The sequence below is a fragment of the Osmerus eperlanus genome, chromosome 25, assembly GCF_963692335.1.
Source record: "Osmerus eperlanus chromosome 25, fOsmEpe2.1, whole genome shotgun sequence".
In the NCBI taxonomy this organism is placed as follows: Eukaryota; Metazoa; Chordata; class Actinopteri; order Osmeriformes; family Osmeridae; genus Osmerus; species Osmerus eperlanus.
The window spans coordinates 2519128-2657331 of record NC_085042.1 but is presented as its reverse complement, the minus strand read 5'-3'; the positions used below and the strand labels follow the sequence as shown (position 1 = coordinate 2657331).

The 138204-nt window shown below is 45.2% G+C and overlaps 3 protein-coding genes and 1 long non-coding RNA gene across 8 annotated transcripts; 1 reads left to right on the top strand and 3 right to left on the bottom strand.

Annotated features, from left to right (window-relative positions):
* Positions 1-16734: 16734 nt before the first annotated feature.
* susd2 (sushi domain containing 2) lies at positions 16735-27453 on the bottom strand. Its single transcript, XM_062451560.1, is given in 14 exon segments — positions 16735-17186; positions 18447-18543; positions 21280-21385; positions 21387-21457; positions 21973-22251; positions 23001-23252; positions 23540-23698; positions 24503-24646; positions 24966-25253; positions 25256-25503; positions 25824-26184; positions 26383-26531; positions 26772-26970; positions 27254-27453. Coding segments are annotated over 14 exon segments (2556 nt in total). The 5' UTR covers positions 27348-27453; the 3' UTR covers positions 16735-17077.
* Positions 27454-27691: 238 nt separating this feature from the next.
* si:dkey-174n20.1 (uncharacterized protein LOC796174 homolog) lies at positions 27692-30057 on the top strand. 3 transcript variants are annotated; one of them, XM_062451563.1, is made up of 5 exons: positions 27692-28080; positions 28402-28644; positions 28894-29196; positions 29473-29759; positions 29925-30057. In XM_062451563.1, the coding sequence occupies exons 1-4, from the start codon at positions 27960-27962 to the stop codon at positions 29730-29732; spliced, it is 927 nt and encodes a 308-aa protein (XP_062307547.1). In that variant the 5' UTR covers positions 27692-27959; the 3' UTR covers positions 29733-29759; positions 29925-30057. The 3 variants fall into 3 exon arrangements, 2 of the variants coding, with proteins under 2 accessions (XP_062307547.1, XP_062307546.1); XR_009928522.1 differs by having other exon boundaries at positions 27693-28080; positions 29473-29825; XM_062451562.1 differs by having other exon boundaries at positions 27693-28080; positions 29473-30057.
* Positions 30058-39013: 8956 nt separating this feature from the next.
* LOC134011973 (uncharacterized) lies at positions 39014-44189 on the bottom strand. The gene is made up of 3 exons (XR_009928521.1): positions 43837-44189; positions 40341-40387; positions 39014-39773 (listed from the first exon to the last, which is right to left on the bottom strand). It is a non-coding gene; the product is annotated as an uncharacterized LOC134011973 (long non-coding RNA).
* Positions 44190-47521: 3332 nt separating this feature from the next.
* On the bottom strand, positions 47522-114687 carry LOC134011953 (NACHT, LRR and PYD domains-containing protein 12-like). 3 transcript variants are annotated; one of them, XM_062451521.1, is made up of 15 exons: positions 114571-114687; positions 111678-111781; positions 111438-111554; positions 109064-109118; positions 108938-108960; positions 100675-100849; positions 98661-100434; positions 98364-98531; positions 93447-93617; positions 91461-91631; positions 78593-78763; positions 70484-70657; positions 69000-69173; positions 68276-68449; positions 47522-47968 (listed from the first exon to the last, which is right to left on the bottom strand). In XM_062451521.1, exons 6-15 carry the CDS (start codon positions 100832-100834, stop codon positions 47767-47769), a joined length of 3339 nt encoding a protein of 1112 aa, XP_062307505.1. In that variant the 5' UTR covers positions 100835-100849; positions 108938-108960; positions 109064-109118; positions 111438-111554; positions 111678-111781; positions 114571-114687; the 3' UTR covers positions 47522-47766. The 3 variants fall into 3 exon arrangements, with proteins under 3 accessions (XP_062307505.1, XP_062307506.1, XP_062307507.1); XM_062451522.1 differs by lacking the exons at positions 109064-109118; positions 111438-111554; positions 111678-111781; positions 114571-114687 and having other exon boundaries at positions 100675-100845; positions 108924-108941; XM_062451523.1 differs by lacking the exons at positions 47522-47968; positions 68276-68449; positions 69000-69173; ... (3 more) ...; positions 111678-111781; positions 114571-114687 and adding exons at positions 83307-84073; positions 84840-84886; positions 87535-87708 and having other exon boundaries at positions 109064-109097.
* Between the last annotated feature and the right edge of the window lie 23517 nt (positions 114688-138204).

Below are 138204 nucleotides of genomic sequence, written 5' to 3'. Positions count from 1 at the left end.
CCCTGAACCTGACACCACCTTGGGTGTAAGAGAGGGTGGGGGGGGGGGAGACTCTCTTCTCTCACTTCACATAACAATGCATCTGTCTCAGACCTTCACCTTTAGCAAGCTGCGGTGTCACTGCAGGGACAACTTTGCTTCATGGGTAATAAAGATGGGTAGCCAAGGCCCAGTGGGGACTTGTGCAGGCGACGGAAGAAGGGAGGAAGAGAGCGATGGAGGGCGACAGAGAAAGAGACATGGAGAAAGAGTAGAGCGTCAGAGAGAGATGGTGAGGTGTGAAGGGAGATACGACTGGAGAGAAAGACGGGGATGAGAGAAGGAAGGAGAGAGAAGGGAAGAGAGAGAAGGAAAGAGAGAGAAGGAAAGAGAGGGAACTAAAGATGTAAAGAGGGAGCTTTTAATCGGGCACATGTAGGTTTTGAGCTCCTCCCAGAGGAATATGACAGTCTTTGTGGTTGAGTAACGACCATGACTGTGTGGTGTAATAGCTAGGTCTGTCCGTCCATCTTTGGCACGGGCGGTCAGCAGGGCGTTGTCCGTAAGGTGACCTCTAGAGAGCACCACCCGGGGTCACCAGGAAGTAGCTGGCCAGCGGCCGGACACATGACACTAGCCAAACATTTTCTTTTTCCCTCCGTCATCCTCTATGCCAAGTTCAACAAATATCCCGCCAAGTAAAAAGGATTATCCTGCGCTAAAGTGGTGATGCAGGTTGGGGAGGGGAGGATGGATGGATGGAGGGAATTGTAGTCACAGAAGATGTTTGTTCCCACTTCGCTCTTTCACGTCTCATACAAAACCATGTTATAGCCTGGTGTAAAATTGCCTAGCCTCAGCTAAGCTATGTTAGGTCAGCACAGTCCATATTACATTAGCCTAGCCTAGCAGCTTAGCCTAGCATGAGCCTAGCATAGCCTAGTCCCTCTTACTGCCGCCGCAGCGTACGCTAGTGCTTGGATAGCTGTGCCCCTGCTGGAGACCAGCTGTTGCCTGGCTGGTAGGGGTGTTGGTTCTGTTGCTGCGTTTTGTTTTCTTGTGAAGTTAACATGCGCTGACATGCCGTTACGGATTTATTAGGGGCTCCATCTGTGAGATGGGGGGTGGGGGGGGGCAGTGGAGGGGCGTCGTGGGGGGGGGGGGGGTGGGGGAGGAGGTGGTGTCAGGAACAGGGCTCTGAGCAGCAGAGAGAGATACTGATGGAGCCTGGACTCCACCTCCTCCTGGATGCCTAATATAGACATCAAACACACACACACACGCACTCCCAATCTACTGCATCCTCCTGCATTGGGGGGGGGGGGGGGGGGTGGGCGGGGGCGGGGGGGGAGGTCATCAAGCTCCGGTGCCACCCCCACACCTGCCCTCCTGCTCCCTCCACTCTGACAACACTTGCTCACATGTCCCCGGGCTGGAGGCCGGCCTGTCCATTATCCTCTCCTGGAAGACAGGAACACACAGAGGTCCTTCTGTCTACCTCTGATGGCGATGCTGCCCAGTCACAAACCCACACTGCTGGGCTACACTTACCAGAGCACGGAGGGGCCCATAATAAGCAGATCCAGACCAGGCGTGTGTGCGTTTGAGAGAGAGAGAGAGAGAGAGAGAGAGAGAGAGAGAGAGAAGAGAGAGAGAGAGAGAGAGAGAGAGAGAGAGAGAGAGAGAGAGAGAGAGAGAGAGAGAGAGAGAGAGAGAGAGAGAGAGGGATAAAGCAACACCTGGGTTAGAGGAGAGTGTTTGTGTGCGCGTGTGTGTGCGCACATGCGTGTGTGTGTGTGTGTGTTTGTATGAGGGCAGAGGATGCAAGACCTAAGACCTCAGGACATGACTAACATGACCCCTTTAAAAACTGGAGCAAGAACACAGAGTTTATGAAATCTCCAGATGGCTTAGGCTAAGTCCTCACAGTTGAACCTTCCACTCAACCACACACAGACACAAACACACACACTGACAGGTCAGTACTAAAACTTGACAAGCCCTGGAGTTACAAGCGGAAACGCTGACAAGAACGTCACAATCCATTCCGCATTCACATGCTGGCTCTATCTCTCTCTCTCACACACATACATCAACACACAGGGGTCAAGGTACTGAGCACCAATCACAAGTCCTGCTGTCCTGTCTGGGGAAGGGCCTTGCTCCGAAGCACCAATCAAGCGTCCTGTCTGTTAACCGTGGAAGCAGTGCTCAATGAGGTGAGGCTGAAGGTAGAGGGAGCCTGATGGTGAGAGTGGAGCGGTGCCAAGACCGACAGAGAGAGAGATGAGAGGGAAAGCGGAGAGAGAGAGAGGGAGAAAGAGAGAGGGAGAAAGAGACAGACGGTGCAAGGAAGGATTAGAGAGAGAGAGAGAGAGAGAGACAAGGAGAGAGACACAAAGTAAGGAGAAAGAGCAAGAGAGAGAGAGAGGGAGAAAAGCGAGAAACACGAGAGAGAGAGAGACAGAGAGAGAGAGACAGAGAGAGAGAGACAGAGAGAGAGAGACAGAGACAGAGAGAGAGACAGTGAGAGAGACAGAGAGAGAGAGACAGAGAGAGAGAGACAGAGACAGAGACAGAGAGACAGAGAGACAGAGAGAGAGAGAGACAGACAGAGAGACAGTGAGAGACAGAGAGAAGGACAGGAAGCCCCTCACTGCCGCAACCACAGACAGAAGAGTGTGCCTGCTCCACTGGAAGCATCCGTCACTACACACACACTCCCTGCTGGAGAGATGGAGGGAGGGGGAGAAGCAGGGACGGAACGGAAAGAAAGAAATGGGTTCAAACATTTCAATAGAAAGAAAGGAGAACGAGAGACAGAAGGAAAGATAGTCGGGCTCTGAGGTCATTTCCTGATAAAGCTACGGTGAGCATGCTGTTGCTTCATGCGCTGCATGTCAGTTAACATGAAGGCGAGAGAGCAGGAGGGAGACCGAACACCCATGTCATACGAGCCCAGTCTTACAAGTCAAGTCACGCATGTGTGTTTCAAAGCCCTGGCAGGCCCACAGGAAGACACATGAACCTGGTGGCCCCTCCGTGTTCAATTGTTTTAAGACAGAAGCCAACGAAGGCAGATCGCACTCGCTCGGGACGACCCTGCCTTTTTAGAACAGATATTCAGAACGTTCAAACGGCTTCAAACCCTGGGAGCTCTGCGACTGTTTGTACCCAAACATCGCCGGGGTTCAGATTCCTCGAACGCCGACGTGAGTCGATGTCGTCGTTTTTGCTTTCAAGTGTCGTCGTTGTTGTTAACTGCTCTCCGAGAGTTTTGTCCTTCCTCTTGAAAAAGAATGCTACCACACACACACACACATATACATTCACACACACACACACACACACATTCACACTTTCCAGTTGCACCACAGCCTGTAGGGATCTCTCATATATGAAATACGAGAACAGGATGCAGTGCCGTTTAGTAATGAGCGCGATTTCAACGACAACAACAACAAGAACTGTCAAACCTCTTGTCAACCCACTCCAAACATCACAAATCCCCTAAACAGGACTGTCAACAAACAGAAGTATTCTGTATAACCAGCTCTGGCTTGTTCCTAGGCTCACAGGCTCCTTCACGTATAACGTCTCTCAGCACAAGTCAATTACACCTGCTAGTGACAGCTCTGACAGCACATGGCTTCCAGTTCCACTGTGTGTGCGCGTGTGTGTTTGGAGGATGGGTGGGTGCCAGGGTTATGGCCGGGGCTGGGAGAGACCATTCTCTGAGCGGGGGGAGACAGACATCTTGAGTGACCAGGAGAGGGGGATGTGGGGGGAGGAGATGAGGGTGTCCTGTCTTCAACACCCTCCTGATGTTTGGGTTGTCTCTCTAACACTCCTCGTTAGAGTTTTCCCTTCAAGACCCTTGCTGTCCTTTCCATTGTTGCATGTGTGTGTGTGTGTGTGCATGTGTGTGACAGTGGGTGTCTGTGTGTTAGTGTATTCATGTGCTAGAAATATGTTAGAAGTTGCTACATTTTCAGATGTAAACAACCTATAAAAAAATATATTGATAATTTTATTGTAGCCCACTCACATTCAATGGTTTACATATGCTTCACTAGTTTTTTTTGTCAGTTTGACTATGGGCAGAACTGTGTCTTTAAATACATCGTTAATACATAGCTACACATGGAGTAGTTACCCACCAGCCCAGATGGCGGGACCTCTCATTTGAATCAAAGGGTATAATTAAGAGACAGAAAATTAAAAAGGACAGCATGAGTATCTGCTGTTTCCGTATGAAACACATCACAGAAAGTTCGGTTTATGTGGTCGCCATTATTTAAAAATTCAAAATGAAAAGATTTCTGTGAAATAGGATTCAGGTTTCATTAAAAGACGGAACACGGTCCCCGTTTGAGTCATTTGGAAAACCGAGTTGTCCGCAGTGTCACACGCTGTTTGAGCTTGTAGTTGGTACAGACAGTGAGTAGATGACAAGACGGATTCATGTTTTTGTGCATTACAAGTGAAGCATCACATTCACAAAAATGTGTGTGTGTGTGTGTGGGGGGGGGGGGGGGGTGCTACGGTGGTAAACATAATAGATGATAAACAACAGGACAGTTTATAGACAACTGGATATTACTGCATTATAGACACTATTATAGACATAAAAAGAGACATAAATGACTCAAATAAGCGTGCGTATAAATGTGCGTTAAACAAACGAACTAGCCGTGGTTACTCGTCTTGTAGGCCATTAAGGTAGCAGATTTAGACTTAAATGTCAAGGGCAGATGTGGTGCGCGTCTAGACTTCAGAGCAAAACATCCAAATCGTGACAGTTCGTCTAGCGCAAAAAAATGACATGTTTTGTCTTGATGTGAACTGGCCTAAAACAGACTGCATTGGATTGCGAGATGTACATGATATCTCAGTCACGTGTCTAAAATATGATTTAATAAACGAATATGCTCAAATCAAACAATGCATTGTCCCGCCTCACACTTCTTAGCCTCCGATTAAATCGCAGTAGCCTACAGCCTATGACTCGCCAAAGACAAGAAGAAACAACAAAATAAAAAGTTATCAAACTTACCAGTCTCGAAGTGTTTAAAAGCTGTCGTAGATAGAACCCCAGCCAGGAAAAGCGCAGAGGAGATAGTCAATGGGGAATCCATCGCCAGATCTGGTGCGCGGGACTTGGAGTACGGACGTGTTTCGTGCAAGCAGAGTGTTCGGTCGCAGGTGAATTGATTCGAAAGTGCCCTCGCGGACGGATGCGTAGAATCGTTGTGGGGAGGTGTCGGTCTGGGTCTGCGTTAAAAGTCTGGGAACTTCAAGGCAGGTCTTCACTTCACAGACGAAAGAGAGATAGTACATAGCAGGGATCCTATTTCGAATCATGTGACAGGAAATCGGGGCAATAGATTCAACCTGCAGAGTTGGGCATGGAGGATAGACAGGGAGGAGAGAGGGAGGGAGAGAGGGAACAGCTTATCAGCGTAGTTCCCTAGTGCGATGATTAGACTTTCGTTTCCATTATGTTGATTTTAGAAAACAATTTCAGATAACAATTTGATTAACTTTGGTCAGGATTTTCCAGAAAGAAGCAAGAGAGAGGGATCATTATCTGGAAATAAACCTGTCCCATTTTAGCCAGAGTCTAACAGTAGCCTATGTATAATTATTACGTAGAACTACTCAAGGGGGACCCCTTAGTAAAAGATTTCCTGAAAAAACGATTTGATGTTCTCAATAGAACTTGACCACAAATGATTCATTAACAGATTGCACACCCAGCTCATGCTACAGTAATTTAGCGGATGAATACTCCATGTAATATCGGAGTAATTACAGTATTACATATATTATGTACAGTAACTGTAATATTCATTCAGCCAACACCTTTACCCAAAATTACATACAGTGCAGGGGGATTTGAATCTGTGACCTTTTGATCCCCCCCGCCCCCCCTGTTTTGACAGTACTCAAAAGAGAGTACCTCTGTACTTGGTCTCAACTGAATGACAAAGTGAACAAGACACAATTACCCTCTGTAAATATTTACTGCATTAAAACAGTGACAAAATCCCCCAGCCTTATCCAACGACACAACACCCTACCTGCATTCACAGAAGACCAGAGAAACATGCCACACAAAGTTAGGTTTGGCACACTCATTCACTGGTACACTAAATAACAAGTTGATGTATATTTTTTACGTAAAACAAATCAATCGTAGGTGTTTTCTACCCTGTTCTGACCGTCACCGTGGAGGACGAGGCAGGTGCACCAAACACGCAGAGCCAAGGATCTGGGCTGTCCTGTCCTCTTGGCGTGTCAACATCTGTCCCCATGCTGAGGGCACAGCAGCGCCCCCTTGTGTATGCATTCTGCTAGAGCAAGAGAGCCCTGTCTGAGTCCAGTGAGCTAGTGTACTAACCATGTCTGAGTCCAGTGAGCTAGTGTACTAACCCTGTCTGTATCAGTGAGTTAGTATACTAACCCTGTCTATCAGTGAGCTAGTGTACTACTACTAACCCTGTCTGTATCAGAGTAAGCTAGTATACTAACCATGTCTGTATCAGTGAGCTAGTATACTAACCCTGTCTGTATCAGTGAGCTAGTGTACTAACCCTGTCTGTATCAGTGAGCTATACTAACCCTGTCTGTATCAGTGAGCTAGTATACTAACCCTGTCTGTATCAGACTGAGCTAGTATACCAACCCTGTCTGTGAGGAAAACAGTCAGAACCTGAAAATAGCTAGCCATCATGATCTCACCGGCCTCCACACACTCATGATGCTGGTCCAAACCTCAGGGCTAGGGGAGGGCATGCCAACACAGAGACCAGGCAGGGTGTTTGCCCTTCTCAAGAACATGTAACAGACTAGCCCGAAGATACCAACCGCTAAGCGACCGCCCCGCACTGTGTTGTCTTATGGCTAGCTTGCCAAACATGATTCAAAATGACATCATGGACTGATTCAATGGTAAAAACACGAGTGGGCAGGAGCTAATAAAACGCCCACAGTTCGAAATGTACAGTATCAAACGAATCACGTTTGACTGAAATAATGAGCGACTTGTTTGGATTTACAGTTAGGTCCATAAATATTTGGACATTGACACAATTTTCATCATTTTGGCTCTGTATACCACCACAATGGATTTGAAATGAAACAATCAAGATGTGCTTTAAGTGCAGACTTTCAGCTTAAATTTCAGGGTATTTACATCCAAATCAGGTGAACGGTGTAGGAATTACAACACATTTGATATGTGGCCCCCCCCTTTTTAAGGGACCAAAAGTAATTGGACAATTGGCTGCTCAGCTGTTCCATGGCCAGGTGTATGTTATTCCCTCATGGGAGTTCGTTATTTCATTGACAAGGAGCAGATAAAAGGTCTAGAGTTCATTTCAAGTATGGTATTTGTGTTTGGAATCTGTTGCTGTCAACTCTCAATATGAAGTCCAAAGAGCTGTCACCATCAGTGAAGCAAGCCATCGTTAGGCTGAAAAATCAAAACAAACCTATCAGAGAGATAGCAAAAACATTAGGTGTGGCCAAATCAACTGTTTGGTACATTCTTAAAAAGAAAGAACGCACTGGTGAGCTCAGCAACACCAAAAGACCCGGAAGACCACGGAAAACAACTGTGGTGGATGACAGAAGAATTCTTTCCCTGGTGAAGAAAAACCCCTTCACAACAGTTGGCCAGATCAAGAACACTCTCCAGGAGGTAGGCGTATCTGTGTCAAAGTCAACAATTAACCCTCGTGCTGCCTTCGGGTCACATGACCCAAAGGTTCATAACGAACCATTGTTGTGTTTACCCAATTTTACCCAATACAAAAACAAATAAAAATAATTTTCTTTTAACCTTTGCAATGTGGGGGGTCTGAGACAGCCCAACGGTTAAAAGAAAATGCTTCACTTTGTTTTTGTATGAGGTAAATTTGTCGCAATGCGACGGTGGGTCACAATGACTGATGGGTCAGAATGACCCGAAGATAACACAAGGGTTAAGAGAAGACTTCACCAGAGTAAATACAGAGGGTTCACCACAAGATGTAAACCATTGGTGAGTCTCAAAAATAGGAAGACCAGATTAGAGTTTGCCAAAAAACATCTAAAAGAGCCTGTACAGTTCTGGAACAACATCCTATGGACAGATGAGACCAAGATCAACTTGTACCAGAATGATGGGAAGAGAAGAGTATGGAGAAGGGAAGGAACTGCTCATGATCCAAAGCATACCACCTCATCAGTGAAGCATGGTGGAGGTAGTGTTATGGCGTGGGCATGTATGGCTGCCAATGGAACTGGTTCCCTTGTATTTATCGATGATGTGACTGCTGACAAAAGCAGTAGGATGAATTCTGAAGTGTTTCGGGCAATATTATCTGCTCAGATTCAGCCAAATGCTTCAGAACTCATAGGACGGCGCTTCACAGTGCAGATGGACAATGACCCGAAGCATACTGCGAAAGCAACCAAAGAGTTTTTTAAGGCAAAGAAGTGGAATTTTCTGCAATGGCCAAGTCAATCATCTGACTTAAATCAAATTGAGCATGCATTTCACTTGCTAAAGACAAAACTGAAGGGAAAATGCCCCAAGAACAAGCAGGAACTGAAGACAGTTGCAGTAGAGGCCTGGCAGAGCATCACCAGGGACGAAACCCAGTGTCTGGTGATGTCTATGGGTTCCAGACTTCAGGCTGTCATTGACTGCAAAGGATTTGCAACCAAGTATTAAAAGTGACAATTAGATTTATGATTATGTTAGTTTGTCCAATTATTTTTGGTCCCTTAAAAAGGGGGGGGCCACATATAAAATGTGTTGTAATTCCTACACCGTTCACATGATTTGGATGTAAATACCCTGAAATTAAAGCTGAAAGTCTGCACTTAAAGCACATCTTGATTGTTTCATTTCAAATCCATTGTGGTGGTATACAGAGCCAAAATGCTGAACATTTTGTCAATGTCCAAATATTTATGGACCTAACTGTAGTTTATCCTTGGGTTTGTTCAGCTAGTCAGTCAGTCTGATTATCAGCTGCTTTAACTGGTCTATATCCACAACCATGGCTGCTCAGTGAATGCTGATGTCAAGGACATACTACATCAAATGATTTTATAAAGGTGAACTGCCACAGCATTCAGCTCCTATAGACCACACCAAGAGTATCATTTTACACATCCTATAATTGCTCCATAACCTAGGACTCTGCTGGGTATCAATCTCTGATCCAGCAGAGTTCAACAGCTAGTGAGAGTCTGCGTAGGAAGCACTCTGCCTTTGTTTCCCTTGTGTCTGTGTGTGCGCGCGTGTGTGTGAGACCGTCCTGTCAGTACACGCTTCCTGGGTGATTTCCTTGTGGTCTTTACAGTTACAGTAGCCTTCTTCCATCCCTTTCTATCCCCTCATGCTTCCACCCCTCCATCCTTCTATCCCTCCAACCTTCCATCCCTCCAACCTTCTATCCCTCCAACCTTCTATCCCTCCAACCTTCCATCCCCCTAACCTTCTATCCCCCTAACCTTCTATCCCTCCAACCTTCTATCCCTCCAACCTTCTATCCCTCCAACCTTCCATTCCCCTAACCTTCTGTCCCTCCAACCTTCTATCCCTCCAACCTTCCATCCCTCCAACCTTCTGTCCCTCCAACCTTCTATCCCTCCAACCTTCTATCCCTCCAACCTTCCATCCCCCTAACCTTCTATCCCTCCAACCTTCCACCCCCCTAACCTTCTATCCCTCCATCCTTCCGACTCTCCATCCTTCTCACAGGAAACAGTGGCTCTTGGGTTCTGGAACCCAAGCTGGAACTCACTCCTCTTATAAACACACACACACACACACACACACTGCTAAGTACACACACACATTTCTGCCTATTATCTTCCTATGGGGGTAACAGTGAGTCAGTGTACTGACTCAGCAAGACATCTGGTTGTTGTCTGTGAGTGTGTATATGTGCGTGTGTGTATGCAGCATGTATGATCCATACCATTAGTGGCGGCACACACACTAGAGACACACATAACCGTCACCGGCTGTCCCCACCACACACCACTGAAGTGGGGGTCCTCTTGACAAACGATTCCCTCTGGCCATATCTCAACTCCCCCACCTCCAGACCCACACACTCTCTCACACACACACACACACGCAGGCACTCACAACTCCTCCCTCCCTCGCCCTCAAAGCCCCCTGTTCTTCTCTATCCGGACATCCCCCTGAGCCTGCCCTTGTTCAAAGCCATAAGATTAAAGCTGATGTTTAAACCTAGCCACCTGCACCGCACGGCACCCTCTCTCTCTCTCTCTCTCTCTCTCTCTCTCTCTCTCTCTCTCTCTCTCTCTCTCTCTCTCTCTCTCTCTCTCTCCTCTCTCTCTCTCTCTCTCTCTCTCTCTCTCTCTCTCTCTCTCTCTCTCTCTCTCTCTCTCTCTCTCTCTCTCTCTCATCCATCTCACTCATCCATCCATCTCTCTCTTTCTACCTTCCAGCCCTCTAATTAAGCGCCTGGGGTGACACCCTCTGGAATGTCTGGTTATTATAAGGCTGCTGTGCTTTACCTCTGTTAGAACTGGAGGGAGGGGGGGGGGGACAGAGAGAGAAGGGGATAGAGATTGAGACTGAGAGAGACAGATAGTGGTATAAAGAGGGGTTTATGGAAGCCTTTTGTTTTATCAGTAAAAATGGTTTGTGGGAATACATTTCAATAAATGACATTTGAAATGTATATAAAATGTAACGTCCTGCGTAGTAAGGTGTTACTTTGTAGGCTGTGTTCAGGAGCATAAGTGTTGCTGCTGCCTTCAGTGACAAATGTAAGTGTCTGGGTCAAATCTTATCGTCGGGACTTGGTATGAATGCACAAACTATTGGAGTATAACATAAACAGAGAATATCTAACCGGAAACTCTCTCCACCTGGTCAGAGACAGAGGTCTCTCTAGATCTGGAGAGAGACATAGGTCATCACCACGACCAATATCATTGTCACCATCATCATCATCTCATCACCATCATTATCATCATCACCATTGTTACCATCACCATCATTGTCTCATCCGAGTTGTTATGGAATGCAGCCACTTCCTGTCAAAACAAAATGGCCGTCCTGTGTTCTCATGCCTGTAAGAACCACACTAAGGAAGGTGGACATCAGTGCACACCAGTATAGCACAAAACAATCTAAACCACATGGAGAGAGACGGAGAGTTGGAGCGGGAGAAGGCGAGGGAGGGGGCTGAGAAATATAGAGGACAGAGAGAGAGAGAGAAAGACAGAAACAAAGAGAAAGAAAAACAAAGATCGAAACAGAGAAAAGAAAGACAGAACTAGAGAGAAAGAGGCAGAGAGAGGGAGGGAGAGAGAGAGGGAGAAAGGTATGATTTGACACTTTGATCTGCAAATCCTCTAAGTATCCAGCACACTGCAGTGAGCAGTGGAGGGGACCTGTGCTTTGGTGTTGCAGTTGAGTTGAGCTAACCAGGCTTTCAGAGAACAACATGACCTTTAACCTTCGACCAAAGTAGTCATTCCACTAGGGTGGAATGACTGCTCCAACCCCGGTTATTCACAGAACCAGTCTTGTTTTCTAAAAAGTGGAAATCCTGTTCACATGTTCCCTTGGATTTGTGACACGTTTTCTTTTTTTTTCTGTGAGAACTTTCTGAGTCCGGCCTTCGATGGTTTGTTTAGAAAGATTTCCTTTGCCAAATGGAGCTTGTCGCAAATGTAGTTTCTCTCAAGTATAAACAGCTTCGGGGTCTGTTGGGGTCAGCGTAGGATACGTTGAGGACAGATTTTGCTCCAACATCAGTCCTCTTCCCCCCCCTTCCCAATGTTTGAATTCAACATCGCCGCAAAACAGACTGATGAGCGCCCTGTCAAACTAGAATGCAGAGGGTGGGGGGGGGGGGGGAGTTATGGTGTGTGTGTGGGGGGGTTCCTGATGAGGACCATACCATGGGATCCATGTGTTCCTCAAGGGGGTGAGGGAGATGAATCGGGGGGTGAGGGGGGGGCAATGTTTACAGCAGCAACATCCGAGGATGAAACACAGATCCAAACTTCATCTCAATACATCTTCTCTGAAGCTACGATAATATCTAATATGCCAGGATGTTTTTCAGGTCCTGGCAGACAGATGGACTTTGTGGTTTTGCTTCAAAGTTTGTAAATTTGCCAGGCCTCAGTTTTACACAGACGCAAGGGTAGCCTCTGCATGGTATCAGGCAGTCAACCATGGTACTAATTAGTAAACAATACTTTTTAGTCAGTCATGGTACTAGTTAGTGAACTATGGTACTTTTTAGTGAGTCATGGTACTAGTTAGTGAACTATGGTACTTTTTAGTGAGTCATGGTACTAGTTAGTGAACTATGGTACTTTTTAGTGAGTCATGGTACTAGTCAACCATGCTAATGTTCCGTCAGTGTTTTCCGTGCCTCTTTCCCATCAAGCACACAACTCCCTCTGTGCAGCTACCTCAGCAATCCTCCTTCCGACAGCCCTCCCACACGCGACGCCACGCTCTCAAATGTCCTGGCGAAAACTTCACAAGCAACGCCATGCTGTAGCTGCAGTATGTAACATACTCTGTAAAACAGAGACACACAATGTGACAGAACGGTCAGATGGACTGAAAACAATTCTCCTCGGAGGAAGAGCTCTAGAGTGAAAGTGTGCTGGATTCGGCTCGACTCTGCGGAACCTTCTAGATCTAGAAACGTCTACCACCTTACCACGGAACGTCTCGTGACTGGGTGTGTGATTGGGTCTGTCTCCGTGTGTCTGTGCAGAGCAGGGACGAGGGCATGAATATTTATGATCCCATAGGACCTGACGCACAGTGACCCAGAACGAACAAACTGTGAGTCATAGCGGTCAGAATGGATAATGACAGAGAGACGGGAGTGGGCGAGGGGTTCAAGAGGGAGAGGGGGGGGAGGGAGGAACGTTCACATGCATGTGCATTCACCAACACACACACACACACACCTGTGAACACATAGACACACACACGCACACACAAATCAAGCGCACCCACGTATTTCACATGATTTGCAAAATTCTATCGTTAACAGCAGTCACTCAGCGGGGCGGCTGTGTGTAGCAACACAGTGAACCACGAGGACTGAACATCTGCTGGACGACTGCAAATAAGACAGAGATTCTCCTGTCTGGACTGGTTACACATACTGTCTGATAACCAGAGCTCACCTAAGCTGTGTGTGTGCCTAGGATTGTGTGTGTGTGTAGGTATAATATGTGTGCGTGTAGGTGTTTAGGTGTGTGTAGGAATATATATATATATATGTGCGTGTGTAGGTATGTGTAGGTATATATATGTGTGTGTGTGCGTGTGTGTATAGATGTAGGTGCGTGTGTCGTAAGTTCTTCTTGGGCGTGATACAGAGAGGGGGAAACCCTAACTGTGAGAACGGCTGAACCTTTGAAGTTCTCTTCTTCTTGGATTCTGGGTCGCTGTGTGGTTCCAGTAGGTGAGCCTGTCTGTAAAGCACCACAATTGGGGAGGATTCCAGGGCTAACAAAGTTCAATCCTGGGATTGGGTTGGGGGAAGGAGGGGTTAGGATTTTACGGGGACTTCCCTGGGTGTCTGAAGTAGTCTTTCTTCTGTGGAACCAGGCAGGTGCTGTCATGAACTAGGGGCAACTGAAGCAAATGCTCTCATATTGCAGCACTCGGAGACACTGTATATCTGGAACCTTACGGACAGACTAGACGATGTCTGGGTTTCTCCCACCTGGATGCTGTAGTTGCGTTAGTTCTCTGTCCCATCTGTTAAATATTTGTTTATTTTATTTAGAATTTATTTTAAATGGATAAATTAACATTAGGCTTATACAGAACTTTCCGGCCCCACAAGTACACACATCACCGAGGAAAACATGAAAGAAATGTTTAGAGACAGCGTGGAAAAGATAGCGGGTGTAAAAGCAGTTTATCAACACAACGTTTTGCGGTGAATCTAAGGACGACCTGGAAAAAAAGGGGTTAGGGCTGAACTGATAACCTCAGCAACGTTCAAGAGTGCAACCTGTTCAGCTTCGCTGCGAAGCTTGAGCTGAGGGCAAAGCAACAAATTAAGACCTGTGTTTTCCTTGGCATGGTGGCACAGGCAGGGGCCACACAAGGCTACCACTCCAGATGGCGGGCATATCTGGAATCTGATAGGGTTTCATTGAATTAAGTTGCCACGGTTGCATGTCGACTTCAAGCCCGGTTAGCAGAGAGCTATGTGAAGTGGATGGCGGTTCTACAGGCCACTGAGCAGATCAGACTGTGTCCTGAAGCCATGAAATTCTTCAAAGGGAACCAGAAGAGAAGAAAAAAAAAAAAAGCAAACGAGGGCTGATTACTTCTTTGTGGACCGCGAGGATGTGTATGTCGGTCATGTTTATTCATGTCATCTGTCTTCTAGACGAGCTTTGTGTGAGGGAGAGATGTGGTGCTCGCCATTTCACTGAAACGGTGAGAGAAATCGACAGGGAATCAGGGATAAATTGTTATTCGAAGGTTACTGTATTCCTTTGAAAAACATTTTCTCCGATGAGACATTCGAAAAGAGTCGCCCCTCCCAAGAGGAATAAAAAGGAACTCTCTCATTCTTCCATTTGTATTTTTCTCCTTCGCCTCATCTTTGGCCAGAGTAACCCGTTCTGCATTTCAATGTCTCCAAACCGGGAGCCCACTTCCACCCGGCTTGTGTTTATGAAAACACAAGTTTCCAAGCGCCTGTAAGGAGTTTATATTTGGTGCGCTACGCCTGTATATCTCCCTCCCCTGGCTCCGTGCCCCTCCACACACGGCTCCACAGAGGTTAGTCTCCCCCCCCACCCCCACCGGTTACCATAGCGCCGGCTGATTGATTTGCTCTTTAATGGCTTCCTGTGTTGGGCGTGGCAGGGGGGGGGGGGATCTGTAGGCCCGGGCCGGGCTCCGCGCTCCTCTGCTGCCACACATCTGTGGTGCCGTAAAACGAGTCGCGGAGCCCTTTCCTGTGGCCTGGGAGGATGACGTGACCCTGCATTAAAAGATCGGGGCTCTGACGAGGACTGAGAGATGTGGTGCTGGCTGGGGGAGAGCCAGGGTGGCGGTGGTGGTGGGGTGTACCAACTTCTGTGTGGGGAGGGGGGGGGGGGCGGGGGGCGGGGCTATGTGGAGTTAGGGGTGGCAGTATGGAGGGTGGTGGGGGGGGGTCAGGGACTGGCACACTGGAGAGAGAGAGACGTCAGGGAGCGCTGGGGTGTGGGGCGTGGGGGCTTCTGCTCCACGCTGGAGGGCAGAGGCCTAGCAGCGGGGCCCCTGGTGATCCTGTCCTACGGAGAGGTTACTTCGGGGTGGAGCTCCTACTTCAAGACGGCTCGTGTTCAGAGCCGAGGGAGTTACAATGGGCTGGATACGTTGGATTTCGCTTGCAGGGCATGCCCGTCGGCCAGGTTGGAGACTGTTTGATTTGTTCCTTTTGCGAGAGGGATCAAGTTTCAGTGAGCGGAATCAAGTTTCTAGTGGGCTTCAGCTCGCATCGTAAATCAAGCACACCACTATTTCAGACTTGTCTGTCTGGGTTACCCCCCCCCGGGGCGACTCTTTAGATTGATTTGAGCGACTTTAAAGAGAACTGAAACACTATGCACCTGCAAAGCTGTGCCAGACTTGAAACAGAAGCACTAAAAACAAAAGGCTTTGACCTAAAAGCCACTACAGAATTCTCCCCCTAATCATGTGACTAAAGGGATAAAACTAAGGATTTGAGAGAAGTCAGTGTTTTGTGTGTGAGTTCTGTGTGCGTGTGAGAGATGCGTGTGTGTGAGTAGGGAAGGGGGGGGTGTGTCCCCTGGGAGAGAAGCAGACTTCAACAGAGCATTTATTCGCGTTTGATTTTGACCAGGCTAATTACGAGGTGGTGATGGGGAGGTGGGGGGGGGCGAGCTAGATAAGCGTGGGGGGAGGGAGGGGGGGGAGTAGATACCTAAACACCCAGAGCAGGCCCCCTCTGAGATGAAACCTGTGCAGTTAATCTGTCTGACTCAACTGTTCTCTCCCCTGCCTCTATGCTACTGTTCCTCTCTACCCTGCCTCCCTCCCTTGCCTTCCTCTCTGGCCTCTCTCCACCCCTTCCCTCTACCATGTTTTCCTGTCCCTGCTAATAGATTCAGCTGGCCTCTGACCTGCTCTGAACTTCAAAGTCCCCCATCGTCCACCAGGTTACTTTCATTAGCCCCCCCCCCCTTCAACCTCCTTCCTCCTCTTCAACCTCCACCTCGTCCCTTCCTGCGCCCCTCACAGATCAAGCTCTACCCCCAACCCCTAGACGGAATCTGAGATGGGATGTTGTCCCAGGGGGGGCGTAAGGGCCCAGTCCCATCATATCCTCCTGTGGTCTTCCCAGTTGTGCATACACACTTAAACACAGATATCCCCTCAGCCAAGCACTAAAGTAAAGAACAGATTTGGGATGTTTGGTTTTTATTTCCCCTCGTTTTGTTTCATGCAGGTACCCCGCAGGTACCTCATTTGAAAAAAATGCTGAGACAGCATTCTGCTCTACCGCAATAAGCAACAATGCAATTCCATTTATTTAATTGTGCAAACAGCACTCGCTTGATCTGTATTATTACGAGATTTACCAAACCCTCACTGGTCTACGCCTGAGATCTGTGTCAGATATTATTCTTATTCTATGTTACCTAACAAGTCCGTCTTTTAAAGTGAACATGATCAAGTTCAACACACACACACACGACTTCCACACACCTGGAACCAATGAAGAGAGAATTGGAGAAGGTTGTCGAGATGATATCTCAATGTTATTTGCAACCAAACACTCTTCAGATAAAGAAGTACAACCGGTAACTCAATACAGACATGGGGCAGATATCAGCCACAGCCCAGATACATTTGTATTTTGAGAGCAGAAAAACAACAACAAAAAACGATTCTGTATGTAAAGGCTCAACTACAACTAAAAACTCATAACTGACATGTTATTAGTTAGTACTATCACATGCGTGTTTGTTTACGATGTAAACCCAGGATACACACCCAGGATAAACCGAGTGGTAGAATCAGGTTTGTTTACCGGAGAGACTGTCAGGAGGCAGGCTGGGCTAATGATGACCGAGGATGGTCAGGGTTTGGTGTTGCTACGGTAATCAGGTCTGTTCCAATTCGACCACTCCTTCCTGTTGGTCCAGTTTTCCTTCGAAAAGATAGAAGGGCAAAACACAGTACAGCACAGGTCCAGCTCCACACCAAATACAGCACCTCACCTCTACCCTGCCTCACCTGTTTCATGGAAGTACAGGCACACAAATATTGGGCTGGGGCGATGAGAATGGGGCTGGGGATAGGAGGCTGGGGCGATGAGGCTGGGGCGATGAGGCTGGGGCTGGGGAGATGAGGCTGGGGCTGGGGAGATGAGGCTGGGGCTGGGGATAGGAAGCTGGGGAGATGAGGCTGGGCAGAGGTGGCACCACAGGTCCAAAAGTGGTGGGGCAAAATTTGGGAACCATCTGCACTGACTCGTTTTTTAATACAGTCTATGCTCGATAGCGTTAGCAGCAATGAGTTGTTGAGCGGGGTGGTCGATGCTCTGCCCCTGGGCCCGGGTTGGCTGTAACGAGGAGATCACTGTGACTGACAGGTGCAGTCACAGGTACTTGTTGCAGTCAGCGTTTGAAGTAGTGCGTTATAGCCAACAGAGTAAACGGGCTGAAATTTGGAGAAGTATTTTAACAACTTGTTCACTTGGACACATCTCCTCTCTTCCACCTGCCAGCAAGTATGTGACAATCCTATGAAGTACCGCACAGGTGTGAATGGCCTGCTCTCTCACGTTTTGAAAGTGCACAGCGGTACAGCCCCAGGTGCTGCTGGGAGCAGAGGGCGGGGCCTCCCTCTCTCCCCAGTGGAGCGATGGAGGGGGAACCCCCCCCCCCCCCCAAACTGAAATGTAGAAGCCCATAAAACAGGCCTTTCATTTGGGGCATGAGCCCCAGAGTTAGCTGGAGCAAGCCTTCCCTTCTCCTGAACAGAGAGGAGTTTATCCACGGGGCGTGTAGCGTGTATTCCCCTGTCAGAGTGTGGAGAGGGGTTGTGTGTGTGTGTAGGGGGGGGGGTGTTATTGTTTGATCAGATCAGAGGGTTTTGAGGGGCTGGGACACGTTGGCTGTTAACGACTAGGCAGCTGGGGATGAGGATCTGACAGTGGATCTGGATGAGGGTGTACTGAGCACAGTAGGATAAGAGAACGCTGGAGGAGGTGGGGGAGGGAGGGAGGTGGGGGAGACACCTGTGCATTTACCTCCAGGTCATTGTCTCAACATGCTGACTGGTGACAAATAGAGACTGGGAAAATTAACTCATGAAAAAGATACAGGATGAATAAAAACAGAGAGAGAGAGAGACAGAGAGACAGAGAGAGAGAGCAGAGAAACAGAAACAGGGAGAGTGGCCATACCGTAGCCGTTTGCTGGTGTGTCGTTTGATCATCACTCCCATGGTTATGAGTGCAGTGAGGCAGCCTGCTGTTCCCAGTACAACTCCTAGGACATTATCTGGAAGAAACACAAACACACACACACACACACTGGAGATGAGTCCTTCTTTGGTAACTGACTGGAGCTGAGGCCATCTGCTGCTCGGCCTGGCTGAAGCCTGGGGCTCTGGTGCGACAGGTCACCCAGATACGCAGCCTGCCTGTGGGGCTGTGAGCCAGGTGTCTGTGGGGGACTGGGGGGGTCAGTCGGCGCTAACATGTCCGGGTCCAGGCTGTATCAGCCCTGGGGCATCTCACTGCTGGTCCCAGTTCTCTGAGGAGTGGTCACCAGAGGATAGACAGGGGTGAGATTCTTAGTATACTTCATTAGCGTCTGCTTACCTGTCTGGTTGTCAATCCGCTTACCTGTCTGCCTGCCTGCCTGTCTGCTTATCTGTCTATTAATCTGCTTCCCTGTCTGTCTATGTGAGGCCATCCAGAGCACCAACACCTACACACTACTCTGCCTCCCAGACACTGATGTCCACAGCTGTTAGACTCAGCCTCACCAGCTAACCTTGCCCTTAATCTGGATCTCTGGGGGCATGGTTTGTGTGGGTCTATGCAATGAAGCGCGAGACAAGACTTCACCAATCTCTCTCTTGCCATGTCTGCGGTTAGGCACAGTCCCCATTCTCCCTGCTCTGGTTCCACAGGCAGACAAGAAGAAAAAAGCAAAATGCTGGCCATAGAAAATGGAAGATGTATTCAAATAAGTCACCGAGGACCTCTCTCTCTCTCGTATAGCACTTTTGACTATAGCTTTTCATTCCTTTCTGCCTGTAAGGGAGCATCTCATTCAATTCTCTGTCGGTCTCTCCAATTGTCCTCGGCAGCTGTCAAACGTCTTTTAATCACTTGTTATTTTCTCTCTCTCTCTCTCCCCCCCCCCCCCCGTCTCCCCCCCCCGTCTTTCTCGCTCTCCCCTCTCCCTCCGTCCTAGGTGTATTACAATGAGAGCACCATCGCAAAGTGTTTCGTTCATCTTTACTCTCCGTCAGTTATATTGTCTTTCAGGAGAGCGTGACTTGGCTCATCCAGATGCCTCTGGAACCTTCCGCTGTTTAAAGTCTCCCCACGTCGTTTTACTGCCCTGAGATCAAAAACATTCCAAGAACTTTCTTTAATGCCAACCCCCCCCCCCCACACACACACACACACACACACACACACCATAACACACACACACACACTCACTCACCTTTACCTCATAGAACGTGCATTGAAATCAATCAAGGTCCTAACACACATTCATCACAAGCCTAGTTCCAGCAGTGACCAGCCTCAACAGACAGACACAACTATGTGTCACCCAGCCAGTCAGGTGGCCTGTCACCAGGGTCTTGTTAAAGCGCACAGAGAAGACCACAAAGGAGATGTGTGTTGGCTTCTGTTCTTCAAGACGTCGCCCTACCATCTGCTAGCTGCTTTTTCGTGGTTGATAGGGAGGCGGAAAGTGGCCCGCTCTGGGCTTCCTGTTGGGACTCCACTTCCTTATTTATATGGTTCAAAGAGTCACATGACCCTGGCAGAGATGAAGCAACGCTTGTCTCCAACCTCGCAGGACAGGTACGTGTGTGTGTGTGTGTGTGTCCACACGCGTTTCGTGTTCCTGTGTCATAATCTCTCGGGTGTGTCCAGCTAACTCATCCTAAATAGATCAAGTGTCGTCTAAAAAGCCTTGGTGGAGAAATATGGAGGAGGTTTAGGGGGGGGGGACGAGCCAAAAGAGAAGAAAAAAAACGAGGTGGAGGAGAAGGAGGAAGACGAGGGGGAGGAGAAGGAGGAAGACGAGGGGGAGAGGAACCTGAGGAGGGAGGAGGAAGATATGAAGGAAGAGGAGGAGGTGAGGTCAAGTCCGGTTTCTGCAGCTGTGACCTGACCAGAGACCCTCCTCCAGAAATGATATCATATGAGAACCAGCCAGCTGATAGCTATCCAGAGGAAGTCCCAGCTAACAGTATAATTAAAAGAGGATGGAGATAGAGAGCAAAAACAAATGTGATAGTTACTTAATACAGATACAGTGCAACAAGGAGCGCCGCCCCCCCCCCCAAAAAAAAAAACAACAACAACTAAGCTATCACATGCACATAGCTGTATGGATGGCTGGTCCAACTGTTCTCTCCCGTAGGAAACGGATAGTAAGAGAGAGAAAAAAATGACTGTAGCCATGTCAGACATGGACTACACAGTCCTGTGTCCTGTAACCAGGTCTCCACCCGCGTTCTCACAGGGACACGTCGCCATCCGGTGGCCTGGGCTGGGTACTGCATCTGCTGGGGATGAGCCGACTGCCATCGCGAGGACACAGGTGGTTCCCATTGAGAGACCCAGAGCCAGGCCAAGCCAGAGCAGTTAGGCCCGCTCGTCTAATAGCCTGGCTGGGCAGCCAAGCTACATATCTGCTTTCAATGAACCTGGCCTCTTCAAAGCCGATCTCCAGTTTTGTTTCAGGACCGCAAAACGTCATTTCTATTCCTGGGAGCTGTGGAGATAGCAGTGTGAGAGACGCTCCTAGAAAAGAAACGATGCGTTTAACGTCTGTCAAGAGAATTCGGGTGGAATCGAGACGACGCTTGTGTGAAACCTCCCCCCTGGGTATTAAACTCTCACATCAGCGTATGAACGATCCTCTGACTTCACAGTTCCCCACAGTACACAAGACCCAGCCCATTACTTCCGACACATCGTGACCCGGAGCGACTGTACTATACTGCGAAAACAGACCACCGCACGTGTCACCGGAACTCACCCGAGAAGCAATAGGCCGGTTCTCCGCTCCAGGCGCCGTCCTCCAGGCAGGTGCGGTCTGAGGAACCGTGGAACGGGTAACCGTCTTGGCAGGAGAACCTCAGCGTCGCCCCCCTGCAGGTAGCGTGTTCCTTCCTTCCGACAGTGCCTGGGTGCGGCCAGCCAGCCGCAGGACACGACTGCAGGACACAACGTGACGTGGGATGTTATATTATACGGCGTATCGTTCATTCCGCATGCCACACGGCACTACTACATGACCCAGAGGAATATGAATCGAAGAGAATAAGAAACTAACATGATATATAATGTCTTCTTATAAAACATACACAGCAGCAAACACACAGACATTCACACACACCCACACACACACGTCAGGGGATTCCTCCCCTGAAGGTCTAGCAGATACATTCTCACCATCCTATGTGGAAGGTCGATTCCCTGACAAGTCAGTTCAATTCCCAGACAGTGGGTTCAATTCCCAGACAGTGGGTTCAAGTCCCAGACAGTGGGATCAATTCCTAGACAGTGGGTTCAATTCCTAGACAGTTGGTTTAAGTCCCAGACAGTGGGTTCAATTCCCAGACAGTGGGTTCAAGTCCCAGACAGTGGGTTCAATTCCCAGACAGTGGGTTCAATTCCCAGACAGTGGGTTGCATTCCCAGACAGTGGGTTGCATTCCCAGACAGCGTACCAGGCTGCAGGTCTCGGCGCAGGGCCTGGTGCTCCTGGTAGGAGCGCAGGGTGGCGTTGCCCGCCGCCAGGCTCCGCATGGTCAGGGTGTCGTACTTGCAGAACTGGGTGCCGTCCCCAAAGCACAGGTCCAACATGGCCGCCACCAGAGGGTCCCCTGGGGCCTCGGGGGCGGAGAAGGCAGGCAGGAAGTCTGGGCGGTGCTTCGGAGGAAGGAAGTACCTCTCCAGGAGGTGCTGGGTGTCGTAGGCGAACAAGGAAGTCTCCTCCGAGATGTTCCCTGCAAGAAGCCCGAAACACAATGAACGGACTTTGCCGTTTGTTCACACGTACAGAGAGCTGGTGGGTCTGACGGAATGAGCCGGCGCAGGTACAGAGCACGGCCGGGACCTTTAAGAGATCCACCATTTCTGCTGCCTGGATCACAGTGGAACCAGGTGGCCCAACAAGAAGAATCCATGGGAACCCATGATCCCAACCCTGGCCTGGCACGAGGATGAGAGTCCTATCTGGATCTGGGTGATGTCATGAGTGAACAGGGCTAGATGCTGTTAAATCTTTAACAGCATCAAGCCCAGATCAAACATGCTGGCCACAGATCAAGTACAATGGAAGTCTGGGGTCCAGAGTGTGGGGACCTCAGCTATTCATGCAGTGTTAGAGAGTGTTTACGCATTCTGTGGCCAGGCAAACATCAGGTTGCAAACATGTGGGCTGACTCATGATGAGGTCATAGCCCTCCATACCTCTTTGTGATCTATGAATACGAATCTAACCCCTAACGTGAGGCCCAGCCAGAGTATACCCTCCAATCATATTCTAGAACAGTGGCTCGGACTTAGACACTAGTCTTAAAAAAAAGGAGATCCTGACATCCCAACATCTTGCATGGCACGTAAAAGCGACCATGCCTGTAGCCTTACAATGACTTCCTACCCCTCAGAGCTAACTCTCCTAACCCTGCCTTTAGCTCAGCTGGTTAACACAGTCTTGGGTTAGGGCTCGATATCCTGTCCATCCTTTACTCACAGCTCGCTCCGAATTCAAAGAGGTCCTCGGGGCTGCTGTTGGTAGGGTGTATGACCCCGCCCAGGCTGGTGAGAAGGTCATCCTCGGGGTCAGAGTTCATCTGGCCCAGCAGGCCCTGGGTGCGGTTGGTGGACCCAGGCGGGAGGAGCACGGTGATCGCCATGGCGCCTGCTCGGCCGCGCACCTCCGCGGCCACGCCAGAGGAGAACATCACGGTCACGTTGTGGGGGGTTGGAGAGAACAGGAACACGCCTGGAGGAGAAGGGGTGGGGGGAAGAGAGGGAGAAGAGAGGGAGAAGAGAGGGTGCGTGGGAACAGGGGGAGGAGGGAACAGGAACACGCCTGGAGGAGAAGGGGTGGGGGGAAGAGAGGGAGAAGAGAGGGTGCGTGGGAACAGGGGGAGGAGGGAACAGCACGCACACAGTCATATAGTAAATGGTCCTACAGCCCTGAATGCGTTGCGCTCTGACACAACTTTGCGTCCCCCCTGAAATCCAGTGGTTTGACGATTTGAAAAGGGGTCTACCCTGCTGCATCACCTCTCAGGTCCATCCAGCTCTGCTCGGAGAAGGACGGAACCTTCTGGTTCCTCAGCACTTGCAGCTGGTCCTGCCTCAGCGCCAGGCGCACCTCTATGACGTCAGAGGTGTTCTCCTTCATCGCCACGGAGGACAACCTTGTAGCCCGAGCTAGAGTACCTGAAGGGATCGCCCGCACACAAACGGATGAATGAAGATCCAGACAGAAAAATGCACAGATAAAAATGCGATTCCTATATCTACAACAGGATTGTTCCAGAAGGTCTTGGCAGCATTATCTCCAAGAAGCCAGATGTTTTCGCAGGCAGCCGTCTGAGAGGACGAGCAGAAGGCTGCTAATATGTGGCTGTCTCAAGTCACTAGCTCTGGGTACTGGTCTGGAGGACATCCCATCCAATGACACTGACAGCAGCTGGACTTGACGCGAGCCAGCGGAGATCTCCCAGGAGAGACAGGGTGAGAACTGGAGGACATAAGAAGTCTTTTGACGGTGCCAAGATGTTTCACTCCCACAAGTACCCCTGACAGGACTGAATTAAGTCAAAACAAACGCGTATGACAGTGGGACATCTGCAGGTAGACACCCTCTTAATAAATATAAAAACAACAAATACAACACATTCAGGAGAATAGCAGCTTAATAACAGTCAGATTGTCAGTATCTACAGACAAAGGTGAGAAGCACTGCACAGACCGACACAGAACACTTTGCCGTATCACATACAGAGTATATACCATACTGCATGTATCAAAAACAGAACCGAAACCAAAAAGACAATACATTTCCTAAACTGGCAGTAAAGACTACATGTAAACAGACTACATGATATTAACCCTCTCATTTGTCTCAAGTCTGTGCTACACAAATACATCGGAAAAGTACTGCCGTTATAACAAACATGCACAGACTGAGAGACAGGCTCTCCAACGGGGGGGGGGGGGGAGGGGGGGGGGCTTCCTCACCGTTCTGGAGGTGGACCTGCTCCGTCCTGCCCTGGACGCTCAGCCCCTCCTGGAGGGACAGGAGCAGCTGGTACTCCCCTCGGCCGTCGAAGGAGTAGGCCAGACCGTCAAAGGTGATGAAGTGAGGGTCTCCCAGGACAGAGCCTGTCAGACAGAACTACACTCGAGCAGCGGCACCTGCTTGTTTTATGCCTCCTAGCAGTAAATACATACGCTCAATTCGACTTTATTTCAGGACGCATAATGTCCACGTCAACTGGTTTGGTCGAAACTGCGACAGTAATGTTTCCTGAACTGGCTGTAGAGCCTCTAGATGTAAGGACACTTTTGTAAAGACTGTACATAAAGATTCTATATTGTAAAGACCCTAAATTGTAAAGACTGGGTGTAAAGATGCTGGATTGTAAATATGCTCAATTGTAAAGACTTCAATTCCAGCTGCTGGAACACCCCAGCCTCTCACCAGCCCCAGGGGGTCGGTAGGCACGGCAACCAGAGGACGGACGATGGCTGAAGTAGACCTGGCAGTGGTCGGACCACAGACAGCAGTAGTAGAAGCTGAGCACATCGTGGAGCCAGTGGGAGAGCCCTGGGACCCGGGGAGGGTCTCTGTACGGAGGCGAGCCCCAGTCGTGAGCCCGATCTGGGGTGCTACCTCCAATCGAGTCCCCTGTCAGGACCTGGGCCCCCGTGCTGTCATAGCAACACTGTTGCGAGTTCTTGACTGTGGTTCGTTGAGTAGTGGCGTCAACGGACGATGGTCACGAATAAAGGGGGGGGTGGTTCTGGAGCTATAGGAGGCGACGGTGCCGGTGTCTGCGCGAGCCTGGGCCAGCGTGCAGGGGCAGTCAAGGACCTCCGACAGGAAGCGAGGCAGGCTCCTCTCCTGGGCGTCCCACTGCAGGCCCCAGGCCAAGGCCCAGGGCGCAGAGTCCTGCCTGAAGGCCGGCTCCAGGTGCCAGGCCAGGGCATGGGCCCCGCTCCACACCGCCCGCACGTTTCTGAACAACATGGAAGCACAACATGGTTCATACTATGGCCAAATAAAAGATACTTCACAATGAACCTGGTTTAAACCTGAATACAATCCTTTACAGGGTCCGGGTCACTCATGTTGGCTTTATTTGAGACCAACTGTAAACAATTTGTGATTTTACTTATGTTCAATCTGTTCTATTTCTGTGCTTATGCCAATGTATTCCTCTACTCTGATGCCATTGCAGAGCTGGCCCATAAGAAACCTTGGTCTGCACTGAATCTTCCTCTAATATGTTTTTTTTTAAAGAAACCCTCAAAAACAGATTAAATAAACCCTGCTTACCGGGCCCCAGCTGAGTGTGTGCTGGCTCCTACACGGACACTCCCCAGCCTCCAGTCAGAGTGGGGTGCCCCCGAGGGCCTGGGGTCGAAACTGAAGCTCCCACTGTTAGGGAAGTCTCTCCCCAGGGAGTACAGGAACGTCCACTCTGCCCTGAGCGACGCTGAGCTGTTCCCCCCCGTCTCTGTATTGGTATCTACCTCTCTGTAGCCCCACAGCTCCACGTCAACCCTCTCTGCTCCTATCACAGGGGGGTTCCAGGTCATGCTGAGGGCCCCGGCCGTGCCTGCAGTACCATAATGCTGCCACTGGGTGGCATTCACCAGGATCAGCCTGGAAGCTGGTTCAAGTTTACTTTGATGGACTGTAACATAAAGTTGAAGGCTGGTTAAGCATGTAGAAAGTATGTTAACAGTTGTCCAATTGTGCAATGTGTAATAAACATATGACAAGGATAATAAACGTGTGATAAAAATGTGGTTGTAATGTGTCTATGTAGTGATGCTTTATAATGGTGTTTAGAATTCTCATTCTCTATGTTTTGTGGATAGGGTTAACTTACCTGATAAATACTCCCCTGGCCTACGGAAAGGGGCTCCATCGGTGGAGACGTCGAAGGGAACCCAGCCGGTCTCGTACAGCAGGGGTGAGATACAGTGACCTCTGCCCTCTGGATCAACGAACCCCTCGGTCACAACCTCACCTCTGAACCTGCACCGCACACAGACACCCAGGTGTTAAACCCCCTAACCCTGAACCACTCTTGAGCCCACCACCTCACTCAGAGACACTTGAACTGTAGTGTGGTCTACACATTCCCAACGCATCTTAACTTCAGGTTCATCTTTAAATTACTTGGGGTTACTGTTTACTATAGCAAGGATAAACTGACCTTGTTTGTGAGATACACCTGTAGTGCTTGTACAACATGAGTGGACCACACACACACACCTGCAGTGGAGTTGCTGGCCTGGATCGAAGGTGACATTGAGGAGCATGAATGTGCTCCCCCCAAACATGGATGCTGAATAGGGGGCAATTTTGAGACAGAACTGTCCGTAGTCCACACAGCAGTCCTGGAGAGACTGGCATGTAGCATGGCAGGAGCATTCTCCCTGTGACTCACCACACCGACTCTCACATGAACGACCTAGAGAGGAAACGACCTCACCTTAAAATCACAACAAACCAACACTATGATCTTTACGTGGATATTTTATTGAGGATATACCATAATATCACGATTCCCAAGCAGTTGTGCCGCCAAGGCCATAGGTTAATACTTCAACAGCATGATAACATTCCTGAAATTCAGTTATTGCTATTGATTTGTGTGCCACCCAAGTTCTGGGAGTGCCACTCTTCCCAATATTGCCAGTGAATTGCGTTTACACTACACTAAAAGTACACGACATTAAGCTTACGTTACTCACCAATGACATTGCAAATACAAAATATCAAGCTATTCCCACAAAACAAATGCACACCGTTGACGCCGTGGTCCTCATGGTAGAAACTACCGAGCATAATCTTTTCTACAAGTTTGTTCCCATTATTCGGCCGTCCTTGAGCTACAAATCACTGTGCCAAGTTGAGCAATCGTAACAAAGGTCTTAAATAAAGTTATTTCACCCCCCGGGCCAACACACACTCACTTGTATAATTGATTAACAGATGCAAACTGTTAGACACCCGTTTGCCTTTCCAATTCTTGAATGGAAATAATACTGTCAGCTTTGCCCAGTCGTCGATATAGTACAAGGCAGTCAAAATTAAAACTAAAACATTTTCTAAACAACAACAAACAACATGTTTTCCGCGTGTGAAGCGACAGTACAACATGAAACAGTTAGGATACGGGAAACTATCGCGCATGCGTACTATCTTGACAGCTAGAACGTCATCTGTCCTACACCAGCTTTCGTAGCGTTCTGCCTTTTTTGATGGTTATAGCTTCCTTTCGATGAAGCAAATTATTACTAGTTAGAGTTGGGTTTTTGGGATGACGTTCTCAGCAAATATGTTTGTTAGATAACACGATCAAATCCCAATCAGAAGACAAACGCTATCGGAATGAATCTGAAAGCTAGCTCTAGCTAGCTGCTGTACTTTCCTCTAACCGTAGGCGTATCTCTAAAAATGTATCTTCTATATACAATTGTCGCTGGTTTAGTTAGCTTTTTAGTTTTAAAATGGATAAAAAAGCGAAGGTACTGCACAGATTTAAAAAGACTTGATGGCAAAACGGTTCTTATCACTGGTAAGAAAGATAGCTCTAGCTTGACAGCTAGCTAGCACTGTTATCTACTCGACATCATCACAGCTGAAATAGCTTGCTCGCTACTTACTGTTACGTTGACATAGCGACAGACCAATAAACATTATTCACACGATTAGTAACAGCTGTATGTTATCTATGTAATATAGACATAACAATCCTGTCCTTGCTCTAATATGTTACGAAACTTGTGAAATGTAACTTCATATAATAAAAAATATCAGATTTAGCTTTTGGTATGTAAAGGACTAAATTAAATCTATAGTCTTACGCGGTAGCCTACTGTGTGTCTGTCTCACACAGGAGGAAACTCTGGGGTTGGCAAGGAGACAGCCATAGCCCTGGCCATGCGTGGAGCTCGTGTCATCATCGCTTGCCGGGACGTGGACAAGGCTGAGAAGGCAGTGAGGGACATCAAGATCAGGAGCCACAGTGTCAACGTGCTGCACATGGAGCTGGACTTGGCCAACATGCGCTCCATACGAGACTTCTGTAAGAACTTCCTGCAGAGAGAGAAGAGGCTGGACATCCTGATCAACAACGCAGGTCAGAGTCTGGGAGAGCATGTCGTCTCTGGACACTCTGAAGGTGGAACACCACAGAAACTTCTGCTGACCGAGTCTGCAGAATGTGTTTGGATGGAGAGACAGCAGGATAGACAGCTGAGCCCAACAACACGAAACACAGCATGACAAAAAACATTGATACCACTCAGTATATCTGACACTGGTACTATGTCATCTTTCCTCCCAAATGATATCACTCTCTCTCCATTTCCCTCCTCCCCCCCACCAGGTATTCCCGGTCTCCTGGACTGGACGGACGATAACTTCAGCATGTGTTTCGGGGTCAACCACCTGGGTCACTTCCTGCTCACCAACCTGCTGCTTGGCCGTCTGAGAGAGTGCTCCCCGAGTCGTGTGGTCACCCTCACCTGCTCCAACTACAAATACCAGAAGCTGGACTTCCAGGACCTCAACTACAACCTGCTGCCCTTCTTCACCTACTGCCGCAGCAAGCTGGCCAACCTGTACTTCACCCAGGAGCTGTCCCGCATCGCCCAGGGGAAAGGAGTGACGTCCTACGCTGTGCACCCAGGTGACTGTCCTGCTCACGCTCTCCCCTGGCTGCCTGGAGGCATGAAGCAGGGGGGGGCTGGAGGGCTGGGCAGTGACCATACTAGCTGGAGAGTGTTGGTAGTAGTGGACTTGATGTTGTGGCACTCATTCAGGAATTGAGTCACTTATGTAATCGTCTCTTTTTCTGTGAGTGCTACTTCTGTCGTTCCCTCACCTGTGTCTCTCTTTGTCCTTCCCTCTATCCCCCCCTCTCTCTCCCTCACTATGTCTCCCTCACCAACCCCCCCCTCCCCAGGCTATGTGCAGAGCAGCTGGACCTGCCACTACTCGGTGCTGTTCAGGATGCTGATGCAGGTGATCATGTGGATGTTCTTTGTGCCGTGTGAGATGGGGGCTCAGACGGTGGTGTGGTGCTCCGTGTCCGACGAGGCCGCCAAGCACAGCGGGGGCTACTTCACAGACTGCCGGCCGGCCTCTCTGAGGCCCTTCGCCAGAGACCAGGGAGTGGCCAAGAAGCTGTGGGAGGCCAGCGAGAGACTGGTCAACCTGGCCTGAAGAGATCTGGAGAGACTGGTCAACCTGGTCTAAGGAGATCTGGAGAGACTGGTCAACCTGGTCTAAGGAGATCTGGAGAGACTGGTCAACCTGGTCTAAGGAGATCTGGAGAGACTGGTTACTCTGGTCTAGAGATATCTGGAGAGACTGGTTACTCTTGTCCGGAGAGACTGGTCACTCTGGTCTGGAGAGATCCGGAGAGACTGGTTACTTTGTGTTTGTTTTGGTGTTTATTTAAGTCATTGTGCATTATGATGTATTGTTTGTAAATACGTTTTTTTATTCTTTCAAATTATGACATTAAACAGTTATGTTTTCTTCTGAATGAATCAATTAATAACAGATACATTTGAATAGGTTACTCTATGAAAAATCTTTATTCACAAATTCATGAGATATTGAACTTGTTTATTCAGTCTTGAATACTGATATGTGAAGATATTCTAGTTTGCATGTTCGGTGCTTTATCTATTACTATTCAGGGCTCCAGACTAACTTGTTGCCTTGGTTGCACTGGTGCGCCTAACTTTTTTATTTAGGTGCACCAGCACAAAATTTAGGTGCACCCAGATTTTTCCTTGCGTCGCCACAATTTCAAGGTCACCTTTTTATCACGCTCCATATACATTCATATATATTATGTAAATGATCTTAAACAAGAATAAGGTGTAGGTAAATATTTTTTTTATTTGAAGCACAATCATACTGTATATACAGTTAGGTCCATAAATATTTGGACATTGACACAATTTTCATCATTTTGGCTCTGTATACCACCACAATGGATTTGAAATGAAAAAATCAAGATGTGCTTTAAGTGCAGACTTTCAGCTTTAATTTCAGGGTATTTACATCCAAATCAGGTGAACGGTGTAGGAATTACAACACATTTTATATGTGGCCCCCCCCTTTTTAAGGGACCAAAAATAATTGGACAAACTAACATAATCATAAATCTAATTGTCACTTTTAATACTTGGTTGCAAATCCTTTGCAGTCAATGACAGCCTGAAGTCTGGAACCCATAGACATCACCAGACGCTGGGTTTCGTCCCTGGTGATGCTCTGCCAGGCCTCTACTGCAACTGTCTTCAGTTCCTGCTTGTTCTTGGGGCATTTTCCCTTCAGTTTTGTCTTTAGCAAGTGAAATGCATGCTCAATTGGATTTAGGTCAGGTGATTGACTTGGCCATTGCAGAACATTCCACTTATTTGCCTTAAAAAACTCTTTGGTTGCTTTCGCAGTATGCTTCGGGTCATTGTCCATCTGCACTGTGAAGCGCCGTCCTATGAGTTCTGAAGCATTTGGCTGAATCTGAGCAGATAATATTGCCAGAAACACTTCAGAATTCATCCTACTGCTTTTGTCAGCAGTCACATCATCGATAAATACAAGGGAACCAGTTCCATTGGCAGCCATACATGCCCACGCCATAACACTACCTCCACCATGCTTCACTGATGAGGTGGTATGCTTTGGATCATGAGCAGTTCCTTCCCTTCTCCATACTCTTCTCTTCCCATCATTCAGGTACAAGTTGATCTTGGTCTCATCTGTCCATAGGATGTTGTTCCAGAACTGTACAGGGTCTTTTAGATGTTTTTTGGCAAACTCTAATCTGGTCTTCCTGTTTTTGAGACTCACCAATGGTTTACATCTTGTGGTGAACCCTCTGTATTTACTCTGGTGAAGTCTTCTCTTAATTTTTGACTTTGAAAAAGAGAGTACCTCTGTACTTGGTCTCAACTGAATGACAAAGTGAACAAGACACAATTACCCTCTGTAAATATTTACTGCATTAAAACAGTGACAAAACCCCCCAGCCTTATCCAACGACACAACACCCTACCTGCATTCACAGAAGACCAGAGAAACATGCCACACAAAGTTAGGTTTGGCACACTCATTCACTGGTACACTAAATAACAAGTTGATGTATATTTTTTACGTAAAACAAATCAATCGTAGGTGTTTTCTACCCTGTTCTGACCGTCACCGTGGAGGACGAGGCAGGTGCACCAAACACGCAGAGCCAAGGATCTGGGCTGTCCTGTCCTCTTGGCGTGTCAACATCTGTCCCCATGCTGAGGGCACAGCAGCGCCCCCTTGTGTATGCATTCTGCTAGAGCAAGAGAGCCCTGTCTGAGTCCAGTGAGCTAGTGTACTAACCATGTCTGAGTCCAGTGAGCTAGTGTACTAACCCTGTCTGTATCAGTGAGTTAGTATACTAACCCTGTCTATCAGTGAGCTAGTGTACTACTACTAACCCTGTCTGTATCAGAGTAAGCTAGTATACTAACCATGTCTGTATCAGTGAGCTAGTATACTAACCCTGTCTGTATCAGTGAGCTAGTGTACTAACCCTGTCTGTATCAGTGAGCTATACTAACCCTGTCTGTATCAGTGAGCTAGTATACTAACCCTGTCTGTATCAGACTGAGCTAGTATACCAACCCTGTCTGTGAGGAAAACAGTCAGAACCTGAAAATAGCTAGCCATCATGATCTCACCGGCCTCCACACACTCATGATGCTGGTCCAAACCTCAGGGCTAGGGGAGGGCATGCCAACACAGAGACCAGGCAGGGTGTTTGCCCTTCTCAAGAACATGTAACAGACTAGCCCGAAGATACCAACCGCTAAGCGACCGCCCCGCACTGTGTTGTCTTATGGCTAGCTTGCCAAACATGATTCAAAATGACATCATGGACTGATTCAATGGTAAAAACACGAGTGGGCAGGAGCTAATAAAACGCCCACAGTTCGAAATGTACAGTATCAAACGAATCACGTTTGACTAAAATAATGAGCGACTTGTTTGGATTTACAGTTAGGTCCATAAATATTTGGACATTGACACAATTTTCATCATTTTGGCTCTGTATACCACCACAATGGATTTGAAATGAAACAATCAAGATGTGCTTTAAGTGCAGACTTTCAGCTTTAATTTCAGGGTATTTACATCCAAATCAGGTGAACGGTGTAGGAATTACAACACATTTTATATGTGGCCCCCCCCTTTTTAAGGGACCAAAAATAATTGGACAAACTAACATAATCATAAATCTAATTGTCACTTAATACTTGGTTGCAAATCCTTTGCAGTCAATGACAGCCTGAAGTCTGGAACCCATAGACATCACCAGACGCTGGGTTTCGTCCCTGGTGATGCTCTGCCAGGCCTCTACTGCAACTGTCTTCAGTTCCTGCTTGTTCTTGGGGCATTTTCCCTTCAGTTTTGTCTTTAGCAAGTGAAGTGAAGTCTTCTCTTAATTTTTGACTTTGACACAGATACGCCTACCTCCTGGAGAGTGTTCTTGATCTGGCCAACTGTTGTGAAGGGGTTTTTCTTCACCAGGGAAAGAATTCTTCTGTCATCCACCACAGTTGTTTTCCGTGGTCTTCCGGGTCTTTTGGTGTTGCTGAGCTCACCAGTGCGTTCTTTCTTTTTAAGAATGTACCAAACAGTTGATTTGGCCACACCTAATGTTTTTGCTATCTCTCTGATAGGTTTGTTTTGATTTTTCAGCCTAACGATGGCTTGCTTCACTGATGGTGACAGCTCTTTGGACTTCATATTGAGAGTTGACAGCAACAGATTCCAAACACAAATACCATACTTGAAATGAACTCTAGACCTTTTATCTGCTCCTTGTCAATGAAATAACGAACTCCCATGAGGGAATAACATACACCTGGCCATGGAACAGCTGAGCAGCCAATTGTCCAATTACTTTTGGTCCCTTAAAAAGGGGGGGGGCCACATATAAAATGTATTGTAATTCCTACACCGTTCACCTGATTTGGATGTAAATACCCTGAAATTTAAGCTGAAAGTCTGCACTTAAAGCACATCTTGATTGTTTCATTTCAAATCCATTGTGGTGGTATACAGAGCCAAAATGATGAAAATTGTGTCAATGTCCAAATATTTATGGACCTAACTGTATATAAAAACAAATCTTTTAAGTGCTTCACTGAGCTACCAAACTAAAACATTTTAAGCAAAATAAAACATTTCAAAATAGAAAGTGCTACAGTTTAAAAGTGCTTCCCTGAACTGAGACCTAACATTTCATGGCTCAAAGTCTTATAGCGAGTCCCACCTTGCTGTCCCATGCCCTTCAGATGGCCAACACCTGTAATTTGGCCTTCTTGCCCTATGGCCTTGGCTAAATCATCTTGCCACACTCTCCCTAGCATCAAAATCCTAGCTCCATGGGTTAGCTCCATGGCCCAGCTTCGTAACTCAGGGGTCCGCAATTCATTTTTACAAGGGGCCACATGAGAAACCTGAAATGTGTTGGAGGGCCTCATCAATTTGCTCACTATTCATTTTCTCCCATTGTAAAAAGCAGTAAAGTATATATTTTGATTAGCTGCTACTGGTTATCAGAAGAATAAGGATATTCTGTAAATATTTATATAAATATTTTAGATTTTGGTGTAGGTCAAATAGGAAAGATTATAGAAGTAATAAACAGTATAAACAACAACAACAGTGTTTCATTTTATTTGTAACCAGTTAATCTTCACAAACACTGAAAAGTTGTTTTGCAGTATGTTAATGATCAAGAATTGATCAACTTTATACAAAAAGCAATACGTTCTTTTAGTTCATTTTGTTCTGTGAGAGAAATCCACTGGGCTTGAACAAGTGCATCGAAATCTGTCTGAATGTCTGAGGTGGATATGCGAATTATTTGCTCACTATTCATTTTCTCCCATTGTAAAAAGCAGTAAAGTATATATTTTGATTAGCTGCTACTGGTTATCAGAAGAATAAGGATATTCTGTAAATATTTATATAAATATTTTAGATTTTGGTGTAGGTCAAATAGGAAAGATTATAGAAGTAATAAACAGTATAAACAACAACAACAGTGTTTCATTTTATTTGTAACCAGTTAATCTTCACAAACACTGAAAAGTTGTTTTGCAGTATGTTAATGATCAAGAATTGATCAACTTTATACAAAAAGCAATACGTTCTTTTAGTTAATTTTGTTCTGTGAGAGAAATCCACTGGGCTTGAACAAGTGCATCGAAATCTGTCTGAATGTCTGAGGTGGATATGCGAAGGACAGCTGACAGGTAATGATCAGGGTCTGCAGTTTAACTAGCAAACCATCAGCCCGCGCCCACTGAATCAGTCAAGTTCTTATTATGTCCGCGTTAGTTTTTTTTCTTCACAGTTTTCACTTTGACCTCAGTAAACAGATACTTAGAAGTCCATGTCTTGTTAAAAGTTAATCAGTGGCAAAGTTTTTCATTTTCGAGGGCTAAACAACAGCTAACTCTCCTGTCGGTGAGGTTGCGCAAGCGCACATATGTAAATCGCCTGATCACTGTAGTCTTTCAGGACTACATATTTACTACCGCTCAACACATTTATTTATTTTAAATTTTTGATTTACCTCACGTGGGCCGGATTAAGACAGCCTGTGGCCGGTTATGGCCCGCGGGCCATACAATGCCCAGGTCTGCTAAACTGACTCTCTGGTGCTGAGGTCGTAATTTCAATCACACAGCACGGAGCTACAGGAATATCTGGACCACAGCCAATCAGAGGCAAAGACCCGCCCCATCTCTGTCTCTGATTGGTTTAGACCACGATATGATCCAACCATGAGTGTCAGTTCCGTTTTAGGATAACAAACGCTTCGTTTGTGGAGAGGCAGCGGATGCGAGGAGGTTAGGTGCACCGGTGCGACCTAGGAAAAAATTTAGTCGCACCCGTACACATTTTGGTCGCAAAAATGTGTACTCTAGAGCCCTGCTATTGAAGTCCTTTCCAACCTTACCAAGACATAATGGCTCCTTCAGACATCCTGCAGTCCAACATTACCATCTAGAGGAGAGTGAGGGTAATGCCTTTGTAGGTACATTCCATAGCAAGGGAAGATATCAGTTGTTCATGTGGTCTTCATCAACTGTGGACAACTGGGCCATGTTTGTGTTTGCAATATCTGTGGGTGTGTATGAACCATATACAGTCTATGGTGTGAACACATATTGTTTTACCTGAACTCTTTTAAGTATGCTACTGTAAGATGGGGGTTGGTTATTTGAAAATGGATCAATCTGCATCAAGACCAGACAGAGGATAGAGATGGATTAATTTGAACATCTTTTAATGAGACCAAAACATGACTTCTCTGCAGAACTCTTTAGTGTCCCTCCTTAGAGCAGCAGAACTATGTACTGTTGATGCTTGGCTAGAGGCAGCAGTCACCTGCAGTTCCACCAGCGATCCACTAGGGGGCCACTCATGCCCACCTGAAGCACAGACAAGTAGAGAGCAGATTTGCACACCATTGCTAAATGCTGGGACTGCTAATTGTTTTTTTTTATAGACTGTGAAGTTTATATAGAGCACAACCCCTTTGATCCATGTCATAAAATGCCAAAACTATTCTACTATTGATTTCACATCCGATCAGATTCAAGACCCTGGTACTGACCTTCCGAGCAGTGAACGGGACTGCACCCGTCTACATCAAGTCTCTCCTGCAGCCTTACACCCCCACCCGTCACCTACGGTCTTCTTCAGACAACCGCCTGGTGGTCCCACCGCTCAAGACCGCCCGGTCCCAACACAAGCTCTTCTCCTGTCTGGCCCCCCAGTGGTGGAATCACCTCCCCACCTCCATCAGAGACACTGACTGTCTCTCCACCTTCAAGAAAAGGCTCAAGACGCACTTGTTCCGGGAGTACAACGGTACTTAGGAATGGTTCGCTTGACGATGTTTCCTCAAGGATCACAATGACTCTTGCTTAGAGACTTGTTGCTCTTGTGGTTAGTGGTAACTGTTAAAAAAAAAAAATTGTACTCGCTGTGATATATTGTTTTTATTATTGTTGCTTGTTTTTTTTTCCACAGGTACACTTGCACTTATAGCGGTTCATGTTGTTTAATTGTAACTTGTTTAACTACATGCTCTTATGGTTCTTCCCTTTGGCACTTACTTTGGTTGTTCACAATGTGTGCTTCATGTTTTGGCTACTCGCAATGTTTTTGTGGCTATCTTGTTGTTATGATCAGTGACCTATGCACTTTGTAAAGCTCTCTCTTGGAAGTCGCTTTGGATAAAAGTGTCTGCTAAATGAATAAATGTAAATGTAAATTCACTGTAATCAGAATAAATTATAGTTCTATACAATAATTGGGATTTTTTGTTGTTGCTATTTATCCATGAGGCCTTATAATTCCGCCTTATCAGACGTGGGCCAATGGGCTTGAAGCAGGCTAACACAGGTGTAGTTAATGAGTGTAATGAGGCGCGCTGCCCGAGTGCCATGCCTGAACTAGGCTTCACTCATGTGTGTGTGTTATGTCTGTGTGTGTTTGAGTGTCTGCGTGCGTGCGTGCGTGTGTGAGCATGCGTGTCTTTGTGTGATCGTAACACAAATACAAAGGTTTAGCGTGTCAGCGTTGCAGCCAGACACTTTAGAGCAGTGGTTCCCAACCCTGGTCCTCAGGTACCCCCTGTCCTGCACCTTTTAGATGTTTCCCTGCTCCAACACACCTGATTCAAATGAATGGGTCGTTATCTAGTTATGCAGAAGCCTGTTAACGACCATTCATTTGAATCAGGTGTGTTGGAGCAGGGAAACATCTAAAAGGTGCAGGACAGGGGGTACCTGAGGACCAGGGTTGAGAACCACTGCTCAGAGTATATCTCCTGTTTAGGCAGAAGCCACTTTGGTGATTGTGTTTATCTGAAAGGCGTTTTAGCGGTGGAATAGCTGTTCATTCTCCTTCTGAGTAGATGGACAGGGGAGGGCTCTGTGGAGTCAGTACCAATAACTAGTAGCAGCAGCACATGTCCCAGCGCCCTCTGCTGTGATCAAACTCCCTCGCACTTAAACACATCTGGTCATTACTACATTAGAATACCGTAGAACCCCTAGATCCAGTCATTACATATAACACCCCCACAAAGATATTTGAACAGTAATATATTCCCCCCCCCCCTACAGCCGACCTCCCGTTAGATATTTAAATACACATGATTAGGCTAAGCCTCCTTTCAAAACACACATCCACAGTTTATTGACATGTTGTAGGTATGACATCACCCACCAGTACTGCATCCTAACTTCTCATAGAAGCAGCAGATGACAGAGACCCAGTATGAGGGCCGAGGCCCAACTCCAACACCTTCATACTGGATGTGACTAACATACCTGGAGGATCATCTGTTACCTGAGGGGACTGGTTGACAAGTTAATCAGAACAATAACAACATAATAATGTGTTCATTTACCAGCTTTTATTTAAAACAACGTACAGGGTGACATGTGAACCTGCAACCTGGGAGTCAAATGCAGATCACCCATCAGGTCATCAACCATCAGATTCCACAGTGAACAGCCTCTATAAATCATCACTTTAACATCCTTCATGAGTGACCTACAGACCAGAGAGGTGATCTTCCTCCTGCATGTTCTACCATCATCATCATCAACATCAACAACCAGATTCAGTGTGAACAGGAATATGAAACCTGACCACTCAGGTGTTCAGAGGAGTGGGACTACAACTACCACACACCTCACTGGGATGACATCACAGACACTTCTGATTGGCAGATCTTTACGTCAGGGTATTTTGCATCAGCAGCTCCTCCAATAGAGAAGTATGGGTAGAGTTTCTCAGTGAAGGACTCTTTCTGAGTGAGGATGTGAGTCATGTCTTCAGGGTCGTAGAAGGACACCTCCCCCCTGTCCCAGTCCAGCTGAACTCTGACCCTCTGGAGTCTCCTCTTCAGAGGGAGAGTCTTACCCAGGACATCAATGTACTTACCACCCCTCAGAGTTAGACACCAGAATCCAGATTTTGGCGTTGTCGGCGACCTTTTCAAAAGTGTCTGCGACCTAAGTATAAATTGGGCTTAAGTCACCCTTCAGTTTCTCCTTCAGGCTGTTCACTACGGTGAGTTAGACCCCCCCCCTCCCAACACCCCTCTTTATCACTCAGTGAGTTAGACCCCCCCCCCCTCCCAACACCCCTCTTTATCACTCACAGTGAGTTAGACCCCCCCCCCCCAACACCCCTCTTTATCACTCAGTGAGTTAGAGGAGGTGGGGGGTAGAGAGGAGGTCAGGGGGAGAGGGGATCACACTAGACACACACAGTGTATATTCAAGTGGGTAATAGTGTCCCATTACTGGTCCTAAATGTAGTGTTAACATTGTGTGTGTGTGTGTACATGTGTGTGTGTGTGTGTGTAGGACCACTGTGTCACCAAGGAACACACAGCATGTCTTCTATCATCCTGTATAAAACATCTTTATTTCTCCTTATTTAGGCAGTAAGACACTATTTAGTTCATCACATTCAGTGGAACTGAGATCAAAGACAGGAATGTTGTTTGTCAACAATGAAAACAAAACAAACATTCTACACACACCAATATTTACAAACACTCTGGGATATCAATTACAACTGTATACAGTTCAATCTTCAATGACATCTATGTGAGCACAGTGTGTGAGAGTGTGTGTGGGCTATTCTACCTGACACAGGGACACTGAGGAGTCATAATGAACCCAGAACCCAGGATAGAGGGGCTCAGTGAATGTGCTGTGGAATGTGTGCAGGTGGGTCAGTGTGTCAGAGGAGACTGTGTAGAAGGACAGAGTGCCGGCCGGCCAGTCCAGATACACTCCTACTCTGTGGGAGGGGGGGCAGGTATGACAGTGTCCTTATTATTGTGACAGGCAGAGTAAGTGTTATCACGACACACCAGACTCCAGGACTTGTTATTGGATCCAAGCTCACAGTCAGCACCCCTTCCTCTCCTGCTGATTCCTTTATATGTCACTGCTATATCAACCCTTCCTCCACTCCACTCTGCCTCCCAGTAACAGCGCCCAGACAGACCCTCTCTACACAGCACCTGTGGACAGTACTCAAATCTCTCTGGGTGATCAGGATACGGCTGCTCCTCTCTCCTTGTCACCTTTCTGTTCTCCTCAGACAGAGAGAGGCGTCTGCATGCTGTGTTTGGGTCCAGTGTGAGCTCACAGGCATCTGATGGGGGAGACCAAGACACAATATATTACTGATCATCATCATTCACATTAGAATGTCTCCCTCTTCCTGCCCTCCCCCTTTCATTCTCTCCCCCCCACCCCCTGACTTCCTCTCCACCCCACCTCCTCTCCCCCCCACCTCCTCTTCTCCCCCTACCCCCCTTATCTACTCTCTCCCCCCCACCTCCCCCCCCGCACCCCCCTTATCTACTCTCTCCCCCCCACCTCCTCTCCCCTGACCCCCCCCCCTCCTCTCCCCACACCCCCTTGACCTCCTCTCAGAAGAGGAGAGAGACGAAAGGGGAGAAGGAGATGAAGGGAGGGGTGGGAGGAGGAGAGGGTAGGGCAGTGGAGAGGGAAGGAAGCGAGGAGTGAGGGAAGGAGGGAGGGGGAGAGGAAACACACACCAGCTAGGGGAAGGGAGGGGGGGAACAGGGGAGGGGGAGAGAGGGGAGGGTGAAGGGAGGGCACATACGTGTGTCCATTTCTGACAGTGTCAAAGTCACTAATGGTATTGTCCCTGTATGACCCTGTGTACTAGAACTAAGTAGCAGTCAATACTCACATTTCCTAAGACCAGGTTTGATCCTGCACTCTCCACCATGATCCACACTGTAGGGAGAAGCAGAGGAATGATGAGGAAATGACACATCTCACCTGTTGCTACGTGACTAAAGTAAACATATTGTTTCTATGTTTATCATCAGAGGTGTATTCCAGAAAACCCTGAACTCTGACTTGATGAACCCTGAGATGGGAAGCACAGAGTTATCGGTTCCAGAAGAGCTGATCTGAGTTCGTTTAATTCTAATTCACTGGAATTAGGAATTCTCATGCGTGCAGGCGAGAATGCAAACATTTTCTGAAAGGTAAACAACAACTGCAACAGCAAAAGAGAGACGATTGGTCAATGAGTAGATTTCAATGCAGTCTATTTATTTGACATTTAACCACACGTCTTACTACAACTGAACAAGTGGTGGAACAATCCTATGGGCACAAAACACACTTGGCAGCAGCTGAAAATGAAATATAAAATCAGTTCAAACAGGTAGGGCATATTTTGCTTTGGCCTTCCCACCCCCTTTGCATGTCATGAGTTCTGTAATGTTGTACAATGTATGTGCCCATGTGCTGAGGTGTTTTCTCCTGTTCCCACACTGTACTCCTCTAGGAGCATAGTCTGGGGGTTGACTTTTTCTCTCCTCTCCTCTCCTCATGTTTCTGCTGACATTTTCAAGGGGGCGCCGATAATGGCTGCCTCGGTCGGTATCTTTCGGCCAAAGTAAATTCCTTGTCTGTCATTGTCCCATTCTGATTCAGACACATGATTGTTTTAATCATGTTTGACAGGATTAAACCAAGTACAAATCATTCAGTGGCTGTCTCAACTTGTGAGAATGCTGTTTTAACACATAGATGTTGTCTCACCTAATCCTGCTCAGTATATGAACATTGGACTTGTAGCAGACTAACAGAAAGAAGGCAGAGGAGGGCACCACCTCTGACAGAGGCAGAAGAGCTCGGCTCTGAGCCAGAACGCTGGGCGACCAGCGGCTGAAGGCATCCCTGGAGGGAACTCATCCAAGCCTATCACCCCCGAGGACACAAGTACCCACATAAAATGTTAGTGTGTTTGTGGAGATTTCATTTTGGGGGTTCATTTCTCCCAAAGGTCATTGATGGTGTTACCTGCCTTGTTGAGCCTTCTGCCACAACAGAACCTCTTGCAGTTTAAGTTCTCAATATTGCAAAGAATGTGTACAGTACAGTAGAACAGAATGCTCTTCATCACAGAATGATAAAGATATGTTGTCTGCTGCCACAGAGAGGGATTCAGAAAGACCTACAGAGGTATACATATTACTGTATGGTAGCTACTGAGCTACACTGTTCTCCCCCCAATGTACATTGTTTTGAGGTTCTTGTGTGGAATTATGGGTTTGACATGTACATCGATGTGATGAGAACAAAGAATGAATGGTAAAACAACTGGCACATTCTTCTCCTTTATAACAGAGCATGACTGGGCATTACAAGGAGGAGCAGGGTTTCCCGCAGAAAATGTGTTAGTTAAGGTGGTAGGGTTTGCCGTCAGACCGGGGGGGGGGGGGGTTGTAGAGTCTAGCCTAATGTGTTCTGGGGGGGAGAGTTTGTTTGTACAATAGACTAATGCATTCTGCAGAGAAGGTACTGTTTGGAATGAAAGGGAGCAAACAGGACAGAGTAACAGTGCGTTCACACTGCAGCGGAGCGGGCGGCGCGTGGCGTCGGCTTCCAATTCATTTTCAATGAAACCAGGCGTTGACGCTCGCGTAGGGCATTGTGGGAAGGCGAGCGGAGCGGAGCGTTGCAAGTTGGATTTTCTCAACTTTATGTAAATGAGGAGCGTGAAAACGCTAGCGTTGGCCAATCGGATTGTTTTCTTGTTTCTTGTAACGTAGCAACCTTTGGTCATGATAAACATTTCTAGGTTTCACAATTTCAAGATGGAGGACAAACTTTTCGTATGTGTCTGCACACCCAGTTCTGTTCAGAACAAAGTTACTATTGTGACGAGCCTGAATTTAAAGATTACATTAAACTAATAATGCATGGTGCATGGTTGCCGATGTCGTCATTGTTCCTACTGTGTTTTTATAGCCTACTTTTAAATTCAGTCTCGTCACATTACGTGACTGTTCTGTGCCACTGCTAGCTCGCTAGCCCAGCCTACAAACGCCTGGTTGAGTGACCGGTGGCGTAACATGTATTCTACTGTAATCTTGCACTAGTAAAAATCTTGCACTTACATAAATCTTGTGTAAAAGTGGTATTTTGATCGATATTGTGAGTACATTAACCCAAATCTGCACGCTTGGCCATGACTACAACAGTGACCTTAGAGAACTACAACTCTGTATTAACTTGTCTAACACGCCCCCGAGCGTGGTGTACTGTGGGGAGGCAAGCGATGCAGAGCGTTAAAAAACGCTGCAGTGTGAACGCACTGTGACACGGCATTCATCTTTCTTTTTGTTTTGGACGACGTAGTTAAGGTGGCAGGCGTGTGTTGCTTTGGCGGCCGCCTTAACTGGAAAGTGTTGCGGGAAACCCTGAGGAGGGTCCATCAACCACCACAGCACAGATTAACAGGGACATGTTCAGTAAATACCAGGTTAGCTCTGCATGGAAATTTCATGTCATCCTTATGTGTTATACACAGTGGCGGTCCTAGCACATTTTGCGCCCCAGGCAAGTTTTTCCCTTACATATGCAACCAAAATGGCCGCAATTTAGAACCTCTCCATGTGGTCATTTTATATCAACTATTTATTCATTGAATTGAAAGAAAATGTGCCATATTGTGTTATGTATCGTTATCGGGATATGAAAGGATCTATATCAGCATATGAGATTTTGGTCATATCGCACAGCCCTACTGCAAACTAAAATACAACAGCACATTATCAGTAATACATTTAAAATGGGGAAAATGTGAATAATTGCTTTGCAGGTCAATTTAAGGTGTAGGCCCCTACATGTTCTGCCTGTGCCCCCAACATGTTCAGTTAGGGGCTACAGTGCTCCTAGTAAAACAAGTTAGTCTGGAGCCCTGGATGAGGAAAGGACACCCCATGTCTGATAGTTGCTTCAGGCTCGGCATGAGGGAGGAGAGAAATTCATGGTTTGTTAAAAAGCTGCCAGCAAGCAGGTTAGGTTAGTTACCATCAGTTACCGTGGTAACGTAACCAGAGTTTGTGTTTCCTCTCTTTCTGGATCAGAAAACCCAGAGTTTCCCTCATCTCAGGGTTAACAAACTCAGTGTTTCCACTTCAACCCACTTTCTGGAATAGACCTCAGGAAATACAATTATGATTGTAGCTATATAATCCTAATTGCACTAAAGGCTATTGTAGATTATATAGGGCTTCTCTCTTCCTAACCCACTGTCCTAAATAAACATGCAGTCTGTGATTGTATAATCATGAAATGCAAGGAATATTAACATTCTTAAATGTCTATTCAGTGTTAAGCAACATTACATGAAGAGGTATATAAAAACACAAACATGTCCTTACTTGAGTTTCTCCAGTCTGCAGTGTGAATCCTCCAGTCCAGCAGAGAGCAGCTTCAATCCTTTTTCTCCTGGATGATTGTAGCTCAGGTCCAGTTCCCTCAGGTGGAAGGGGTTGGACCTCAGAGCTGAGGCCAGAGAAGCACAGCCTTCCTCTGTGACCAGACAGCCTGACAGCCTGTAGAAAGAGGATCAATGTTGTGACAGAATCCATCTGGGCCTCCAGAGTGACTCAGCACAGAGGGGTTCATTTGGCAGGTGCTGTCATAGCTGCTCCTCCCCCTCATTAGACAGAGTGACCTTTCCCCCCAGTTCAGGAAGGTTAGGTTTGTGTTCAGTTTGGTGCTAGTAGTTCTATGGAACATCAGGACGTCTGCTACATAAAGCCACACTTGACTTGAATGAACACAACAAATTAGTTGGGGCTATAGACAATTTCATGAGCCGTTTCCGCTCTACTTCCTAAACTCCTCCCTTCGATGCAATTCACTTCCGTTCTGGAGGGCTGGGTTTGTTTTTCTAGCTAGCTCCGTTGTGCCGACAAAGCACTGATATCGCAGTGACAAAGATGATATACAATTTACAACATGAAGAAAAGTGGTTCGGGAATGACGTGTGCGGTAGTTGGTTGCAAACACTCAAGAAAGCACCTGAACGAGTGGTTAGATAGAGTGCTACGACCACCAGTTTTAAAACCTAGAATCGCCTCTAGCCTGTTACAGTTATACTACAGTAGTATGCTTATTGTTTGTAGGCTATTCACATTTTGTTGGTGTTCCTTTGTCCTATTGTTGCAGTGGATTTAATAATTATACATTGATATGTGGATATAATAATTCAAACCTTTCAAAGTGCCAATACACACATCAAGCCCGGCATGAGGTGTGTAGCCAACCGGTGCTTGTTTAAAGCAGTCATAACCGGGTTTATAGGAAGAATAGATAGATAAGTAGGCACTTCAGGCAGTGACAAGCCACTTAAATAAGGATAACAGTGTACTGCCTGTCTTGTCCTTCTGAAGTTGTTAAATTCAATAGGCTGAACATCAACATGTAACATCAATAGCCTAGAAATTCCAAACGAATTAGCTTTCAATGTTATATATACCTAGGCTACTTGGACCGTGTCCTGGCAATAAATAAAGAACATTATGCTACATGTTTTGCCAGGATAACTGGCAACACCATTGAATGTTCATGATGTTCCTGTGTGTTTATTCCTTTGACTGGGTACAACAACGCGATCAGTCAACCACTATAAATGTTTTTAATGTCGGGCTACGAATGTATAGAACAACTTCTGTCTGATACGTGTGGCATCCTTTAGCCAAATAATTAGCCTACATTTTCTGAGAGATTGAAGAGCTAGACAACAAATGTTCTAATGAATCACCGACTAAAGGCATCTTCTGACATTGCATTTGCTCCATGTTAAAAGCTACAAAATGATGGACTGGCAAAAGCTTTATAACTATAAATCTACTCTAAAATGTACTTAAAAGTATGGCGACGACGTTGGCAACTTATCCAGTAGTAAATGTCAAACGACAAGTATGTCAAAGTAATGGAACCGTGATCCCAAGCTTGCATCGACATCGCTGTGTTTACACCGGCAGACGCTTTGCAAACCACTTCCGGCGGAAATGAAATGCATTTGTGTTTGGGTTATGGCGGCCCCCTGGGATTTGGCGCGTAAACTTGTCTATAGCCCCTATTCTTAAGCAGTACGAGACATAGAACATGGATCATATCTATCCACCATTGCAGAAAGCAATGTTCACGGCCACGTGACCTTTCCCTCTCTAAACCGAGTTCTATGACATCTCGACGTAGATCATCATTGCCGCCGCTGCTTCAGAATTGTATTAAATATCACGATATCGAGGAGGATGAACAACTGAACAGTGACAGGACGTTAATCACTCATGAAGTCATGACAACCTAATAAACAACAGCGACTAGCTACTTTCCCGACAAAGCCCTCTACTGCTGCCTCTTTCTGGCTATTTGTAACTACCTCCCATTCCCCACACCCTGCCGCAGTCAACTAAAACGTAATTTATACATATAAAGTGGTAAAATATCAGCCTACCTGCCGAACTTGTTCCACTGAGTTGGATTCCAAATGAAGAATATCCCACTTCAGTCGTTCTGTAGCCTATTAGCTACAAAACGTCCTGGTTTATACGATGAGAATGTTCTGTGGTAAACCTGAGGTAATTTGCTTCTAAATTACTGTAAAAAGCCTCAGTAAACTTATTTGTTCTGGACCGGCTACTAATAGACTTTAACTTTCAGATGGTAAATTTGTCTCTAGCTTAGAATTTTCTGAGCAGATAGACATCTGGTTCCCTTCAGACAACAGTGTTCTTTTTAGCAACACGGCTAGCTGATCCAGAGACAGAGATCACATGACAGGGCGTGCCATCAAACACTTCAGGCTATTGGACAATATAAGAAGTTATTCAAAAAAATTAAAGGGGAAATTAAATGGAAGTGAAATTAACCAAAAGCATTCAAAAAACGTTTCTAGCGATTTTTTTTTTCCAATAAGAGAGAATGCCTGTCAGTATTTATTTAACTATGTTAAGTCATTAGATAACCTGACTGCCTGTTGGCTCTGCACTCCCTGCGAGAAGAGGAACTGCTATATTAGTATGCTGTTCATGGATTACAGATAATCATTTAACACCATCATGCCTGTCTTTATATAGGCTATTTCAACATTTTATATTCTTTCCAAAATTGTAGTTTAAAGTTGTAACAGTCATGTTTGCATTCTGTGCTCTTTTTGCTTTAATGTTAGGACGCATTAGCAGGGCCAACCTCAATAAATTCAATGGTCAATGTCACCTTTTGTGATCTGTGCAAAGGACCAATAAAAGACTGACGTTCTGTGTTCAACTTTCTTTCTTCCCTTTTTTAAAGAGCAGATATGTGTTTGAAATCTCACTCGGTATGGGGCATTTGGCTGACTCCCTGCATCTCAGATGGAATACTACCATCCTATGAAGTAAAGTCTGTCAGAATAAATGTGAATAGCCAGTTACATACATATATACGGTATATACAGTAGTATTATAGATCAAGCACACTTTTCTTGCCATTCCTAATTTGAAACCCTTCATGTAGTGGAAGAGGCGTCAACCACAGGAACAACAGCCGCCAGATGCTAAACTCACTGCCCAGGTAAATGTACAATAATATGATGAATAGTATAGCTTAACCCTTGTGTTGTCGTCAGGGTCAAACATGACTGCTATTATATTTAACAGCAGAGAAAACCCTCAAAAAGTTATTTTTTTTAACTTCAAATGTCTTACTTTTCCTAGTGACCCTGACATTCATAAAAATACATCACAGCAATCACAGACACACATGTACACAATAATAAATTGAGATTATGTGTGCTACTGATTTAGGTTACAGAGTCTATAAAGGTTCTGAAGATGACAATACCTCCATTTCTCTTTTTGCGAAAGCCATGACTGCACATTTCAGTGTTGTAATAAAACAATTGGTGTTCACAGATTAAAGTCAATGTTTTTCCACTGTGAAGAGGGAAACCCCAGATGTGCACAAAGTTTGATGAATGAGAGGTTGTGTTTCAATGCAAAATAGGTTTAAGGTTGAAAATTTAATTAAGCTGTATTTTATTACCCTTTGGGCAAGGGCATACATATTGTTAACACTACCCAAAGAGACTGCAATCATGTTGCACATTCAGAAACAGTTGCATCAACATTTTCATTCTGTCTAAAATAAACAAAAACATGAATTAAAATATAAGCCAATCATTATGTACAGCATGTTTTAGAGTGTTTCAGATGCAGCAAATCTGCCTGTTTCTTATCAAACTAGTCCTCACTGATGACTAGAAGGCATATCTCATTCTTGGCATTAAGTTTATACCCAACTTGATGATGGTAACTTTACTAATGGCTCATGTAGAACATAAATACATACCTCAGTGTCTCCAGTTTGCAGAGTGGGTTCCCCAGTCCAGCAGAGAGCAGCTTCATGCCGGCATCCTTCAGATCATTATTACTTAGATCTAGTTGTCTCAGGAAGGAGGTTGACTTCAGCACTGAGCCCAGAGAAGCACAGCCTTCCTCTGTGATGTGACAGCCTGACAGCCTGTAGAAGGTTATCATTAGGGAGGGATCACAAACACTTTTTATTGTTATCTCTACTCTTGATGCATGATTATGCTTTGCTTATGGTCTGCACCTCTTCTTCAACACCGACCACCTCTGGAAGAGTGGAACTCTCACTGAATTGCTCCTACCAAGCTTTCTTAAATGTTTTAACTATGAGTTTCCATGAGAGTTTTGACTCGAACACAATGACACAGTAGCCAGTAACCAATGTGAAAAATGAACCTGCCTGAGAAGCTGATTTTACTAAGCTGGATTGTACTTGTGAAATATCCCCAAAACAATCCTGTCTAATATATGTCTATACTGAGACATCATGTGGACTTCCTGAGGTATTTCTAAGTCATATAATGTGAAATGTAGGCCATCAGTGAATCTTTTGTTCTAAACTGTCTAGTGTCTTTCTGAACCAGATAATGCAGGTTTAGTATCTCCTATGATCAGTACTATAGACGAGATCTATGGCACTGTTGTACTGACATGATCAAACTATCAATGAATATATGACACTGTTCAGGAATGGTTAGCTTGATTGTGTTATTGTGACATGAAACTTAAAAGATTAATTCACCAGTGAGATACAATAACACAATACATCCTTTGGTATGTTTTGGAATGGTTCGAACACAGTAGTGACCACATACACACTACTCCTCATGATACTGGTTCAGACAGTAGTGACCACACACACACTACTCCTCATGATACTGGTTCAGACAGTAGTGACCACATACACACTACTCCTCATGATACTGGTTCAGACAGTAGTGACCACACACACACTACTCCTCAGTCATCCAGTCTGGATGTGTTCACAGATGCTGTGACAGATGTCAAACATCGGCTGTATACCAACATGCACCAGGGTGAGTTATAACAACGACTAACCCTGGTTCACGGCTAAACTCAGAAGGCTGAGGTTGGACAAGGAGGAAGCGTTCAGGAGTAGGGACAGATCCAGGTTCAAGAAGTCAAAGACCTGGTTTAGCAAGGTGGTGAGAGAGGCTAAACGACTGTACGACTGTACTCTGAGAGACCACAACCCCTACCCCTGCTAAGCAGCTGGGCCAGACTCTGTCTCTCCAGCCACCCTGAAGCACTGTGCTAAAAACACGTCTCTGACTCTCAGTCTAGCAGGTGATGTGGAAAAAACATCATACTGTTGTAGTTATGAAGATGGTTCATGATTATGATTTAAAGATACTTGTAATCACTCTTTGGTATATGCTGTATTATTGGAAACCATATTAATACAAGGTATATTAGTGGAAACCAGATGCAAAGCTGTTGGCTGATTATTGTTATCCCTAAACAATGGTAGGAGACATGAAGCGCAAAATATAGGGTTTAAATAATTAAAGGATGAGTGGGGGAGAGGAGCATGTGTATGCTTTCATAAAGGACCAGGATGCATAGCTATAACTTATGAGATATTTGTGGCCTTACGCCCAGAAGCCTAATGCAGCTGGCTGTTCAAGGTCAGAAAGAGCCTAATTGGAAGAAATGTCTATGTAGGAAAGTACCTGCTTTGAATCCCTTGAGACAAGGGACGCTTGGTAAGATTACCTAATGTCTATGTAACCAACAAATATTGTACTATATTAACATACGATGGGGAGAAGACTATATAAGTTAAATTGTCCGGAGAAAACTTCAGTCTGATCCCGGGATCACGCTCACGTTCTATTGGGAATCTTTGTTACCTGAGAACCAATAAAACACTTTGCATCAACCCTGTTGAGTTCCAGTGCTGTTTTTAAATTTTGAGAATTGACTGAAGACGTACAGAACTTTTGTTTCTTCAAATTGGCGAGCTACAACCAGGAGAAGTTTGAGAGATCCACCATGGGAGGAGAGCACCTCGGAACACGCCTTGGCCAAACAAATTTATAAGGTAAGCAGAGTTTTTTATATACATCTGCTTAATTCTGTGCGTTTCCGAGGTGTGAGCCCACCCAGCAGGCCAGGTAAACTGGTGCAATCTCTTCTTCAAAAGAACCTATGTCTTTTATTTAAAGTAATAAAACTATCAGAGCACTGAAACCCAGGTTTGATGCAAACATATTGTATGTTTGTATGTATTTTGTATGTCTTGTACTGCTATGGCGTGGAAAGAATGAACAATTAATATGTCACGTTCAACTATAATCTGCTGGTTCCTTGTCTGTCTAACTTTTGCTATGGGCTTGATTTGGCTTGCACTGACGGCGCAGCGCTTGCGTTAGTGTATATATATATAGTGTGCTTTTGTTTTGATATGTGGTATAGATGGTCTCCTGAGACAGTTTATCAAAGGAAGACATCTGATATCGGGCGTGTTGTGTATTTTAGTGTGTGAAATAATATGTGGTATAGATGGTCTCCTGAGACAGTTTATCAAAGGAAGACATCTGATATTGCGCGTGTCGTGGGGTCTACGACAGGCAGCAAAGGGCAGGAGTTATTTGTACGGGTGTACATTTGATGCCCTTCCAGAGCGAGTTTAGCTCTATAAGCCGGCAGATTCTCTTGGTTGAAAGAGAGTTAAAGTACTTTGTCAAATAAGATAACATTTGCGTGCGTCGCTGGAATAGCGATAGATAACATCATTGGCCAGAATTTAATGCTTGTGAATATGCTTATGTATCAGAATGAGTAGATATTAGACAAAAGTCATATAACAGACTGTATTTTACTGTAAATAGAGAGGAACATACACAGTAGAGTCTGCAAATGCACCAGAAACATTAAATGTGGTAGAGTAAGGAAAGAGGCTTCAAATGGTCCGCTGGGCTGGGCGAGAGCCAGACTTGCGTATTGCTCCTGGAACTTCACGCCTTCACCTAAACCGTGATAGACGTGGCCAGTAGAGACAAGCGCAGTCGGGTTGTCGTTTGGGCAGCGAGTGATAAAAAAAAGAAAAAAGAGAGAAGCCTGTAGATCTCTGTGAGCCCTTAAGGCTTGACAGAGAAATGAACCACTAATAACAATAGAGTGGCGTTGTCAGGGAAAGAAGCCCCAAAAATATAGCAGTAAATAGCCACATTTCTTCTGCCCCAGACAGAAAACCACATAGTTATAGATAAAGACAAGTGAACAGTTTTGTAAGCCAATGGCAAGCTCAACTCCAATGTTTCATGAGTTTCTTGGATCCTAAGTTGTGAGACATGTAAGTTGTGATTGAACATATCTCTGAATCATTGATATTTGTGGATGGCTAAACAGTTACAAGTGATCAGAGAAGTGTTGTGATTAATATAATCAGAAGCATCAGCGGTTCATTTCTCACAGACATTTTCTCTCTCTCCCTCTCAGACACACACACATTCTCTCCCTCTCGAACACGTACATCCACATCCTTTCTGTCCCTCTCCCACTCCCTCACACACACACACACTCATTCCCAGTTCCATAGACTCACACATACACCCACAAAAACACACATTGCACTCACACACACACATACCCACACATTCTCATCACACACACACACACATACCCACACATTCTCATCACACACACACACACCCACACATTCTCATCACACACACACACACACACCCACACATTCTCATCACACACACACACACCCACACATTCTCATTACACACACACACACACACACACACACACACACACACACACACACACACACACACACACACACACACACACACACACACACACACACACACACACACAAACGTCTCTCATCACACACAACACACTCATTCTCATCACACACACACACTCCTACACTCACTACAAACACACACATTAACATCCTCTCTGTTTTTGTCTTGTCTCTCCTTCCCAAAATACCCCCCACCCTTTCTGTCTCTCTCTTTCTTTCTTCCTCTCCCACACACACACACACACATCCACTCATTCCCAGTTACATATACTCACACACACATCTACAAACACTGTTACACACAATCATCCACATTAACGGCTCTCAATCACACTCACACACTCATTCCCAGTTACACACACACATACATCCACAAACACTTATAGACACACTCACTTAAATTAACGTCTTTCATCACACACACACACCCACTCACTCTCATTCGCACACACGCACACACATACCCACTCATTCCCAGACACACACACTCGCACCCTCTCTCTGTGTCTAGCTATTTCTTGTTGTTTCTCCCTGAGTTGTGCTTGAGTTACCGAAAGGTAGACACAGGCTCTGCGGAGAGCAGTGGCACCTGCCACAAGAGAACGACTATTTTCACAACCAGGAGCAAGGTTGTGTGCGTATAGAGAAGGACGCGGCTCCATAGAGAGACAGGAAGAGAGGCACTAGGGATTGTGTGTAATACTGACGGCAATCAGAAGTATCAGGGGACTGTGATTATTGTAAAGTACACACAGAAAAATATTAGCAAGTAAGGTTATTACAGTAATGAACACATTAAGGACCCCAGAGTTCCAATTTTGTAGACGGTGTGACACTTTACAGTAATAAATTGGCATACTAGACAACAGAGATAAAACACTACTTCTTATTTATTCTACTTTGATTAATGCAAACAGACACAGTAGTATTTTTGACAAAAACACACTTATTTACAAAAGTTGAGAATTAACAGAATGCTCAGCTGATAAATTTAAAACTTGGCAGAGTACCAAATCACAAATTCCGCCATAGAAGAGAATTCTTCCCTGACTTGTCTTAGCAGTAACACAATTGGCTTAATTCTACAGGTCCGGCCCAGGTTGGAGCAGACCACAGTAGCCACTATCCTAGCGACTTCCGGTTAAAAGTGCCAGTAGGGCACACAATAGTAGTATGGGATAGGCCAGCCACACATCCATCACTCAGTATTACCATTGTTCCCAGTGGGTTAAGTGGAGATAGGAAGGTGGGATTGTACCACCAGACCTCCATAAACAATAGACAAAAGAGGCTGGTGTAGGACCCCAACTTAGCTCCAGTGAGCTAACTGGGACAACTAATTAGCTATTTTGTAGAAATTAAGAAAATCAGGGAAACGGACGACCAACCAGTTTCCCAGGTCCTTGGTCAGCAGAACACGACACATTTATACAGGGATCATTCACGGTAAAAAAACAGTGAGAAGGCTTTGCACAGCCATGTGACGACTCCAGTGGAGGTAATAAAAAAAAAACGCCACCCAGACAACAAAAAGTTCATTCAACATTTCCTGAAGAAATGGCATGCTCGCAATTCAATTTGTCCGAAAGGAGGATCCTTTGATTTAGCGTGCTGTGAGGAGGTGGAGGTCAACATAAAGCCCCACAAATCTAAAGATTTGAAAGAAGACGAGGGAAAAGGAAGTGCTAGGTTGGTTTAGAAAGGAAGGACACAGACGCCAGCAGATGGCAAGAAATAGACGGAAAATACGAAGTGATGAAAGAAAGAAGACAGAGAAAATAACCAATCCAACAGAGACAAGAATAAAGGAAGTACAGGGACAGAGCCCCACCGCACCAGTATGGCCATTGGAGCCACCCACATATTTAGACAGTAAAGAAACTGATGCAGCACCTCCAAACAACCATCAACAGATCGCTCATTAGGGACACGCCCCAAACAAAACAGCAGAGAGCAATCGCTGGAATAGGGGGACAACATCAATCAGAAATGTCAAGACTGGGAGTAGTCAATACAAAGGATGAAGTATGAAATAAACAACCTGATGACAAAATTACGAAACCGCAGTGACAAGATGTCCACACCCAGGCCAACACCTGAAGTCAGACCAAACGAGGACCCCCACAGCACATGGCAACAACTCAGCGGCAGAGGGGTCGTGCACTCAAGTCATCACAAGCGACACACACGTGAAGAACAAGAGCAGCACTGGGTGAGAGATGGTGGAAGACTGGGGAGAAGATCCAACCTAAACGACCACCTAGAAGGGAGGGGAACAGAGGATCTAGATGATCCCATCCAGCAATGCCCACTGGTGGTAAAAGGACCTGGACAAGATCCCTTGTACGTGCCATGGTCGTTCATGGACATGATCGGCCTGGCAGGTAGACTACACTCACTGATGGAGCTAACAAATGGATAACAGCACTGGAAGAGAGCACAGCAGGAGTGACACTGGCTCTGGGAGATATAAAGGCTCTGCTAATGCACACGGCCGGAAAACAGATAACAGCAGAAGTTTTCCAAAATGCACAACTGCCAAGAGTGGTGACCGGAAACCAAGTGGACAGCGTAGGGTTCGAAGATCACCGCAACCAAGTATGGGCAGAGCTAAGGAAACACTACCCAGAGAAGATGGATCCCTCTAAGCTAGATGGCGAAATGCTGAAAGACGACGAATGTCCATCAAAGGTTCTGCATGCTTTTCAATGCAGGTGGAGTAATGAGACTGGGAGTGCCTGGAACACAAACAACACCACACAGAGACTGTTTATGCTGATGGTGATAAAGGCAATTCAAGATGTACAAAAGTGTCTAGACGGTGTGGTAGGCCTGAATGGACTGGCCAGAACACATACTCCATCACGTCAATAACTGCAGAGAAGAAAAACAGGAAGCAGAGGCCCAGGTTCCCGAGAACCCGACACACCAGGCCCCAGTGATGTTCCAGCCACCACCCCAACCTCCTGCTCCACCAGGACCAACGCAGGCAGCCCCAGTCTTTCCCCTAACTCTCACCCTGCCACCAATCCATGTGCACATTGGCTCCTCAGATCAACCCTGGAAGGGAAGGGGAGGACCTTCGCAACGTGGTGGGAAACCCCGTGGGGGAGGAGGAGGACGAGGCCCACCCCCACAGCCAGATGGACAAACACGGTCCAACCCCAATCTGACTGAATCAGCCACAAAATGCGTGCTGGGGATGTGGACAACAAGGACATATCAGAAGAGACTGTCTAACAAATCTGTATGTGGCGCCAGCTGCAGACTGGCAATAGAGGTGCCCAGAAAAGCCTGAGGGGGAAAAAATGTCGCCAATGATCTCATTACAACCACGAGAAGAACCCACCATATCAGTTACAGTGCAAGGCCAAGAACATGCATTCATGGTGGACACAGGAGCGACGTACTCATGCACTGGAAAAAATGGCTTCAATCTCCCCCTCTCAAGTTCATCCATCCGAGCTGTAGGCTTTTCTGGGAAAACACAAGTGGTACCAATTACGGAGCCACTCACAATGCAAATTGCAGGAAAAACTATTGTAGCACCTCTACTGTACTCAGCACACAGTCCCATCAATCTATTAGGAAGAGACATTCTATGAATATTAAAAGCCAATATCGTGTGTACCCAAAGCGGCCTGCGAGTGGAGTTCCAAGAAGATCCCTCAGCAAATCAGCAAACCAGTGACAGTTGAAAAGAAACTACAATATGTCTTAAGTTCACTAATGAATGTAACAACACAAGATCCCCACAGCCAGACCACAAGAATCTTCACTGACCCAATCATGGGAAGAATGGGAGCCGTGGATACAAGCATTAGTAGGGAAACCAAGACCACAACAGATGCCACTGCACTCTTCTTTATGACGAACATCAAGGTCACACGGACTATGCCGACTGTTGTATAGAGTTGCTATTTTTTTTTTTTTTTAACTGTCCTGTATCATCAACCAGGATATCTTTGTAGGCCCCGAAGGAGCTGCCGCAGCTATAACACTCCCACCAGAATTAAAAGAATGGTATCACATACAGGATTCTGCCCCTACGTTACATTAATTACAACTGAAGGACATAGATCTTATGAATTAGATCCAATGATAAAAGTAGCCATACAGGTATTAGAATGGAAGCCCACAAAATAATACACATCCCCTGACACACGTTATTATAGAATTTCAGGAAAATTACAACGTAGGGACAGCTGAGACAGTGGTAGTGAATATAAAAACACCAACAAAACTATGTAAATGTCAAATGTAAAAATGTGATGTCTACTCTCAGAGCATGAATATTTGTTAGGACAGGTACCCCCAACGTTATGGTACCCTACCAGAGACAGTACCCTCTCCGACACCACGCTATAGACGGGATTAGACCCACTATTAAGGGTCTAGTGAATGCAGGAGTCCTGATAGAAACAGAAAGCTCCTGTAATACACCCATCTTTCCAATAAAGAAGCCACACTCTAATGATTATCGATTGGTACATGATCTGCGAGCTATTAACTCCACTGGAGACTTTCCAAAGGCGATTGTTCTAATGCACACATATTACTTTCCAACATTCCGCCAGGCACAAAATGGTAAACAGTTGTTCACCTGTGCTCTGCATTTTTATGTTTCAGCACATCCAGACTCACGATACCTGTTTGCTTTCACCTTTGAAGGTAAACACAGTACTTAAACCCTATTACCCCAGGGATTCCTGGACAGCCCAGCTGTGTTTGATCAATGCTGGCCCAGGACCTACAGAATCTGCAGGTTACCAGTATCGTTATCCAGTAGGCTACATAAAGTAAGTAGAGACAAGTTACAATTTTGTCAGACGACAGTTGATTATCTGGGCAGGCGGCTTAGTGGGGATAAGAGACAGAGAGCACTGTCACGGATAGACACCATAGCCAAGGCTTCGAAACCTCAGACAGTAGAGCAAATGCTTACCTTACTAGGAATGGCGGGATACAGCAGACCATGGATTTGTGATTATGCCCTCAAATCAGCACCTTTGCGAGCCCTTACTAGGGCTGCAGGGCAGACTAGTAATGCTGCTACATTGCAGTGGACCGAAGAGGCGGAGGGAGCTTTTTTAGCTCTCAATAGTAACATGCAATCCGCCCCCACCCTTGGCAATCCCGATTAATCGAAACCACTTCATCTATATGTTCCGGAACGATCTGGATATGCTACTGCTGTATTGTTGAAAGACACGCCCATGGGGAAACAACCTATTACAGTACATAACTAGATAATGTAGAGGCAAGACTTCCACCCTGCTTTCAGGGACTGGCAGCCGCTGTCTTTGCTTTTAAACAAGCATCATCACCGACAATGGGACACCCAGTAACTTTCTACACATCCTATCAACTATATGCCTTACTCACAAGCCCACGATTTGTTTTAACAATGGCCAGAAGGACTGGCTACGAGGTGATACTGTCTGCTCCAGAACTAACCATTCAAAGGTTTGGCACGGTGAACCCAGCAACTACCACACACCTGTGTTCATGTAACTTTGTTATTAGGGATGCGCATGGTGGTCACCATTACGCCAGGGGGGTGATTATAGGTCACCTTCAAGTCGTAGGGGGGTCATCATATTTAGCAGCCACAGTTGATAGTGTTACGCAAATGCAAATAATGTGCACATTATAATGTTAGGAAAAACATTTCTGCTCCCATTTCACACATTCCAACAGCAGACGGACCATTTAGACATCTGATGATAGACTATGTAGACAAGATGCAACGTATAGGAAGACTGAGATACATCTTGGTAGTGATCTGTCAGTTCAATAGATGGGTAGAGGCAGTGCCAACTATTCCTGATCAGTAGCAAAATTCCTGTGCAGGGAGGTCTTTCCAAGATTCGAGTACCAACTGCCAAAACATTTTGTCACCGCATGAGATGGCTGCTGGAAGGCCCCTTCCAGCACCTAATTTAGAAGGACCCATCGAGGGTCCTCCCCACAAAGCATTTGAAAGAGAGCTGCATAGCTACCTACTGCTCTTAACACATGTAGCACAGTCCACAGACAAAGCATGGTACCATCACACCTTCTCCTACCCCCGACAAGGAAAGGGTCTTCCCCCTTTGTCCTTCTCCCAGAGGAGAAGCTTCAAAGCTTCTGGCCCAGCATGGGGTCAGATACAGAGGCCACACGGCCCACAGTATCAGACAAAGGATTTATAAGGAAGAACTTTCTTATGTGGATTTACAAACATATTCTCAAGGACTACATGGCTCATGGACACTATTTCAATGACAGTAGTTGATGTGTTATAATGTGTGTTTTTCTCATTTAATTAGAACGTTGTTTAATTGAGGTTTGATTATAACTTCCCTTCAAGTATAGTTAAGTCAGCCAATCTTGATATCAAAATGATTGTACCATACTAACAAAACCATTTACGAATGTTGTATTGTTATATTCGGAAGTTTGAGCATTCCATGGACAGTTGAAATAACGGAACTCAAAAGGTACAGCTACTTCACACCTAGGCAGATCTCAGGACGACGCCCAGGTGGGGGGAAACTGACCAATGAAAGAGGTCACCTTCACGGGGACCCCCCCTTGTTCTTTGGAGTATAAAACCCCCAAACGTACAATCACCCTCGCTTGTTCGTAGGATTAAACTGAAGTGCTCGCGACATTTCTAAACTATTCCTCTCAACCTGCAAATTCACTGAGCGCCCGGAACTTTGGCCAAAGATTCCGTTGTTCTATTTTCGTTGGACGATAACGAAACCATTGACTCTACCCTTCTTCAAACCGACAAAAGTAACTACGATTTGCAATATTTCTTACCTGTGACATATTGGCATGTTGTGATTGAATTGTTGATGTTGATTGTATTTTACAACTGAGTTAGCTTAACCCTTGCTAAGTCAGTTGCCCTTGCTCGTCCATTGTTACCACAAAGGCCTACCTGTCCCTCTCTACCCCTCTCTCACTCTCTCTCCCTCCCCCCTTTACACGCGCTCTACACAGCCATTGTGTTGCTTGCCCTCATTTGCATCCAGCCACTGTACTACTCTGACTAACCCATAACTTATCTGGTATTTGTTCATTATAATTACATTCTCCTAAATAAATCATTGTGTATAATTCGCGTATCACTCACGTTATCTGATCTGCTCTACTTTCATAGAATTCACGACTTAAGATTAGACTGATTATTACGAAGGCTATTATTTAAATGTTATTCAATAAGGTTTCCTCTATCCCTTTAACAATAAGATGTGGTGCCCTAAGAACTACATACTTTATTATTAAATTAAGTATTACTAATCTTAAACGAGCAAACCCCGCTACACACAGATACGTAAGGTAGTGTTTTCAACAGGTGAAAGGTGTCACCAAGGAAAGGGAAGCAGAGATTCCAGAGAACCTGCAGATGGTTGCACCTGGAGATTGGGTCTACGTGAAGATGAACATGGAAGACGATCCCAACCGGCTGAATGACCAACAACCCAGACCGCCGGCAGAGACCCATCTCCACCAGCCTTACTGGTCCAAGTGTTTTTGGTTTGCGTGCTTTCGTTTTTGCAACGCGTTTATGTATTTGCAGCGTTTTTGGTTTGCGTGCTTTCGTTGTTGCAACGCGTTTATGTATTTGGTTGTGTTGTGTGTATTTGCAGCGCGTTTGCTGAATGCTGCGTATGTGTTGTCAAATTCATGAAATTGTTTTCTTAATTTGCTTTTGCTTTGTCTATTTGCATGTGTTTTCATAATTTGCAGCGCGTTTGCACATGTCGGCCACCGTAGGTATTCGCTTACAAAGGATATGGTAAGAGCCTGGTAACACCATGGAAACAAACACGGCTTCCTTTTACAGTCCAGTTTCATATTACTTGCTGAGTAAATAGCCATGTTTTACCTGGTATCGCCTTGGAACGTATATTACAAGTTCTTACTAAGGGTAACGTTGACAAAGTGGTATTCGCTTACAAAGGGTATGGTAAGAGCCTGGTAACACTATGGAAACAAACACGGCTTCCTTTTACAGTCCAGTTTCATATTACTTACTGAGTAAATAGACATGTTTTACCTGGTATCGCCTTGGAACGTATAGTACAAGTTCATACTAAGGGTAACGTTGACAAAGTGGTATTCGCTTACAAAGGGTATGGTAAGAGCCTGGTAACACCATGGAAACAAACACGGCTTCCTTTTACAGTCCAGTTTCAGATTACTTACTGAGTAAATAGTCCAAACATGCGCAAGAACATACCCAGTATCCAAGAAGATTTACCGTGACAGTAGAGGAAAACTCTTCCCGCGGAGGTAGGTAGCTATACCAGCCAAGTAAATGAGGCCATCGATAAATGTATCTGAAAAGGTATTTTATTGTAAAGTACTATCTTATCTTCTCATTAGACGTGGACTGTTACCGACATAAACCTTACGTAACTGCAGGGTAATAGTAGAGTATTTTGTTCGTAATTCTGCTGGAGCTTGGCCGTCTTTACCTACTTAGTAGCAGCGGTATTTACCCAATAACACATTATAATTTACCATATATATCTCCCGTTGTTACCAACTTACCAGCGGTATACGTTTCCAGGTAAATACTAAGTTTTGTACTCTGTCTTTACCTAATTAGGACCAGTGCAAATTACCCAGTAATGACCAGCACGTTAGTATTTAGTTAATGGGTAAATACTTCGAATTATCTAGGTATTTACCACCTTGGTACCAATCGGTAATACCCAATAATACAGAAAATATACCCAGTAATGACCAGCACGTTAGTATTTAGTTAATGGGTAAATACTTCGAATTATCTAGGTATTTACCACCTTGGTACCAATTGGTAATACCCAATAATACAGAAAATATACCCAGTAATGACCAGTACGTTAGTATTTAGTTAATGGGTAAATACTAAGAATTATCTAGGTATTTACCACCTTGGTACCAATCGGTAATACCCAATAAAACACATAACATACCCTTTACTTTCTATGTAAATACCTAGTACTTAAGGGACTGTAAAAGGAAGGGTTACCGTAACATCTAGGCGAGATAGGAATCTCAGAGCAGAATTTAACATGCCTCCGCATGAGCACCCATTTCAACCCCCAGCGTATGACCAAGGTGCTGCAGAGAACATCCCAACTGCCCCACCTAACGAAGTATACCCGAACTTGCAACATACTAATCCTTTCAGACGTATGTTAATGCAAGCCTCGCCTCTGCGTCTTGTGACAGGTACCATTAACACTAGGAGTGGTCCAAAACATAGATATGGGGCAGCGCCATTAATGTCGCCATTAGAAAGAGAACAAACGGGGGAGAATATAGACACCTTCCCTATGATTCAGGTCCCAAATCCTAACCCTGGGGATGACGGCGATGCAACTATGTATGTTTTTAGACCATGGACAGCTGATGATGTACGGAGAGCCGTAGAAGGAATTCCCCATCCAAAAGTCAGAGCACCTGAATTTGTTGCTGGGATCAATGGCTTAGTCGAGAGTTATCGACTTAATGGACTGGAAGTAGAGAGAGCAGTTAGACACATACTTTGCCCAGATTGGTGCATGATTTGTGGTGATTGGAGGGGGACTGGTGCTGATGGACATGCTCTCGCCCCAGGGAATGCAGATTTAACCGTCCGAACGCGAGCACTTTTAGACCGTATACAAGGACGTTATCGGGCTAGACCCGATTGGACGGAAGTTAACAGGTGTGTTCAGAAAGACGACGAGGATGTAGATCAATACTATCATCGTTTAAAAGAGGTCTTTGATAATCATAGTGGCGTACCACCCCCTCAAGATATGCTCAATGACACGCCTTATGAACAGCAGTTAAAGAATGCGTTCCTAAAAGGATGTCTGCCTCAAATCTCAAGGTTCGTTACTAAGCATATGGTAGATCATCGCACTTCTCGTTTAAATGCTACCCTGGAATATGCCCGTCATGCTGAAAAACTTTTTAAACAAAACAAAAAGGAAAAAAACAGAACAGCAGTGTTTTCATTAGATGAAGACGGTACAGGCATGTTTGTATTTGACAGTAACACAGGCAGAGGAGGAGATGGAGGCAGAGGAAGAGGCCGAGGAAGAGGCAGGGGGAGAAGAAATGCGGATAGAAGAGAAGTAGAATGTTGGAAATGTGGTAAAATGGGACATTTTGCTATAGAGTGTAATAGAACTAAACCAGAAAAATTGAACTTCTCACCAGGAGAAAATGAACAAGCATGACTAGAGAGTGAAGAAGATGAACTAACGGAGAGATTGGGGAAATTAAAAAATGTTAATGCAAACGAACAATTGACTTGGGAAGACAGCGTTGAGGACGGAGAAGAGATGGTTTTAAATATTGAACATGTAAATATGATGTTACAAAAGGAAGAGAGACCAGAAATTGTGCTGATTGTAAAAGGGACAGAGGTGAAGTTTTTGTGTGATTCTGGAGCGGCTAGAAGTTTAATTCACCCAAATGACGTCCCTGGTGTTTTGAAAACGAATTCCTACGTTCATATGCGGTCAGCTAGCGGGCTGATACACAAAGAGGGCTTATCTGCATTAACATGCCAATTTGTGCTTTCTAATGCTTGCCCATGTAATTTGTTAGGGAGAGATATGATGCAAGCATTGAACATTGCAGTGGTGCCGACCCGAAGAGGTGTCAAAGCATTAAGAATACATGACAGTAATGTGATCGAGGGAGAAGATGTTCCGCATTCTTGGTATAGCTTGGATTTAGTGGATACGGGTCCCGGGAGTGTGACATCATCCCTCCTCAAAACAGTCAGAGAGAGAGTGCTGCCAGGAACTAAGATGATGAACTCAGACAAGCTACATTGTACATTATATTACAAAATGTCCAAAGGATCTGAATCACGTTATGAGGAACAACTATCTAAATTGTCACAGTCTCAGGTACACATTACAACGCTTTATTGGGACGATAAGGGAAATTCCGCAGCCCACTGTGTGTTGCCTTCTGATGCACGAAAATTGTTTCGTACAGGGGGAACACCGCATGTTTCGACTTCAAGAAACAGACTAACTAATTGGCAGGATTTAGGCAAATTAGTTGAACGGGGGATTGCGGTAACTGACTGGCAGTCTCAAGGAAATGGGGACAGTTATAGTCCCGATTAAGACATTTTCTCGAGAACTCTGAACTGGACAACCCATGCAAAAGTGGCAACACATTTAGATGGGAAGGACAAACCTAGACGTGATTGACATATGTTTACTATAACAGAGGAACAAGAAGAGACGTTAAAGGAGGTTCCAGAATGTCTCTGGTCTAAAGGGAAAGCAGACGTGGGGATAATAAAGGGTATTCAACCAATCGAGATAACAGCAAAATCCACCTTTAGACCACATCAGAGACAATACCCATTGAAACCAGAAGCAGAGGAAGGCATAGATCCAATCATTAACGATCTTTTAAAAGCGGGTGTTATAATTCCTTGTTTAGATCCACCATGCAATACCCCTCTCTTTCCTGTTAAGAAGTCACCTCCTTCTTCCGGGTGGAGGATGGTACAAGATTTACAGGCTGTCAACAAAGTAGTGATACCTAGGGCCCCCACTGTGCCAGATCCACACACCTTGTTGAATGATTTGAGACCAACTAGTAGAATATTCTCTGTGGTTGACATTAGTAATGCATTCTTTTCAATACCAGTGCATCCTAATAGTCAATTTTGGTTTGCGTTTACTTATAAACAGAAACGCTATACCTATACAAGAATTCCACAGGGTTATTGTGAATCTACTACTATTTTCTCTCAAGCTATGTCTGCTAACTTGGCCAAATATACACCACCAAAGGATAGTCAGATTTTACTTTATGTAGATGACATTTTGGTTGCTTCCGATACAGAAGAGAATTGTAAAATTGACACACTTGCATTGTTGAAGTTCTTAGCAGAACAAGGACACCGTGCAAGCAAGGACAAATTACAATTGTGGCAGAAAACCGTTAAATACCTTGGGTATAATCTTACACAGGAAGGAAAATGTTTGGATGAAAGCAGAAAAACAGCTATCTTACAAGCACCAAAACCACGAACAAAAAAACAAATGATGTCGTTTTTAGGGGTAACTAATTTTTGTAGAAGTTGGATCTCGAATTACGCGGCTATTACCGCCCCCCTAACGCCGTTGATTTATGAGTCACCAATGGCAGCGTCGGACCATTTAAAATGGACACCAGAAGCGGATAACGCTTTTGTGGAGATAAAACGGGTTTTAGTGGGCTCAGCTGCATTGGGGTTGCCAGACTATACAAAACCATTTACCCAAACTGTTGATTGTAAAGACGGACACATGACTTCTGTCTTGACTCAGACACATGGGACAAAGAAGAGACCATTGGCCTACTATTCTACGAAATTAGATTCTGTAGCAAGAGCACTGCCCCCGTGTGTACAAGCAGTTGTGGCGGCCTCTATGGCGGTTCAAAGTAGTGCAACCATAGTACTATTTCATCCACTCACTCTGAGAGTGCCTCATGCTGTGTCAGTGATTCTATTACAGAATAAGATTTCCTATTTATCGCCATCCAGACATTTATCTTGTATGACGGTATTATTGTCTCAACCACATTTGACAATTGAAAGATGTAACACACTTAATCCCTCCACTCTAGTGCCCGTGGCCACAGATGGAGATTCGCATGATTGCCTCGCAGATATTTCTGAGAAGGTGCTGCCAAGAGCTGATTTGAAAGACACGCCCTATGATGATAGTGAAATCACAATGTATGTTGATGGGTCAAGTAGAAAAAATCCTGATGGAACAAATGCTACTGGGTATGCTGTAGTCACTCAAACCAAAGTTTTGCAAGCTAAACCACTTCCTAGGAACTATTCAGCACAAGCTGCGGAATTGATCGCCCTCACAGAAGCATTAAAACTTGCAAAAGGAAAAGTTGTGACTATTTATACTGATAGCCAGTACGCCTTCTCAACTGTGCATGTGTTTGCACAACAGTGGAAAAATAGAGGTATGGTTACGTCAACAGGAAAAGACATAAACCACAAAGATCTAATACTTGAATTACTTAACGCTATCCAGCTACCTCTGAAAGTAGCTATATATGCAAGTGTGCGGCGCACACTGGAAAATCAGACCCAATTTCAATAGGCAATGCTAAAGCTGACGCCACAGCTAAGGAAGCAGCTATGCAGGACATGTTAACACTATCAGATACGCCGAACTATGTAGATGAGACAGTGTTGAAAGATATGCAAGATGTGTCCCCTAAATCTGAAAAGACTAAATGGTTAACGAACGGGGCAACCGTTACTAACGGATTATATAAATGACAAGACGGCAAGTTTATATTACCAAAGAATCTGTTTCGTTATGCGGCTGTATTGAGCCATGGATTAAATCATGTCTCAACAGGGGGGATGGTAGGACTGATAACGAAAGTATTTACAGCCTATGGGTTCATAAACTACTCTAAAAAAAATTGTTTAACCTGCCCTATCTGTGCAAGACACAACACTCAAGGTAATGAGACCAAAGCGTGGACAATTTCCAAAACCTCAATATCCATTTCAGTACATATGCATGGATTTTATTGAACTAAATAAGTGTGAAGGAAGGAAATATTGTTTAGTTATTATTGACATGTTTACAAAATGGATTGAAGTATTCCCAAGCTCAACACCAGATGCTCTAACAGTGGCTAAAGCGTTAGTAAAGGATATTATTCCAAGGTTTGGGATACCAGAAAGAATATATAGTGACAATGGGAGTCATTTTGTTAACAATACCATCACAATGATAGCACAACATCTAAGTATTAATCTAAAAAATCATTGTGCTTATCATCCACAATCAGCAGGTCTAGTGGAAAGACATAACATTTACATTGAGTCATTTAGCAGACGCTCTTATCCAGAGCGACTTACAGTAAGTACAGGGACATTCTCCCCGAAGTAAGTAGGGTGAAGTGCCTTGCCCAAGGACACAACGTCATTTTGGCACAGCTGGGAATCGAACTGGCAACCTTCAGATTACTAGCCCGACTCCCTCACCGCTCAGCCACCTGACTCCCGTAATACCATAATGGTATTTTGAAGAGCAAATTAAGGAAGACTATGGAAGAGACAGGAAAGAATTGGATTTACTGTTTACCATTAGTTGTGTTAAATATGCGCATTACTAAAACATCAGCAGGACTAACACCATTTGAAATGATTTATGGGAGACCTTATATAATACCACAACTTAAACCATTTACGAGGAACGATGAGGAGGCAGATCAAACATTGGCAGAATACATGAACAAAATGCTAATAGGCAAAGAAGTTGCTTGTGCTAATTCTATTCCAGGTGATGCAGTGGATCAAACTTCCGGGGGAGTCAAACCAGGAGACTGGGTGCTGATTAAAGTCATTAAGAGAAAAAACTGGTCAAGCCCCAGGTGGGAGGGACCGTATCAGGTACTACTCACCACACCCACTGCAGTCAAAATAGCAGAGAGGAAGTCTTGGATACATTTGTCACATTGTAAGAAAGTAAGGGACATTGATATAGGGTCAGATTAGTTACTCACCATCGTCTCTTGAGGCACAAGTGTGATTACAAAGGGGAGTCTTACTTTTATTGGAAGGCCCGTCTCAAACTCAGTGAAGTAAACAACGGCCAACAGAGACTTAGGGTGTGAACTAAAATAGGCTAAAAGGACAGGAGACAGTGAACAGGGAAAGGTAGGATCATAATGTGGTATCCAGGTCCTTGTCCACAAAACTGTGGTGTCCGTGGTACAATATGTAACACTGGAACAACGGGGTATGCTGCGAGTCCCCCTAATAATCCTACACTGGCACAAAGAACCACTATTATAAAAGGCAATCCAACTACCTCAATGAGAGCAGATTTGTGGTGGTTGTGTGGAGACATGAAATTGCGTCCTCAACTTCCAGCAAAGTGGCATGGTAGCCGTGCACAGACTCAACTACTCATGCCGTTTCATCTCTTCCCCACATCTGATTTTAGGTCCTTATCTCACCAGTTCTCAGAGCAGGGTCTCACCAGGAGGAGGCGCTCTCAGGTGCCAGGAGGAGCATTTGATCCTCATATTTATATAGATGGTATAGGGGTACCACGTGGAGTTCCTGATGAATATAAGGCAAGAAATGTTGAATGGCTGTTCTGGTGGTCAACCGTTAATAAGAATGTTGATTGGATTAACTATATTTATTACAACCAACAGAGATTTGTCAACTATACTAGAGATGCTGTTAAAGGTATTGCAGAGCAACTAGGCCCCACTTCTCTGATGGCATGTCAGAACCGAATGGCCCTGGACATGTTGTTAGCAGAGAGAGGAGGTGTATGTAAGATGTTTGGTACACATTGTTGTACTTTTATCCCTAATAACACTGCTCCTGATGGGAGCATAACAAAAGCTCTGGAGGGTCTTACATCTCTTTCAGAGGAACTGGCAGAGAATTCTGGAATTGATGATCCATTCACTCGTATGATGGAGAGCCGGTTCAGCCGGTGGAGCACATTCATCTCTTCACTGCTGATGTCTTTGGCCATAGCAGTGGCAATACTCATCACTTGTGGTTGTTGTTGTAAACCATGCTTTAGAGGTTTAGTGACCCGTTTGTTAGATAAAGCCCTTACTAAAACTATGTACCAACAGCTGCAGAACCATGCTGATGATGACTATGACAGGATGAATGACCATGCTCATTACACCTATGATGATGCCTATGTATGAAATCCAAAGATGTTAAGTGAATACACCATGACTCGTTTAATGAAAATCTGGCGAAGTGTTAAATGATGATATTGCCGACAGGCTTGAAGAAGTACAAACATTTTTGTTTCCTATTATTATTGTTTTATATATATATATCTGCGTATGATGATGTGATTTTTATATTTTCCTACTCTTATATGGGATGCATAGACGTCGAATGACCACTAGATTAAGTGATAACGGGTTTTGCCCTATAGTGTTTTCCCGTTATGTCTGAATGCATTCTTGTCTGCATGACTTTATTTCTTTTTCCTATGTTTTATTAACCATGGTTTGATGTTATCGTCTGTATGTTTCAGTATATTCAGGGGGGAAATGTCGGAGAAATTAAGGATGTGATGTTTTATACTGAACAATACAGATGCCTAGCATTCTTTGTCAGCAGATAACAGAGCCCCCTAAGCTAAACTCTATGCTTTCTTAGCACCCTGGGGGAAGGTTGAGCATTTGTTAAGACAAGAGGATGTTGGGGGTCGTGGTTGTTTTAAGGAGATACTGTGTGACAAGGACTATAGGTGGAGACGCAAGGTCTGTTGACCATTTGCTTGACACCTATGTGAAGGAGCTTTTACTGTGCATTACTTGATAAAGAAATTATCTTAACACCTCTGCCCTGTATCCAGGACAACGCCATATTATTGATTAGGCTGAAAGAAGTCTTTGATGTGCAGTGAGCCAATGTCTGAAGGGCCATGGGGCAGCTGTGTGTCTGTCTTTGTGGGACGGACCAATGACTCTTGAGAACGATATATTATAATGTGTGTTGTCTGAAGTTCTTTGGGGTTCAGTGTGCATCAGCTGGGAAGTGCTGATGTTACTGGATTCTCCAGTTCTGTCTAAGAAATTAGATGGACCCCATACAGCTTGTGATGTGTGATTGAAACTATTAGTTCAATACTAAACATGATTACAGACCTCAGTGTCTCCAATTTCCAGAGTGGACTCCTCAAAACAGCAGAGAGAAGCTTCATATCTGATTCCCTCAGGTTCTTGTTACTCAGGTCCAGTTCTCTCGGAGAGGAGGGCTTTGACTTCAGAGCTGAGGCCAAAGAAGCACACGCTTCCTCTGTGATGTTACAGCTTGACACCCTATGAAAGGATCATTATTACAAAAAGCATTACAATCTCTACTGCACTCTGGTATTGGAAGGATTATCTTCATTTCTAGTCTTGACCAGATTAAACCTGATACACGGTGCTACATGCTGGTGTTGACCAGATCAAACCTGTTACACGGTGCTACATGCTGGTGTTGACCAGATTAAACCTGATACAAGGTGAAAATTGCTGGTGTTCTTGTTGATCATTGAAAGACTGACCCATGTTGAGAACCTCAACATGGGACGAGGATAAAACTAAGTGTATGCAACTGGCTCCTGTTGTTGACCAAATTAGGCTAACCCTAACCCTAAACCAGATACAGGGTGAAGATTGCTGGTGTTCTTGTTGATCATTGAAAGACTGACCCATGTTGAGAACCTCATCTCCTTCTTTTTCGTTTTTCATAACTCAGATTCCTCCTTGCAGGCATACGTTTACTTGAATCATTTAAATAGCAACCACATTCTCTAAATCCAGCATCCAAATACAATGTGTGATAGTAACTATTAGTTGTTTGCTGTTGAACATGATTACTGACCTCAATGTCTCCAGTTTGCAGAGTGGATTCCACTGTAGATCAGAGAGCAGTTGCATTTCTGGAATCTGGAGGTCATTGTTCCTCAGGTCCAGTTCTCTCAGGGTGGAGGGGTTTGACCTCAGAGCTGAGGCCAGAGAAGCACAGCCTTCCTCTGTGACCCCACAGCATGACAGCCTGCAAAATTGATCATATAACATACTTGAGAATATTTTAGTACATTATGTCAAGATGTTATCTTCCATGTTTCTGTCTGTGTGTTGAGGCAATAGCTCGTCACACGGCTCCCCTCCACTGCTGAGAAGGAAGAAGGACTTGTCTAATATTGGTGCTGAACATGAATCCTTCCACAAGTATCACTTGTGTTTTGTTCCAGTACAGAAGTCAAGTTGATTCAATGATTCAAGCCTTTCCAGCCTGAGCCAACATTCAGAAAATGTTTATTTTCTGATAGAATATGATATCAATAAGTTGTCATATTCAATTCATTGTCATGTTAAATCATACACCTGAACTGTTCATACCACATTGAAGAGAATTACTAGGGCTTTCTAAGGATACAAATAAACATGATTATTTAAGGCTAATCATCCTTTATCAAGAAGATTTCACGCAGCAATTTTTACAAACATCTTCTGTCATCAGTTTCTTCCTCCATTTCATCAGACAGCTTCATTTTCAACCACTTTTATTACAAGATATGTTTATTTATCAAGTTTCACAGAAATCTGAAAAAAATCGAGGTTAGATAAAATATATCTTCAAACATCTACACAACTGCAAATGCTCAACCACCCAGTCACCATGGTACCCTCCAGTGTTCAGTCACCATGGCACCCTCCAGTGTCCAGTCACCATGGTGACATCCAGGGTTCAGTCCTTGGTCACCTCCCTCCTCTTCCTCCTGTACAGTCTTGCTCTTGGACAGATCCTAATCCATCATGGGTTCCTCTACCCTCCCTGTTCTTAGCCGCTGCAGTAAATTCCTCAATAAACTTCAATAAGTCCAGAACTCTGGTGCCCATATGCTCACCTCCACCCACCACCAAAATCACATCACCCCTGTCCTTCACAACCTCCACTGGCTCCAGGTTGAATACAGGATTCACTTTCAAATACTACTATACCTATAAAGTCATAAACAACCTGGCACTTCCCTACCTCTCCAACCTCCTCCTCCACCACAACCACTCTCAAGCCCTGTCTAGGAAACTAGATAGAGCTGTATAGCGAATTGTCTTTGTGTTACTGTGTTAAACTCTTAATGATTAATCGTTATAATGATTTTTGTTTAGTCATCTAAAAAACTATTAATTCATCAAAGGAACAATGTCTCTGCCACAAATTTCCATAACATCCTCATGGTTGTATCTCCTACCTGTCATGCAGTTTCAATGCAACCAATAAGCAACCACATGATCTAAATCAAACATGCAAATGTGATTGAATGTGTAACTATGAGTTGTCCCTTGAACATGATTACAGACCTCAGTGACTCCAGTTTGCATAGGGGATCCTCCAGTACAGCAGAGAGCATCTTCATGCCTGAATCCTTCAGGTCACTGTTGCTCAGATCCAGATCTCTCAAAAGGGAGGGGTTTGTCTTCAGAGCTGAAGCCAGAGAAGCACAGCCTTCTTCTGCAATGTGACAGCCTGACAGCCTGTAGAAGGATCATTACAAGAAAGATTAAAAAAAAAAATTCTGGCCCCGCCCTACTTCTCCAACCTCCTCCTCCACCATAACCACTCTCAAGCTCTGGACCTGACAAGGCCTTCTCAGTTGCCGCACCCTCTCTCCCAAACCGAATTCCAACTGTTGTAGAAAAAACATCATACTGTTGTAATTATGAAGATGGGTAATGATTATGGATTTAATGAAACTTGTAATCACTTTTTAGTACATGCTATATTATTGGTAACCATATTAGTATAAGTTATGAAGCTTGCGCAAGTTCAGTCAGGCAAGACCGATCTCTGCACTCGGGTTTAATCGTAGTGTACACTTCTCACTCCCCCCGCTAAGAACGCCCTACCTTCCCCCCGTTTCCCTGGACGGGCGGTCACTGGGGTTCAGGTCGATTAGCGCTCCCGCTATCAATTAATGGTGTCACATGATCCGTGCCTTTAAATATGATTCTCTCCCTCTGTAGTTTGTCCATGCTATCAAGTGCGCGAGTGCTATTGCTGTGTCGTGTTGGCTGGACCTTACCTGTTTTTGTTTTGGAGGCTATGTCAGATTCCGAGTTGGAGTTGTTCGAGGAGGTCGTCCCTGTTCCGGGTTCCGCCTCCCCTGCTGCTCGACGCAGTTCCCGGCTCGCTGCTCGTCGGGGCTCCGACGGGTCTGCGTTGGAGGCGGGTCTGCGCGCCGTGGGCGTCCTTCCAGCGCCCGGGTTGGGGCTTTCCCAGCTCCGCGCCCTGGCCGTAGGGGTGGACTGCGTGTCTCCTTGCCGAGTCCCGTCGCCCGAGGTTCCCCCTGTCTCCTCCGCTGCTCAAGGTCGGAAGCGTATAAGGAAGTCGCGCCGTCCGGAGGTGCTTGATTCGGACGCTGGGCCATCTACCGGCCCTGCCGTCGCTCCTCTGCCTGCTCCCGGTTCGGATAGGCCCGGGGAAGCCCTCTCGTCCACCCTTCTGGTCCTGGCGTCTTCCCTCCAATCCATCGATGCCCGCCTGCGGTCTCTGGAGAACGCCGGGGTTTCCGCTCCCGTGGCTGCGCCGCTCCCAGCCTCGGCGCCCCTCGTGCCCATGGAGGAGCCATTGCACACCCTGGCTTCCGCTGTAGCTGTTTTGTCTGCAGGTAGGCCTTACATCCCTTCGGGGGCTGACATTACCCCCCGCTTAAGATCCCACATCCTGCAAGGCAGGAATATCAATTTGATACGTCTGATCCTCCCCTCGCCCGAGTGTGACGCGAGCGTCTCCACCAGCGATCAGTATAGCACGGTGCTCCGTTCTGCTGACCCCAGGTTGGCAAGGGACCTGTCTATCGGGGAGTTTCTGGTGGCTTTCGGGATCTTCCGCGATGTGGTGTGCTCCGTGTTTCCCCTTAGACGGCAGGAACTAGACGGCTACATGGCTCTGATTGGGGACCTGAATCTGCGCTACGGGAGGAACCTGTTCTACCAGTATCATAAAGAATTTTCGAGCAAGGCTGCTCGCTACGTTTCCCGCTCGAACCTGTTGCTGGACTGGTCCGTGCTGGATACCGAGCTGTTGGTGATGCTGGTCGGGGGCTCCCAGGCCGTGTCTTGCGGTATGTGCGGCGGCTTGGGGCATGCAGCTCCTCTCTGTCCACTGGTTCCGTTTCTCCCGGGGGATCCCGGCTCCCAGCCTCGCGCTCGCGGGCTTGGTGCTGCCATCGGGAAGGCGAACGTGGACGTTCGTGGCCGCAAGGTGCACGTTGCTTCCAGGAGGGTCATCTGCAATAATTTCAATGAGAGTGTGTGCTCCTACGGCAATTGTAATTTCCTTCATGTTTGCAGCGGCTGTCAGGAAGCCCATCCGTGGTCGGTGTGTCCACGTCGGGGCCGCCCTCAGCGAGGGCGTCGTGGTGGTCCGAACTAACGGCCGAGCACCCATCCACTCCAATAAATGTGTCTGCACTGGCTTTCGAACTCTCGTCGCATCCCGATTCCGTGTTCGTTGATCACCTACTCACGGGGCTGACTCAGGGATTCAGGGTGGGGGTTTCATGTCCGTTGTCGTCTTCCCTTGTTTTGAGCAATCTCCAGTCAGCGGTGCGGGAGCCTGCTGTCGTTTCCCAGCTGCTGGCCAGAGAGTGCGATAAACGCTACGTCATAGGACCGTTCGACTCGTCCCCTTTTCCACTGTTTCGCAGTAGTCCCCTCGGCGTCGCTACGCGGAAGTATTCCGGTAAGAAACGTCTTATCCTGGACCTTTCTGCTCCTCGCTCCGGTCCGATTCCCGGCATTAACAGGCTTATTCCCCTCGAGCCTTTTTCGCTTCACTATGCCACCGTGGACCACGCCATTAAGCTTATAAAGCTGGCGGGGCCCGGTGCCTGGCTTTCCAAAGCAGACATCACTGACGCGTTTAAGATCGTCCCCGTTCACCCGTCCCAGTGGCACCTGCTCGGGATGAAATGGGATAACCGGTTCTATTTCGCCGTGCGTCTCCCGTTCGGGAGCAGGAGCAGCCCCTCCATCTTCAACCGGGTTTCCGAGGCCCTTTGTTGGATCCTGTTAAACCGGGTCCGGGTCCCCGCGTTGCTCCACCTTTTAGATGATTTTCTCTTGGTGGATCCTCCGTCCGATGCGTCCGGCGCTTCCCTGCTGCTGTTGAAAAATCTGTTCCGCGGACTGGGCGTCCCCCTTTCCGACGAGAAAACTCTCGGGCCGGCCACTCGTCTGGAGTTTCTGGGCATTACGCTGGACACGGTGGAGATGAAGGCTTCCCTGCCTGTTGAGAAGCTCGAGCGAGCTTGCAGCATGGCCCGGTCGCTTGTGGCGTCTTCGGTCATGTCCAAGCGGCAGCTGCTGTCTCTCCTCGGGCACTTCAATTTCGCCATGCGCGTGATTCCCCAGGGCCGCTCATTCATCTCCCGATTGCTCGTCCTGGCGTCTTCCGTGTCTGGTTTGCTCGATCCGGTGTGCTTGGACGATGGTTGCCGGTCCGACTTATCGTTCTGGCTGCAATTGCTCGAGGGTTGGAACGGCGTGTCGTTCTTTTACGACGACGTCGTTCGGTCTTCGGACTCTCTGCGGTTTTTCACCGACGCCGCGCCGTCCGTTGGTTTTGGGGGGTTCTATCAGGAGCAGTGGTTCGCCAGCCCGTGGCCCCATGACTTCGCTGCACCCGGTGCCTCTTCCGCCCTGTACGAAATCTACCCCGTCGTGGTCGCTTGTTACCTGTGGGGCCAGTCGTGGCGTCGTAAGCGCATAGCTGTGTTGTGCGATAATCAGGCTGTGGTGAGCATCATAAATAAGGGGCGCTCTAATTGCCCACACATAATGTCATTCATGAGACGCATCACTTGGCTCTCCGTAACTCATAATTTCATCCTCACAGCACGTCACGTGCCGGGCCACGATAATGTCATAGCTGATTCCCTGTCCCGTTTCAATTTTCAGGTGTTCAGGGATCTGTGCCCGTACGCCAGCCAGTGGCCCTTGGCCGTCCCCCCCCTCGCGTCACTGGTCCTAGATTAGAAGAGCACTCCTTGCAGGCATATTTAGAGATAGCCAAGGGTTATATGAGGAAGGGGTTGGCTGCTTCTACCCTTAGATCGTACGATTTCGCTTGGAGAACGTACGCTATGTTCTGTCTGTCTTTGTCTGTCCCGCTGGTACCCGTGTGTGTAAATGTGGTGTGTGCTTTCGTGTGTCACTGCACTGATGTTCGCCACTTCCAGCCACGCTATATTAAAGGTCTGGTTGCGGGTATTCAATTCAATGCCAGATGCCATGATCCTTCGTTCCCCAGCCTTTTCACGAATCCAGCAGTCAAACTCCTGTTCAAAGGCATAGGCAAAGCTTTCCCCGCTAAGGTGGACGATAGACTCCCATTCACTCTGTCTATTCTGCAAGCCATGCTCTCGGTGCTCAGACGCGGTTGCTTTTCCCCCTACATCGATTCCCTCTTGGATTGCACGTTTTTAATGGCTTTCTATGGGTTCTTACGGTGCGGGGAATTCACTACTCGGGCAAACGTGTTCAATCCTACCACTGATGTGTGTTTTTCTGACTTAACGTTTCACCCTGATTTCTTCATTCTGCTTCTCAAACATTCCAAAACCGGAGGCTCTTGCTCAATCATCATTGCTAACACGGGTGGTCCTTTCTGTCCTTTCTTATCCATGCTTAGGTACGTAAAGAGGAGGTGCCCTTCCGATCCACTTTCCCCCCTCTTCTTAACCCCTAGCAATAATCCTATGTCCCAATCCTGGTTCAGCCACCATCTAGCGCAGGTCGTAGCCAAATGCAACCTTCCCCCTGGACGGTATTCAGGCCATTCATTTAGAATAGGCGCTGCAACGTCCGCTGCTTTGCAAGGGGTGTCCACTGCGTCTCTGCAGCAGCTGGGCCGCTGGTCTTCATCAGCGTACTCTTCGTACGTTCGTCCAGATTCTGCTGCCATCATCGAGGCCCAAAGATCGCTACGGCCCTAACGGCTCTCTGTGAGTACTTGCAAACAACTGGTGGTCGGTGTTGTTACTGTGTCTCTCGTTAAACTGTCTCGTGTTTACAGGCTCGATGCTACGTTGCCTGCGGATACAGCTACTCGGTTCTGTATGCAAACAGAGGGTCCCTGGTTCCTGCCTCTCTTGCTAGCACAAGTCACAAGGGCGTCGGTCCTCCTACTACAAAGGCTCACGTGCACTCCAGCCGGCAAAGGCTGCTCACACACTCAAGGGTTTCGGCCCGGTAGCCTACATAGGGTCATCAGTATGCGGGGACGTCGGTCCTCCAGCCGGCACAGGCTGTTCACATAGACTCAAGGGCGTCAGCCCTATATCACACTTAGACTCACGTACGCGGGGACGCCGGTCCCCCAGCCAGCGCACAGGCTGTCACATAGACTCAAGGGCGTCGGCCCTCTAGCCTACATAGGTCACGTACACGGGGACGCTGTCCTCCAGCCGGCACAGGCTGTTCACATAGACTCAAGGGCGTCGGCCCTCTAGCCTACTTAGGTCATGTACGCGGGGACGTCGGTCCTCCAGCCGGCACAGGCTGTCCACATAGACCCAGGGCTTCGGCCTCTAGCCGACCAAAGCCGAAAAGGCTATCACGTTCACTCCTGAGGGCGTCGGGCCTCAGCCAGCCTAGGCAAACACCGACAGCAGGAGGGGGTCGGCCCTCTAGCACATAACTCATTCATGCACTAGGGCATCGGCCTCTGGCCAGGAGGCTACCGCCTACAATCATTGCTTCTCTTTCCTTTGGGTTCTCGGTATAGGAACATGTCTACGGATCTGTCCGTGCATGGCTTGCCATCTCCTGCAGGTTCCGGCCCGGGTATGTATGCTTTTAGCCTAGGTCCTTCTGTACGCTCTCGCACTGATCACGGTCGCTCCGATCGGTGCGGTGCTCCTACGTCTGTCGCTTTCCGTGTCGTGTTTGTGTTGCTTATTCCCCAGCGGTTCATGGTTCCTTCCTGTTGGTGAGTATGTTTTCTTTTTGTTCTGGTCTTACATTCCTACCTTTTTTACTTTTGGGGGATTCTTCTTCGGGCGTTGGGCAGGCGCCCGTTGATCCATATAATTCCCCGTGGGGTTCAAGCTCCAAACACCTTAGTACATTTATTAGTCTGTAATAAACATCTTTCACTCATCCCAGGTCTCTCCTGATTGAAATGAAGCTTGCGCAAGTTCAGTCAGGCAAGACCGATCTCTGCACTCGGGTTTAATCGTAGTGTACACTTCTCACTCCCCCCGCTAAGAACGCCCTACCTTCCCCCCGTTCCCTGGTCGGGCGGTCACTGGGGTTCAGGTCGATTAGCGCTCCCGCTATCAATTAATGGTGTCACATGATCCGTGCCTTTAAATATGATTCTCTCCCTCTGTAGTTTGTCCATGCTATCAAGTGCGCGACCCTCCACCACCCCGTCGCCGCCCGGTTCCTGTCTCAGTCTTCGGCTCTATTGGTCGTCGGCTGCCGCCACCGCCACCAGTGTCTGGACTCCGTGGGGGATTCTTCTTCGGGCGTTGGGCAGGCGCCCGTTGATCCATATAATTCCCCGTGGGGTTCAAGCTCCAAACACCTTAGTACATTTATTAGTCTGTAATAAACATCTTTCACTCATCCCAGGTCTCTCCTGATTGAAATATTATTGGAAACCAGATGCAAAGCTGTTGACTGATTATTGTTATCCCTAGACAATGGTAGAATAAATAAAGCCCAAAATATTAAGATCTGGATAATTAGGGGCTGAGTGGGGGAGAAGAATATGTGTGCGCTTCCATAAAGATCCAGGAAGCCCAGCTATAACTTATGAGACATATTTGTGGCCTTATGCCCAGGAGCCTAGTGCAGCTGGCTGTTCAAGGTCAGAGCGGGCCTAAATTGGGAGATTTGTCTATGAAGGAAAGTACCTGTAATTTGTATCCCCTAAGACAAGGGACCCGCTTGGTAAGAATGCCTAATGTATATGTAACCAACAAGTATTGTACCATATTACCATACAATGGGGAGAAGACTATAAAAGTGAAATCCGGAGAAAACGTGAGAAAGATCCCCGGGATCTTTCTCACGTTTGTTGGAATCTCTGTCACACTGAATTCCAATAAACACTTTGCGTAAAACCTTTCTGAGTTCCAGTGCTGTTTGTAAATTATGATATTGATTGAAGATGTAGAAGATTATTCACGACACAACATGCCTGCTATTTTTCATAGAGGCCCTCAAAACCCACCTTTTCAAGCTTGTGTTCACCAGCTAACTGATAGAATATGATATTCATATGCATTTTCATATTACATTCATTTTCTTGTTAAATCATACACCTGAACTGTTTATACCATATTGAAGAGAAGTACTAGGGCTTTCTATGATAGAAATATATACGTATGAGGCTAATCCTCCTTTTTAAGTCTAATCAAGAAGATTTCACGCAGTAATTTTCCATCATTTTGTATCTTATCTTGTACTTTATATTCTATATTGATATCTATTTTATATCTCATTGTTTAGCTCTTTAGTATATTGTTTAGCTTAGTATAAGACTTAGTATTTTATTTATGCATTCAAAGTTTTCAATTTTTTAAATTAAGATCCATATATGTTTATTGTATGCACCTTCATGCAACAGTAAATTCTGTGTTTATTATTGTAAATGTACAATAATATGATGAATAGTATATCTTAACACTTGTGTTGTCTTCAGGGTCAAACAGGATTAGTATTATAACATTTTGGGTTTTTTCAACTTCAAATTTCTTACTTTTCCTAGTGACCCTAGCATTCGTAAAAGGTTAAATAACAAAACATTACAACAACCACAGACACACACGTACACAATGGGAAATTGAGATTATGTTTGCTCCTGATTTCGGTTACAGAGTCTATCAAGGTGCTGAAGATGACAGTACCTCCATTTCTCTCTTTGCGAAAGCCATGAATGCACATTTCAGTGTTGTAATAAAACAAGTGGTGTCCACAGATTAAAGTCAAAATATTTCCACTGTGAAGAGGGAAACCCCAGATGTTCACAAGGGTTGATGAATGACAGGTTGTGTTTCAATGCGAAATAGATTTAAGTTTGAAAATTAAATTAAGCTGTATTTTATTACCCTTTGGGCAAGGGCATACAGATTGTTAACACTACCCAAAGAGACTGAAATCATGTTGCACATTCAGAAACAGTTGCATCAACATTTTCATTCTGTCTAAAATAAACACAAACATGAAATAAAATATATGCCAATCATTATGTACAGCATGTTTTAGACTGTTTCAGATGCAGCAAATCTGCCTGTTTCTTATCAAACTAGTCCTCACTGATGACTAGAAGGCATATCTCATTCTTGGCATGAAGTTTATACCCAACTTGAGACTCAACTCTGTTGTCTAAATCAACCACACAAATACATTGTACAATTATAACTTTACTAATGGCTCATGTAGAACATAAATACAGACCTCAGTGTCTCCAGTTTGCAGAGTGGGTTCCCCAGTCCAGCAGAGAGCAGATTCATGCCGGCATCCTTCAGATCATTGTTACTTAGATCTAGTTGTCTCAGGAAGGAGGTTGACTTCAGCACTGAGCCCAGAGAAGCACAGCCTTCCTCTGTGATGTGACAGACTGAGAGCCTGTAGAAGAGTATCATTAGGGAGGGATCACAAACACTTTTTATTGTTATCTCTACTCTTGATGCATGATTATGCTTTGCTTATGGTCTGCACCTCTTCTTCAACACCGACCACCTCTGGAAGAGTGGAACTCTCACTGAATTGCTCCTACCAAGCTTTCTTAAATGTTTTAACTATGAGTTTCCCTGAGAGTTTGTCCTTGTCTTTCTTGAGGGTTTAGGTTGGTTTAGGTGAAGTTCTATGGGTGTGTGTGAAGTCCTCTGCGACATTGCTTGAAAAAGAGCTATACAAATAACATTTGACTTGAACACAATGACACAGTAGCCAGTAACCAATGTGAAAAATGAACCTGCCTGAGAAGCTGATTTTACTAAGCTGGATTGTACTTGTGAAATATTCCCAAAACTATCCTGTCTAATGTATACTGAGGCATCATGTGGTCTTCCTGAGGTATTTCTAAATCATATAATGTGAAATGTAGGCCATCAGTGAATCTTTTGTTCTAGACTGTCTAGTGTCTTTCTAAGCCAATCAGATCACAATTCCCTTGGTACTAGGATAAATACTAGGTTTAGTATCTCCTATTATCAGTGCTATAGATGAGATCTATGGCACTGTTGTACTGACACAATCAAACTATCAATGAATATATGACACTGTTCAGGAATGGTTAGCTTGATTGTGTTATTGTGACATTGTCATGGAAATTTTGGAATACAGTTATAATATGTGTGTTTTATATGAGGAATGTGTTTTAAGGGAAGTCTAAAAGTTTGTTAAGAAGCTTAATACAGTGACAGTTGATTCAACCCATTTGGCAGAGATGCCACCTGTAGTTTTATGACACCTAACTAGGAGACGTGAAGTCTAGGGACGGGAAGTCTGGGTGACCTGGGAGAGTTCTTGTCACCTGGGGAAGATGAGACAGCTGGTCTGGAGACAATGTGGATTCAATTGTATTGTTAACTGATCAAGCTGCTCTGTATACAGACATGGTAACAGTGTGTGGTCATGTGACCTGTATACAGACATGGTAACAGTGTCTGGTCATGTGACCTGTATACAGACATGGTAACAGTGTCTGGTCATGTGACCTGTATACAGACATGGTAACAGTGTCTGGTCATGGGGGCTGACTGCATGACTGTTTCATATTAAAGCAGAGGAGAATCATAACAATACTGATGCCACAAGTCCACACACACACACAACAAAACAACACACTTTCTCACTTGCACACAGCCTTCAACCAAGTTCATCAATCCCATGAACTAGTGTGCTCCATCCCTCTTGGCTAGGGAGTGATGAACGGCCTGATGTGCAGAGGGGAGCCTCTCAAGTACCTGGGCTCTGTCTCTGGGAACCCCTGTGTTTGTCCACCATGACGAGTGTCTCCTCAACACAGAGAGAGGCTCTGGTGGCTCAGCAGAGCGGGGCTGTGACTGGAGCTCTTCTTCTCTGCTCAGGTTCCTCCACAGCTGCATGTCTCTGTCTGGCTCTCTTGCTGCTCTCAGCCTCTGAGGAATGTCGCCCCCCAGTGGTGTGGAGAGGACATTCTGGATCTTCAGTCTCAGAGGTCCCTCACTTCCAGTGTGTCAGTGAGAGTAACGCCCTGGATCTGGCTCAAGTGCATGTACACTGTTTTAGACTTCTGCACATCATATTCATAGTTTTCACGTGACGTCACGTTTCAAGGGACACGCCCCCTTGGAGGGCAAAAAAGACTTTCCGCTGCCCGGCAACCATAAGAAAGTTATTATATACATTATAAAGTCAGACATTTACTGAGTCTGTTGCTTTTGTGTTGCCAAAAAGTTGTTGTTCTATCGGATGCAGTAATGGAAGAGGAGACAAGCCTGGGCTGTTTCTATAGAATTCAGTCCCATAAAGAAAACCCAGAGAGGAGGTGATTGTGGATTTATGACATTAAACGTAACGCTAGCTCTGTCTCCGGGGAGGGCAAACAGCAGCCGTCCAAATATACACGTATTCGCAGCGAACACTTCATCAAAGCTAAACACAAGTAAAGTTGAACACAATTATATACAGGTATGTTAATGAACGCTTTTTTGCCATAAAACACATCTTTATGTTATCGGTTTGACATAGTTTGTTGTGTATCGAGGCGACCAACTGCAGTGGTCGTAGTGAGTTAAAGTTAGCTAGTTAGCTAAATAGTTACTCACAGTGAGTTAGACCCCCCCCCTCCCAACACCCCTCTTTATCACTCAGTGAGTTAGACCCCCCCCTCCCAACACCCCTCTTTATCACTCAGTGAGTTAGACCCCCCCCTCCCAACACCCCTCTTTATCACTCAGTGAGTTAGACCCCCCCCCTACCAACACCCCTCTTTATCACTCAGTGAGTTAGACCCCCCCCTCCCAACACCCCTCTTTATCACACAGTGAGTTAGACCCCCCCCTCCCAACACCCCTCTTTATCACTCAGTGAGTTAGACCCCCCCCCTACCAACACCCCTCTTTATCACACAGTGAGTTAGACCCCCCCCTACCAACACCCCTCTTTATCACTCAGTGAGTTAGACCCCCCCCCTACCAACACCCCTCTTTATCACACAGTGAGTTAGACCCCCCCCTACCAACACCCCTCTTTATCACACAGTGAGTTAGACCCCCCCCTACCAACACCCCTCTTTATCACTCAGTGAGTTAGACCCCCCCCCTACCAACACCCCTCTTTATCACACAGTGAGTTAGACCCCCCCCTACCAACACCCCTCTTTATCACACAGTGAGTTAGACCCCCCCCTACCAACACCCCTCTTTATCACTCAGTGAGTTAGACCCCCCCCCTACCAACACCCCTCTTTATCACACAGTGAGTTAGACCCCCCCCTACCAACACCCCTCTTTATCACTCAGTGAGTTAGACCCCCCCCCTATGAGGGCCGTGAGGGACATTATTCAGAATACCCTCTCACACACACTACTGAAAAGCTCTCATACACACTACTGAAAAGCTCTCACACACACTACTGAAAAGCTCTCACACACACTACTGAAAAGCTCTCATACACACGTATGAAAATTTCAGTTAAAACGGAAGGTGTTTCAGTTGAAACGTAAGGTGTCTCAGATGAAACGTATGGTGCCTCAGATGAAACGTAAAGTGTCTCAGATGAATCGTAAGGTGTCTCAGATGAAACGTAAGGTGCCTCAGATGAAACGTAAGGTGTCTCAGATGAAACGTAAGGTGCCTCAGATGAAACGTAAGGTGTCTCAGATGAAACGTAAGGTGCACAAGGATGTCAGCTCAACCATGTGCTCAACAGCTTTCAAGCAATTTAGCCGAAGCAACGGCGTTACTCAACATATTGGCCTCAGCGGAGACAATCAGAACACTGTCTAACGCCTGGGACACACTGGCTGCGAAGCGCCGCGCAGCGCCACGATTGGTTACGATCGGCTACGACTGAGCAAAAGCTGTTCACACCAGCGCGCATTTCTCCGCGCCGGTCACCAAGCTTTTCAGCTACTCTGAGCTTTCCTTTACGCTGACATGGTACTTAAACATGGCATTGGCTATATCCCAGCATTGATCCTTATCTAGCCTACGTTGTCCTTGTAAAATTGTTGCTGGGGGTCATACGACTACCTATGCTTTTCAACTTCGAGAATTAATTTGATGTCGTCCATCTCCTTGAATTTCTCGCTGATTTTAGAAATCGACTTGGGGGTTCTCTCTCGGTAGGCTGTGTCTGAACGCGTGTGTGTTGTGTGCAACGCGTGGCAACTCCTCACTTTTCAATGACTCAATGCATTGCAGAGCACTAGTTAAAAAAAGTACTATATCCTCTTCATTGCCTCTCACCTCAAAAAATAAAGTTTGGATGGGAAAAACAAAGGATCATGCATTGTGGTTGAAGTACTACTTCAAATCCAGTAAAAGCACATGCACTTCCTGTCATGTACTGAATGTCATTACTAGGCTACCGTGGTTGTCAGGAAGTAGTATTGTGTAGGGCGGCAAATAAAGTGGCTGGCGCCAGGTGCAACACCAAGGAATCTCTGGTCATGGTTTAATTCAGAAGACCGATAAATACAACCATTACACTTCCTAGTGTGGACTTCCTCGTATTCACCACTGAACTGTTATATTCCACAATATCATGCAAGAGCATTTCAGTTGTGTATATGAGCACATTTCACTAGTATGTGTGAGAGATTTTCAGTAGTGTGTGTGAGAGCATTTCAGTAGTGTGTGTGAGAGCTTTTCATATGTGTGTGAGAGAGCTTTTCAGTTGTGTGTGTGAGAGGGTATTCTGAATAATGTCCCTCACGGCCCCTCATAACCAACACCCCTCTTTATCACTCAGTGAGTTAGAGGAGGTGGTGGGTAGAGAGGAGGTCAGGGGGAGAGGGGATCACACTAGACACACACAGTGTATATTCAAGTGGGTAATAGTGTCCCAATACTGGTCCTAAATGTAGTGTTTTCATTGTGTGTGTGTGTGTGTACATGTGTGTGTGCGTGTGTGTAGGAGCACTGGGTCACCAACGAACACACAGCATGTCTTCTATCATCCTGTATAAAACATCTTTATTTCTCCTTATTTAGGCAGTAAGACACTATTTAGTTCATCACATTCAGTGGAACTGAGATCAAAGACAGGAATGTTGTTTGTCAACAATGAAAACAAAACAAACATTCTACACACACCAATATTTACAAACACTCTGGGATATCAATTACAACTGTATACAGTTCAATCTTCAATGACATCTATGTGAGCACAGTGTGTGAGAGTGTGTGTGGGCTATTCTACCTGACACAGGGACACTGAGGAGACTAATCCAACCCAGAACCCAGGATAGAGGGGCTCAGTGAATGTGCTGTGGAATGTGTGCAGGTGGGTCAGTGTGTCAGAGGAGACTGTGTAGAAGGACAGAGTGCCGGCCGGCCAGTCCAGATACACTCCTACTCTGTGGGAGCTGGAGGGGGGGGCAGGTATGACAGTGAACTTCTTATTGTGCCTGGCAGAGTAACTGTTATCACAGCTCAGACTCCAGGACTTGTTATTGTATCCAAGCACACAGTCATCACCCACTCCTCTCCTGCTGATTCCTTTATATGTCACTGCTATATCAACCCATCTTCCACTCCACTCTGCCTCCCAGTAACAGCGCCCAGACAGACCCTCTCTACACAGCACCTGTGCACAGTCATCAAATCTCTCTGGGTGATCAGGATACGGCTGCTTCTTTCTCCTCCATGTCACCTTTCTGTTCTCCTCAGACAGAGAGAGGTCTCTGCATGCTGTGTTTGGGTCCAGTGTGAGCTCACAGGCATCTGATGGGGGAGACCAAGACACAATATATTACTGATCATCATCATTCACATTAGAATGTCTCCCTCTTCCTGCCCTCCCCCTTTCATTCTCTCCCCCCCACCCCCCTGACCTCCTCTCTCCCCAGCCCCCTTATCTACTCTCTCCCCCCCACCTCCTCTCCCCCAACACCACTTATCTGCTCTCTCCCCCCACCCCCGTTATCGAATCTCCCCCCACCCCCATTATCTACTCTCTCCCCCCCGCCCCCCTCTCCCCCCCGCCCCCCTCTCCCCCCCCACCTCCTCTCCCCCCAGCCCCCTTATCTACTCCCTCCCCCCACCCCCGTTATCGACTCTCCCCCCACCCCCATTATCTATTCTCTCCCCCCCGCCCCCTGACCTCTCCCCCCCCACCCCCCTTATCAACTCTCTCCCCCCCACCTCCTCTACCCCGACCCCCCCCCCCCTCCTCCTCTCCCCCCACCCCCCTGACCTCCTCTCAGAAGAGGAGAGAGACGAAAGGGGAGAAGGAGATGAAGGGAGGGGTGGGAGGAGGAGAGGGTAGGGCAGTGGAGAGGGAAGGAAGCGAGGAGTGAGGGAAGGAGGGAGGGGGAGAGGAAACACACACCAGCTAGGGGAAGGGAGGGGGGGGAACAGGAGAGGGGGAGAGAGGGGAGGGTGAAGGGAGGGCACATACGTGTGTCCATTTCTGACAGTGTCAAAGTCACTAATGGTATTGTCCCTGTATGACCCTGTGTACTAGAACTAAGTAGCAGTCAATACTCACATTTCCTAAGACCAGCTTTGATCCTGCACTCTCCACCATGATCCACACTGTAGGGATAAGCAGAGGAATGATGAGGAAATGACACCTCACCTGTTGCTAAGTGACTAAAGTAAACATGTTGTTTCTATGTTTATCATCAGAGGTGTATTCCAGAAAACAGGTTTTACTAACTCTGAGCCTAACCCTGAACTCTGACTTGATGAACCCTGAGATGGGAAGCACAGAGTTATCGGTTCCAGAAGAGCTGATCTGAGTTTGTTTAATTCTAATTCACTGGAATTAGGAATTCTGCAGGCGAGTATGCAAACATTTTCTGAAAGGTAAACAACAACTGCAACAGCAAAAGAGAGACAATTGGTCAATGAGTACATTTCAATGCAGTCTATTTATTTGACATTTAACCACACGTCTTACTACAGCTGGACAAGTGGTGGAACAATCCTATGGGCACAAAACACACTTGGCAGCAGCTGAAAATGAAATATAAAATCAGTTCAAACAGGTAGGGCATATTTTGCTTTGGCCTTCCCACCCCCTTTGCATGTCATGAGTTCTGTAATGTTGTACAATGTATGTGCCTATGTGCTGAGGTGTTTTCTCCTGTTCCCACACTGTACTCCTCTAGGAGCATAGTCTCGGGGTTGACTTTTTCTCTCCTCTCCTCTCCTCATGTTTCTGCTGACATTTTCAAGGGGGCGCCGATAATGGCTGCCTCGGTCGGTATCTTTCGGAGTAGAAGTAAATTCCTTGTCTGTCATTGTCCCATTCTGATTCAGACACATGATTGTTTTAATCATGTTTGACAGGATTAAACCAAGTACAAATCATTCAGTGGCTGTCTCAACTTGTGAGAATGCTGTTTTAACACATAGATGTTGTTTAACCTAATCCTGCTCAGTATATGAACATTGGACTTGTAGCAGACTAACAGAAAGAAGGCAGAGGAGGGCACCACCTCTGACAGAGGCAGAAGAGCTGGCTCTGAGCCAGAACGCTGGGCGACCAGCGTCTGAAGGCATCCCTGGAGGGAACTCATCCAAGCCTATCACCCCCGAGGACACAAGTGCCCACATAACATGTTAGTGTGTTTGTGGAGATTTCATTTGGGGGGTTCATTTCTCAATATTCCAAAGAATGTGTACAGTACAGTAGAACATAATGCTCTTCATCACAGAATGATAAAGATATGTTGTCTGCTGCCACAGAGAGGGATTCAGAAAGACCTACAGAGGTATACATCTTACTGTATGGTAGCTACTGAGCTACACTGTTCTCCCCCCAATGTACATTGTTTTGAGGTTCTTGTGTGGAATTATGGGTTTGACATGTACATCGATGTGATGAGAACAAAGAATGAATGGTAAAACAACTGGCACATTTCTCTCCTTTATAACAGAGCATGACTGGGCATTACAAGGAGGAGCAGGGTTTCCCGCAGAAAATGTGTTAGTTAAGGTGGTAGGGTTTGTAGTCAGACCGGGGGGGGGGGGGGGGGGGGGGTGTAGAGTCTAGCCTAATGTGTTCTGGGGGGTGGGGGGGGGAGAGTTTGTTTGTACAATAGACTAATGCATTCTGCAGAGAAGGGACTGTTTGGAATGAAAGGGAGCAAACAGGACAGAGTAACACGGCATTCATCTTTCTTTTTGTTTTGGACAACGTAGTTAAGGTGGCAGGCGTGTGTTGCTTAGGCGGCCGCCTTAACTGGAAAGTGCTGCGGGAAACCCTGAGGAGGGTCCATCAACCTCCACAGCACAGATTAACAGGGACATGTTCAGTAAACACCAGGTTAGCTCTGCATGGAAATTTCATGTCATCCTTATGTGTTATACACAGTGGCGGTCCTAGCACATTTTGCGCCCCAGGCAAGTTTTTCCCTTACATATGCAACCAAAATGGCCGCAATTTAGAACCTCTCCATGTGGTCATTTTATATCAACTATTTATTCATTGAATTGAAAGAAAATGTGCCATATTGTGTTATGTATCATTATCGGGATATGAAAGGATCTATATCAGCATATGAGATTTTGGTCATATCGCACAGCCCTACTGCAAACTAAAATACAACAGCACATTATCAGTAATACATTTAAAATGTGGAAAATGTGAATAATTTCTTTGCAGGTCAATTTAAGGTGTAGGCCCCTACATGTTCTGCCTGTGCCCCCAACATGTTCAGTTAGGGGCTACAGTGCTCCTAGTAAAACAAGTTAGTCTGGAGCCCTGGATGAGGAAAGGACACCCCATGTCTGATAGTTGCGTCAGGCTCGGCATGAGGGAGGAGAGAGGGAGAAATTCATGGTTTGTTAAAAAGCTGCCAGCAAGCAGGTTAGGTTAGTGACCATCAGTTACCGTGGTAACGTAACCAGAGTTTGTGTTTCCTCTCTTTCTGGATCAGAAAACCCAGAGTTTCCCTCATCTCAGGGTTAACAAACTCAGTGTTTCCACTTCAACCCACTTTCTGGAATAGACCCCAGGAAATACAATTATGATTGTAGCTATATAATCATAATTGCACTAAAGGCTATTGTAGATTATATAGGGCTTCTCTCTTCCTAACCCACTGTCCTAAATAAACATGCAGTCTGTGATTGTATAATCATGAAATGCAAGGAATATTAACATACTTAGATGTCTATTCAGTGTTAAGCAACATTACATGAAGAGGTTTATAAAAACACAAACATGTCCTTACTTGAGTTTCTCCAGTCTGCAGTGTGGATCCTCCAGTCCAGCAGAGAGCAGCTTCAATCCTTTTTCTCCTGGATGATTGTAGCTCAGGTCCAGTTCCCTCAGGTGGAAGGGGTTGGACCTCAGAGCTGAGGCCAGAGAAGCACAGCCTTCCTCTGTGACCAGACAGCCTGACAGCCTGTAGAAAGAGGATCAATGTTGTGACAGAATCCATCTGGGCCTCCAGAGTGAGGGGGGTTCAGAGGGGTTCATTTGGCAGGTGCTGTCATAGCTGCTCCTCCCTCTCATTAGACAGAGTGACCTTTCCCCCCAGTTCAGGAAGGTTAGGTTTGTGTTCAGTTTGGTGCTAGTAGTTCTATGGAACATCAGGACGTCTGCTACATAAAGCCACACTTGACTTGAATGAACACAACAAATTAGTTGGGGCTATAGACAATTTCATGAGCCGTTTCCGCTCTACTTCCTAAACTCCTCCCTTCGATGCAATTCACTTCCGTTCTGGCGGGCTGGGTTTGTTTTTCTAGCTAGCTCCGTTGTGCCGACAAAGCACTGATATCGCAGTGACAAAGATGATATACAATTTACAACATGAAGAAAAGTGGTTCGGGAACGACGTGTGCGGTAGTTGGTTGCAAACACTCAAGAAAGCACCTGAACGAGTGGTTAGATAGAGTGCTACGACCACCAGTTTTAAAACCTAGAATCGCCTCTAGCCTGTTACAGTTATACTACAGTAGTATGCTTATTGTTTGTAGGCTATTCACATTTTGTTGGTGTTCCTTTGTCCTATTGTTGCAGTGGATTTAATAATTATACATTGATATGTGGATATAATAATTCCCGGCATGAGGTGTGTAGCCAACCGGTGCTTGTTTAAAGCAGTCATAACCGGGTTCATAGGAAGAATAGATAGATAAGTAGGCACTTCAGGCAGTACAAGCCACTTAAATAAGGATAACAGTGTACTGCCTGTCTTGTCCTTCTGAAGTTGTTAAATTCAATAGGCTGAACATCAACATGTAACATCAATAGCCTAGAAATTCCAAACGAATTAGCTTTCAATGTTATGTATACCTAGGCTACTTGGACCGTGTCCTGGCAATAAATAAAGAACATTATGCTACATGTTTTGCCAGGATAACTGGCAACACCATTGAATGTTCATGATGTTCCTGTGTGTTTATTCCTTTGACAGGGTACAACAACGCGATCAGTCAACCGACTATAAATGTTTTTAATGTCGGGCTACGAATTTATAGAACAACTTCTGTCTGATACGTGTGGTATCCTTTAGCCAAATAATTAGCCTACATTTTCTGAGAGATTGAAGAGCTAGACAACAAATGTTCTAATGAATCACCGACTAAAGTCATCTTCTGACATTGCATTTGCTCCATGTTAAAAGCTACAAAATGATGGACTGGCAAAAGCTTTATAACTATAAATCTACTCTAAAATGTACTTAAAAGTATGGCGACGACGTTGGCAACTTATCCAGTAGTAAATGTCAAACGACAAGTATGTCAAAGTAGTGGAACCGTGATCCCAAGCTTGCATCGACATCGCTGTGTTTACACCGGCAGACGCTTTGCAAACCACTTCCAGCGGAAATGAAATGCATTTGTGTAGAGTTATGGCGGCCCCTGGGATTTGGCGCGTAAACTTGTCTATAGCCCCTATTCTTAAGCAGTAGGAGACATAGAACATGGATCATATCTATCCACCATTGCAGAAAGCAATGTTCACGGCCACGTGACCTTTCCCTCTCTAAACCGAGTTCTATGACAGCTCGACTAGATCATCATTGCCGCCGCTGCTTCAGAATTGTATGAAATATCACGATATCGAGGAGGATGAACAACTGAACAGTGACAGGACGTTAATCACTCATGAAGTCATGACAACCTAACAAACAACAGCGACCAGCTACTTTCCCGACAAAGCCCTCTCCTGCTGCCTCTTTCTGGCTATTTGTAACTACCTCCCATTCCCCACACCCTGCCGCAGTCAACTAAAACGTAATTTATACATATAAAGTGGTAAAATATCAGCCTACCTGCCCAACTTGTTCCACTGAGTTGGATTCCAACTGAAGAATATCCCACTTCAGTCGTTCTGTAGCCTATTAGCTACAAAACGTCCTGGTTTATACGATGATAATGTTCTGTGGTAAACCTGAGGTAATTTGCTTCTAAATTACTGTAAAAAGCCTCAGTAAACTTATTTGTTCTGGACCGGCTACTAATAGACTTTAACTTTCAGATGGTAAATTTGTCTCTAGCTTAGAATTTTCTGAGCAGATAGACATCTGGTTCCCTTCAGACGCCTTCAGTTAACAGTGTTCTTTTTAGCAACACGGCTAGCTGATCCAGAGACAGAGATCACATGACAGGGCGTGCCATCAAACACTTCAGGCTATTGGACAATATAAGAAGTTATTCAAAAAAATTAAAGGGGAAATTAAATGGAAGTGAAATTAACCAAAAGTATTCAAAAAACGTATCTAGCGATTTTTTTTTTTTTTTCAATAAGAGAGAATGCCTGTCAGTATTTATTTAACTATGTTAAGTCATTAGATAACCTGACTGCCTGTTGGCTCTGCACTCCCTGCGAGAAGAGGAACTGCTATATTAGTATGCTGTTCATGGATTACAGATAATCATTTAACACCATCATGCCTATGTCTTTATATAGGCTATTTCAACATTTTATATTCTTTCCAAAATTCTAGTTTAAAGTTGTAACAGTCATGTTTGCATTCTGTGCTCTTTTTGCTTTAATGTTAGGACGCATTAGCAGGGCCAACCTCAAGAAATTCAATGGTCAATGTCACCTTTTGTGATCTGTGCAAAGGATCAATAAAAGACTGACGTTCTGTGTTCAACTTTCTTTCTTGCCTTTTTTAGAGAGCAGATATGTGTTTGAAATCTCACTCGGTATGGGGCATTTGGCTGACTCTCCCTGCATCTCAGATGGAATACTACCATCCTATGAAGTAAAGTATGTCAGAATAAATGTGAATAGCCAGTTCCATACATATATACAGTATATACAGTAGTATTATACATCAAGCACACTTTTCTTTCCATTCCTAATTTGAAACCCTTCATGTAGTGGAAGAGGCGTCAACCACAGGAACAACAGCCGCCAGATGCTAAACTCACTGCCCAGGTAAATGTACAATAATATGATGAATAGTATATCTTAACCCTTGTGTTGTCTTCAGGGTCAAACATGACTGCTATTATATTTAACAACCTCAAATAGTTTTTTTAACTTCAAATGTCTTACTTTTCCTAGTGACCCTGACATTCATAAAAATACATCACAACAATCACAGACACACACGTACACAATAAGAAATTGAGATTATGCTACTGATTTAGGTTACAGAGTCTATAAAGGTGCTGAAGATGACAGTACCTCCATTTCTCTTTTTGCGAAAGCCATGACTGCACATTTCAGTGTTGTAATAAAACAAGTGGTGTTCACAGATTAAAGTCATTATATTTCCACTGTGAAGAGGGAAACCCCAGATGTTCACAAAGTTTGATGAATGACAGGTTGTGTTTCAATGCGAAATAGGTTTAAGGTTGAAAATTAAATTAAGCTGTATTTTATTACCCTTTGGGCAAGGGCATACAGATTGTTAACACTACCCAAAGAGACTGCAATCATGTTGCACATTCAGAAACAGTTGCATCAACATTTTCATTCTGTCTAAAATAAACAAAAACATGAAATAAAATATAAGCCAATCATTATGTACAGCATGTTTTAGAGTGTTTCAGATGCAGCAAATCTGCCTGTTTCTGATCAAACTAGTCCTCACTGATGACTAGAAGGCATATCTCATTCTTGGCATTAAGTTTATACCCAACTTGATGATGGTAACTTTACTAATGGCTCATGTAGAACATAAATACATACCTCAGTGTCTCCAGTTTGCAGAGTGGGTTCCCCAGTCCAGCAGAGAGCAGCTTCATGCCGGCATCCTTCAGATCATTGTTACTTAGATCTAGTTGTCTCAGGAAGGAGGTTGACTTCAGAGCTGAGCTCAGAGAAGCACAGCCTTCCTCTGTGATGTGACAGCCTGACAGCCTGTAGAAGGTTATCATTAGAGAGGGATCACAAACACTACTACCCTCTAGAGGTAGAAATAAAGAATATCAGTCTGATCATTTTCCTCTCAAACACGAAGGTTTGATCAGTCAGATGACTGTTTGTCCTGGTTGGTCAACTTTCCCTTTATCTTAAATGCAATATCATCCTTTAATATGTAGAACATTGTACATCCAGTTACATAGTAGTACAGTATTCCAAGAATGTATTACATACTACATCCAGGAGCAGGTCTCTCAGTATACAAGGCACCTTTTGTGACCCATAACCTTTACTGCAGAGTTAGGGTGTTAACCACAAGTGAAGCAGTACATTAGCAGAACAATACAAAACATACTGCCCAGGTCAACCTACAATAATATCATGGAGTAGTTTGTCTTATACAGATTCCTGTCATACCCTGATCTGTTTCACCTATGTCATGTTTGTCTCCACCCCTCCAGGTGTCTCCCATCTTCCTTCCTACCCTCATCAGAATCAGAATCAGAATTCGGTTTATTCGCAATGTATGTTATACAAACACGGAATTTACTGTGGCAGGGAGGTGCAAAACACTAAACATATACGAATCTTAAAGCATTTATCCCTGCATTTATCCCTGTGTTTTCTGCTTGGGACCAGTTTTTGTTTGTCAAGCCTACAGAAGCCTTCCTTGTGTTTTTTTCTACCTCCTTTAGTCTTTTCTGCCTCTTAGTTCCCTGCTTGGCCTCCTGCCTGCCCTGACTTAGTGATGGGGGAAACGAAGCTTTCCGAAGCAACAAGCTATTTGAAACAATTGTGTCAAAAAAGTATCGTTTTTTTGAAGCGTTTGATACATCTTCTCCATAGGGACACCTGCTGGTCAGTTCATGGTATGGCAACTGTATCGAGAGATTGAGGGAATCGAGTGACGTCAAGTCCTCGGACGTTAGTCTCACAATCGTCATCAATTTGATAAATAAAGGTTATGTGACAAATGTTTCGATGTGCAGGTGTCAAAAATATATGTTGTTGTATTATAAACAACGTAACGTCTTTGCTCATTTACATTCATAACATTTATTTTTAGGTTCTGATAGCATTATTCACATGTGAAGTCAGTATGGCCTTCTGGTAAAAGCGCTGCCCTTCAGTCTAAAAGAGTGAGTTTGAAACTGCTGACCTTGTTTTAGTGGAAGTATATGCTAAATGAATATTTATGATTTCATATTGTAGACTAGCGGCTAAGGTTTTGGAACATGCTTTTGCAACCGTGAAAGGGATGGCCACATTTGAAGGCTGGCAAAACTAGAGAAAGATGTATGTGTTTGTGCACCTACTCTCTCACATCTGTATATATCTCCGTCTATCTAGCTCTGGCAATCTATCTGTATCTCTGGCTCTGTCAATGAATGTATTCTATAGCGTCCGTAAATATGTATACTCTCTATAACTTATGAATATGAGTGATTTCTGATGTCTTCAGCGTTTGAATAAAACGCTGTTTGTCTTGGACTGTAGCACGACACTGTCAGCTGCTCGTGTGACGTCCGAAGCTTCGACAGGTGATCACGTGTTTTTTGCCCATTTGAAGCCACGCTCGACACGTTTGTGTCGGTATCAATTGACTTGGCTTCGAGCGTAACATCACTACCCTGACTGAGCCTGCCAGCCGCCCTGTACCTGAATGACTCTACCTTGTGGAAATGACCCTAGCCTGCCCTGAATATTCTTTGGCCGGCCTCCTTGTATCTTGAATTAACCACAAACTTGCAGCCAGTGTGTGGTGTGTGATATTGTGTAACTAGTTGTTGTCTGGTGAATTTGATTACATACCTCAGTGTCTCCAGTTTGCAGAGTGGGTTCCCCAGTCCAGCAGAGAGAAGCTTCATGCCGGCATCCTTCAGATCATTGTTACTTAGATCTAGTTGTCTCAGGAAGGAGGTTGACTTCAGCACTGAGCCCAGAGAAGCACAGCCTTCCTCTGTGATGTGACAGCCTGACAGCCTGTAGAAGATTATCATTAGGGAGGGATCACAAACATCTTCTTCAACACCGACCACCTCTGGAAGAGTGGAACTCTCACTGAATTGCTGAGTTTCCCTGAGAGTTTGTCCTTGTCTTTCTTGAGGGTTTAGGTTGGTTTAGGTGCAGTTCTATGGGTGTGTGTGAAGCCTTCTGCCACATTGCTTGAAAAAGGGCTATACAAATAACATTTGACTTGAATACAATGACACAGTAGCCAGTAACCAATGTGTTCACAGATGCTGTGACAGAAGTCAAACATCAGCTGTATACCAACATGCACCAGGGTGAGTTCTAACAATGACAAACCCAGGCTCATTTCATGGAGCACTTGGCTGACCAGATGTTCTTCAACTGTTTGTTCTATGGGGCCATTATTGTAGCAAAACTATTCACAAATGCACAGCACGATCCACAACTGCACAGCACGATCCACAACTGCACGATCCACAAATGTGTACGATCCACAAATGTGTACGATGCAAGCATGCAAAGAATGAACATATGTGCATGATTCTTAAATGACAGTAGTAAAAAATGGTATTGATACAATATAACTAGTAAAAATACTGATATCAATTCAATCTGAGGGACTTTAAACATCCCCAACTGACAGTTTATATTTTTTATGTTTGAAATCTCACTTGGTATGGGGCACTTGAATCTCAACTGGAATACTACCATCCTATAAAGTATAGTATGTCAGAATAAATGTGTTATATCCAGTTATATAGTAGTATAATACAACAAGCACAATTTTCTTGCTATTTCTAATTCCCTTCCCTTCATGCAGTACAACAGGAGTCACCCACAGGGACAACAGCCACCAGATGCAAACTGTGATGTATTATGTATAGAAAGAAACACCCGAGGACGAATAACCGCCTCTGTTCGTCTGCTGGAAGAGTGAATGTCTCTGGCAGCACAGACAGGCGCCAAGCATCCCACGTTCTCCCATCCGTCAGTGTATAGCTGTGAGCTCCTTTCTACTGTGTCACTTTATGAGGCTCACTTTATGAGGCTCACTGAACTTTCTTGACATGCACAGGGTTTCTTACATGCACAAGACTTCCTGGGTGCAATTTAGGAGTCTTAGCACGTCTCTTGGCATCAGTGTACTCTTTCATGTGTAACTGTTTCTTTGCAGCTCTGTCTCTTAGTTCCTGGTCCTGAACAGTGGTGAGCTTTGGCTTGACAGAGAGGTTGGTTCTGATCTGTCTTCCATACAGGAGCTGGAAGGGTGACGTCCCTGTGGTCGCATGTGGTGGAGCTCTATAAACTGGAAGGAACTCAGTGACGTGAGTTTTCCACAGAATGTTCTCTCTCTGTGCTGTGATGATGCTTTCTTTACACCGTTTAGTCTCTCTACAACTCAATTTCCTTCCGGATGGTAGATTGTAGTCCTGATGTGTGCGATAACTCGTTCTTTCAAGAAAGAGGACATTTCTGACGATGTTAGCTGTGGGCTATTATCTGTCACCACAGCCATGGGGTTTCCTTTTTCACTAAACACAGTGCTCATGAAACATATCACTGTAGCTGTTGTACATTGTGGAGCAAAACACACCTCTGGCCACTTAGAATAGTACTCCATCATAGTAATAGCAAACTTACAGTCAACAGGACCCCTTTCAAATGGGCCCAAAATGTCCAGTGCAAGTCCCTTTGCCTTTGCTGTCTTATCATTCAACTGTCAGGACACACAGGTGGTAATGACACACTGCTCCAGTGCATCCATCTTAGGCCACCAGTACAGGTCTCTGAGTCTCTGTTTTGTATGGACGATGCCTTGGTGGCTCTCGTGTGCTCGGTGTACCATGTGAGAACGTAATCTTACTGGCACCACTATTCTGTGATCTCTCTCAGAATAAGTGACTCTTGCATGGAAAGTTCCTTCCTAATTTGGTAGTAAGGCATCATGTCTGTCGGCAGGCCTTTGGATGACGCATGCCACCCTTTGGTCATGTAGACGTGCAGCTTACGCAGCTTAGCCCTGGACAGGAGAAGCAGGCATCCTTAAAGTCAGACTTATGGTGTGTCCCAGGTAGGTCAGGTTTTTCTGGTAGTATTTACACTTCGCTGTATTCAGATGTAGTCCAGCGTCATGTAACCTGTAGAGTACCGCTTTCAGGCGAGTTTCATGATCAGCACGGCAAGATGAGTTGACAATGATGTCATCACGAACTCCAGGTAGACCTTGCGTTACTATGGACATCCTTTTCTGAAATGCTGAGATGCTAGTCCATAACAAACTCGCTTGTATCTGAAAAGCCCCTCGTGGGTTATGAAGGCAGTCAGGTCTCTGCTGTCCTCATGTAGAGGAACCTGGTAGTAAGCATTTGAGAGGTCGATGGTGGAGAACATGGTTTGTCCCCTGAGTTCTGAAAAGAGCTCCTCCATGTGAGGAATGGGGTAACAATCAGTTACCACCGCCTTGTTGGGCTCCCTGAGGTCCGTACACATCCGAGCTCTTTCGTTGAGTCACAACGATTGGCTACACCCAGGGAGAAGGGTCTATCTTCTCGATGATGTCAGCGTCTAGCAGAAGTTTTAATTCAGCCGAAACAGCTTTCCTGACAGAGAAGGGCAGCCTCCTATTTCTGCTGCCAAGGTTTCACATAATCTCTTACTTTTACTTTCTGCACAAAGTTTTTCACACAGCCCATGGTAGGTAGAGGTGAAGCTGGAGGGGCAGGCAAGGGTGGAACCACTATTTCTCTCACTGTCTGTTCTGATCTGAGTTTTTCTCTGTTTCCCACAATGACCATTTTCAGTGCCTGGATTAAGTCTAACCTGAGCAGTGGTGAACCTGATTCTACAATGTCAAATGAGGCTGGAGCAGAACATCCATCATGTATCCATTTGTATCCAGTTGTCCCAATACTGGTATTCTCTGTCTTGAGTACGTCACCAGAGGAATCTCAGCTTGTTTCAAGGGTATGTCACAGAATTAGTTCTCATAGACCTCAGCAGGCTGCAATGACACTGATGATCCAGTATCCACCATCATCTGGAATGGCTGCATATTAGGTGATGTGCCTAATTCTACAGTGCACATTATTTTCTTATCTTTTGGGACAGTATCTTTTAGAAATAACACCATCAGCTCAGGAATAATCACCTCCATCACCTCATGTTTTTGACCTGAGCGGCACACTTTAGCAAAATGTCCAGTCTTTCCACATGATTTGCATATTTTGTTTGCGGCAGGGCATTTTGTGGAGTTTGCCAGGTGCTTATCCGAGTCACATCAGTAACATTTTCATGTACATTTAGAATTAGTTTGACATTAACCTGTGCTGCTTGGACGTTTTTGTTCCTTCTTTGGCAGCGTATTCATCTCCCTCACCGGCACTCCACTGTTTGAGAGTTCACTTGCATTGTGTGTGGCTGATTTCACTTGATTAGCAATCTGTATGGCTTTATCCAGAGACCGTTTATCTTTTAACAGCAAACGTTCACGTATGCGTCCACTGAAGGCTAAAGTGTTTTACTCTCTATATTTTTTTTAAAAAGAATGACAATAAAATCTATCTAGATAAACTACGCTGGTTCTGCTGAACCTATACCTCTTCCACAGATACTGGTCAGGGAAGCATTACTTCTGTTTCTGAAGACCCGTGGGACTGGTGGGATAAACGCTCTTTGTATAATCTGAACACCTTTATCCACAGGGTTGTCAAAGAACGGATATGCCATAATTGATTATAACTTACAATATCTATGTTTCTTTAAACTGTAACTGTCTACTTTTTCTGTAAAAAGTACGTTCCTTTGTTATAGACAGTCGAATGTAAAATACTGAGGCTCTGTGGTGTGGTTTACTCTGTAGAAGGGACACTCAGATTGTCTTAAGGTATTTATGGTGTTGTTTTATGATACCTAACTAAGAGCCAGAGGGTTTTAGTTGGGTCTCGGGGTTGGGGAGATGGTTATCAGTTGAGCGAGCTGACCTAACCTTTCGGCCAAGGAGATTGTGTCCTGTGTCCTGTTTGTGTATCATTAACCATCTCCTCATTTAGAGAGGGAGCTGTGACATAAAAGTACTGTGGGACACTTGGTATGGAGTGAAACTGTCACTGAGCAGTGCTGACCAATCACAGAGGCCGCTATATTGATGGATTCAACATCAGAAGAACCATTTGTTCTAGGGTTAGGGTAAGTTTATATAAGGCAGGGTTTTAGGGTTGTTCTTCACCACTCTCTCGAACGATCTGTAGGTTACATCTGCATGTCTTTCGCTATGACCGGTCCAGAGTACTCTGTTAATTCTTAATTTGTACAAAATAAATAAATGGTATTGAAACCGCCATCTTGACTATTCAGATCTACACAGTGCCACTTGAATTCTTCCATTACAGTTTCCGCCTGTTTTACTGGGATTTTCATGCACAACCATCTCTAGGGTTTACAGAGAATGGTCCAAAAAATAGAAAATATCAGTTGTGTGGTCCAAAATGCCTTGATGTCAGAGGAGAATGGGCAGATTGGTTCAAGATGATAGAAAGGCAACAATAACTCAAATAACCACTCGTTACAACCAAGGTATGCAGAATACCATTGATTACGTATCAAACTACTCCTCACTGATGACAGAAAGCATATCTTATTCTTGACATGATGTTTATACCCAACTTGAGAATAAATTATATTGTCTAAAATCAACCATACGAAGACATTGTGCTATTGTAACCTTGCTATTGACTCATGTAGAACATGAATACATACCTCAGTTTCTCCAGTTTGCAGAGTGGGTTCCCCAGTCCAGCAGAGAGCAGCTTCATGCCTGAATCCCCCAGGTTGTTGTTACTCAAGTCCAGCTCTGTAAGCTCTGAGGAGGGGAGAGCTGAGGCCAGCGCTTCACAGCACCGTTCTGAGAGGTTACAGTCATTCAGCCTGCATGACATAAGGAGAACATGACACATCATCAGAGTCATAGTTTGTACGATAGGATCATACGATAATCAAATATCACATCACAGTATGTCCTAAATTCTATCATTATTAAAATTGTTTTATACATACAGAGCAGTTTTGGAGTCTTTGACCACAGGCAGCAGCCTCAGAAGACCTTCCTCTGATCTGAAGTATATCTTCAGGTCAAACACGTCCATCTTCTCTTCTGAAGTCAGCAACACAAAGAACAGAGCTGACATCTGTGTAGATGAGAGCTCCTCACTGGAGAGACTTCCTGAGCTCAGGTACTGCTGGATCTCCTCCACCAGAGAATGGTCATTCAGTTCATTCAGACAGTGGAACAGATTCATGCATCTCTCTGGAGAAGGATTCTCTCTGATCTTCTTCTTGATGTACTTGACTGTTTCCTCATGGCTCTGTGTGATGCTTCTTGTATGAGTCAGTAGGCCTTGTAAGTCAGACTGATTGGACTCCATTGAGAGGCCCAGGAAGAAGCGGAGGAAAAGGTCCAGGTGTCCATTCCTACTCTGCAAGGCCTTATCCACAGCAGACTTGTAGAGGTGGACGTCAGATGTGTCTGAGGTGGACTGAGACATCAGATTCTCATTGTTGTTGATGAATGAGAGAAACACAAACACAGCAGCCAGAAACTCCTGAAAGCTCAGATGGACAAAGCAGAACACCTTCTCCTTGAAGACTTTACCATCCTGTCTGAAGATCTGTGTGAACACTCCTGAGTACACTGAGGCATCACTGACATCAATGCCACACTCTGTTAGGTCTTTCTCATAGAAGATCAGGTTGCCTTTGTCCAGCTGGTGGAAGGCCAGTTTTCCCAGTGACAGAATGCTCTTAATGCTCTCTTCATCCCAGTGTGGATCTGACTCAGTTTTCCCATGATACTTCACCTTCTTCTGTTTGGTCTGTAACACCAGGAATGCTGTGTACATCTCAGTCAGGGTCTTGGGCATCTTCTCTTTCTTCTCTATTCTCAGCATGTGCTCCAGGACTGTCACACACATTAGGGAGAAGACTGGAATGTGGCACATGATGTAGAGAGTCCTTGATGCCTTGATGTGTGAGATGATTCTCTTGGCCAGGATCTCATCACTGCATCTCTTCATGATGTACTCATCCTTCTGAGCATCATTGAACCCTCGTACCTCTGTCACCAGGTCAACACACTCAGAAGGGATCTGATAGGCTGCTGCAGGTCGAGTGGTGATCCAGATGAGAGCAGAGGGAAGCAGGTTTCCTTTGATCAGGTTGGTCAGCAGCACATCCACTGAGGTGGACTCTGTGACATCACACCAGCTCTTGTTCTTTTTGAAGGCTAAGGGCAGTCGACACTCATCCAGACCGTCAAAGACAAACAGAACGTTGTACTTGTCATAGATGGAGATTCCTGATTGTCTGGTTTCTGAGAAGAAGTGATGGACAAGTTCCATCAGACTGAACTCTTTTCCATCCAACAAATTCAGCTCTCGAAACGGCAGAGGAAAGATGACCTGGATTTTCTGATTGGCTAGTCCCTCAGCCCAGTCCGTGATGAACTTCTGCACAGAGACAGTTTTTCCGATGCCAGCAACTCCTTTTGTCAGAACAATTCTGATAGGTGTATCTCGTCCAGCTAAGGGTTTAAAGATGTTGTTGCATGTGATGGCTGTCTCTGGTCTTGCTGATTTCCTGGATGCTGTCTCAATCTGTCTCACCTCATGTTCTTTATTGACCTCTGCACTGTCACCCTCTGTGATGTAGACGTCTGTGTAGATTTCATTGAGAAGAGTTGGGTTTCCTTGTTGAGCTATGCCCTCAAAGACAGTCTGAAACTTCGTCTTCAGTTTAGATTTGAGTTGACGTGAGAGTCTATGAGAAAGCTCTCCTGAATGACCAAACACAGATGTTATTCTTAACAGGGCTTTAGTTTGCAAGAGAAAGTTACTTAACTGTTCAGAATAGTTTTTCCTATTCTAAATATGATGGCAGACATTGATGGCTTATACATAAACATTGATTTTCCATCATTGCACTTTGCCAGTTGAAAATTACTCTGATTCTCTTAACCTATATTTCATCATAAACCATCAGTCGGTCAACGAAGACTAAATAAGGAGTCTCTTACTTTCCTCCAGAGTGTCAGCCAGCTCCTTCTGGTTCATGTTCCTCAGGACGTGAAGTGTGATCTTCAGAGCTCCCTCTCTGGCACTGCTCTCCTGCTTCTGATATTCAGGGTCCACCACTTCCTGGTCGTCCCTCTGACTCAGACTCAGAATCCTCTTCATCCTCTTCAGCTCTTCCTTCACAAATGTAGCACAGTCCACAGACAAAGCACGGTACCATCACACCTTCTCCTACCCCCGACAAGGAAAGGGTCTTCCCCCTTTGTCCTTCTCCCAGAGGAGAAGCTTCAAAGCTTCTGACCCAGCATGGGGTCAGATACAGAGGCCACACGGCCCACAGTATCAGAACAAAGGATTTACAAGGAATAACTTTCTTAAAGGATTTACAAACATATTCTCAAGGACTACATGGCTCATGGACACTATTTCAATGACAGTAGTTGATGTGTTATAATGTGTGTTTTTCCCATTTACTTAGAACGTTGTTTAATTGAGGTTTGATTATAACTTCCCTTCAAGTATAGTTAAGTCAGCCAATCTGGATATCAAAATGATTGTACCATACTAACAAAACCATTTACGAATGTTGTATTGTTATATTCTGAAGTATAAGCAATACATGGACATTTGAAATAGCTGAACTCTGAAAAGTTATCAGCCACTTCACACCTAGGCAGATCTCAGGACGACGCCCAGGTGGGGGAAAACTGACCAATGAAAGAGGTCACCTTCACGGGGACCCCCCCTTTTCCTTTGGAGTATAAAACCCCCAAACGTACAATCACCCCCGCTTGTTCGTAGGATTAAACTGAAGTGCTAGCTACATTTCTAAACTATTCCTCTCAACCTGCAAATTCACTGAGCGCCCGGAACTTTGGCCAAAGATTCCGTTGTTCTATTTTCGTTGGACGATAACGAAACCATTGACTCTACCTTTCTTCAAACCGACAAAAGTAACTACGATTTGCAATATTTCTTACCTGTGACATATTGGCATGTTGTGATTAAATTGTTGATGTTTGATTGTATTTTACAAATGAGTTAGCTTAACCCTCGCTAAGTCAGTTGCCCTTGCTCGTCCATTGTTACCACAAAGGCCTACCTGCCCCCCTCTACCCCTCTCTCTCTCTCCCTTCCCCCTTTACACGCTCTACACAGCCATTGTGTTGCTCGCCCTCATTTGCATCCAGCCACTGCACTATTCTGACTAACCCATAACTTATCTGGTATTTGTTCATTATAATTACATTCTCCTAAATAAATCATTGTGTATAATATTCGCGTATCACTCACGTTATCTGATCTGCTCTACTTTCATAGAATTCACAACTTTAAGATTAGACTGATTATTACGAAGGCTATTATTTAAATATTATTCAATAAGGTTTCCTCTATCCCTTTAACAATAAGAGGTGGTGCCCCAAGAACTACATACTTTATTATAAATTAAGTATTGCTAATCTTAAACGAGCAAACCCCGCTACATATTGGAGCCCCGTGACAGGCTTTGAAACAGATTGAAATGAGCGATCTATAACGGAGATACATTTTCCGTCTGAAACCCACCCTCCCACCCTTTTGGTTAAATTAACGCTCCGTTGTATTTAACTATTCCCCCAGATAGCTACGGTTTTAAACACTGTTTGAATACTGTGCTGTGTACTCATTGAATTGGCTTTGTCGTGAACAATTGGCTATTTGTGTGTAACTAACTAGCTTCGGAAAAGCTAGACTTGAGCGGAGGTACGCGCGTGCGCAGTGACACTGCGACCCGTCTCATTTCATCTTGTGAAACAAAGGCAGCGCTTCTACATGAAGGCATAAGATCCTTTTTATAGAGTCACAACACTACTATTTTGGTACCATACACGCTTCGGAAAGGTGTATTATAGTAGTGTTGGCCATTTGGGTTGAGTAAATCAACCAAGCAACTGATAAGTTGCCATTGTCTAGTTAGAGGTAGATAACAGACATTGATCAGTCCAAAAGGACTTTGATTTTGAAGGAGACTACGCAGCTCTCTACATTAAGCTATATGCTTCTACCTTGTTAAACAATTGGTAAATTGATTAACTTAGCTTTTCGGAAAAAGCTTCACTTTGTTTTGCATGTAATTCAACATTAATGTAAACACTCAACCTCTAGAATCAGTAAAGTAACAGTAAAATAATTATTGAGACAGGAGAAGCTGCTTATTTAAGGACCTTTATTGTTGCTTAACCGGAAATAGTTACCTTTCGTGAACAAAGACCTGTAATTTGATTTTCATTCCGCGCACTTAAAAGTGGAAGTTGTCAGAATATCGGCGTTGTTGACCATACTGAACTGTAATCCTATTTATCCCTCATCAATATACAACTTTAACAACAATCGCTAAATAATAATTAAACGTAAAGTGTATTATTTTTAGTTTGCCCACTCTATCTGCGATCAGTCCAAAAGGACTTTTGTTTGGAAGTAGCCGAACAACGCAGCCTGTACTGCCACAATATTGTTAAACAATTCCGAAATTGATAAACTAGCTTTTCGAAAAGAAGCTTCACTGTTTCGCATTCAATTCGAGGTGAATGTAAAACCCTTGCCCAATTTAAAGCTACATTATAGATGCAGCAACAATTTAGTTCATTATCTGTTTGATTCTACAAGCTAAACCGGCTAACTTAATGTGCTATAGTATTTAAATACATTGTACTTTCTCAGTCCGGTTTAGGCTAAAACAAATCAACAGCTACTCAATCTAAATTCTCTAATCGTTTATAGATACTATAACAAGATTACTGAAATTAAGATTTAATATAGGCCTAAAAGAATAAATAATTTGTTTGAATCTTTGATCCTGGAAGGTGACTTTAATATTAATTTTAATTTCTGAATATTAATCTCAGTTTTGATTGTTAATCTTTGAATATTAACTTCTGATTTTAACCTTAATATTAATTTGGTAAACAATTTTATTTATTTTCTGAATCTTTGATCCTGGATGGTGACTTTAATATTGATTTTAATTTCTGAATATTAATCTCAGTTTTTGATTGTTAATCTTTGAATATTAACTTCTGATTTTAATTTTAATATTAAGTTGGTAAACAAAAACAAAAAAAGGAAAAGAAAAGTATATATATTGCTGCCAAAAAGAGAACCACTACAAAACTAAAGTGCCTATCAACAATTATCACAATAGCATTGTGTTAATAACTTCCAGTAGCCGAACCAAACATGTCTCACCTCACGGAAGCTGAGAAACTGATTGTCCACCTATCCGAAAAAGAAAACCCAAGATATGTGGAAACGCTGACCGATCTAAATTCCGATATGATCACCAGGAAAACTCAAGAAGTGGTCATAGAAAATGTAGGCCAAATATTGAGCAAATCCCAAATTGTCAAATGCCTATCCAGCCTCGGTCTCAACTATGCTGCACTACTCAGGTTATCAATAACAAAAGTCAACACACAATGGACACAGGCTCTCCAGGATCGAGAGGATGCTCTCAAGGCGGCACAAAGAGAACAAGAGCACAGGAAACGATTGGAACAGGAAACCAGCGACCTGGCTGTTGAACTAGATAGAGCTAAAGCACAGCTAACGGAACAGGAAACACAGCTAATACAACAGGAAATAACCCTCAAAGATGCCCTCAAAGAAAAAGAAAAGGAACAGGACCGACGGGAGCAAATGGCACAAAGAGAACTGGAAAGAGCTAAGACACAACTAATGGAAAAGGAAATAACCCTCAAAGATGCCCTCAAAGAAAAGGAAAAGGAACAGGACCGACGGGAGCTAATGGAACAAGAAACCAGTGACCTGACTGGAGAACTGGACAGAGCTAGACAACAGCTAATGGAACAGAAAACAACCCTCAGGGATGCCCTCAAGGCGAAAGAAACTGAACGAGATATCCGGGAAACACTTCAACAGGAGAACAAGGAACTCGCTACGGAACTGGGAGACCTAAAAGAAGAAATGCAGGGGGTTCAGAAAAGCAAAAAGGACTCAACCGCCCTCATGGAAAACACTATTAAGATGTTGGATGAAGCTAATGAAAAAGTAGCAGACTACGACCACCAAAAAGAAGAATGGCACACTCTCTACACAAAATTCCAACACCTGGACCAAGATCTCTCACACATCACAGCTGACAGGGAGACAATGAAGGAGGAGTTACAGGAAACAAGAAATGAACTGCTATCTACCATTCGTAAGCTGAACAAGGCGAACGCCACAATCCAGTCCACAGAAGACCCCGACACCAACCGAAGGTGGGGAAGAGACGACAGAGAAGTAGATCGGCATTCAAGAAACCAAAACCCAAGACAGCTGCAATCACCTGAAGCACCGCTCCACTCAGAATACGAAACAAGAAGACCATATAGGGATACATCCCCTCCCAGCCAATCTCTGTACCAAGCTGACACGAATCCACGAAGGATGAGGAGAACAGAAGATGTGGAACAGCAGAGCAGAAGACTGTATGACCAGAAAATGGAGCTACAATTCCAACCTGAACGTCGCGGTCAGACCACAGCCCCAAACAGATGGGATGACCATGATGAACCCTCACGTTCAGCCTATCCACAAAATGCATGGGAAATGCATGACCTGCCACCAGCAGTGTCACTAGATCTGCTATTGAAAATTAGCAGGAACATAGAGAAGTTCGATCCAGACAATCCCACTCAGAGCATTGAGATGTATCTAGAACAACTGAACTCTAATCTCGAACGCCTGCCTACAGCTACAGACGCGGACAAGCTGTACCTGTTGAAGAACACCTCTTCCAGCTCAATCAGAGCCCTGCTTGACAGGCAACCTGCTGGAGAACGCCACAGCTATGACATGGCTTGCCGGACCCTCAAGGCTTGGCACTCAGAAAGTAAAGGCTCCTGCTGCACTATCGCCCTGCACACAAAACAAAAGGCCAACGAAAACCCAAAGACATTCTATGAGAGGCTCCGGAAAGCCTATTTCGCAACAGAAAACCAACCCGGAGGAGAAGAAACTCCCATGTTCAAGTCAGTGTTCATCAACAACCTCTCCCAATCCATAAAACCCTTCATGACGACCTTCGCGAACCAGGAAACCATGACGGCTCTGCAGCTGAGGGACATGGCATATAAATCATGGGCGAACAACAATCGATCCCAAGACTCAAATGTCCATGTGGTGGAATCAGACTCACACCTACAACTAGAAGGAAGAGAACTCCAGAGACCCTACGAACCCAGACCCGCCTGCAAGCAACCCTCCTATTATGCACGAGACCACTCAACAAGACCCGAACAATATCAAAACAATTACAACAGACAACCCGACAACAACTATGAATACAAACAACACTCCTATCACGCAAGAAACCACTCAACAAGACCCACACCGTACAAAAACGAACACAACAGCCCTGGACGACATCCGTCAGACCCAGCATGACTAGAAGGCCCCAACACGGAAAACACACCTCAAATGCTCCCCATTGGATGGAAGAAAGGGAACAGGACCCGAAAACACCACAAACCCACAAGAAGACGACCTCCAGAAACAACAACACACAAACAAGCCCCACAGTTACACACATTTCTGGGTGAGCTTTCCAGAAAAGGAAGAGCTAACCGAAGCTATGTCCCCATCACACTTGAAGATGAAGTGCCCTGCGAAGGATTGCTGGACACGGGTGCAGAAATCTGCCTGATTGCACCCACCTTGGCCGCTCAGCTAAAAGGAATAGCCAGGTCAAACAGAAGATGGATTAAAAGTGAAGATAGTGAATTCAACATCACAAGCTTCACCCAAAACAAAGCTCCAGTCACAGAGACGCTGTACTTGAAGCTAACGTTTGGGGAAATGTCCCTAATCCACCCCATCCATGTCTCACCGCTTGAGACCGAAAAGCTGCTGATTGGACACGATCTACTCAACAGACTGGAACCCCTCATTGACTTCAAACGAAACCAAATGTGGACCAACGTCGAGAAGCCCTATCCACTGCCTCACCCTGAAGTCCAAAACACAGTCTTCACAGTGGAAGGGGGGGGGAGATTCCACGTCTGATCCACATCTCTCAGAAGAGGACCGAATCCATGAGCTAGATGGCCGCTCCAGACCGCCCCAGAGCTACGCCACTCACCCATCAAGACACAAGACTCAAACAAAATCAACACAACGCCATGACCGTCGGGTGCCATCAGAAACCCACCTGCGACGAGAAGCATCACAGGTCCAAAAGAAGTCATATGATGCCAACTGGATGAGAGTGCAGAAAGTAGGAAGACCTACTATGGCCACCAAGCATCCCAGAAGAAGCACCCCAGCTGCAACAAGCTGGCAAAACCCCCGGAAGAAACCATCACTACTCGCGGGGACAACAGGCCATGCACAGAGGCCTGGCCTGGCCTTATACCAGCAACCTGACCCTGTCAAACTGCTGACGAAACAAGTGCACAACAGGTGCCTTAGCCAAAATGCCTCAAAGTTCAAGAATGAATGTTCCTTTAAACCAAAAATAATAGGAAAATACTATCATGAGACAAATATGGCTCCACCAATCTATCAAAATTTTTAATCTGTTACCAGAAAACCCAACATGAATGACCTTGAGGTACTGTCAAAATAATAGGCTACAACGCCTCATAACCAAACTACCCTGGTCCCTGACAAATGAGGTTTATGACTCCAGGAAGTCAAAGCCCACTCCCACTCCTATCATTTTATTTTAATCTTTCTCCTTTCTTTCCCTTTCCTTTTTCCTTTTATTTCCTTTCATTTTTAGGCATAAAACCTTAGCCCAGAGAAACTTAGTAATAGGACCCAAGTTAGCCCCATTGATTCCTACATTGTTTAGAGTCCACTCATGCCAATGTGTCCAGTAGAAGTGCTATCGTACTGTCGTGTTTGTCTGTTCTCTGCTCTTCTTACGTGCCAACAGCCCGACGACGTCGAATCATCGGACGTTGCCAGCAGGGGGATATGTAGCACAGTCCACAGACAAAGCACGGTACCATCACACCTTCTCCTACCCCCGACAAGGAAAGGGTCTTCCCCCTTTGTCCTTCTCCCAGAGGAGAAGCTTCAAAGCTTCTGACCCAGCATGGGGTCAGATACAGAGGCCACACGGCCCACAGTATCAGAACAAAGGATTTACAAGGAATAACTTTCTTAAAGGATTTACAAACATATTCTCAAGGACTACATGGCTCATGGACACTATTTCAATGACAGTAGTTGATGTGTTATAATGTGTGTTTTTCCCATTTACTTAGAACGTTGTTTAATTGAGGTTTGATTATAACTTCCCTTCAAGTATAGTTAAGTCAGCCAATCTTGATATCAAAATGATTGTACCATACTAACAAAACCATTTACGAATGTTGTATTGTTATATTCTGAAGTATAAGCAATACATGGACATTTGAAATAGCTGAACTCTGAAAAGTTATCAGCCACTTCACACCTAGGCAGATCTCAGGACGACGCCCAGGTGGGGGAAAACTGACCAATGAAAGAGGTCACCTTCACGGGGACCCCCCCTTTTCCTTTGGAGTATAAAACCCCCAAACGTACAATCACCCCCGCTTGTTCGTAGGATTAAACTGAAGTGCTAGCTACATTTCTAAACTATTCCTCTCAACCTGCAAATTCACTGAGCGCCCGGAACTTTGGCCAAAGATTCCGTTGTTCTATTTTCGTTGGACGATAACGAAACCATTGACTCTACCTTTCTTCAAACCGACAAAAGTAACTACGATTTGCAATATTTCTTACCTGTGACATATTGGCATGTTGTGATTAAATTGTTGATGTTTGATTGTATTTTACAAATGAGTTAGCTTAACCCTCGCTAAGTCAGTTGCCCTTGCTCGTCCATTGTTACCACAAAGGCCTACCTGCCCCCCTCTACCCCTCTCTCTCTCTCCCTTCCCCCTTTACACGCTCTACACAGCCATTGTGTTGCTCGCCCTCATTTGCATCCAGCCACTGCACTATTCTGACTAACCCATAACTTATCTGGTATTTGTTCATTATAATTACATTCTCCTAAATAAATCATTGTGTATAATATTCGCGTATCACTCACGTTATCTGATCTGCTCTACTTTCATAGAATTCACAACTTTAAGATTAGACTGATTATTACGAAGGCTATTATTTAAATATTATTCAATAAGGTTTCCTCTATCCCTTTAACAATAAGAGGTGGTGCCCCAAGAACTACATACTTTATTATAAATTAAGTATTGCTAATCTTAAACGAGCAAACCCCGCTACACAAACCTGATGACAGTCTCCTCAAGCACCTGAAACAGAGAGGGAAGGTATCAGAGGAACCAGGAACTCTATACACAGTAGTACAATCGGATTAAAATGATTGTCTTGTTTGTACTTTAAATGAACACTCACTGTGAATATAGAAGACAAGTCGTCATGGTGACTCTGGTCTGACTTCTGTTGATCTCTGTGGACAAGAGATGACAACACATGAACCACATGGGCTAAATATCTAAGACTAAAATACTGGACTGTCTCCATTCATGCATACACACAGACACACTGTTTAAGAGTGATACAGAGTAAACTATCTTCTATACCACTAGATGGCACTGATTCATTCCTTTCCATGAGGGGGTTTCCTGTTTACTAGCTGTCTGAGTGATCGATAAATTCCTTAAACCATACGTTTGACAAATTAAATGTCACTCCTTTAAATGTTGCAGCTAAAAATGTGTTGGGCATCAGAATCTGTTGAGGTATTTAGGTGCTTTTAGATGCACGTGGACTCTGATCGTTTGTTTCATGGCCAGATGGTTTAGTGTTATTGTCTGATGAATGAAATGCAGGAGACAAGTGATGACTTTAGAGCCTCTCCGTGTTTGAGCCGATCTGCAGATGGTTCAGGCAGGAGGACTCAGTATGACTTTACGAATACTTTATTTCCCACTATACAAAACACGATTGTACATTTGATTTGATTTGGCATTGTGGTTCTGCTCGCATCGGCTCCCTGCCGCATCCAACGAGACACCGTTTCGACCTCCGAGCAGAGAGCAGCGACGCATTCCCCCTGAAACAGGAAACAGAACCAAGGGTGGAGGCCGGGGAGGCGGAGGCAGCAGGAAGACTGAAGTCTATGTCGCACTAGCGATGCATATGCCGGGAACCCCTTATATACCCCGCCCTATTAGGAGGGAGTGCCCTGCGAATAAAATGACGCGTTGCTAGTGGCGCGCTATGTCTCACGTCCTCCTTCATGAACCAGCTCCGCTTGTTTATGTGTATTGTCTAATGTTTGTGTGTTAAAGATGGTTGTTTCTGTGTTCAATTGTTTGTTTGTTAATAAATATGTATGGAGAGACATGTACCATTTTATTACGACTGATTCTGGTTTCCACCAGACATTGAAGAATGACATCAGGGTCCACCTCACACAGGGCTGCATGTTTGCTAGCAGCCTGCTTTAGACACTGCAGCACTCCTCCACCCAGGAGTTTAAGACCTTCTGGTCTCAAGCAGTCTAAGTGGGCTGAGCCCCGCTCGGTCTGTGCTCATACCAGGCCTGGTACCTGCAGGGCTTTGACTCTCATGCTGTCTGTGTGTGTGTGTGTGTGTGTGTGTGTGTGTGTGTGTGTGCGTGTGTGTGTGTGTGTGCGTGTGTCTGTGTGTGTGTGTGTCTGTGTGTCTGTGTGTCTGTGTGTGTGTGTGTGCATGGAGGTTATGACTAGGAGGACCATACATATGTGTGTGTGTGTGTGTGTGTGTGTTTGTGAATGTGTGTGTAGGGAGAGGAAGGTTATGTTTGTCAAACAGTCACTGATCTATCTTTTATTTTATGTTAAGCTATTATACAAAAACTCAGTATCGACATTATACTGTATGTCAAGTATTTTAATATTGAGAGGTTGTAACTATCTAACACACTCACAGGCTCATCCTGGAGGTCCCTCGAGTCTCTACTGAATTAGAGAGAGCAGCTTTGAGTTATTGTTCTGCAAAGATATAGAATGACCAAATGGTAGCCATGCATTATTGTATTTGGTCTGGGGAAGTTGAAGTGTTGTGCAGTCTTTTTTGCCAGTTTGTTGTGGTGGTGTTGTGATTGTGTGTCTGTTAATATCAGTCCAACATTAAAGCAGCACAGTGGACTGGTAGGTTGTGGTCCTGTCTCTCACTGATCAAACACAACAAGGAGGTCAAAGGGCTTGATGTGCCTGATGGTGGTCTAGTGGTTAAACCATTGCTAACTAAAAAGAAGACTTATGGTACACCACTTACACATGTTAATGACATCATGTTAAATAACAGCTAGCTGTCACTGTGTAATTCTACCACATGGTCGGAACATCAGACAGGCTATGAGTTCTAACCTTTGTTCAGTAGAAACGTCACATGATGATCCTGAATCTAGTGATTACATTAGACTTCCAAATATTTATCACCTTAACATTAAAAACCAGTAGAGGTCAGTACATACCCTTCCTCATTAGAAGCTCCTCCTCCATCACTAAAGGTGGGAGGTAGATTCATGGACTTGTCACTCTTCATGGACACACAGCTGGGTACAGGTGAGGCTCGTCTTTGCCGTTTGATCCTGTTAGACACAACCCAAATATTACAGTAACAAAGCTACTTTAGGTAAAGAGATATTCATACATATTCTAAGGAGATGAAATAGGTTGATCATCATAGTACTGGATTAGATTAGCGTCTTTAGATAAGTACAGAGAAAGGTCTCACTTCTCCCAGAGACAATGTTATTGTTAATAGACCATGTTCTCACCTCTGTTTAGTAGTAATGTCTTTGTCTCTGAATGTGATAGGTGCCTCCATAGACCTGTCACTCTTCATGGACACACAGCTGGGTACAGGTGAGGCTGGTCTCTCCTGCTGGATTGGGCTTCAACACAACAGAGACAGACCTTCAGTCTCTCATTTATTCTGACTAATGATGATGTCATAATATCACTGCTGAGCTCTGAGATGGAGAACAGTCATGAACAGTTATGGATTCTCATCTTACCTCTTAGCTTTGGTGTCCATGTCATGTTCCCCAGGGAGACTCATTTTAGAGGCAGGAACCCCCTCCTCTCTCTCCCCAGAGAGACTCATTTTAGAGGCAGGAACCTCCTCCTCTCTCTCCCTAGGGGGACTCATTTTAGGGGCTGTGCCCCCTCCTCTCTCTCAAAGACAGAACTTCCTTTCTCAGGGTTAGATTAGAAGGATTTTGAAGCCAGACCTGAAGAGCTGTAAACAAAAAACCAACCCTATCAGACTGTTACCTCAAGAGAGGAAGCACAACTTACTTTATACCCTTATTTAGAACACACCTCTATGATGTAAACAACTCAGTTAAAACGTATTCAGTACCTCAGTCATTTACCTCATACTGACATAAGACAACAGAAGACAACAGAGAAGACAACAAGCTCCACTCCATCATACTGCACCATCAGCTGTACTGAGCACTACCTCACTTCCTCTTACAACAAGCTCCACTCCATCATACTGCACCATCAGCTGTACTGAGCACTACCTCACTTCCTCTTACAACAAGCTCCACTCCATCACACTGCACCATCAGCTGTACTGAGCACTACCTCACTTCCTCTTACAACAAGCTCCACTCCATCATACTGCACCATCAGCTGTACTGAGCACTACCTCACTTCCTCTTACAACAAGCTCCACTCCATCATACTGCACCATCAGCTGTACTGAGCACTACCTCACTTCCTCTTACAACAAGCTCCACTCCATCATACTGCACCATCAGCTGTACTGAGCACTACCTCACTTCCTCTTACAACAAGCTCCACTCCATCATACTGCACCATCAGCTGTACTGAGCACTACCTCACTTCTTCTTAGAAAACCTTGATGGATCAGTAACCTATGACGTGTGTCTGTGTGGAGGTAAGATTATCTATGTTTATGTAGTTTACAGGATTAGAACAATGTTATTGTAATTACGGTATTTAGAATAACTTGATAAATGACCAACAACAGCATGGCTGGTTGATTAAGTGAAACAATTAACGTTTTTTAGATCATAGTTGGATTTGTTTTCACTTGGTACTGAAGGTCGGCCATAAGACTGAGCAAAATTGTATTTTACTTCCTCTTAGAAAACTCTAGTTAATTACTAAAATGAAGAAACTCTGGAATATAACCTTGTCTGTTAATGTATGTGTACATTGATACTCTGAAATAATATTGTAAAATCACTTACTTTAAAGTCTGCTTTTCAGTCTGAGAATCTGCCTTACAGATTCATATAGTCCTGTGCAAAATATTTAGACTTTCACTTTTACCTGTGCCTCACCCTACTTCTCTAATTTCCTGCCTTATCCGCCTCCTTATATGGACCAATAGGAAACCAAAGTATGTGCTCACCTGCATATATGGACCAATAGGAACCAGAAGGAGGTACACTCCTGTATAAAGAACCAATAGGAAACAGGAGGAGGAGCTAAAAGTTGGTAATGTGAGCATTAGCTGAAAGAGACTATCTACCCACAACGTAGCCCAGACCTCACTGCACCCTTAAAGGTGCAGTGTCCACTTGAACCTGTCCAGAGAATTATGTACAAATAGTCTGCTACACTCCAAAATATATTTTGAGGTTGCACAGATAACATTTCGGGAGCATATGCAACCAAACTGGCTAAAATGTTGAGCCTTTCCATGTGGTCGTTTTATATCAACTATGTATTCATGGAATTGATAGAAAATGGGCCATATTGTGATATGTATCGTTATCGGGATATGAAAGGATCTATATCAGGATATGAGAATATCATATCGCAAGGCTGTACAGTATGGAGTTAGATTAGTTTCATAATTCAAACAAACAAACGTAACAAGATTCACAAATGTATTTCATGATTCACAAATAAATGTAACGCGATTCACAAATGTATTTCGTGATTCACAAATGTAACGCGATTCACAAATAAATGACCCCATGACCTCTCTCTGCCCTGTCTCTGATCACCTGCCCTGCCAGAACCCTCCTCTCTCTGTCCTGTCTCTGATCACCTGTCCTGCCAGAACCCTCCTCTCTCTGTCCTGTCTCTGATCACCTGCCCTGCCAGAACCCTCTCTCTCTGCCCTGTCTCTGATCACCTGCCCTGCCAGAACCCTCCTCTCTCTGCCCTGTCTCTGATCACCTGCCCTGCCAGAACCCTCCTCTCTCTGATCACCTACCCTGCCAGAACCCTCCTCTCTCTGATCACCTGCCCTGCCAGAACCCTCCTCTCTCTGTCCTGTCTCTGATCAGGGTCTCTATCATGCTCAGGATACTCTTGTACTGTGCAAATGAAACCTTCACCAATGCACAGAGGAACATGTGGAACAGGTTTACACGTGGGAGTGTATTGAATGAAGGTTTATGTCATTATGGGTTGTCATGGGCTAGCCATCTCTTTGAACCACAACCAAAAGCTGTTAGCACTAGCTACCCAGTCTATAGAGGACGAAAGCACTCTAAATAGGATATATACATTTGATACGTTCATTCAAACCCTTAATTACACATGTATAGTTTCCTTGTCAACTGTCATAGCCGGTCTCCTTCCCTGGCCACTGTTAACTGATAACACAGTACATCCTCTTCCTGTCAATCATCACAGGTAGGAGGTCCTTAACCACTGACTGGCTGTGTTTCTAACACCTTTTATCTTATGATCACATTTACAGACACACTAGACATGTTTAATGGACATGAAACAATGTTATATTGTACAGCCTAGGATCGATGCTGTCAAACAAACACACCTGTAATTCAAACAGTATTTGAAAGGATAAGACATCAGACCAGGGTTAGGGATGCTAATTTACTTAATCATAACCTATTCTGGACTGACAGTAAATCATCCACTCTCCACCATGTGAATAAACACCATTCTACTGACCTTTATAAAACTCTGGTTTCACCATCAGCCTCCTCTCTGTGCTCCATCTGGTTCTGTGTGTGTCTGACAGTAATGTACACTAACATACAGTACATATTTGAATGTGTAACACCCACATACATACACCCACACACACTTGTGTTTGGACCAGTTGATCCTGTTTGGAGGCTCGTTTTAACTTGTCTGGAACATACTTCTGTAAGAGTGCATGCAAGCCCCAACAAGAGTTGGGGCTTGCATGAACACCAAAGTTGAACACTGAATTGACAATACTCTGTCAACCATATGTGTATAACTATATGAACGGAGGTATGCATGTATGTGTGTGTATGTGTGTATGATTGGAAGGAACAAGCAATGATGAGTATGAACATAATGAATCAAACCTGTTTTGATGTTACATCCTGCATCATAATTAAAGGTATCTATGCTAGCAGGGTGTTGTGTATGTGCTTTGATGCAAGCTATAACCAAATGCTGACACAAACAGAGATAGTAATTGAAGCACTGGGGAAGAGAGGAGAGGATAGAGCAGGAGAGGGGGAGGAGAGGATAGAGGAGGAGGAGGGGAGGAGAGGATAGAGGAGGGGAGGAGAGGATAGAGGAGGAGGAGGGAAGGAGAAACAGGGTTAGCTGCTAACATCGGCTGTCTAGAGTGTGATGCTGCCTGAACAAAGTAGGACGTGGAACCTGAATAGAAGACAACACTGTACTACAGAACAAGATAGGGAGGAGATGGAGGACTAGGTTCTGCAGAGAGAAAGAAAGACAGAGGAAGGGAGAGAGAAGGAAGGGGAGAGACAGAGAGGAAGCCAGAGAAAGAGAGGAAAGAGAGAAATACACAAAGAGACAGAAAGAAGACCAAGAAAGGGATTGAGAAAAGAGGGGAGAGAGAAAGGAAGAGAGAGACAAATAGGAGGGAGGGTTAGGGAATGAGAAAGAAGAGGACAAGATTGTGAATGTGTGATGTAGTTGTTGTGAACTTGTCTTGTCTTGTCTGTAACAGAAGACAGAGCTAGTCTAACCAGTTGAGGTACCAGAGAGGTTGTTTTGTCTGACATAAACTTCTGGGGCAAAGATAACCCAGAGATGGACACATGGTGAGACTGAGGGGGGGTTACACTGTCTCCAGGGCTCCCTTACCCTTTTTTTTTTTTACCCAAACATATTTTATCGGGGGGGGTTTCGATACTTAATGCAAGCGCCGCTACGCACGCTTGCAGTAAGTATCGAAATCCCGAACTAGCATCACATCAAACACAGAATGTGCATGCATTAGCAGGGCAGCTGTGGTGGCGTATACGGGGACCGGTTCTGGTTGGCCGGTCTGGATCAAAGTCCAGGGCCTATTTTTACTCCCAGTCCGTCTCTGCCGCCCCGCAACATTACTGTAAGCCCCCCCCCCCCCCCCCCCCAGCACCCCCCGATAAAATATGTTCCCGCGGCTATGCAAACAGGAGGCCCAGACAAGTGGTTCACCATGCAGCCATGTCTTAATGCTGCCCCCTAGTGGTGCTATACCTGTCCCATTGAAACAACAATGGCCGCGTTTCCCAGATTCGTTACAGTTTTTTACAATCGCTATGACAGTTTTTTCAATACCTACCACACACAATTGGCAAAACTGTTAATTTCATCCTCAAATTCACACATTGTAAACTAAACTCAAACACTAATTGTCATAACACAAAAATACACTAAACATGACACCATGTCTACCAAACACTAACACATTCTCTTTTCACAGGAACATTTAGTCAATCATAGCACAATGTCATAAAAAACACTAACATCAGATGGAATTACAGAAACTGCATTCATTTATGGAGGTATGTGTCAGGTCTCACAGTATATGGATTATAGATTGTGTTTGCAATGCAGTTTCTTTTGAAGCCTCTCTACATTTTTGTTTTGTTGGGTTTTGTAAATGCATGCATTTAGTTTCTTTTGCTGCATAAATTCAGAACAAAAAATGAATGACCCATCTCAGAGTAGCTTTATAGAAAGTATGGTTACTGTATTGAAAAAAAGAAGACAGAAACATAATTGCTGCAGTAAAGGCTTCATTTGCAACAGGACATTACTGCAAGAAATATGCAATATAGCTTCCATTTACAGTATTACCTTAGCTCTGGCCCTTCTCTGAGCGCCACCACACATTCTAACTCCTCTCCCTCTACCTTGTCCCACTCCTCTCTCTTGTCCTGGTACTTGTCTTCCTCTCTCTTGTCCTGGTACTTGTCTTCCTCTCCCTTGTCCTGGTACTTGTCTTCCTCTCCCTTGTCCTGGTACTTGTCTCCCTCTCCCTTGTGCAGGCATTACTGTATTCTTACTTTCTTCGTGTTGCTCTATATTGTTCTTTTTCCACACAAGATCAGCCCAAAGAGGTCCTCTTTACTGTCTATACCATATGGTCATGCAATTGAAAGAACCTCAACACCTGAGCGTTTCCTAGTTGGGAATCAGCTGTGATTTACAGTATTTGCATAACTTCAGCTGTTTCTCAGTAGCAATGGAATAAAATACAGGGGATATATTTGTGTTTCAATTCACAATATAAAGAACTGTTCACTTTAACTTTAGCCAATAATTTAGGTTTTGAACATGATGGTATCTGTTTTGTTGACAGTGTGAAAGCATTTGTCCGTAAAATTGGTCCGTAAAAATTGATTGGTTTGGTCTTGGTTGAGCTTGTGTGTAAAAGAAGTTCAAGCATTTAAAATTTGTGTTTACTCTATGCATTTTGTGTCAAAGCAACAAGAAATGTGTTATTTGTACAGCCTACACAAACGGATGTTGTGCTAACTGTGTTAAGAGTTTAGGAAACTTGTTAAAGGTATTGAAAAAACTGTCATAGCGATTGTAAAAAACTGTAGAACGCTCTTAAAACGCTCCTAAGAAACTCTTAGCGTTAAGAAACTCTTAGCGTTAAGAGATTCTTAACGAATCTGGGAAACCCGGCCAATGTCAAGACTTTACAAGTGTTGTGGTATTAAGGACAGAAGATGGTTCATATAGTTCCACAATGAGAGGGATATGTACCAGAGGAAGATCAAGTATCAGAAGTGTATAGTTGTACAGTGTTTCAGTGGTCAGATTCAAGGAACATTCAGTATTTAGTCAGATCACAGAGTAACTGCATCTTGGCTAACAGGTGCACAAACAAATAACTAACACTAGGCGTAAGTAATCGGCTCAGTGTGATGATGGATGGCAGGATTGGCCTATACTGTCCACATTGTCTGACTCACCACATATACAGTGTGATGATGGATGGCAGTGTTGTTCTATACTGTCCACATTGTCTGACTCACCACATATACAGTGTGATGATGGATGGCAGGGTTGGTCTATACTGTCCACATTGTCTGACTCACCACATATACAGTGTGATGATGGATGGCAGGGTTGGTCTATACTGTCCACATTGTCTGACTCACCACATATACAGTGTGATGATGGATGGCAGGATTGGTCTATACTGTCCACATTGTCTGACTGCCAATATCAGTGTGTCGGTCTGAAGAAAATATTTATTAGTCACATTTCATGAACATGATTAATACAAAGTTTTCAATTATGATAGTTTTTTTGGAGGCAGAATAGCAGCCTGAATATTACATCCTGTACCCTGACTGCTGTTCAAATGAGGAAGTTGAACATGCTAAGGTCTACTGTATCACATGAAACTCTCTCCTCAGAACATGAGAGCTCTCAACTCAGGCTCCTTCCAGGAACAACAACACCTTAACACATTTATAATCATGGGTTTGACAAAGATGACCAGAGACCAGGGTTGCATCTCAGTATTATATCTGTCTCTACTTCTCCTTCATCCACACTGTCTGGAAACCAGAGAGAATAAACAACATGGCCCACTGGGAATGACCTTTCACCTGTCAACTCTTTCTAACCAGGGAGGTACTGCAGGGGGGGTCGCAATTTTTTTGTTGATTAGACAAATGTTAGTAATTAGTAATGTTTTTGTTAACCAATGTTTTTTCCAATAATTTCATGAATCCAACATAATGTAGCGAACGGATAAATGAAGGCAGAAGACGTTATCTTTCAGTCAGCAATGCACACATTCAGCTCCACACAGGAGCTCTCTCAAGCTGGGCACAGGTTCACTCAAAGCTCGAGACTAGCCTGGACCTCCAAGCCTCCTGTACACAAAGAGGAGGACCTGCCCCTATCGCTGCTGTGCCAATCACGAGGCCGCATGTTACACGCTGGCTCTGTCAGGTTCCCTGTGATTGGCCGAGAGCCTATTCAGTCCCCAGCTGATCCCTGACACAAGGATGCACGTTGCAATATTATTGAAAAGAAGATAACTTGAAATAACTTGATAACTTGAAATTGAACAACAGGATAGCTATGTTTATACATGGCACTAGGCCCAGTTTAATATAAAACACAATTTTATACAACATATATAGTAGGGGGTCCCTGCTCCATCTCTCCATCCGTTTGGGGGTCCTGGGCTGAAAAACGTTGAAGACCCCTGCACTACACACTACACAGACCCACTATATACTATTCACTACACACTACACAGACCCACTATATACTATTCACTACACACTACACAGACCCACTATATACTATTCACTACACACTACATAGTCCCACTATATACTATACACTACACATACTTACTATATACTATACACTATACACTACACAGACCCACTATATACTATACACTAAACTACTAATGATATCAGTGAGGCGTTCTACCATATAGACTGAATCTGGACTACTAATGATATCAGTGAGGGTTCTATCATATAGACCGTGTTGTCAAGGGAGATAACTGATACTGATAAATGTCAGTGTCAGGCACTTAAGATGAATTAAAATAATAATGTTGTTTCATAATTCTCTCTTTGATGAGTGTCTTCTATATTTTGATTGTCTGTTGTATCTGCCCTGGACATGAAATACTTTTGTTTAGCATTTTGTTCGTTTACAACCGATTCATGCACTGTCAGTTATAATATATTTCCTTTCAATGCCAATACTAAAGTGGCATACAGCATGTCACTCCAAAGGTATTTAGTCCATTTTTGGTCTGTTGTCATATCAAATGATACCTCTTCAGAACATGCTAGATCTACAAATAGGTTTGACCAGTGACCAAGATGGGAGGTAACCTTGTTACCTGTAGAATAGATGTGGTTCACTTTGTCTGAATAACGATGGGCTACCACCACTTTCATAAGATAAATATCAAAAACACATTGTAGTTTTTTGGCAAACTGAATGTATATATTTCACACACACCATAGTTTGGAGTCTGGTAACTTCAGTCTTTTGGTCTGTTGACCCACCAGAACGTGAGTCTGAACTACATCTATGTTGACTGAAGGTCTGAAGGTCTACAGCAGGTTACAGCCCATCACAGTGAATCAGAACAGTAAACAACAAGCACCCAAGTTCACCAAGTCAATTTGCTCAATAAAATAACATACATTACACTTACTGTATTGCGTCTTCTCTTTATGAGTGCAGGTTGGGAGTGGACATTTCCTGTTGAGAAACGCTTCTCTCATTGAGCTGTGTTACTCAAACTGACGAGTAACATAAAGAGGAAGAGGGAAACCAACAGAAAGAACACAAGATGAGACCAGGGTTAAACACTGAGGGATTCGTCCAGTTAGAAAGGTTGACACAATGGTGCTGTCTGGAAATAGTTTGTCTTTGGTCTACTCTTTCATTGTCATTGGTTTTTGGACTACCGACTTTGCAACCATACTGCCCATTGTATTTATTTTACACTTATACTTTGTCCATTTGAGAGGACATCTTAGGCTTTCCAATGATTTCACAAATGTAAATAACATCAAGAATAGCAGTTAGGTAAATAAGGTATAGATGCATAACAATAACAGATAACGGATATAGATCCCTGCTGAATAACTGAAGCCTGTGTGTCCTGACTCCTGCACAGAACATGCTGCTCAGACAGCAGATGTATCATGTCAGGGTGAAGTGTGTTTACTGTCTGTGTTTGTGTATGAGGGAGATCTAACACTGTGTTCTTGTAGTGTTACTGAGGCACTACATTACAGTAATACCAGAGGCTGGCAGAATGTACAGCAACTCATGACTTGATTATACATAACTAGGGAACACAATGAGATGATCACCTTCAGATTCACAACAGATACACAGAAGTGACCCAAAGTTATGAGCAGGTGAGGTGTGCTTAACTCATATTGAACAAAACATAAAAGGTCAGATACACCATTCTCTGAGAATGTTGTGACTTCCTGTTGTAGTCTTATCAGTTCCTGCAGTTCTCACTTAAATCTGCTGACAAGGACAACATTTCAGGAAGTGAAACTTGATGAGGCCTATAATGATGCTGACAGGGCTTGGAGCAGAGACCAGGGTGATGTCTCAATACATCACCACTAAGGCTATTCACAACATGTTCACAGTAAACAAGACCTGTATTGTCAGGAACACATTGTGGGCAGCCTTTGGTGTGTTTTACCTGAGCCACTGATGGAATACAGGCTAATGTTAGATGTCTGTATATGAGTAGCTATAACCAGGGGTCAATCCTGACTAATGTTAGATGCATGTAACCTGTTTACAGACATGGTAGCAGTGTCTGAAGAGGAGTAGGGGCAGGGTGGGTCTGGAGAGGGATCAAGCAGGCAGGAGAGTGGGGGTCCAGGGCAGGTCTGGAGAGGGATCAAGCAGGCAGGAGAGTGGGGGTCCAGGGCAGGTCTGGAGAGGGATCAAGCAGGCAGGAGAGTGGGGGTCCAGGGCAGGTCTGGAGAGGGATCAAGCAGGCAGGAGAGTGGGGGTCCAGGGCAGGTCTGGAGAGGGATCAAGCAGGCAGGAGATTGGGGGTCCAGGGCAGGTCTGGAGAGGGATCAAGCAGGCAGGAGAGTGGGGGTCCAGGGCAGGTCTGGAGAGGGATCAAGAAGACAGAAGAGTGGGGCTCCAGGACCCGTGACTAAAGACACTCCCTTCTCTCTCAGCGCCCGCAGCGGGTCGAGGGAGGAGCAGCAGAGGCTGCAGTAGAGCAGCAGGACGGACCCTGGAACCCCCGCGGCTGCTACTCACATCCATAGAACTCTGCTACTCACATCCATAGAACTCTGCTACTCACATCCATAGAACTCTGCTACTCACATCCATAGAACTCTGCTACTCACATCCATAGAACTCTGCTACTCACATCCATAGAACTCTGCTACTCACATCCATAGAACTCTGCTACTCACATCCATAGAACTCTGCTACTCACATCATAGAACTCTGCTACTCACATCCATAGAACTCTGCTACTCACATCCATAGAACTCTGCTACTCACATCATAGAACTCTGCTACTCACATCCATAGAACTCTGCTACTCACATCCATAGAACTCTGCTACTCACATCCATAGAACTCTGCTACTCACATCCATAGAACTCTGCTACTCACATCATAGAACTCTGCTACTCACATCCATAGAACTCTGCTACTCACATCCATAGAACTCTGCTACTCACATCCATAGAACTCTGCTACTCACATCCATAGAACTCTGCTACTCACATCCATAGAACTCTGCTCCTCACATCCATAGAACTCTGCTACTCACATCATAGAACTCTGCTACTCACATCCATAGAACTCTGCTACTCACATCCATAGAACTCTGCTACTCACATCCATAGAACTCTGCTACTCACATCCATAGAACTCTGCTCCTCACATCCATAGAACTCTGCTACTCACATCATATAACTCTGCTACTCACATCATAGAACTCTGCTACTCACATCCATAGAACTCTGCTACTCACATCATAGAACTCTGCTACTCACATCATAGAACTCTGCTACTCACATCATAGAACTCTGCTCCTCACATCCATAGAACTCTGCTACTCACATCATATAACTCTGCTACTCACATCATAGAACTCTGCTACTCACATCCATAGAACTCTGCTACTCACATCATAGAACTCTGCTACTCACATCCATAGAACTCTGCTACTCACATCATAGAACTCTGTTACTCACATCCATAGAACTCTGCTACTCACATCCATAGAACTCTGCTACTCACATCCATAGAAATCTGCTACTCACATCATAGAACTCGGCTACTCACATCCCTAGAACTCTTCTACTCACATCATAGAACTCTGCTACTCACATCATAGAACTCTGCTACTCACATCCATAGAACTCTGCTACTCACATCCATAGAACTCTGCTACTCACATCCATAGAACTCTGCTACTCACATCATAGAACTCTGCTACTCACATCCATAGAACTCTGCTACTCACATCATAGAACTCTGCTACTCACATCCATAGAACTCTGCTACTCACATCATAGAACTCTGCTACTCACATCATAGAACTCTGCTACTCACATCATAGAACTCTGCTACTCACATCCATAGAACTCTGCTACTCACATCATAGAACTCTGCTACTCACATCCATAGAACTCTGCTACTCACATCATAGAACTCTGCTACTCACATCATAGAACTCTGCTACTCACATCATAGAACTCTGCTACTCACATCATAGAACTCTGCTACTCACATCATAGAACTCTGCCCTCTGGAGTTGTGTTTGATGTATTTTAGAGACCCTGGACTTTCATGTTCACCACGGTACCTTTTTACTTTTTATGCCTCGTTCTTACTTCATTTGATCTATTATTAATAAATCGTTTTAGTGCACCCTGTGTCGTTTTACCATTCTTTTGACAGAGGAATCAATTTTAAATTTCTGGTAGCCAAAGAACCGCACACTCAGTGTGTGACAGTTACACATGAACGTTTGATTGATTTGGTTAACATTTACATTTTTACATTTATTCATTTAGCATTAACACGTGTGGTGTGCTTGCAAGCACTGAATGGACATCTCTCCAGTGAGTCTAGGTTTACTTTTATTATTATTCATTTATTCAACAAAGAGCCCATAATGATGTGTCAGTAGCTGCTCCTGGTCTGTAGGTTGTGTAAGAGGACATAGGCCTACTACGCCCTCTACGGGGGAGGGAGGCGGAGTAAAGGCGTCGCCAGCTGGGAAGGATTTCACTAATGACTGTGTTTGTACCCTGAAGGTCCGGATTGAGGCTCCAAAAGGGGAGGAAGAGAGGAACGAAGGGAGAGGAGGGGATGGATGTTAAATGATGTCTCCCCTAAAATTGATGTGTGTTGAATGAAGTCTACAAAAATATAGTATTTTCTTTATTTCGAGCCTCGTCTCTGGTTTTCTTTATTGTTATGCCGTCACAGTTGAGCCGTAATATGTTAAAAGATATATATATTTTATCATGCAAACGCTCACAGTTGTTTGAGGCACCTGGAAGCTGTGGTTGAGCGCCTCCTGCAGGCTGAGCTGGGCACTGCTGTACTCTGCCCTCAGCAGCTGCAGCCTGGCCATGGCCCCCCTCTGGACACAGCAGCTCCTGGACCAGAGCCCACTGAGACATCTACACACACACACACACACACACACACAGACACACATACACACATACACACATACAGTACACCGTTACGTCACCAGACATCAGATGCTATGCTCAGTAATTCTAAGACTGTCACACATACTGTATAGTGATAATAAAAATAATTCCAATCAGATGTTCATGTTAAAGAATATTTTCTCTTTTAGTTTATTTTGTTTATTCATAAGTTCAGTAACACACCAGCGATTAAATAAATGATGTTTTTATTGAAGCAGGGCTGGTAGCAGAGCCAAGTTCGGTCCGGTGGCATTCCTCCGTGCTTTAACTGGGCTGATGATGTGTATGAGTTGACTGGAGTGAAGGAGGAGTCTTGGTGAGCGATCTTCCTCCCGAACTATTACATCTAACTTCATTTAATTGCAAATCCATGAATGGAGACAGTGGTATGTTTTTACTTTTCTGTATTTACTTTTCTGTATTTTCCTTCCCTTAAATAACTCCTTGACAAGGCCCATGTATGTCCTGGCTACAGAAATCAGTACAAAGTGATGAGCTACAATGGTTATCCAGCAAGACCATGCTGGTGGATCAGCTCCACCAGCTCTTCACCTGCGTCACTGAAAGGGTGATGTGCTGGTGGATGCTGAGCGCGTGGCAGAACCTTGCACCCGGGTAGCAGTCCACCTGCACCCAGTTCAGAGGGACCAGCGGGAGGAGACTCAGGTTGGAGTCCCCCATGATCAGCACCCGTCTGGTGGGTGACATGGTCCAGTTGCCCTGGTTCCCCCTGTGGTCGTCGTGGGTAAAGGACGTGGGTGGGGGGTCTGGGCTCCTGAACGGGTGTCTCCGGGGGTTGAGGCAGTAGGGGTGTGTCTCCTTGTTGCCGCAGGAGGTGCCTGAGTCCAGGGAGGCCGTTGTCATCGTGATGGTCGCCATCATCTGCTGCACTGACGGAGAGAAGAGGAGGGCGGAACGTTCCATCTGGACGTCGGTGTCATTCTGCTGTCATCAGAGACAACAGTGGTGAGAGTGTCATTCTGCTGTCATCAGAGACAACAGTGGTGAGAGTGTCATTCTGCTGTCATCAGAGACAACAGTGGTGAGAGTGTCATTCTGCTGTCATCAGAGACAACAGTGGTGAGAGTGTCATTCTGCTGTCATCAGAGACAACAGTGGTGAGAGTGTCATTCTGCTGTCATCAGAGACAACAGTGGTGAGAGTGTCATTCTGCTGTCATCAGAGACAACAGTGGTGAGAGTGTCATTCTGCTGTCATCAGAGACAACAGTGGTGAGAGTGTCATTCTGCTGTCATCAGAGACAACAGTGGTGAGAGTGTCATTCTGCTGTCATCAGAGACAACAGTGGTGAGAGTGTCATTCTGCTGTCATCAGAGACAACAGTGGTGAGAGTGTCATTCTGCTGTCATCAGAGACAACAGTGGTGAGAGTGTCATTCTGCTGTCATCAGAGACAACAGTGGTGAGAGTGTCATTCTGCTGTCATCAGAGACAACAGTGGTGAGAGTGTCATTCTGCTGTCATCAGAGACAACAGTGGTGAGAGTGTCATTCTGCTGTCATCAGAGACAACAGTGGTGAGAGTGTCATTCTGCTGTCATCAGAGACAACAGTGGTGAGAGTGTCATTCTGCTGTCATCAGAGACAACAGTGGTGAGAGTGTCATTCTGCTGTCATCAGAGACAACAGTGGTGAGAGTGTCATTCTGCTGTCATCAGAGACAACAGTGGTGAGAGTGTCATTCTGCTGTCATCAGAGACAACAGTGGTGAGAGTGTCATTCTGCTGTCATCAGAGGCAACAGTGGTGAGAGTGTCATTCTGCTGTCATCAGAGACAACAGTGGTGAGAGTGTCATTCTGCTGTCATCAGAGACAACAGTGGTGAGAGTGTCATTCTGCTGTCATCAGAGACAACAGTGGTGAGAGTGTCATTCTGCTGTCATCAGAGACAACAGTGGTGAGAGTGTCATTCTGCTGTCATCAGAGACAACAGTGGTGAGAGTGTCATTCTGCTGTCATCAGAGACAACAGTGGTGAGAGTGTCATTCTGCTGTCATCAGAGACAACAGTGGTGAGAGTGTCATTCTGCTGTCATCAGAGACAACAGTGGTGAGAGTGTCATTCTGCTGTCATCAGAGACAACAGTGGTGAGAGTGTCATTCTGCTGTCATCAGAGACAACAGTGGTGAGAGTGTCATTCTGCTGTCATCAGAGACAACAGTGGTGAGAGTGTCATTCTGCTGTCATCAGAGACAACAGTGGTGAGAGTGTCATTCTGCTGTCATCAGAGACAACAGTGGTGAGAGTGTCATTCTGCTGTCATCAGAGACAACAGTGGTGAGAGTGTCATTCTGCTGTCATCAGAGACAACAGTGGTGAGAGTGTCATTCTGCTGTCATCAGAGACAACAGTGGTGAGAGTGTCATTCTGCTGTCATCAGAGACAACAGTGGTGAGAGTGTCATTCTGCTGTCATCAGAGACAACAGTGGTGAGAGTGTCATTCTGCTGTCATCAGAGACAACAGTGGTGAGAGTGTCATTCTGCTGTCAACCATCTGGACCAGCTCTGTGTCTTTAGGATGGTGGAGCAGAGCTGCCTGCTGAGGAGACACAGTGAGGAGACACAGTGAGGAGACACAGTGAGGAGACACAGTGAGGAGGCACAGTGAGGAGACACAGGAAGAGAGAGTGAGACGGACGCATTGTCAGGAAACTAACTTTTTAATTCCACAATAACTCCACAAAACATTAAAAAGTTAGCACTCACCTGGTGCTGCAGGCTTCAGGGAGGCCTTGATGACGACCACACCAAGACACCTGTAAATGACCCAAAGAGAAGAGGATAGGCATGGCAGTGGGGGCGGCAGGATAGGCATGGCAGTGGGGGCTGCAGGATAGGCATGGCAGTGGGGGCGGCAGGATAGGCATGGCAGTGGGGGCGGCAGGATAGGCATGGCAGTGGGGGCTGCAGGATAGGCATGGCAGTGGGGGCTGCAGGATAGGCATGGCAGTGGGGGCGGCAGGATAGGCATGGCAGTGGGGGCGGCAGGATAGGCATGGCAGTGGGGGCGGCAGGATAGGCATGGCAGTGGGGGCGGCAGGATAGGCATGGCAGTGGGGGCTGCAGGATAGGCATGGCAGTGGGGGCTGCAGGATAGGCATGGCAGTGGGGGCGGCAGGATAGGCATGGCAGTGGGGGCGGCAGGATAGGCATGGCAGTGGGGGCGGCAGGATAGGCATGGCAGTGGGGGCGGCAGGATAGGCATGGCAGTGGGGGCTGCAGGATAGGCATGGCAGTGGGGGCTGCAGGATAGGCATGGCAGTGGGGGCTGCAGGATAGGCATGGCAGTGGGGGCTGCAGGATAGGCATGGCAGTGGGGGCGGCAGGATAGGCATGGCAGTGGGGGCTGCAGGATAGGCATGGCAGTGGGGGCTGCAGGATAGGCATGGCAGTGGGGGCTGCAGGATAGGCATGGCAGTGGGGGCTGCAGGGCTGGGCCGTCCTTGCTGGGTAGCCTGGCGTGCTGCTGGTCCTGCTGCATCACACAGAGGAAGGGCTGCTGGTGTCCCTCCAGGTGCTGGTGGAGCGGCCTGGCAGCAGGGAGAGGCTGGACAGCAAGGTTGGGTCCAGGAGCAGAGACCCAGCCCTGCTGCAGGGAGAGGCTGGACAGCAAGGCTGTGTCTAGGAGCAGAGACCCAGCCCTGCTGCAGGGAGAGGCTGGACAGCAAGGCTGGGTCCAGGAGCAGAGACCCAGCCCTGCTGCAGGGAGAGGCTGGATCCAGGAGCAGAGACCCAGCCCTGCTGCAGGATGGTCCTCCCCTTCTGATGCACGCAGTACCTGTAACATACAGACAACATGTTGTCAGTCATGTATGACACAGTACCTGTAACATACAGACAACATGTTGTCAGTCATGTATGACACAGTACCTGTACATAAAGACAACATGTTGTCAGTCATGTATTACACAGTCATGTTTAGAGACTCAACCACGGGGGGTCGTCGAGGGGCTCACTGTGACAGGTCCGCTGCAGTAGGTAGAGGTGATGATTGGTCGAGGGGCTCACTGTAATAGGTCCGCTGCAGTAGGTAGAGGTGATGATTGGTTGAGGGGCTCACTGGAACAGGTCCACTGCAGTAGGTAGAGGTGATGATTGGTCGAGGGGCTCACTGTGACAGGTCTGCTGCAGTAGGTAGAGGTGATGATTGGTCGAGGGGCTCACTGGGACAGGTGCCGTGTGGTCCGTGTTGGTTCTGCTCTCCCAGCGCCCTCCAGATCGTCGATGTCACTCCAGTCCACTGCCTCCACCACGGGGGGCTCGTCATGGGGGGCAGAGGGGACGATCGGAGGAGGACATTTCCCCTGACGGTTGGTGGTCCGTGTCCATTGGTTCCTCTGAGTCAGCGACCTCCACACGGTGCGCCTGTTCCTCCGTAGAGACCCCGCGGGTCGAGGGGGCCTGTCCCCCATGAGAGAGGGTCCCTCGTCGCAGAGTGGCAGGTTGGGTGGTGACGGCCTGGGGGTCCCGTTCTCCCAGGTGGGGCCTGCAGGGCACGAACAGTTGGTGTGGGGCCAAGGCAGGTGGAAGTGGGCTGGATGGCTCCGCTTTCCATGTGGACACGGGAGGGTGGAGGGACCTTGTTGCTGAGGGTAGATGGTAACCAGAAGATCACAGCCTCGTGGAGGGTCTCCTGGGAGATGGTGCCCTCCAGTTCCTGGGCAGCCCAACCAACTCCCAGTTCCCCCGTGTCAGGCCAGTGATTGAAGGTGTGGACATGGGAGAGTGTGTGGGTGGTGATGCCCCTCCAGCAGCACACAGCAGGACCTGATCCATGTGTCCGGCGCCCCTGGACGTCCTCCCAGCAGCTGTCATGGGTGGGTGAGGATGGTTTCAAGACTGCAGAGACTTCCTGTACTCCCTGCTGATAGCCCGGGGGTGTGATGCTGCCTGCAGGAAGGAGGATCCAGCATGCAGGTGGTGTAGCGGTTGTAGTTACTGCAAGACTAGACTTGTGGGTATAAATGTCTGAGCTACGACATACAGAGGAGGCCACACATACACACAAACTAAAACATACACAGACACACAATGAAACACACACACACACACACTGAAACACACCAAACACCTGCTTGTCACCATGATGCTCTCACCAGCAGACACCAATCAGCTCAACTCTCCGTCTCTGTTCCCGTAGCGACGGCCGCCGGGTCATGATATACGGTCTCCAGGGCGGCGGTGGTCTCAGTAGAGGAGTGGGGGTCCTTACTTCCTGTTGCCAGGTCGTGGGTGGTGCTGACGGCTTGTGTGTCTTCCTCTCTCGTCTCCCCCCGTCGGACCTCCCTCTCCAGGCTGGAGGCTCTTGGCTTTGGGGGGCAAGCGGGGGGAACTGAACCTCCAGGACTGGGGCACGGAGCGCAGTCTCTGGTACTGGAGCTTGGCTCTGGCCGGAGGGGGGGAGGGATGGGGACCGGGAGAGAGAGGGGGAGCAGACGGTGGGCTGGGACACAGGCTGGGGGGGCCAGAGAGGGGGAGGGCTGAGGCTGGACTGGCTGGCTGCCTGACTCGGCCTGACCCGACTGGGGCTCGGGGGGCAGCAGCTCCTCCTGTGAGAGGGGGGTGGAGGAGGACGCAGGAGGGAGGCTGTGGGGGTGCTGGCTGCAGGAGCACAAGGCCCCCCTGGACTCCTGTTCCCCTCTGTCCCTCACTCTCCCCTTCCCTTCCCCCCGCCTCCCCCTTTCCACCTCTTCTCCCCCTTGGTGGGGAGTTTGTCCACGGAGCAGAAGCACCGGGGGGTGGGGGCCACTGAGAGCCCTCCACTCCCTCCCCCCGACCTCCACCCTACTCCTGGCCCCCATGCCCAGAAATCTCCCCCCGTGCCCCCCCAACCCTCCGCTCCACTACCCAGTATGGAATCATCTCAGGATGTTGATGCTGCCCCCTTTCTCCCTAGAGGAGGACGTATCAAACACACCAGCCCCCCTTCCCTCCCCCCTATACCCCCCCATACCACCCCCAGGCCCCCTCTCCCAGTATCACTCAAACCCCCTAAACTCCCCTGATGAACCGTCGTCCAGGGAACTCTCCTCCTCTCTTGCCCTGTCCCTCTCTGACTGGGACATGGCACTCCTACCCCCTCTCTCCTCCTCCTCTCCTCCTCTCTCTCTCCTCCTCTCCCTACCCACTCTCTCCTCCTCCTCTCCTCCTCTCTCTCTCCTCCTCCTCTCCCTACCCCCTCCCTCCTCCTCCTCTCCTCCACTCTCTCTCTCCTCCTCCTCTCCCTACCCCCTCCCTCCTCCTCCTCTCCTCCACTCTCTCTCCTCCTCCTCTCCTCCACTCTCTCTCCTCCTCTCCGTACCCCCTCCCTCCTCCTCCTCTCCTCCTCTCTCTCTCTCCTCCTCCTCTCCCTACCCCCTCCTTCCTCCTCCTCTCCTCCACTCTCTCTCTCCTCCTCCTCTCCTCCACTCTCTGTCTCCTCCTCTCTGTACCCCCTCCGTCCTCCTCCTCTCCTCCACTCTCTCTCCTCCTCCTCTCCTCCACTCTCTCTCTCCTCCTCCTCTCCTCCACTCTCTCCTCCTCCTCTCCTCCACTCTCTCTCTCCTCATCCTCTCCTCCTCTCTCTCTCTCCTCCTCCTCTCCCTACCCCCTCCCTCCTCCTCTCCTCCACTCTCTCTCTCCTCCTCCTCTCCCTACCCCCTCCCTCCTCCTCCTCTCCACCACTCTCTTTCCTCCTCCTCTCCTCCACTCTCTCTCCTCCTCCTCTCCCTACCTCCTCTCCTCCACTCTCTCTCTCCTCCTGCTTGTCATTCTCAGTCTCACTCGTCCTTCTCTCTCGCCCTCATTCTCTCATAATGTATTGTCGTAGGCCCAAAACTGCATTAAACACCCACTCTGGTTCTGCTGGGCCTGATGGAGCTGCACCGTCACCAGCCGTCCGTCACCGTAAGAGCCCCGCCTCCCCGGTCCTGCATCACAGGGGTGCAGTGACATCACCATGTCTAGATAGGGACATGGAAGTCATTACCAAGTGGTTGACGATGTGTGTAACAGTTTAGATCCAGCCTCCCTCCTGCTCCTGCTCTCCTCCACCTCCACCCCAGGTTCCAGGGGCTTCATGGTCCAGCTGTATGGCCTACTGGAAGCTTTTCTCCCCCAGGACACAGAGGAAGCCCAGGGGCAGATATACCTGGAGAAAGTGCTGTCTCTTTCTCTCTCTTGGCCTCCCTCTCCTTTTCTTTCTCTCTTTCACTCTCTTTCTTGTTCAATATTTCCAGTGTATGTTTGGCGCCTCAGCATTTGTGCTCTCTTCTCCTCTCAGGACATGATCTTGGACTTCCAGGAAAAGATCTTCAGCTTTCCAGCAGACCACTAATCCTTCCAGAACGACCTGGTGGTTGAGCTACTGGAGCAGGTACAGCACCACCTAGCGGTCATGTTTGACTCCAAAACTAGGAGGACCGCACAACCCCTAGAGACCTGCCCTATCCCTCCACCACCACTAGAGACCTGCCCTATCCCTCCACCACCACTAGAGACCTGCCCTATCCCTCCACCACCACTAGAGACCTGCCCTATCCCTCCACCACCACTAGAGACCTGCCCTATCCCTCCACCACCACTAGAGACCTGCCCTATCCCTTGATATGGAAAAATTCTAGTGGCACTGTGTAAATTTGAATAGTCAAGAGATGGCGGTTACAATAAATTTATTTTGCTTATACAGATCATGATTTAACAAAGTACTTTGTGATCAGTCATAACGAAGGAGGTGCTAGCCACAGGTCGTTCGCCAGAGTGATCCAGAACAACCCCAAAACCCTGCCTTATATAAACTTTAGATCAAATGGTTATTCTGAACTCTGTGATTGGTCAGCACTGCTCAGTGACAGTGACTTCATATCAAGTTCCCACGGTTCTTTATTGTGGCCTCTCTCCCCAAACCAGTAGATAGTAAAACCACAGGGGTTCACCAGTCAAATGGTCAACAGTCCTTTGTGTGGGCCACTTCAAACAAGTCTACAGGAAGGGTCAGAGCAGCAGATCACAATAACAATACAGTTGAATCCACATTTGTCTCCAGACCAACTGTCTCTTCCTCCCCAGGTGACAAGAACTCTCTCAGGTCACCCAGACTTCCCGTCTCCTAGTTATAAAACTGCAAATGGCATCTCTACCAAATGTAGTTGACTCTTAATCAACTTTAGACTTCCGTTAAAACACATTCCTCATATATGAAACACACACATTATAACTGTATTCCAAAATTTCCATGACAATTCCAAAATATTTTTTTTTTTTTTTTTTTACAATTCCATAAACCCAAACAGTTAATTAAGAAAAATAATTCAAACATTAACATAAGAAATGCTAGTCTCAAGACAAAACCCATTGTACCCCGTACACCACAAAGTCCAGGTTGTCGGAACTGATGCCATCTTCAGTTGGATGTAGGCAAACTTCTGTCAGGCGGTGTAGTCTAGTCGAATCGATTGCAAACGACGATCAAATTGCTCAGGGCAACTTTCAACAACACTGCACTTTGCGCACAGCTCGGAAATTCCTTGGTACTACGCAGAACGCGTATCCTCTGCTTCCGTCTCCAGACAAGGTGCACGCAATGGTTAGCGTGTATCCACGTTGCTCTCCCCTCGATCTTAACCGCCGAATTGGTCGTCAGGAGAATCTGGTATGGCCCCGTCCACCTTGGGTTTCTACCAGGCGTTTCAGGTCCTTCACCACGATCCAGTCATCTGGTATCAAATCATGCAGCGGTCCAGTCATAGCAATAGTCTCCTTCACCTGCCTGTGAATCTCACACAAAATAGACTCCAAAAAGGTTGCACAGTGATAAACAAGCACATTCTCACAGAGTTAAAGGTAACTGACTTCTTGTCGTCTGACTTCGTCTTCAAAGTTCTGTTCTCTCATTCAACTGAAGTGATTAACACAATGTTGAATCCTATCAACACCAAAATAACTTCCTTAAACAAGTGTGACCCATTATCATTACATATCCTCAAAGAAAAATCCCATCGAAAATAATCTAAATTAACAAAAGCTTGATCACTGAGCCCCTGAGAAGTCTAAAACTTCTTCCCATCAACAATCATTAAACAGTATCACTTCTCCAAAAATTGAACTCTACAAAATCCATATATCAATACCCAAATGGTTTCTCTAACCTTAACTGTGAAGCTTATCGTGTTCAAATTCCTTTTCTCATAATACTTGTCCCACATATGAAGTATTAACAAAATGACTATGCATCCATTACAAATCCTCTTGTATGCTGAAATAATGCATTCTTCTTGATATCACACAAACTGTAGAGGCATGATCTTTCCATGTGTTAACTTAGCAAAATCTCAAGATAAATGTTTTATACAGACCATACAACCTCCATTTTTTATTCTCATATCCTTCCTTTTTCCAAAACGCATTTTCTTGTGGATTAGTCCAAGTTCAAATCTCCATTCCACCATTCCTTTCTCCATCTGTCCGCTGTATTCTGTAATTCTTATCAAATATACTCAAACAAAACAAAATTCTCACTCTGGGTTAAATACAGTCCAATATTTTCAACTCAGCAATATCATATCAAACCCTCACAATCCTATCACAAATCCAAACTACTGAAACTAAATTCATAAAACCATAAAACCCCCATAGTCACTCTGTTTGGATCAGTCAGTCATCAGTCAGTCATAAATTCCTAAACGTCACCTCTTCCTCTCTAAGAAGCCTGCGCTTCCCTTAAAGAATCTGTAACAAATGTTGTATCAAGGTCACACAACAATTTTCCTCAAAAGAGTCCTGTAAGCCCAAATTTGTCAAGTTAGGCTCATCCGGACATAGCAACATCATCTCATCACTTCCTGTAAACATATCAACATCAAAAACATATTCTAGTTAGTTCATCAATGCATTCAGGCAATCTAGAAACTGCTCCAGCTAGTATCAGCACTAGCATTTTCCCTGTGGAATAATCATAATTGTTAGAGTGAATTCCACATTTGCATACAGCAAGTTGTGTCCCAGATCAAACTAAGAAACTTCCTGTTTCCATACCTTTCCCAAAATCATATGTAACACCAATGATGTATTTAACTATCAGTACATATTTTAACTCTTTTCCCTTTTATGAATTAACAAGCTTACACTGAAGCAACCAACTTTTGAACCAATTTGTATAAAATAAAACTATTTTAGAAAACAGCCAAATTACGAATAACCTCAACTTTTAGTCTCTTATTATCTTTTCTTCAAAAAAACCTTTAGGAACAGTTCAAATGAATACCTTTAAATTTCAGATTCCCTTTTATTTATTTTTTGTATTTAAATTCATTAAATCAAATCTCTCTTTTTCCAAGACATGTAGAAAACCAGCATCACTACCCTAAACCAGAATTTAATCTGTATGATTCCAAAATAAAACATAGACCATAAAATGTTCTTAATGTAACCATTAGCCAAACTTATACCCCATCTATATTTCTATATAGGTTAGATAGGTAGAACTTCATAACTTGCTTTGGCTGCAGTCCAGAACAAGCTACTTCGTTCCAACCATCACACCACAATTTATCAGACTTAATGAGTCTTCCCAAATTATTTCAAAACCAAATTATCATAACCCTCTTTATGCTTACAATACCATAATGATACAACCTCATCACAGCCTAACTGTTTATCCCAAAACATTGTACCATGCCCTTAAGACAAAAGAAAATATAAACTCTCCCTTTTTCTTTTAAACCTTTAAATTCACAATTTAACATAAACCCGTAAAACAAAACCTTATTCTTTAACTCCTCAAAAGTTTTATCAAAGCATGTAATGTATACACCTTTGAATATTCCTATATTTACCAGCTATCTCAATTACTCTTTGTTAGTGAATCAACTCAAATAAACAATCGCGCATTTCAAACTCGCATCAAACAGCGCGCTCTGGAACAAAGCAAAAACTCTCAACCTTTTTTCATTTCTTTTAAACAACACAGATGGTTGGCGTTTACCAGCTATTCACTTAATTTTGCTAAAGTATAACTTTTCCAATCCAATTAGAACTAATTTATGAACCAGGGTCTAATTTCTGCATTTTTATGGAGACCATCACACACCACAGATTTTCCGCTCGTAAATACAAGTTCTGGTCTGAAAGGCTCCTACCTCCCTGTTTGGCTAGGATTTAGAACAAATGTTAAATCATACATTCGTAAACCACCAAACTTCGAATTCATCTAAACGGACACATCTTTCACCATTAATACTCACATAATTATGCAGAATTACACCCTCTGGGATCACCTCAGTAAAACTCAACGTAACGGGACTTTTTTTTTTTTAGCCCCCACCTTTCCTCGGAATTTCTGAAACTCATTTAAAATGTCCTCAAACAAACAAAACCTTGTTAGCAAATGTCTCAAAATACTCATCACGTAACATATTTCAAAAGTAACCAAATTAATATGTAAAATTCGCTCCAAATGTATCTATTTCTCTTAATTTGTTTCTTTGTAAAGTTCTCAACTTCCATCTGCGCATGCGTCATGCGGTTACTCATCCTGGATCTCAAATATCAAGCTGCAATTCCTTTACTAGCCTGTACCCGCCTGTCGGTCTGTTAGTTTGTTAGCCAATGTCGTTGCCATAGTTGCAAATTCAACTTCCTGGACTCTCCTTTGTCTCAGGACAGAACAAAATGCACTTCCTCCACGTTTTCACCATTAGCCATTAACCAACAGTCACAGCCTAGATTTTCTTTACAATTACAACCTTTACAATTCTATCAACCATTAGTACTATTTTATTTTCAACATAAAAATTTGGCTCCGAAATCTACATATGCACCTAATATCACTCGCCAGAGAATGACAGTTTACCCATGTATTAGCATTCTGGTTGGACAAAGCTTCAACTTCAAGTCCATTTAAATAGGTAAATATGAATACCACCAAACCCAACACATTTCAACAAATCATCTCAGCAGCAATAAACACACATATGTAGTACCTTTGCCCTTGACAACAATCGCAATTCAGTCTCTCTAACTAGTTCCCCTTGTATACCCTTAAGTCCCTCGGACTGGCTCAATCTTTCTAATCACTTCTTCATAACCCTTTACATATTTCTTTAAACAACAGTAACATCTGTGAACTTCCACAAAATTAATTAAAAACCATCGAACATTTCCAGACATAAACAAAAATATTCCTTAAACAACATAACATTTCGGTTTGAACACACAACTTTCTATAAAAGTTTCAATAACCCCGGGATTGTAATTCTTAAAATGAATACCGCTTTTATTGCCAAAACTGGCCTTTTACCAATTATCCTACCCAAACACTAAATTTCCAGCGCGTTATTCAATAACGAATCAAGCTCATAATATAGAAAATCGGTCTGTACATAATTTCCAAATCAAGAGTATGGCAACTCACAATATTTTCTTCACAATTTACTTCACAATTCAACGTCAAATTCTCAATAAAATGAGTGTTTTTTTTTGGGTTTTTTTTTTTGCACTCACGTGTGGGCACTGCACGCAGAATGAGCTTCACTGAAAGAATCAACTTCCGCTAGGCTCAAGCGCATGCGCCTCTTTTCAAGTGGCGAATTCAGTCAAAGAATTAACATTAGCATTTTCAAAACAGAATGTCTCCGTCTACAAAAACAAATGCCTTCTGGCGGTAATCAGACCGATGTAAAGTCTAACATCAAACATATAACGGTTAACACAGAGTTGTAAAACAATCGTCTCTCCTCTACCTACAGTGTCATAACCGATAAACATTGTACGCCACCATTTCGGAACTCAACTTCCGGTCACGAACCCCTCTGATTTTGCGAGTTCGCTCACAATTTCCAAAAAAACTTTCAACAGTGATGACACATCTCCGGACATTCACGTACATTTTGCTCAAATTCCCACAATTAAAGCACGCATTTTGGATTGACCTTACCTAGCAATTCGTGTTGGCCTACATGTTTTTTCAACAGCATGTCAACACGCTCTGCATCAGCTTTGACCATAGCCCACAACACGCTTATTCCAAACACAACAGGGACTCAAACCCTTTGTTCCGGAGAGGACTTTAACCTTTCCTTCTTGGAAACACAATGGCAATTGCAAGTCAAGGCACAAGCTTCAATCTTTGCGGGAATCCAAAGCAAATCTATAAAAAACATTCCAGGATCCTACTTTCTTGACTTTTCCTAGATATAACCGGCTGTCAGAAGAAATGGCAAATGTCTGACCTCTTCGTATTCTGTTCTCGCATTCCCGCAAACCCTCATGCGCCCGCGCATCCTGCCGCAACACCCCTGGCTGCGGATGAGGTGAAATTTGTTTGCGGAACAGCCAGAAAATCTCAATCGTGAATCTGAGGGGAAATAGATGAAAAATTCCCCACACTATTCTGTTTTAATATTTCTTTATCCCTCTACCTATCTCCATCCAATCAGAAAAAAAGCTCTCCAATCAGGCTAAAATCTATTCTTTTCTCCACTTCAAAAAAAAATCGTGTATCTATTTCTCTCCACGAACCCATTTCGCAATACAATAAGGTCCTTAAAACAAAACGACTCCACACTCGAAAATCCACATTTATCAATCCATATTTGCATTTGCAATAAACTATCGTTACCATACTTTTGTTTCATGTAATCGATGTTTGGACAGGTCAATTCTGCCTCCAGACCATTCATTTTCAGAATTACAATCCATAAACGATAACCAACAACGGAAAATAAAGACACAATTACTCCTTTTCGTTTCTAAAAACAATTAAATTCCGACTTCCCAACTTTCAATGAAAATAACTGCACAATCTTAAATTACAAATATTCTAACCGAAAAATAATTAAAGTTTTGAAAAATAATTAAAATTTTGATTTTTGTAATTTGTATATAGCTTGAATAATAGACACCATTAGTTACTCATACTTCTTTTAACCTCAAAAAACATAACTTGCAATTAAAACAAAAAATGAACACGCGTGTTGCAAACTTAAAACCTCTACTTTGAAATTTCACAAGCCCAATACCTTCTAAGCTTTTTTTTTTTTTTAAACACTCAGCTGATTACCAATTACCAATTTTAATCTTTACCAATTTAATCTTTACCAATTTAATCTTTACCAATCCTCTAAAGT

Coding starts and splice junctions, on each gene's coding strand:
- si:dkey-174n20.1 (XM_062451563.1), top strand. CDS start 27,960: ATGTATCTTCTATATACAATTGTCGCTGGTTTAGTTAGCTTTTTAGTT. Junction 28,645..28,893: donor CATCCTGATCAACAACGCAG/GTCAGAGTCTGG, acceptor CCCCCCCACCAG/GTATTCCCGGTCTCCTGGAC. Junction 29,197..29,472: donor GTCCTACGCTGTGCACCCAG/GTGACTGTCCTG, acceptor CCCCCTCCCCAG/GCTATGTGCAGAGCAGCTGG.
- LOC134011953 (XM_062451521.1), bottom strand. CDS start 100,834: ATGAAGAGGATTCTGAGTCTGAGTCAGAGGGACGACCAGGAAGTGGTG. Junction 98,532..98,660: donor AAAGACTCCAAAACTGCTCT/GTATGTATAAAA, acceptor TATGTCATGCAG/GCTGAATGACTGTAACCTCT. Junction 91,632..93,446: donor TGCAAACTGGAGACACTGAG/GTATGTAATCAA, acceptor AACCTTCTACAG/GCTGTCAGGCTGTCACATCA.